A 144179-nucleotide genomic window follows, 5' to 3' on the forward strand; every position below is an offset into this window, starting at 1 on the left:
TGTTTACAGCGCTGGGAGTTTGCGGTAATCTTCGTAGTGTCAAACTGGCATGTTACAAACATCATAAGTAAACCTTACATCTGTCTTATGTAAAATGTGGAACTTCAACAGAGTCCTTCACCTCCAATCATTCCTCAACAGCCAAGAGCTCAGACCCTCTGGACGAAGCAAAGTGTAGAACAAGGAGCTGGCTCATACCAGGCTGGATAATTAGTAATATATTTAGAGAAGTGATGACAAAGTAAACTAAAGTGAAACAAATTTGTGGTGAGGTGTGGATATTACCCCGTGAGGCCTGCCATTAGGGTCTAAAGAAGATCTCTAACCAGAAATGTACTGGCTCCTTTAAATGTGCCAGTACATTTAAAGTCAATAATGACTGGAGGTATTATTGACAGTATTAATACTGGCAACTGCTGTATTAACACCACAGTCCAGCTGGGACAACTGATCTCAAGAGACGAACTGTCGACCAGCAGGAGGAGCTCTATGAGAATTTTTTTTCACCACAGCTAACCTTAACCATTACTAGTCCAGACCTCATCCCAGCCTGAACCTTCCTATGCTACATCCAGCCCTAAACATGAAGCTCCATCACATTCATCTGGCTTTTGTCCCCAAAAGCTCAGCAGTCATTGATGGGGATGATTATACCAGAAAAGGTCCTAGAGAGGCAACAAGTGCTGCTGATGCACTCACCCACACAAACACCCACACACCCCACACCCACAGATATCTGCAGCTATGTGCACCCACAGGCTTCACACACACACACACGTACATTACATCCATTCTAAACCTGACGGAGATGTACACACCGACAGACACTCATCTGGCTCTGCATTAAGACTTTAACAAACACTCCGTCTCACCCTCAGACATACACACATGCTTTCATAGACGTCTCCTGTTCATGTGACGGCCCTGTCAACACTGGGGGCTGGTGAGGGGGCAGGGGTGGCTTGCAGAATTGCTGCAAGCTGATAGGCCATCACCATACCAACGGGGGCGGGGCGGAGTCGGGAGGCTGGGGAGGAGGAGCCATGGGCTGATTATAAAGCTCTCCAGAGGAGCAGTTTCTGCTCCGCTGAGCTCCCTCCTCTGTGAATCTGCGCCTTTATTTAGTCTTTCCTGTTATCTGGCCGGCGAGCCGACACTCGGCGCTCTGAGAGGAGGACAAGCGGACGCACACACGGAGGGAGGGTGGAAAGGGTGAACTGTCAGACAGAGTTGTTTGTTTCCCTCCTCCCTACGTCTACCTGCCCATCACTGCGTCTCGTGGATCTATCTCCGCTGTGAGTGACAGCCCAGAAGACGAGGGGAAACCTGTTCTCCACTGCTCCCCGGGGAGCCTTCAAGTCATCCCTCCATCCTTCTGGCTGGCTGTAGATGACCTCTGCTCTTCTGTAAGTAACCAGTTTCGGCCGCAGCCGCGTCGGGTCACGGTTCTGACCAAAAAAAAGCCTAAAAGCTGGGGGTAAGAAGGGTCGCCTGGCAGAGACGGCACGGCGTGTTGCGTCTCAACGGGACGGAGGTCGTTGTAATTAGATTCCTCATTAGCAGGGGGAATTCATCACTGCATCGATGTTGATTTTTGTTTTACTTCAGCTTCTGCTTTGGTCCTTCCTGTTGTGGTTAGAGTCTTGTAGGAGCAGGTCTTTTTCAAAACGCATGAGGGGGGGTGGGTCTGTCTTTAATGCTAAAAACAAGGTCACTGTTGGTGCACAGTAAGGGCAGCCCTTACATAATGGTCAGTGAGTGCAACAGGTACTGATAAGACGACGGATGAGGCAGCTTTCAGGAATCCGTCTGCACAGAAACTGTTGCTTCTCCATGGAGGATATGTCAGTTTCTCTCATTTTCACTCAAATCTCCTGAACAGGTCAACCAGGAGCTCACTCTGATTCACAGAAATCCATTTGCACACACAGCACTGTTTACCCATGAGGGCCTGTGGGTGTAATTGGGTATCTAATGTGTGTGCGTGCGTGTGTGTGTGTGTGTGTGTGTGTGTGTGTGTGTGTGTGTGTGTGTGTGTAGAGTGTGTGTGTGCACGCACAAGACCCTGCTTCCCTTTTCCATGCTTCTGTCATGCACTGTTGAATCATGCACAGTTTACTCTGCTGCCTGGCTGAAGTGCCATCACAAACAGTCTGAGAGCGAGAGAGAGAAATGACACCTCTGGTCAGGGTGCTGCATACTGTAATCCAACAAAGAAGTTTCAGTTATTGGTGTTTTTACCAACCACATTTAGTTGAAGACAGCAACTACATCGATACATCGCTAAATGTGCAGGTAGAAGGGAATACATGTGTTGGGAATAAAACAGAGCGCCTGTGGTGCCTCGTTTCTGTTACATCACTCAGGTGCAACTCAGAGCTTCGAGCCAGGGTTAATAACATCAGAGGCACTGACTGCCAAAGGCGATTATTTACTCTACAACTTACAGTTTTGATTACCAAAGCAAACACTGAAACAAGAGAGAATGTAGTACAGGACTGCTGCAAGTAGCAGCAGAAATTTCAGTGAGCTGAGGGGAGAGGGTTGTTGACTGGAAAGACGGCAATAAAAGGATGCTAAACCTGGGGCTAGACGAGTCCTTTTCCCGCATTTTGTGACATTATGTCGTAAATTTTACACCAATATAAGGTAGAGCATTGTTGTGAAGTGTCAGGAAACTGATAAAACGTTTCATATTCAGCTTACCTTTTGTAGTCCTGAATAGAATCCAGTGCAACCAATTGTCTTAGGAAGTCATTAACTTAACAATTTAGTCAAAGCACAAATCCAGCTGGCTTACTGAAGGTCTCGGAGGTTTGTCAGAGATCATTAGCAAACGTATGAGTGTCATGTGAACACTGAACACACCAGAGAGGTCAGGTCAGGTCAAGAGGTTGAGAGGTTTAACTATTTGCTCCCAGAATTATGTAACAAAAATGTGTTTTTACGTGGAGGAGGTCTGAAATTGAGTAGCGATAAGCTAGTTTTCCATTCAAATGTCATGCAAAAATTTGAACAAAGTTTTAAAATGTCCCAAAACAAACAAAAAAAGAAAACGGAAAGTTATTTAGCAAGCTGGATATTTCTTTAACCAAATAAATATTTAACCCCAAGCCACATATTTAGTTAGTAGGCTAAATATTTAGCTTCAACCTGAATATTGAGTTAGCTAGCTTTATATTTAGCTTCAAACTAAATATTTTGTTAGCTAGCTTTATATCTAAATAATTAGTTCAGTGTTTCCCAACCATGGTCCTCAAGGGACACTGTCCTACATGTCTTAGAGGTTTCCCTGATTTAATGTGCCTGACTCAACTGATTGCAGTTCAGGAAACGCCTGTTAATCAGTCATTGATTGAAATCAGCTGGACTGAAGCAAGGAAATGCCTAAAACATGCAGGCCAGTGTGCCTTGAAGAGTTAGCTAACTTTATATTTAGCTCCAAATTAAATATAAAGCCAGCTAAATAATTACCTGTATGCTAAATATTTAACTGATATGCAAATTTACATGCATTTTTGATTAGACTACCAAAATAAAAGCTTATTACCACTATAAAATCAAAGCTATAAAATAGTTAAAAAATATGACTCTGAAATAAGAATCCCCATTTCCTTCATTTATGACAAACTAAATAAACATAATGACCACCCTATAGATATCAGCTTGTGCAGTGATGCTGGTTTCTGTATTTTAAGCTAAGTCAGTTTGACTCACTTTTCAAGTGCAATTTTCCAAACTCATCTTTGCTGACCACTGTCTATGATAAAACGATACATTATGTTTGTAAGGCCAACCATACACTTTGAGTGCTAATTCTCTTGCTATTTTTACCGTGTGTTACCAGCGTCTGTGTGGTGCTAAAATGCACACCTTCAAGTTTAGCAACAAGCAGCTTGAATAAGGGTGTGAAAGCTGAATGGGCGGCACATGCTGTGTTGACTCTATATTTAGAAGTGGAATTATTTTTGAGTTTTTGGAGCTGTAAGTAAGTTATAAACTGGTCTTTTTTTTTAGTTATCTTTACATTTTTAAATATTAAAATAAATACAAAAACATTTGTTTGCTGTCGTACTTGCTTAGGCGTCACTTTTTAGATGTTTTAAAGTCGGTCTAGTCTCAGGTTGTAAAACAAAAGCACAGGATGTGTGTGAAATACAGCAGAGCAGGACATAACAGGACTCGATTGACAAAAACGTTTCTCGCTGTCATTTAGATCTGGTTTTACCTTTCGTTTGCTGCAGCTGAAGCATGACAACAGTGTTTATATAAGCAGCTTATTATCATGTGTGTGAATCATCTCACAGCCCCAGGCCCACTCTATCATGGTAATGTGAAGATCCACCTGACTGTGCTCAACAGTGGCCCTGGCTCTGCCACTGAACGCCATGTTAGAGATGGACAAACAGGAAACATTTGGTCAAAGTCCCTACATGGAAGACTGTTGGTGTTTCACACGTCTCAACGCTGCTGTGCAGAAAAGATGCTGAAAGTATATCTTCTGTGAGATTCCTCAGATCTCCGTACCTCAGAGGCCGACTTCTGGTCTTCTGCTGCAGCAGCAGGGTATGTGCTGACAGTGTTTGCCAAAACACATTTGAAAAATAGCTTAACATCCGTCAGATTAGATGGTGAGCTTCTGTGATCATACATTTTCAAGCCGTGCCACAGATTCTCAAGGAAACTTAGGTCCTGACTTTGACTAGGCCACTCTAACACATGATTATGAGTTGTGCCATTGTATCTCTGACTTAATGTTTTGGGTCTTTGTGATGGAAGGTGACTACAACTACATGAGTACTGGCTGACCCGGATGTTCACTAAGTAGAAACACTAAGTTCTTGTTGTTTTTTTTTGTTTTGTTTTTTTTAGCATGCTTTGTAAAACTTACAAACTTGGTGAAATGTAGTGTATGAAATTCAAAATTTTATTATTCTGTTGAGCTTTTATTTATTTATTTTTAATAATTGTGTAATTGCAGAAAATAATACACACATATGGTTATTTAATTTCTGAAAGCTGTGTAAACACCACCTGTGGGTTTTGCAATGAGCCAAAAGCTTTGACTAATCCAGAACACTGTCTGGAAACCGCTGAAAATCATTTGGGGAAAAGGTCCATGTTTGGACACATTGAGTCAGCTGTAGTTCTTATGTCAGAATACTTGATGGCACTGCGATTTTAAGTCATCGTTCAAATGGACATGCGTTTTGACCATGAGACCTCCACCTCATCCTGCTGTGTGTGTTCTGTGTGTGTTCCGGAAAAGTTTAGACTCCCGGTTTCAAACATCGTCGGCGTCAGAGACTCTAATCTAAACAAGCCGCCAGAAAAAAATGTTCCGGTTTCACTGAAAACCAAATCTGTGCAAATGAGGCTTAAGACGTATGTGTGCCGACAGACGAAAATGGTGAAACGCAGAGTACAGACATCAATGATGCAAAGTCCAAAACACATAAGCACACACACACACACACACACACACACACACAAAAAGAAAAACAAAATGCAACAAAAAAAAATGCTGCAATTGTAGGACATAGAGGCAACAACAACAGGAAGTATAAAACTCTACAAAACAGAAGTGCTCCAGACCACTAGGGGGAGTCAACCACTATAGCCTTTTGGACCAGACCCTGAATAAAGATGATTTAATGGAATGTCCAGAAGGAAATTGGAGAAGGAAAGAAAAAGGTCACATTTCATTCAAAGATTTGAAGATGTTAACTTTTATAATATCTTGCATCTGCATAATCATGTCAATATTTTTACCTACTTTCTTTGGTTGCAGTATTTTTTATTTGCTTTTTTTTTTTTGCTTCTGTCTTCTAGGACTACACCTTCTTTTCTGCTGCATTTGTTTTTCATGTTTGCATGTTTGGAGTTTGCATCATTCATGTGATTCTCTGAAGAAGTTCTCTTACCTCCATTAAAATCAAATGTTCCTCAGCCCTCTGCAAAGTAGATTTTTTCCAAAAACTGGTATCAAGAATGCTCAAAAAGCCTCTCTTCAGGTTTCTTTTTGTGTATTTTTTCCTCACCATAGAACATGTTCGTAGCAGATTATTTTTACCCTCTTGTATTTACTAAACAAACAAGCTGCCTTGGCCTCCTTCAAGCAGCCGCTAAATATCAGAACATTGTGGAACGAAAGTCAATACGGTTTTGATCAGAGACGCAGCTTGCCAATTCAAAACATGAAGAACGTCAAAACTAAAACCCACGTGACGAACATAATGACACGGGCGGCCTCAGCGTCACACTGGGTGCATGGACGCGTGTCGTCAGCATTATGCATCCTTGGCTGAATTTATTCTAAAAATAAAATACATAAAAACAAATGTTGCAGAGGATATCCTTCACTCAGTCGCTTCATGCTTCAAAGGATGCCTGCAGGTGGGCGGCTTGGCGCGTTCATAGCTGAGCAGCCCTGCTAATTTCTCTTCTGCAATTATTCATCCTACCTGAGGCAGTAGCTTGTTTCAGAAAAAAAAAAAAAAAACAGCAAATACTGCTGTTTATTTTTATTGTTATTATCATTAGGGAACACTGGACACAAACAAAACCAACAGGGAATACTAAGCACTGAGGGGCTGTTTGACGAGCGGCTGGGCGTCCTCTGGTCCGGAACCTGATTGCCTCCACTGTAACCGGTGTGTTGACTGTGGAGCTCAGCAGTCGTTTTAGGTGCTTATCAGAAGTCCTTCTAAAAAGCACAAGTTGTTTTTCAAGCTCTCAGCTGTTGTTGCTTGTTGCACATTGTCTGTGTGATGTGGTGGCCACAACTTCACAGGTGTTCTGACTAAAACCAGGAAGATGGAGCACATCACCCCAGATCCAAAGTCCTTCCACTGAGAGAATAGACTTTAAAATAATGTTGTTAGTTTATAAATCACTGAACATCTTGGCACCAAACTATATGAAAGATCTTGTGTTGTCATATGAACCTTACAGACCTCTCAGGACTTCTGGTCCTGGTCCAGAACCAGAACCAAACATGTAGAAGCAGTATTCAGCTTCTAGGCACCACAAATCTGGAACAAACTTCCAGAAATCTGCAAAACAGCTGAAACACTGAGTTCCTTTAAACCCAGCTGTTTAGAGTTGCATTTGAACCATAATAAAACATTGACCAACATATTTGATGTGTTTTGATTTTGGTGATGGCATTCATCAAAATATAATATATAATATAATATGCTGGTTTCCTCAATTGTTGACTGCATTTTGTTTTTTCATGACTCTCGTATTTTTTTTTTACTATTATTATAAAGCACTTTGAACTGCCTTGTTGCTGAAATGTGCTACGCAAATAAACTTGACTAACTGAGCTGTAAGCTCTAAAACAGATCTGTCTGAACCTTTTTGCCTTGTGGGGAAAAATAGTCAAATTAGACGTACTTATTTTTATTTCAATTACAAAATGTGAAAGTAAATTCATTTTTATTTTTATTTTACTTAAGATAAACTAAACATACATGGTCAGATTGCTTAAGAAATGGGATTTCTAAATAATATTGATCCAAAAAAATAAAAAGCATTTTGCATTTCTTTTAGTCATTTCCTAAATATCTTATCCTGTGCTTAATTAAAAAAATATATTTTGTGTTGCACCTACAATTTTTCATTCCAATTGGATTGTAATTTGTGGGTAAATAATCTTGCCAGAAAAAAAATATCAAAGTGTCCATCTGTGTTAACCACGCGAACTGGTAGACCAAATTTGTAATTTTCACAATTGTTGACTGCATGCCAAGGGCCACACTTTGGGCACCCATCCTCTAAAAGAAGCTGTTTTTACTTGGAAAATAAAAGGGATACACAAGTAGATCCAAAAATCTGGAGAATACAACAAGTAGTAAACAAATAAATAATAAGTTCATCTCTCTGCACAATTATCATACTTTTTATGAGATGCAATCTTCAGCTGAGCTTCCACCTCACAGAGCACCCTCACTCAACTCCTTCAGACTAGCCAGGATCAATTAGCAAACACCTTGTGGAACTGAGCTCGTCATAGGAGCTACTTCTGAGTCTAATGCTGCTAAGAGTGATGTTACAGGTCTAATGAAGAAGCGTTGAAAGAAGCAGAAGCTTCTTAAAGAGACAGACACCCAGTTTCTAGGCATCAGATTACATTGTCAAATTTCTTTTTAGTCATGTTTCATATATACAGTCGTTTTATAACAGCTGAAGGCAGCATGGTTACTTGACTGAGCTCTAAAATGGCACGATGTGTTCTGAAAACACCATGCTGCTGCTTTAAGTGTCGCACAGAAACACAAATGTTCATTTGCCATAGAACAGGCTGGTCTTATGTTGACCTGCGTTCTGATGTCATGCATCATGATCTGTGAACAGAGTATGCCCACTGTTCACTTCAGTGATGAGTGGGGAGGGTGAGTGTTTGTGTGAAAACACAATACACAAAATGATTTATTGTTGTAATTTTGTTTCTACAAGAAAAAAAAAGAAAGAAGCAGGTCATGGTTTGAGCGTCCAGCAGACGAACAGGACTGACATGGCTAGACATTCAGCTGAAAAACAAAACCACAGAACTGGACTTGTTGTCTGGCAAAGCGTGACTCTGAAACCCAGCAAACAAAAGGTCATTTTTATTACCACTCATTACAACAGCCTGAGGACAGAAAGCAGGGCGACATGTGACATCAGGCTTACAGCTACATGTATTGTGTAACATGTCACAGAAATGTTAAGCAAGGGAATGCGGATCCACGTTCCTCTAATCAGGCAGGAGAAACCGAGATACGGTTCCTCTCTGTCCAGCTTTTACTTTTCTCTACACAGCGACCTGTCTGCTGCCATTGATTGTAGCTAAGAGGAATGTCCTTAGGGTTGGCTTCAATCGCTAAGCCAATTCCACTTGTCACTGATAGGCCTCAGGCCAATCCTCGCTGTAGAAATCTGGCTCCTTTTGTTATTAAACCCCTAAATAACGGATATTTGCTAACATGGACGGAGGCTTCCTGTGCCTTAAAATGGATTTGATTTAACTTTCAACTCCTCTTTCACTGAGAATGATTTATAGATGCTTCTTAAATAGTGTAATTTGTTTAAGCAGCATTAGCATTAGCATTATTAGCATCCACCACAGCTGTTTTTTTTTTGTTTGTTTGTTTGTTTGTTTTTTTGCCCAAGCATTGAGCTGCCGAGTTTAGCGTAAATGCTAGCGGATGGTGGGAGCTTTTACAACTCAAACAGCAGAGTCTCATTCCCTGATTTCAAAGCAGCACACACCCACACACACCATTCCTATTACACAGATAAACACAGAGTTTATGACCTGTGGCTGCTCCTGAGGACCCCATGGTGTTTGCTTACTTTAGCATTAATTGGGGGGAGATAAATTTTAATTGTTACAAAGTCCTAAAATGAAACGCAACCATAGAAAACGCTTTTATCTCATTAATTTTTTTTTAGATGTTTTAGAATATGTAATAATTTCTACAGTAGTGTTCAGAAAAAGGGAAAATAAAATTACACTTATATATACACAAATACATACATACATATCTCAAGTCTTTATACATATTCAAAGAGTGAGGTGAAGAATAACTTGTGGAAAAAACCTCCTGTTGTCCGATGCATTAGCATTTACAACTGCTTTGTCGTCTCACAGTTGGTAAACTAAGAAGTTTTCCAACAAAATGGACAAGTTCTGTGTAAAAAAATTAAAGTTGACTCAAACACAAAGGAGTCATTGGAGATGGTGACAATGTAAAAAGTCCAAATTTGACTTGAAACAAAACAAAATACAACAACCACAATGCTGATGCAGTAGAACCACACCTATAAGAATTGGTGTAAATCTAAGTTGGTCAGCAGACATTAGGAATCTATAAACAGTTTATTAAACTAGCACAAACTGACTTTGACCCTGGCACAAAATGAAAATAAGCATTTAGGTAAATCACTATAGATACAAATGGATATGTATAAAATATACAAAATTAAGTTGCATGTGGAGAAACAGTAAGCATGTCCACCAACACCAGAGGCTGGAGCCAAATCCGACGGCAGTGTTCAACAACTGGGGCATTTTTATTTTAACTTAATTTATGTAAAGACTTTTCTGTCAGTGTTAGAATGTGACTACCAGACAGCAGAATGAAACACACTGGCAAGAAATCCAACAGATCCTTTTACAAAGATCAACAGGTCTCTCTTGGAAAAATAGATTCCTGATCTCTGTGATGAAATAAATGTTAAGTAAAATAAAACTGATCACTCTACCAGCTGGTATGCAGCTGCAATAAGCACATATACAGCAACAGTAACAAGAAAACAGCTCTAAAGTCATCAGGACATAGTTAAATGGACAGTTCTTTGTGAGGTTCTAAATTACTGCACAAATCCAGATTCCAAACTGTCATTATGTATTAAACACGGCGAAGGCAAAATGAAAAAGCTGTGCGTCAAACACCACAGCTGAGATGATTTAATCAGGATGCCTTGTGAATGCCTCCCTGTGGAGGTTTCCCAGGCATTTCTCGCCAGTGGAGACAGAAACACCTTCTGTCCTGGAACACACTGAGCTGACTGCCACTGGGGAGAAAGATCACCTGCTTTCCTTCCTTGAACAGCAACCTGATCTCTTATTTGTGGCAGACAATTGATGGATGGGAAACGTCATTCTGTTCCCTGTAGAAGCACATCAACAACAGCAGCTATACTCTTGTACCTTGACTTGTGTTTCTCCTGACCTGGTAGAAGCCAATCGATGTTCTGCGCTTCGCTTCGTCCACAGGGTTTGGACTCTCAGATATTCAGAAATTATGGCTTCCTGGAGGCGTGGACTGTGTTGAAGTTTGAAATTTTACCCAAAGTTTGCCTGTGACACATGTAATGCACCAGTTCGACACTTTGGAAATTACCTACACTGTAGACAACCATCCTCCACTGTGCAGAGAGAAGAGCTGATCTGAAAGAGGCGGCCGTGTATGGAAGTGTGACCAACAGGGGCTGAACGACTTCCTTCACTTCCTCTGCTCCCATTGCTAAAACTACAGAATGACTACAATTCTAAAACACCAGAAAATCAATTTCATCATTCAGAACTTCTTCTGTTTGCTGATAGGCCCCTGTAGAAAATCTACCAGAGGAATCCAGACGGGGCAATGAAGGGAGATGAGAATCAAACAACTGCGTAGGACGGCAATGGTCAGGGCTAGGTTTGTTATCTGTCGCTGGTTCATTTACTGTACCATTTTAAATGGGGCTGCAGATTTATTTATTCATTTGTTTTAGCAATATTACCTTCCAGAAACAATCTTATTCAAATTAGGACCTTTTTCCACGAAGCTTGTACGATCTTCCAGGTCATGGACGGTTTCTCTCCAGGTGTTCCAGATTCTTCCTGAAGTCCCAAAACATGCAGAATATGTTCATACGTCTCTGGAGTTGCTGTTCATTAGGATAGAGTGAATTGTTGTTAGTCCAGTGATGGACTGGTGACCTGCCTCCCTCTGTCCCTGACAACTGGAGGTGGTCACCGGACCTCCATGAACCTGCTGGGATTAAGTGTGTATAGGTGATGAATAGATGGATAGCAAGTAGTCAAGGAAACCCAGCATGGTAAACATCATTATGCAATGCTTTGACCCAAATACATTTGCTTCCTTATCGCGAACCGTCTCCAAACATGACAGGACATAAACCATATTGCTGCTACTTTGGGTGATGACACTCATAATACTGAAAGACTTCCTTTGTGCACATACTGCTAAGGACAGCTTCCTTATCTGTGGATGTTATGAGCTGTAGCCGAGTCAGTGACGCAAGATCAGCTCTTATCAGCATCTCTCCAGATTAGATTAAGTCTTTTGTAAACAATGCAGTTGTTGTGAGGTAAAGCTGAAATTGTATTTATATTTTGGTTTGTTTTTATAATGCAGTAAGTCGCAGAAGTTACATTTATTCGCATCTTTTCGTTTCACAGCCACAAACGTCAATTTATTTTATTCAGATTGTCTGTGATAGATCAGTAGAAAGGTGTGTGTGTGTGTGTGCGTGTGTGTGTGTGTGTGTGTGTGTGTGTGTGTGTGTGTGTGTGTGTGCGCGTGTGTGTGTGTGTGATTGTGAACTGGAAGGAAAGTATGTATCATATGTCAGGTGGTGGCTTTAAAAGGACAATCCAGAAGCCTGTTCTTCATCCAGACATCATTCAGTTCAGTTCATGTCGGATCATTTCAGGTTGTTAGCCGTCCATCTTGTCTTCTGGCTGCCATAACTCTGAAACACACAGAGTCATTTCCACATCCACCTGTGTCCTTCTGGGTATTATCAAAGCAAACTGTACTTATTTGTTTACTAATTTTACTGTTTTTCTTTTGTTTTAGTTTGGATAATAAGTATTTGTAATTATGAAAAGTTGAAACAAGTGAGAGCAGCTGTGTTTCCATTACAGCCATGTGCAAAACTTTGTCAATATTCAGCTAATGTCGAAAAAAAAAAAATTCCTCAATTGTTTCCGATAAATAAGAAATGAAATTGAAATCAGTTTGCTCACATAATGAGTCGGTAAAAAACACCCCACCCCATCCTCCTCCTCCTCCTGCCCTTTCCTGTTGTCGTCTTCTTCTTCTCTGCCAGTAGTGACATCCGGTTGTTTATGAGGTGACTTGTGTGCAAAACGTGTTTCCACTGCAGTTTTGTGAAATGTACTCATGAAAAACCACCTCATGCTAGCACAACAACTTTTTGTCGAAAAACATTTTTCTTTAAATTGGTCTGTTTCCATTAAGCAAATTTATTGTTGTTATTCCAGTTTGCACAACTTTACAGTTAGTGGAAATGCAACCAACAGCATAGTGCACCTACAATTATGTTTTTTTCCCCTGCTGTTTAAATATTACTCCTTCAACTTAAACATCTATCAATAAATAATTCACAATGCAACAACAAAATTCATGATACACAGATATGCGTGAGCTCTTTTGATGCACAAACTCTCTTCTAAATGCCAGGCTAGCTACTGTTGATGAAAAGTTGGTTTGATTACTTTTTCAGGTATTTTTATTTTTTATTTTTTACTTTTTATCTAAGCTTAGTGGAACTGATTGATTCCACCAGACACCACTGCAGACATCATGATTACTTTTAGGGTATAGCTGCACAAAATCAACTGAAAGCATATCGGCTGCGATGGAAGCCGAGCCAATCGGCCGCGGACCAGCTCCTCTGCTACCAGCCTGGTTTCTGACGCGCCTCTGTCTGCTGCTGGGAAGCCTGTTGTTGTGACTTTTTTACACTTATGTTGTTCAGTATATTTGCATGATAAGTGACTGATTTACAATTATATGTTAAGCATAATTTACATGATGATTATTATTAATTGTATTGAACATGATTGTATATAATTACAAAGGCGAAGTGAAATATATTTCAGTGCAAGACATGATTTATTTGAATAGAGGAAGTCTTTTATTTTGAAGAATGCTTAAGGATCTGTTACTGTTTTGTCACTATCTTGCTTTGTTGACTTTTGATTGCTATTGGTTACGAACAGCTGTTGTCCGTTATCAGCTGACGCCGTTTTTTTCCTCTTCAATAAATACTGAACAGAAAGGTTCAGTAAAAGAAATACGAGCCTCCGTCTTGTTTGAGAAGAAGCTTTACTCCGTAACATTTTGGTGCCGAAACCCGGGAATAAGAATTTTTTTGATTTTTCTGAACGAAGTGAAGCTAAGGCTCAGTTTAGCAGCCAACATGACGGAAGGACTGGAGCGGTTAAAGAGGAAACGGTCGACTATCCGAACAGCAACGACGAAGCTGTTAACTCGACTAGAGGATGAGGTGGGCAAAGAGAGTCCCGATATGGATAGACTGCGTGAGTTCCTGGCAGTTTTATCTTCTAAGGAGGAAATTTTATTGGATTTGGACAAGAGCATAGAAGATGAAACGTCAATTGAAGACTTGGACACTGAGATAACGAACTCACAGGATTACACGGACCGGATTCTCATTTGGAAGGTTCGCACCACCAACGTTATTGGATTGCAGGAGACCGCTACAGACACCCTAAGAGCGCGTGTGAGTGACGTAAACAACGGCTCATTTTCATCACAATCCAAACAGACGGTTAAACTACCCAAACTAACGATAATCAAGTATGATGGAGAAATAAGCCAATGGCAGGAATTCTGGTCACAGTATGAATCAGCCATTCACAGAAATGATGGACTATGTAAGACGGACAAGTTCACTTACCTGAGATCTTACCTAAGTGGAGCAGCTGCTCGGACTATTGCAGGACTGACAATGACAGATGTCAACTATGATGCTGCAATAGAGTTACTCCAGAATCGTTTTGGAAGGAAGGATATTGTGATAAGTGCTCATATGTCTAAATTGCTGAACTTGACACCTGTGAGAAGATCATCTGATGTTGCAGCTTTGAGGCACCTTTATGATGAATGTGAGATCCAGATACGCAGCTTGGAGTCTCTTGGAGTGCAAAGTGATACTTACGGCTGTCTCCTATGTCCAGTGTTGCTACAGCTTATTCCAGAAGACATAGCACTTGCTTATACACGGCAACAAAACTCAACTAACGAATGGAAAGTCCCAGAATTGATTCAGTTTCTGCAAAATGAAGTGCAAAGCAGAGAACGGGCGCTTCTGCTGACCAGACCAGGCCACACATTGAAGAGCCCGAGCCCACAACACAAGCATGTGGGTAAGTCATCCTATGCCTGTGATCAACCTAGAAAGTGGAGCATTCCATCAGCGACTGCTTTGCACACAGCCAGCGTCGTGCCACAAACCTGTGTGTTTTGTGACGGTAATGACCATAAACCAGAGAACTGTCCTGGTTTTACAATAAGTGCACGCAGGGAGAAACTGAAAAGGCTTGGACGGTGTTTTGTCTGCCTGGGCCCGAAACATATTGCGAAATACTGCAGAGTGAAGATTTTGTGCAGACAGTGCAATCGAAAACACCACTTGTCAGTTTGTGAACAATCTGAAGCTAAACCAGAAGTCGACAGTACCAGCAATAGTGGAAATGCAGAGGCTGTGTTGTCTTCGTTGACCAGCTCAGTCAAAGTGAAGACAAATACTCAGAACACAGTATTGCTCCAAACGGTTAAGGCATGGGCTGTAGGACCAAAGGAGAGAAAAATATCTCGCTGTCTGTTAGATGGAGGTAGCCAGCGTAGTTTTGTTCACAGAGACATTGTCCGAGCCCTAGGACTGCAAGTTGTGAGGCAAGAGACACTAAACCTCCATGTTTTTGGTTCCACCAGTCCTGTAGTGGAAAAACGCAACATAGTGAGAGTTCAACTTGAAAATGTGTGGAACACTGAACGGAAAATCGAAATAGATGCTGTAGAGACCCCCGAGGTGTGCACTGCTGTAATAAAGGTACCAACTGAGCCCATTCAAGCAGAGATTAAGAAAAGAGGACTGCAGCTTGGAGACTTTCCACTAGAGGGTGCTAATGAACAAGAGTTGCAGATGTTAATTGGAGCAGATTACTACTGGCAGGCTGTTACTGGAAAGGTCCAAAGGGTTACAGATTCATTAGTGGCAGTTGAAACCCTCTTTGGATGGGCTTTACAGGGACCAGTGACTACCTCCAGTGTTACAGACACCACGTGTATGCACATTAGTTTGAACGAAGACACCCAGCTGTCTAATCAGTTGCATGCATTCTGGGAGGTGGAGTCCCTGGGTATTGTAAATAAACAGTCAGAAAGCCCAGAGGACTCAGAAATTATGCAACGTTTTGAACAAACAACAACATTTGAAGACGGAAGGTACCAAGTTGAGTTACCCTGGCAATGTGACAAAGACCAGCTTCCAGACAACTTCAGGGTAGCGAAGAAACGCTTTGAGAATCTAACGAGAAAGCTGAAGACTGATGTAAATTTATTTGCCAGATACAACGATGTAATAGAAGACTATCTTCAAAATGGTATCTGTGAGGAGGTTGCAGATGGAAAACCAGAAATGAATCAACAGACTGTGAAATATTATATGCCCCATCATGCTGTAATAAGAGAAGAAAAGGCCACAACCAAACTTAGAGTGGTATTTGATGCATCCTCACATGAGGCAAACAGTCCATCCCTCAACGACTGTCTGTACACTGGACCTAACCTGAACCCAAACCTGCTAGATGTGCTCATAAAGTTCAGATTGCACAAGATAGCATTTACTGCTGATATAACTAAGGCTTTTCTTCAAATCTCACTAGCAGAAAAGGACAGAGATGCTGTCAGGTTCTTGTGGATGCACAGACCTTTAGCTAAGGACTGGAAAAATGAGGTGCGTGTCCTGAGGATGAAAAGAGTTGTTTTTGGAGTAACTCCCAGCCCATTCTTGCTTGCTGCCACTATCAGAAAACATCTCAAACAATTTGAAAGAAAACAGCCAAGGGCAGTACAGGCTCTCAGAGACTCTATGTATGTAGATGACTTTATTTCAAGCTCACCTACTGTGCAGGATGCTCTTCACATGACAACTGCAGCAAAGTACATTCTCTCTCAGGCAAGCATGAACCTCTGCAAATGGGTTACCAACTCACCTGATCTGAAAGCCATGTGGAAAGAGAATGGAGTAGAGCTCACTGGTGATACAGAGTCCAGTGGAAATGTGCTTAAAGTACTTGGACTGGTTTGGAGACCGGAACACGATGATTTTGTGTTTGATCAAAAGGGGTTAATGGACATTTTGAAAGACAGAGAAAATACAAAAAGAAGTGTACTAAGAACATCAGCCCGTATATTCGACCCTATTGGGTTTCTTACTCCTTTTACAGTCCGAGTAAAGTGCCTTTTCCAAGAGATGTGGGAAAAGGGACTGAGTTGGGATGAACCATTACCTACTGACTTAGAAGAGAAGTGGGAGCAGTGGTGTGTGGAGTTACCACTGTTACACCTGGTGTCTATTCCCAGGTGGTACCACACTGAGATTAACAAAGAGTCACACACTGTAAAGTTGCATGTCTACTGTGATGCAAGTGAAAAGGCTTACGGTGCCGTGGCATATCTTCAAGGACAAAACAACCTAGAAGAGACTATTACCAGTTTTGTGGCCTCCAAGTCACGAGTAGCACCATTAAAGAAAATGACATTACCTCGCTTGGAGCTCATGGGTGCACTTATTGGAGCAAGATTAGGATACAGCCTCCTTAAGCCACTGAACATGGAGAAAAACCAGCTCAACATGTGGACGGACTCTATGATCACGCTTCACTGGATCCGCAGCTCATCACGTCGATGGAAACCATTTGTGAGCAACAGAGTGGCAGAAATACAAGGGCTCACAAATCCAGAACTATGGTCCCACTGTGCTGGCAAAATGAACCCTGCCGACCTTCTTACGCGGGGTTATCATGCTCGGAGCCTTATTAAGAGCCAGCTGTGGTGGAAGGGACCCACTTCACTGTCTACGGATGAGAAGGAACTGAACATTTGTAGTGACTATGTAGTGGATGAAGTGAATGCAGAGCTGAGGTCTGGGTATGAGACTGTCGTGCAGTTCACTGGCACTGAGCAAACTGAACCTCTGTTAAACTTAGAAAGGTACAGCAAGCTTAAGACCATGTTAAGAATCACTGCATGGGTAAAGCGGTTTGTTAGTAACACAAGATCTTATCTGAAGGTTCAGGGAGAGATAAGTACAGAAGAACTTGGTGCAGCTGAAATGTACTGGATTAAGTCAACACAAGAGAGTTGTTTCAGTTCTGAAATATTGCAGTTAAGGTCAAACCAAAATGTGAAGGTAGATTCTAAAATCAAAGATTTGAAACCATTCTTAGATGAAAATGGTCTAATAAGTGTTGGGGGAAGGCTGCAGAATTCAGATCTTAGTTTCAGAGAACAACACCCTTGGATACTACCGACAAATCACAAGTATTCTGAACTATTAGTTCAGTCATGTCACAAAAGAGTGATGCATTCTGGTGTAAGAGACACATTAACTCAAGTTAGAGAACAATATTGGATTTTGAGAGGCAGACAGCTTGTAAGAAACATTGTTTCAAAATGTTACATTTGCAAAAAACTAAAGGTTAAGGCAGCACAACAGATTACTGCTCCCTTACCTCGAGACAGAGTAACAGAATCACCTCCCTTTGAAGTTACTGGTGTAGATTTTGCTGGACCCTTATATGTTAAAACTAAGGACGGGTCTGTAAAATCATATATAGCACTGTTTACATGTGCAGTGACAAGAGCAGTACACTTAGAGTTGGTCTCAGATCAGACTACAGAGAATTTCTTATTGGCCTTAAAGAGATTCATTGCAAGACGAGGTCTTTGTAGGGTCATTTACTCTGACAATGCTAGAACATTCAAAAGGGCTGACGAGGATTTAAAAGAGTTATGGCAAAATATCTTAGGATCGACACTCACAGAGTTTTTCACTCTGTGAGTGAAAAACTCACAAGCAGCTCTGGATGCAGAGCTGCTTTTTATAGTGCATGAGAAACACCTCTCTCTCTCCCACACACGGCGGGATTAGTTCCTCTCACTGTTTCTGCTGAATCCATTTCTCTCCACTCTGTCCATTGTCAGTTTTGTTAACAATCTGAGGACTTTCTCCCTTGTTTCTTATGCAAAGACTGAAAGTCAGCTTCTGCTTTCATCTTCACACAATAAATCAGCCTCAGAAATGTCAAAGCTGTTAAGTGTTCAAATGTGTGGATTCAGAACCATTTAGAAACATAAAACAGAACACAAAGGAGCTTCTAATGTGCAGGACAGCTATTATGACTGAAGTATTAAGCATTGTTAAAAACGTTTCAGAGGCATTCGTCCTTACTCTCAGGTAAATGTCCTGCAACTCAAGTGTCTCTCTTAACAACTTGATCTGGGGATAAATGTTTATCATCTGCAAAAAAAAAATGCAGTTTTAGAGCAAACCACTTCAAATTAGAGAGGATGCCAGAGATAAAATACTTTAGGAGTCCATGGTGTAGCATAGAAGAACAATGAGACGATGTACCAGCCAGTGGGTAACTGTTGGAGGAACGAAAATGCTTCTGATGCATTTGTCTTACAAATCATTTCAAAATATTTACATTTAATCCATGCTAAAATGAATATTGAAGATACGACTTCCTGTTAGAATCTAAAACGACTGACCAGTCAGTTCTGCCTCCCCAAGTTGTTGCCAGTAGGTTTATCTTAACTTCTGTTTAAGCATAAATTCTTTTTGAGTTGTGGCTTTTAGTTGTTGTTATGTTTTGTTGTTGTTGTTATTGTTACATTGTGAGTTTTGCATTTTGTTAAACCTTCTGGGCCACCGTAGAAATGATGTCTCTTGTGAAGACGAGCTCTTTGCCTGAAAACCCAACAGTTTCAGTCTTAAGACGCGCAGCTCTGTGGTAAAACTATAGATTTCCTCTGTTTTTGATTTTCATAAATGTTTCAGATAAACATGTTTATCAGACAAACTCAATTTATTAGAATGAAATTATCAAATTACAATCTTGATTACAAAAAAGGAAAAAAGCTCATTTATTCTGAATTTGAACCGTAAATTAGCTGTGATTAACCTCATTCTTTAGTTCAGTTTCATCAGCCAGTCCTATTTTTAAACCAAAAACTTCACAGCTGTCCTTCTGTTATCTCCTCTAAAACATTTTGAAGATCCTGGAAATTTTTAGAAACAGCAAAAACAGAAAAAAATGATAGTCTGTAATTTTTATCAATTTTCCGAAGAGAAAGAATCTGTCTCTTTCACAACACTGTACACGACCACTCCCTTCAGGTTTCCTTTATTAAGTACAGGATGAGTTGGAGGTCTCAGTGTTCACATATGATATTCAGATCTTCCATTCGTTCACTACATTGCAGAAGGTCCGTGCCTGAGTGAATCACGGTTGCGTATTCATACATCTGTGCTCTCCGGCCTACGTCTATCTGTACCGTTTCCTCTGTTCTGACTGTGCCCACTGACCCACATGAAGCCATCTGAACAAGTCTGCAGTCTTTTTCATCAGCTGGCCCCATTCTCAGTGAGTGCACACCAGAATCGTCGTGGGGTTTAACTCAGAGGGAGCCAGCGTAAGCCTCTGGCGCGATGGCATATGGCTTCGTGCCTGAACAAAGTAAACTCAGCCTCATCTCCCCTGAGGCAGCGAGGTACTGGATCAGGTCCCTTAATTTGACCAAATTAAGGTGTTCCTAGCAAATGTGGGCCCGAGTTAATCAGGGGAGTTATAACATGCTTACAGTCAGATGTTTTACAGCCTTTGTTCAAAAAGGCATGCATGTAGGCAAACAATGGAAGCCTGAGCAGGCGGAGCTGGCAACCTAAAGCGGTCCTGCCTGCTGTGCTGCACAAACTGTCGACGTCCAGGCTTCACATCTGGACTCTGGTCTTCATCTTGATGTATGAAGACATCAGATTTGTGCATTTGATATAGAACATTTTCTGCTTTCCTGAGCTCCAAGAGTCGTATAAAGGAATCTGTTTAATGCCGAGGCAGTAAAAGAAAGAGCATTTAATCTTCTGCAGCCTGTCAGCATGATGAGAGTTTCTGTAAACTCCTCTCTTAGCAAATATCCTCCACAGAGTGAGATGCAGTCTTATTACAATTTGTAGCCATAAGTGGAGATTTTGATAAACCTACAGCTTTTAGATGTGTGCACAGCGTGGTTATAACAGTTTTGGGTTTTTCATTATACTTCAGTTTTATGTAGTTGTGACTTTCTGTTTGTCTAATTAGTTACTTTTAGTTAGTTTTTAGAGTGTTTTGCTAGTTTTCATTTATTATTAACTGAATTTTTTTTTTGTTTTAGTTTAGTTTTTATTAGTTATGGTGTGAGGTTTTCTATACTTTGGTTAATTTCTAAGTGCCGAATCCAAAAAGGTCAAAGTATGGTATTACTTATACATTTATTAGGTAATGAATACCCAACAGTAGATACCATTTTCAGGAAACGAACTGTTGAACAACCAGCTGACTCTGGAGTTTCCTCCAATCTCTTGCTGTTGCCATTTTGCAGACTAGGAGGAACATGGATTACTGTTTTTACTTATTTCAGTTATTTCTCAATTTCAGTTTTGGTTATTTTGTTAGTTTTGCTTAACTATAATAGCCTGGTTCCCTGGTCCAACCCCCGAATCTGGACTCTTCTGTTTACTTCTCAGTCTCTAGAAAGGTCATAAACGGCATTATGGAGAAGCAGTTTTATGATGAGAGGGACTGTTGGACAAGGGCTTCTTAAAGAGACAGAGTCCAATTTCAAGGTGTCAAACTGTGAAATCTATTTGCTTTTAAGTTTTAAGTTATTTTTGATGTGTACCTTATTTTTTTTAATAAAAACTAAAAGTGACAGTTACCTGAGTGTGTGTGTGTGTGTGTGTGTGTGTGTGTGTGTGTGTGTGTGTGTGTGTGTGTGTGTGTGTGTGTGTGCGTGTGGGTGTGTGTGCGTGTGTGTTGTGATCCCAGTGTGATGCTCCTCAAAATAGAAACACAGCTGATAACTAATCCCACAAACTAGCTGCTTTAGTTCAGATCAAATACCTTTTGGCCAGTTTTCACATTAATCTTTAGAGTACATTTCCAATGAAGAGCTCTATTGATTAGCTCCTGTGAATTAAATGCAGGGGCTGACCTTCTTTTTGCTCAGGCGGTTAATACCCCTCCTAGGGATTCATTAAAACCTGGATGAGTGGACGGGGGCGTTTGACAAACAGAGATCAAAGAGGATCTTTAAAACAAAAGGGGAGTGGGAACCATAGCAACCACGAGCACAATTAAGATAAAGGTGTGTGTGTGCGTGTGTGTGTGTGTGTGTGTGTTCATGGATATATGCTTTGATAAAAAGTGTTGCAGTCTAAATTAGGTTGAAGAGTGCCTCAGAAATCAAAACCAGATTTTTTAGCGTCTGAAACAATCCAGATCCTTCCGCCGTATCGCACACAGAGGCCGCTTGTTGTCTGGAAGATGAATGGAGCACCGGACCGGCGTCTCCGTCTCAACTCATTCACATAAACACTGTCAGCTGCAACAAGAAACCTTCTTGGTTATGATCGTAGCAATGAAGATGAACTTGTAGATAACGGATAAACTGCAGATAAGTTAAGAGACGATCCTGAGAGACAAAAGTTTGTATATCTGACTACGTAAAGTTTGATGGTGAGATCTGTTTTAAATTTAAGTGGTTTTGCTTTCTTGGGTCATTTTTTTTTTGGTAGCACTTTACTATTATTAATAATATTTACATGAATGCGTGGTTCAGTGTGAGTAGGGATCATGAGGTGAGAAGCTTGTTATGATCTCCGCCTTCCTTGGTTGCACTTAAAACTGTATCTGTGTTTGTTGCGGCTTTTATGTATTCTTAGACTACAGAGAAAGGAAGATCTGCTCCAACAATGACTGATGTTTAATTTCCACCCCTTCCAACGATGTATGATATGAATATTAGGGGGAAATCAGCATATATTTGCATACAATTTACAGCCCAGATAATTTTGATGCAGGGAAAGAAAATGAGAAAACGACCTGCTGTTGTAGCTGGGCGTTCAAAAACTATGGCTGGGTCTATCGATCGACATGTTGATACTGTTGATGCCAAGATTAATACTTTTGTTTAGAGTTGGTCCTCCGTGTGTTCAGCAAGTTACATAAATTCCCTCACAGAGTTCATGTCCACACAGGAGTTAAAATGCCAAACAAGAGCTTACATCTTCAATTTGAAAGAAGGATTTCATGACTTTGTAATGTTTGCACTCAGAATGTCTGATTTCTTTCAAATACAATCTGTTTAATCCACCCAGAAGTGCAGGTTAATTCTCATCTGTTCAGGCGAATAAATATTTCTGGAATTTAAAAATATACACTTAAGTAAAGAAACATAGCTCAAACCTAAATATGAATAAAGCTCAATATTAGCTAATGAAAGAAAAATAGTGATATTTAGTTTCCATGCAGACTAGTTACAGACTCAGTTATCCTGTTAAGCAGCTGTGTGTGGTAGGAGGTAATTAGGTTATTTCTATACTGTTACATTGTTTTCTATTGTTTTTCTATGAAAAAAAACTTGCATTTGCCCCAAATATGTGTCTTGTGTTTTATTATAATCTTAATCAGATAAGTCCAATCACCCAATGAGTCGATGATGATCAATTTATATTTACGTATTGACGATACCAGCCCTATATTTACCTGGTGCTGGATCAATACTAACATTTCCAGTGTTGCACACCTTTAATAAATAGTGGGCAGAAGTTTCACTAACAGAATTATTAATCTACTCATCCTGGGAAATGTTCCTCATATTATCTCTGAGAAAAAATCAGTGAAAGACAAGAAAGACAAGGTTTCCTTCCTGAAAGACTGTAAATATGATCAATTAGTGAAAGGTAAAAGACACAACCTTGAAAATGATCGACTCTTGTCTCTTTATTGATGGTTTTCTCAGCTGTAGGGGTTCCTCAGATTTTTTTTACTTGTTTTAACAACTGGGTCTTAAGGAACATTTGGATAAACCTGCAGGCTAGTACCTGTAGAACAGGCAGAGAGTGGTTCATATCTAGAGTTTAATAAGAAAGAAATTATATATATATATATATATATAAAAATTGCTCTGTAAACAAGAACTCCTGATTGTGCAACGTGGTGGAGATGAACTGCAGAGACTCTGTTATCGCTGCAGGCAGCGCTCACAGACAGACAGACAGCGAGGAGCCTTTCTTCATTGTTTTAAGGGAAAGTGATATGATGTAATAGTGGTCAACAAAGTTTTCAGTTTGATAAGAACACCTCTCAGCACAGGCCAATATAATGCCTCTGCCTCATCATCATCATCATCACCACCAAAGCCTTCTGGTTTTTCTACAACCAACTAAGGGACATTTTACTAAAGCCTATGTGTAGGTATGTGAACATTTGACTCAGAAGGTAAAATTCCATTGAAATGAAATTAGATTAAAATCACAAACATTTCATAACAACTGCTGATGTTATGTTACGGCTCACAGGGGCCCTGAGAATAGAATAGAAATAAAAGTAGAGCTGAAGGCGGTGAAACAGGTTCTGAGCCCCAACCAGCAAGGAAAGAATAATAATAGAGAAAACATTTTTAAAAACCAAACACCAAACCAAAAAATAATAAAAATAACAAAACCGTGCAAACTATGTCAAGTTTATATGAAATACATATTATTGTCATTATTTTCCTGAATTAGGAATAACAGAAGCATTTAGTACAAAACATTTCTTTTAATCTTTGGAGATCCTCAGGCTCTTAGTCCTTATTTTCCTTCCTTTCTGACCCTGTCAGTGTAACGGTGGGTCAGATTTAGGGAGGTGTCCAGATTATTTGCTACTGGCACGGCATGGTCTTGTTAAATTCCTTCCTATACTTACATATTTTAAAGTGAACAAAAACAATCTATAACAATCGCAAACATAACGGTGGTTTAGTCAGTGTGTACAGTCATCTTCTTTTGCATTAACGTGATTTCTGTCTGATACTATTTTTGTCTTATAGGATTTCCAAACTTAGAATTAGTTTTGTGTTGTTTGGTTTGTCTCAATATTGTTGACAACATTGGTAAAAGTTACCCCATCAAATATTAAATTCTTAATTAAGAAATATTCACGTCATGAAGTCAAATCCCATTTTGTGTGTCTGGAAAAACCAGGTTAAAGAACAAAAATGTGCATTTAATGGATACCCAGTCCCCAACTGTGGTGTATTTTCATAACTAATGCATAATGCATAATACCACTCACAAACTCTTACATAAGTTCTAGTGGTTATTTAAAGTACCATAACCAGTAGAACTTATGCCTTAAACTCAGACTGCTCCATTGAGTAAGTTTCTGACGGCGTATTGTGACCATCGTAAATAGAAGAAATTTTGAGATTGATCTCAAAATTTTCTAGAAAAAAAAAATTATGAAATGTATGAGACTCGATTCAAAAAAAATTTTGACTTTTAGAAATTTTGACTTTGAAAATGTTCGCACTCTGAATGGCTTGGCCTCTGCGTATCTCCAGGAGTTTCTTCATGACCGTTCCATTTGTAGGACACTTCGGTCAAATAACACACTGCTCCTGACTGAAAAACAGAGGAGGCCGGCCATGTGTTGTCACTGCTCCTGATTGGTGGAATAACTTGTGTTTTTCACAATAAGTTTAACAGACAAGTTTTTGTCTGTGGTTTTAAGAATACAGTACAGTGCGTTGGTGTAGTTCATAGCTGTTTTTAAAGTGCTTTATAATTAAATTCACATTGACGAGTTGTAAATTTTAGACGTTTGAAACTAAACTTTCCATGTTTTTTCTGGAAAACTTCTGAAATGAATCTCAAGATTAATTATGTTTTTTTTTCTAGAAAATGTTTGAATGATGGAGTTCAGAAATGTCCTTGATTTTGTCTGAAAAACTTAAGAGATTTTTGGCAAAAATGGACCCTTCCTTCCATTTTTTTTTCAGCTCAGAATGACCCTGATATGCCGTTGTACATTTCTCAGTAACAGGGACAGTGTCCGTTTTGAGGCATTTTAAAGATTATAGATTGTGAAAAAAACACAATCTACATTCACCAATAAACTATTTCTGTCACACCAGATACATATTGTAAAGAAGAAGAAGAAGGAAGTCATTTGTTTCTCTTCCCAAATAAATTAGTTCCGAGATAATGAAGGAAGGGTTATTATCATGTGCTCAGTTATTCTTTGCTAATGCATTTAAAGTTACATGGAATGGATTTCAATGAATGCAAACAGAGCCAGTAACACTCCATGATGTAACAACCTGAGATGAATACATACATGTCTGCAGTCCAGACATGAGACTGAACTGTGGTTGGAGTAACAGCAGGACATCCATGTTTGTTTTGGTCCGCGCTCTGTCCCGCCCCCATCATGTCTGTTCAGTGTGACAAAATTCAGTATGAACTGAATGATGTCCACACATAAAAAATTTTTTTTAAAAAATCAAATTTCAGCAAAAAATTGATCATCAAGGCCTGCTGTGTGAACTTTAGCGGTAGCACTGTAGTAGCTAAAGTGTTCCAGCATGTCAGCATTTTCTCATGTCGCCTTCTGCATTTAGAGACATTCGTCCAACATGTGCGACAAAAGCAAAGTGTTTTGTGTGACGATAATATCCTGATGTCGATAGTAACTGATTCAACCCCACACGTCTCTGTGGGGTTTATTTTTGCGATAATGAGCAGACACACACTCTCACACACTAATTCACAATCCCAAGTTGATTTGAAAATCATGGACACCCCAGGACTCCGGTCCCGGTACCGGCAGACGGAGCGGAAAAGGCGAGGAGGATGAAAAGCGAGTTGTAAACATAACAGCAGAGCAACAACCAGTCAACCAGTCAGGCTGACTGTGATTGTGGAGCAAACTGTGGGAGACAGGATATTGATTTGTAGCTTTCCTGCTGCTTTCTGCCTCATTAGCCAATGACACACACACACACACACACACACACACAACTGTGTTTGATGAAGCGTCTCATGAAGATCTGTCGCAGCCGTCCGTACGAGGCACTCTGCAGCATGCGCCTTGTGTGTCACACACAGGCGGCGAAGTGAGGATGTTTCTCTTTAATCATGTGATTTCTAGACTATTTCTAAATCTGTTTATTGCAATGCTTTAAACTATCCTGGTTTCCATTCGTAGGTTTGGTCACTTTACTGAAGTTATTCTCATCGGTTCTGTCTTCCAGAGTCTGCTTTTCTACACCATGAACAAGATGAAGAATTTTAAGAGACGGTTCTCGTTGTCAGTCCCACGCACTGAGACCATCGAGGAGAACGAGTTCACTGAACAGATCAACCAGCTCAACATAAGGCACACCCAGGGTAAGAACTCCAGCCCTAGCAAAGGTTTCTCATCATCATTATGTTCTAATCTCTTTATTTTTGCTACTATCTTAAAGATGTTCCACAAAAGAGCTGGAAAATTGCCTTCATTCTGAAAAGCTTTAAACAAAAAGTGTTTTACTTTATAGCAGAAACTTTTTTTTTTGCATTTTTGCCACTAAAGTTCAAAATACACCAAGTTAATCATCCTGTGTGTGATTCCTCCCAGTTTTTTCATGGTTCTGGTCCAGAACAAGAACAACTATCACACAGGAACAAATAACACTTCATTTAAAATTGATCTGTGTTTACGGTACTATATTATAATGACCCTGTTCAGGCCTGGGATTACCTGCTTTACATCCAAATGAACAAGTAACCCAGAGACAGAGCGGCCTGTCGGCACAACAATCGTCAGGCCTGCTGAAGAGCTCAGGTACATTCATTCACTACAACCATATTATTTTTCTGTATCCTGTAGACCAGTAGCTGCGTTTCAGTCAACCATAAAATTGCGCAACTTGAAATTACAGAAATAAATTCACTTAATGGAATCGTGCTAATTTATAAAAGGCCTTGCTCCATTCTTTTTACAAGGGCTTATGAGTCTTGAGCACCACTGTAAATCTTGTTGTTGAAATAAGGCTTATTGTTAACAACAATAAGCTTAAACAGATTTCATTTTTGTTTCCTGATTTCCTTTTTCATGTAACAAATGAGTAGAACACTTCAAAAAAAAAAAAAAAAAGAAAAACTAAATCTTACAGAGTGTTTTTGGTCCTAGTTTTAGTGCAAGTATATTAGAACACTTGAAATAAGACAAAATTAACTAACAAATAACATTTCAGAAATATATAGAAGCTTGTTTTAAGTAAATAATTCCTTAATATTGATTAAAAAAAATATTAGTCCTATTGGCAGATTATTTAACATGTAACAAGATATTTTCCCCATGTTATAAGTGAAAGAATCTGCTAATGCAGCTAGTACTTTATTGTCAAGGAATTACTGACTTAAACCAAGTGCCTATATTTTACTGAAAAGTTACTTGTAAGTTAGTTTTGTCTCATTTTCAGCGTACTAATTTATTTGCACTAGAAACTAGACCAAAGATTCTGCATAAGATTTTATGTTTTTGCTGAGGGTATTTATAAGATCGACTAAGTTCTTCACTATCAATCTCTAATTGGCTTTTAATTATTATTTTGAATGAGGTTGTTGAGTCAGATCGTGTTTCGGCTCATTAGAAGTTGAATAATTTTGCAGATCCAGACTCTTCTATTTACCAGCACCATTTGCTGGGTCTGTCAGTCAGCGACTTGTGACTGTTAATGAGAGTGCAAACTGGATTACTTAACTGGGTGTTTAACTGCCAGTCATTTCCATTTTCTGGGTCAGAACCTCTCAGAGACAGTTGAGTTTCCACACTGTGACCGGTGCCACCAGTACAGCACAGCAGATCCACAGGTTTTGATTGGAAATCAGATAGATCCTGGAGTAAGTAATAGATAATGCAAAAACAAATTAAACCAATTACTAGATGGTTTAGTCTTTGCTGCTAGATGGTGTGACTGCAATGACACCAAAGTATGAAGTTACAACACTGCATATGGTTGGCCTGTCCTCCACCTGCGGATGATTGTTATGCTGCTGCTGCTGGTTCTTAATGATTGCAGGTTTTAGGTTTTCTGACTCATCCATGCAATGATATTTGCAATAACAAAACACTTGTAATATTACAATCTATCTCTTATTATAGAAACATAAAATAAAGAAAACAGCTAAAGGACATCTTAACCATGTTCAGTAGAATCAAACGGGGAGCAGAAAATATAAAATTCTTTAATCAATGCGGTTCTACTGCCACCTGCAGAAATACGCTGCTTGGTCAGAAACAACCAGTTGTACATGCTCAGGATTGCCAGTTTGCTGCGTTTGTGCTCGTGGAAACAACCTAGCGTCAGTGGCCATGCTTACTATTCTGCAAATTGGAAATTCTTGCCTGGTTCGGCTGAGGGGGAGGAGCTACATTAACCCGAGAAGGAAAACCTGCCTATTCACTGACTTTTTTTTTTTTTACCAAAAATTTAAAAGAAAATGCAGCTTGGAACCTAAAATGCCTACCTACAATGCTAGTTACATGCTATTGGTTGGCACTTGCAAAACAGCCAATCCATAAGCAACATTGATTTTACTTGCTGTTGATTGTTGGACTCCCAAGCGTGGAGATAAGAAAGTCTGTAGATTTTATCTTCTATGGCAGAGCTAAGATGGTTTCCATTGTGCATTGTAAGGCACATTAAGGTATATTTGGCATTGGAAATATCAAAATAGGCAGATATAAGCATCTTTAGAAGGGGACTCAAGTATTTGCAGATTATAGGTGTGGCCCCTAACTTCTGCAAATACTAACGGCCTGTTGTACAGGGATTAGCTTGTGTTTTTAAAGGGGCAATATTAAGTATTTCCCATGCACATAGTGCCATTTTGTAGCACAATCAAGTAATTATGTTACCATTAGTTGTTGAAAAAGTGCTGTACATTGACTTTGAAGTCTAATGACTTGAGATTGGGCCTCTGTCTCTTTAAAAACTTCTGCTCTTTCTGAAACTCCGGCTTCAGGAAGTCGTCACAACATGGTTCACCCTTTAACAACCAGCACTGTACTGAGAAGTAGCTTTTATAATGAGCCCAGCTGATGCGGAATTACACTGGGTGTTTGCTAATTGCAGCTGGCTAGTCTGAAGGAGCTGAATTGGGGCACTGCGGGTGAGGGTTGCTGTGTGAAGTGGAAGTTCAAAAGCTTGGAAACTGCAGTTCTGAGCAGGAGCTGCGTCTTGAGGGCAGGGCTAGGTCCAACCAGGCGTTTTGCACAGCTGAATGGGTTGCCATGGAGATTCAAGGATTTCTCAAACATGCATGAGGGAGATCAGGCAAGACTCCAGGTATGTTTTTCAGCAGGAAATTATATTATAGCATGAGGTAAAGCTCAAAAAAGTGAATTTTATGTAATTCTGTCCCTTTAAATGATTGTGTTGACTGTGATCAATTAAAACTGCTTCAAATATATCTGAAGTCTTCATAGGTATTTTTCCCTCAGTCTAATCTTGCTTTTCTCCTCTCAGTGTAAGAGCAATTTCAGCTGAACAGGCTCAGACATCATGTTGTGCACCATAATGGATTGTCCTTTTCATAACCAGGTGTCCAGCAGACATCCGTCCATCTCTCCCGACTGGGCTCACATTAGCCTCACCTTTAGCCGCCCTAATTAGCATCCGAAGGATCAAAGGAGCGCTGGAGCTGTGAAATTCAAATGACCAGAAAACAGGTTGTCATTTCATCCTCTCAGACTATTTAGACTGATAATCAACACAACACACAGCCAGGCTGCACCAGAGCGCCTCTGAGCTTCTTCTGAAATGTCTTGTTAGATTCATTCAGACATTTCTCAGATCTCAAAGCCTTCCTGGGCTTCAGTTCTTCTTCTTCTTCTTGACTTGTTTTCTTTTACTGGACCTTGTTAGGCTTTGTAATTACAAAGTGTGTGTGTGTGTTTGTGTGATCAGGGTTAAGCACATCACAGGCTGAGCAGGAGCTGTGTGTGTCTGGGTGCCTCGACATTGGGAAGGTGGCTTTAGTAACACCTAATAAAGCGTCCTGCTCTTTGTTTGCCGGTGTCCCTATGGAAACAGGGATTGCGCGGTGCACTCAAAGGGGGCTCCAACCTGTCCACCATGCATGGTGCTGCTGTTAATGCTGCCATTGAAAAAAAAAAAAAAAAACTTTCCAGTGTGAAGCATTTAGAAGCCAGCCAGGTACCAAACACTGACCGCTGTCCAAGGCCCAACGTTGAACATGGCGGATCAAAGTCCTTTTCACCACACTGGGGGGGTCACAGCATTCTCACAGTACAGCTGAACAACACTGAGCTCCACTGGAATTTTCTTCATCGTGACCCGGCTGCCTCATGTCTAGTGTGTGAAATGGATAGTCACAGACTTTTGTTGAAAGCCGATTTATGCTTATTATCTGCTTTTGTACATCAAACACAGTTTAGCTAAAGGGTAAATAGTGATATCGATGCTCCAGATCAAACTGAAGAATGGCTCCGTTTAGTTGGAAAAGGCCCACATAGTGACATCATGATGTCTTATAAGGATTTTATGGAACAGACTAACAAAAAGTAGTGTTTAGCCATGAAAAGGAAGGAAAATAGTAAGATCTTTTTTTTTCCTTTTTTAAAAATAAATTCTGATAACTTTAAAGCTGATTTTAACTTTTATTTTTTAAAAGAATGTTTTTTTTTTTTTTTACATTTGTTAAAATTATAGATATGTTGTAACAGTATAAAACAAATAATTTGTGAAAAAATTTCAAGATTTTTCTTTTCAATTTTATGCACTAAGCTTAAGCTGTAATTGAAGGGAATATTGGCTCAGGAGGGAAAAACACAAATGCATCCCAACATTTTGCAGACTTTCATGAGTAAAATAATTTTGAACATGAATCCTTTTGCTTCCAGTTTTCAATTGCACAGTAATTTGCGTTGCCTTATCGCAACAAATCCACATAGAGACCGCTGTTTCTTCATGATTAAAGTCAGGAAGAAGAACAGAAGTTCATAGAAAACCTGCTTTAAACACAAGCGCCTTATAAAACCTGATGATGGTGATGAAAAGCTTTTTCCTCTATTTGTTTTCTAGCATCATGTTTGCGAGCACAACCCGTGTAAACACACAGAGCAATATTGAGGTTGGTGAATATGATGAATGTCCAGATACAGAGCAATGAGGTTTTGATCTAATTATCATGCCAGGCTGGATCACAGAGTTTTTCAACACATGGCTGCCGGGGTCCGACACACAGCATCCGAAGCTGGTTTAATGATTCACACGGACCAGAGGAGGTTAGCCTGCCCTTCAACTTCTGCAACGAGGGAAGCAAGAAACTAAATAAATAAGCGAAGGTTCTCTACATGAAGGATAAAAGTGTGTGGACTAATGAGGGTAGAAATAGCCATTAGCTTGCTTAGATTTTTTTTTCTCAGGCCTAGTTCACACATAGCCAGGTCTTTTTATTTTTATAAAGTAATCTTGTCCACACCTGATCGGTTTAAGAAAAGTGTTCATCTACAGCAGGGGTCACCAACTCCAGTCCTCGAGGGCTACCATCCTGTAACTTTTAGATGTGTCTCTGCTCAAACACACCTGGATCAAATAAACTGCTCGTTTCCAGCCTATTGCAGAGAGGAATGAATGCTGGTGAGGGACTTCAGACATTTTGGAGCAGAGGTGAATCTAAAAGTTGCAGGATGGTAGCCCTTGAGGACTGGAGTTGGTGACCCCTGATCTACAGAAAGCTGCTGAATTACATGACTTACTGAGCGTTGATTTAAACATGCCAAACCCACAGGGGGCAGTGTAGTGAAAAGCAGTATGTCAGCTATCATGAAACCTTCAAAACGACCACAACTTCCTGTCAGGACATAAACATGGCGCCAGGAGTTTTTTATTATTATTATTTATTGTTTTATTGGCTTTGGTGGCCTTTATTTGATAGTGAATTGACAGGAAAGTGAGTAATGAGAGAAGAGGGAAGACATGCGGCTAAGGCCACCAGGGCAGGAATCCAACGAACCGCGTCGAGGACCAAGGCCTCCACATGTGGGCTGTGCTTAACCCCTGCGCCACCACAGCACCACTATGGTGCCAGGAGGTTCAGACAGAGAGGTTGAACTACCTTTAAATACCATGTTAAAATAAAACACAAGACAATGTTGAGAGGGCGTGAGGACGCACGTGGAGATGGAATGGCATTTTACCTCGTTTGGGGCAGATAGTTGGTGTAAAACAGCTGACCTCCAAGCGCTCCTTCTCCTTTGCAACTTAACTTGTTAGAAAAGTAAAAGTAAAAAAATGTCTGAACAAATGTAAAAAATCAGCACTTCTCTGAAAGCAGCCATCTTTCTTCCACTGCATGACCAAACAGAAACAATGGTCACATAAATGATGTCAGCAGCGCATTGTCCATCAAGTCTGGACCTCTAAATCTCCGGTTTCCAATGTCCACACACAAAAGCGGGGGAAAAAAAAAGAGAGACGTTGCAAATCTCCACTTTGCCCAGAGGTTTTACTATCAATTGTTTTGAGTAGTATTAAACAGTTTACGTGTGGATGAAAGGCCAAATCGTGTAAAAATCTATTCGGTTTCCCGTATATTCAGCTCGGTGTGGATGAGCTGAATGATCCTTCAGATGCTGATTCCGTCCTGTTGTTCTTCCAGGGCTGACTCCAGACCGGCTCGGTCCTCCATCTCATGATGCCAGCCCAGTGAGCCCTGATGCCACCACACCAGGAGCTCACTCTCCATCCCACCTGCACTACCACAGCCAGGCCCAGCACAGACGCTTTTCCATGGAAGTGAGTAGCAAACGGATTGACGCTGCACAACGAAGAGTTATGGTGACTTCTGTTCACTGTGGTGTGGAATGGACTCACCTAACTGCTCCAGCTGCAAGTTGGGAAAAGCAGAGGGACTCTAAATGCTTCGGTTAGCAAAACCTGAGCAGAAGCCAGGAAGCTTCAGCCAAACATTTCTCTGTAGAGTTGGTTTTGTTAAAGAAACCAACTGGTTATTCTTCACAGGTCGACCATCTTACCTACTTCACTGAACCTCCTGACACTGACCACAGGTTAGGTCCTTTGGCCTTTAAAAACCGTATTAAAAATAAAATCAAAACCAAACATATTTAGGTCAGAAATGAAGTTACCATTGCTGGTATTCAATTGGAGGTATCTTTTTCTTCTGGGAGACATGATTTTATGTTTCATTATATAACTGCCTTAAACAGATTCAAGGTTATCCAGAGTGTGAACAGGTTGATGTCTTCCTCATCTCTGAGTTCGGCTCTACAGAATGACTCACCTTCGCAGCTTTTTAACCTTTCCATAGCGCCACACTTTTCTTTCACAGACTGTTTACAGCCCTACCGTCTCAGGTAAAATAGTCCCGTTTGAAGGAGCATGAGTCACCCTGACTCTTTTTTTTTTTCTCAGACACCATTTAACCTGCACCAGACACACCAGTGAGAATACTGTACGCCAGAGTGAAGCGAATACTTAGAAAGATGTAATGAGGACAGAAATAACAGCATGACAACAACTGAGCCGGTGTTCAGCTTCCGCAGATCTCTACAGCTACTTGCTACAATCGTGAGGAGTGGATTTTTCTAATGAGGGGTTTATAACAGGTCAGCAGCTAATGAGGTGAAAAACAATTAGCTACATTTTTGTAAGAATCTCAGGAATCTTTTGCTTTTCCTTTGATCTTGAGATCATTAATGAATTTGACAATGCTGCTGTAGAACATTGCTAACATCTGTTTTGTTAGTTTCCTTACCTTTTTCAGGTATTTGTTGTTACGTCATTATGTTTAGAAAAGAAGAACATAATGACGTTCTACAACTCCGGCAGAACGTGCTGGCTCAGGGTCTGCTGATAACAGCGGCTGCCTTTCCATTAGAAATCTGAGCAGATTTTTGTCACTGATCTGCTCATGTTGACAAAACTTAATTTAGAAATTTTAGGAATTGTGAGTAGTTTTTCCATTAAGCAAATTGACTTTTGTCATTTCAATATAGCTGCATTGCCATTGACCATGACATTGCGTGAATTGGATTTACGAGAATGAATTCACCCAATGGAGATGCGGCAATTTGAAAAAAACTAACTTTTTTTTTTTTTTTTTTGAGAAAATGTTTTTGCTCTTGGGTGAGGTGATGTTCTGTGTCACAATTTTGCAAAACTGCAATGGAAACACTTTTTTTTGGCATCACATGAGTGTTCAACTGTCACTAATTGTGGCTTTTGGTACAAACTACTGAGTGTCAGAGGGGGAGGAGCCTAAATCAGATACAGTTGAAGCCAGATGTTTACACACACCGAATAAAAAGACACACATTTTTTCTTTCACTGTTTGCAGTTAAATCAGACCAAACTTGTCCTGTTTTAGGTCAAGTAAAATGACTAAAATGTGTTATTTTTGCTAAATGCCAAAAAATTTTGAAAGAATATCTTTAAAAGATATTTTTTGTAAATTGTCTTTTGAACTGTGTGACTGTATGGGTCAGACCTTTTAGATTTCCTTCCTTCAACTGTAATTGGCTCCCATTTAGCCTCAGTCACAATTCTGAATCCACCAACTTTTGAATATCTACTTGACAATCAATTAAATAATAGACAAAAAATAAAATGCCTGAACAAGACAAACAGAACCGTCTGATCCCTTTCTTTCTCTGTCGGCCTCTTCAGGACGTCAGTAAGCGGATGTCTCTGCCCATGGACATCCGCCTGCCTCCAGAGTTTCTCAAAAAACTGCAACAGGAAAGTGAAAACTCCCCCCTCTGCAGACCGCTCAGCCGCATGTCCCGACGCGCCTCACTGGTCAGTAACCATCGGTTTATTTTACACACCGTGTTGTCTTGTCTCGTCCTGTGTGTCGCTCCACCTGCATGAAGGGTAGAGACTCGGACTGAAGGAGTCGTCGTTATTTTGTTCTCAGCCCTGTTGCCAATTAATTATTTTTTGTTACACAGAGTAAACAAGTCATTTGTGGAGTGTAAGATTAGCAAAACCTTTATTTCCCGATCCAGAGGACAGAATCAAATGTTGTGAAATTAATCTGTCTAATGGTTTTCTCTGCCTTTAGTCTGATATAGGATTTGGGAAACTGGAAACGTATGTGAAGCTTGGCAAACTAGGTGAGGTACGTCCCAGCTGATTATTCATACGATTCAGAGGTTCTGTTGAGCTCAGTGCAACATTTACGGTTTGGTTTGTGAGCAACTAAAAGTTAACTCCCTGTTACAACGGTGGGTCACTGTGATAACGAAATCATTTGAAATCATTTTTCACATTTAATGTATTTATCCTGTACCATTCAACTAAAAACAAATTTGCTTTAAAGAAGTCACATTTATTTGATGACTCTGCACCGATACAGCAGACCTGAACACACCAACAGCTTCACAAGCCTGGTCAGACGTGTAAAAACAACTTTAATCTGTTCAGTCTGTGCAATCAGCAGTGTAGCAGCCAATGGGAAATAAATGATAAAGAAACTGAAACTGACTAAAACAATAGGTTGACTACCTTGGTTAAACATGTACAAATAAACTGCAGCAAAACCTTCTTTTAAATGGTTCAAAACGTAGAATTAAGCTGAATAGATCTGGAACATTGTTGAGAAAAACTGTAGATCACACAGCAGGCAAATGTGACCCATATCTGACGTTTCCATGGTAGTCTGACCGGCCCTGTTCTGACCTTTTCTCAGATCTATGTGTCACTTCCATACATGGAACTGATTCAGATCACAAAATGCAATTGATTTTTTTTATTTTATGATACATATTGGACTACAGTGAAACAATAGAAACATTCTCACTCAAACTCAACTTTAAACACTTTGACGACATGATTGCTGTCATTCTAAGGCGTTCTCATTCAGTCAGGAATAGTCGTCACTAATTCCCTAATAAAAGGTGATTCTGAGCAAAACAGAACTACAACGTGTCCAAAGACTCATGTTTCTACTACGGCTCTTTTTCTTTTGCATGATATCACCTGATATGCTTTCCTCTGCTTCTGTTCCCAGGGGACTTACGCTACAGTTTTTAAAGGAAGGAGCAAACTAACGGAGAACCTAGTGGCCCTGAAGGAGATCCGTCTGGAGCACGACGAGGGAGCGCCTTGCACTGCTATCAGAGAAGGTAAAGGGATCATTAACCCTCTCAGATTCTCACTTGGGATTTTCTGAGATTTTTTTGCTCAAACAAATTCACCAGAGAAAAAATTCCCTGGTGAGGAGGCGACATTTTTTGATGAACTTAAATTTTAGGATGGAGCTTTGTGGAGGAAGCGGGGGGGGGGACTAAACCTCCACAAATCTTATTTTATTTAAATTCTCAGCAAAATGAGGTTAAAATCTTTTGTCAAAATAAAATACTTATTAAGCTCACTTTGTGCTAAGAAGCGTAGAAACCACAACACTGGTGTCATTTCTGTGGATTTTCCACATTTATCTTCCTTTGTCTTTGTTTATATGAAGCTTAATGGAAGTTATTTTGGTAGAATATTTAATGTGGAGCTGCTTGAGCCATGCTCTGGATCTTCTTCTTATGAATTTGGAAGGATTTATAGTTATCATTATCGCCACCTGGTGGTGCAGTATAGGCAATACACTTTTTTTTCTTACTGAAATCTAAATATTGTCGCCTTCCTAAACTAACAGACAAAATGATTTTGGCATTAAAAACAAAATTGTCTATGCCAAAATCATTTACATAAATAGTTTTCGGCAAAAAAAAATATAAATAAAAATTATTTTTTTGCAAAAAATAATGTATGCCATTATTTTAGGAAGGTGATGATATAAAAGTACAGTGAGTGACAGTGTATTTTTTTTCAGTTTTTTAACTTTTAGTTCAAAGAAATGTCAATGTCAGACAAAAATAACCCAAGAGAATATATAAATCTATTTTCAAATAATTTTATTTACTTTTGGGGAAACTATCCAACCCAACCTGACTATATGAAATGTTTTTCCCCATTTATTTCAAATTATGAAATTGCCATATTTGTGGTCTAGTCTCACCGCTCACACCAATAGGAATAGTACTCCTGTACTGCAGCAAAATGAAATGGCTTCAGTAGAACCTGACAGCCAACATTAAGTGGGGTCTGTGATATCAGGAGGCACAACATCATGTCTCGATCTAAAGAAATTAAAAAACAGAAGAGAAATAAAGTCTTTGACATCTATGATTTTGGGAGTATAAAGCGATTCCTAAGGCTTTGGGACTCCAGTGAACATGTTAACTGCTGTTGGAGTCCTTACCCACAAATGAAGAAACATTGAACGGTGGTGGACCTCTAATAGGGCTGGTCAGTCTACTAAAATTACTCCAAGACAGTAACAACAACTCACCCAGGAGGTTACAAAAGAATAATATGATAAAAATCATGCTCTGCTTCGTTCAGAGGGTCTGGATCCTCGGCTGTTGAAAAACGATTGCTTCCTGGAGGCGTGGCCTCCGGTGAGGTTTAAAACGATTGGATATGACTGTACCATATTAGTGACGTTTGTGATGCGTCGGCCTGCAACAACAAGCAGACTCCAATTCTAAACCATGAAACAAAAATGGATGTCATCGTCAACTCTTCCTCTTGTTCACTGATCGTCAGACCAACACAGCATTTTAAACAAAGCATCACATCAACGGTTTCTTCAGGATTGGGTAATTTGCTGTGGTTGATGGATGGATGGATGGATGGATGGATGGATGGATGAATGAATGAATGAATGAATGAATGAATTCTCCTTTATAACATAAAACCCTGAAGGAGGAAGTCCAGTTGTCAGTTTGTGACCTTAAGCACAAACCCACTGGGGTAAAGCAGCATCAAAATGATTAAATGCATCAAACGGAAGCTTTCCAGCGATTTAATTAAGTCTGGAATTAGATGGGGTGGAATGACCTTAAACAGGCAATTTATACTCAAAAACCTTCTACTGTGGATGGATTAGAACAATACTGCCGAGAAGACTGGGCCAAAGCGCCAGAATTCCTCCACAGGGATGAAAAACACCCTCTCTTAAAGTTCTCACAACGCTTGATGGAAGTTGCAACCGACCACTTTTCAGATCGAGGCAGGTTGTCTTTCCCTCACTAAGTGGAAATCATTCTCTAATGCTTTTGGAAATAAAACTAAATTTGATCATTTAAACATGTAAGTATGACAAACCCCCCCCAAAAAACATCTTCTCTGGGGAAAATGCTCTTTCATGCTTATGTAAACACATATTATTTTCAAAAACAAAAGGGAAAATTATCTGTTTAAAAATGTATGTGGGATTTTAGTAGAGAAAAGGCTCAAAACAACTATTTTTTTTCTGACTCAGCTAAATACTACAACAGAGTATTATGGCCACACTAATAAAAGAAAAGTACAAGAATAAAGTAATTTTATGAGAAAAGTTGAAATAATATGAGAATAAAGTCATAATATAAAAATAAAATGAACTTTATTCTCATATTTTTTCCACTTTATTTCTCATTATTTCAACTTTGTTCTCATCATATGGTGACTTTTTTTATAATTTTATATTTTTTATTGTTTTCTTACCATGGCCCTAATATTCCGTCATAAAATACACATACTTTTTTCTATGTTCACCCATATAATCTTTTTTTTTACCCATTAAAAAGTGTACTCTCAGCTGTACAGCTTCGTTTTGCTGTATAGGTCAAATTTATCTTAACCCCTAATTGAGAATTATTTTGTAATGTAATAATTCACGAATTCACAATGACCTTTCTGTTGTCCTCATGTACACCTGATCTGTTTTTTTTTTTCAGTGTCTCTGCTGAAGAACCTCAAACACGCCAACATCGTCACGCTGCATGACATCATCCACACGGACCGCTGCCTCACCCTGGTGTTCGAGTACCTGGTGAGTGCATCAGCAGCTGGAGATCAGCACCGTTCCTAAAGGAAGAGCAATGCAACAGCGAGTTGTTCTGTCTTACAGGACAGTGACCTTAAACATTACTTGGACAACTGTGGAAATCTCATGAGCATGCACAACGTCAAGGTGAGAGCTAGCTGTACGTTACTGGTGGGAGGATTTAAGAAGCTAAATGAATGTCCTGAATCTATTTTAAAAAAAATTGCTGAAAACTCCCACTCAGGAATTAATTTGTTTATATTGGTATTTTAGATGAGTGTCACCAATTGGAGTTGTCTTTCTTTAGATTTGGTGTTCCTGTAGTGTAAAGTGACAGGCAGGCAGATTCACACCAAGGAGAACATCAAGTAAGAAAATAGTAAGGGGCAAGTTTACAGCAAAGATGAAAAAATACACAGCACAATTATTGGAATTAGAATACTCAAATTGAAAGAAACATGCTATTGAGTAAAGTCATTAAAAAATAAAAAATCTGCATAAAAGTACAACAGAGCTTTCACAAGAAACACATTAGCGAATATCAGCAGGATGTAAACATTTACTGAGCGGTGCTGGTTGTTGCCTACCAGCTGCTGGGGGAAGGATCTGAGCTCACTCTACTTTATGCACCCAGGATGCAGCAGTTTGTCACTGAAGGACTCCAGACTCTTAAGCTTGGTGACCAGAACAAACTGTGTTCTTGTTCTTTCCCCCTACAATAAGCACACTCAATTCTCAGATTTTAATTGAGGATGTGTATCCTTTTATGTGTTATACTTAAGGTCATTTTTCAGGTTGTGTTTATACGATATGCTGCCTGACAGTCTGACATTTATTCTTTGTTTTGCCTCTTTAATTATCATGCCTTAGTTTTGTCATTAAGCCCTGCTGGATCCTAAACTTGTCTCCATTCTTCTGAAATCCTGACCCTAATTATGAAAAATAAAGTCAAAATGCCTTAAAGCTCACGTATATTTATTTTTTCTGTTGGATTTTTAGACTGTTTTACATATTACACAGTGGACAGATTTTCTAAAGACAAAGTTTCACTGACAAAACAAACAACAATAAAGATTTGCTTTGAGAGAAAATCTATTTCAGTACCTCGGTGTACAAACTGAAACACCATGTATTAATTGCATAAAGACTGATGTTTTTAAGCCTTTTGTTCTCATTAATTATGAGGATTTTCCACTTACAGCTAATAAAAACACAACATTTGAGTTTATGATATCACATCAGATCAATAAGAACAAAAAAAATTGAATACTGAAATGTAGGCTTATTAAAAAAAGCTTAATAGCTGGTTAAAGATTCCTGTTTTAATTGGACAGAACACGTATTCATCAAGACGCATATTCTATTTTATTGAATATGACTGGATACTTTTCCTTCCACTTATTATGCACTGCTGTGTTTTGCTTTATTACATAAAATAAATTACATTATAATTATTGTTGTAAAGTTATGTTGACTATGTGAGGCAGGTCAGTAAACACGGTCACTGTGTTGGAACGGCTGCATTTCCTTTTGAACCTGTGCAGCGTCTTTTCTTCTCGCCTCCCTCCTGCAGATCTTCATGTTCCAGCTGCTGCGCGGTCTCTCCTACTGCCACAAAAGAAAAATCCTCCACAGAGACCTGAAGCCTCAGAACCTCCTCATCAACGACAAGGGCGAGCTGAAGCTGGCCGATTTTGGTAGGAAGCACGCCGACGTTCAACAAACCGAACCGGTCGCTCTCTGCAGTGACTGAGCAATCCTGCTTGTAGTAAATACTTTGAGTCGTATTCTGTTTTATCGCCACGCGGAGGTCTTAAATGCTGATTACTCTCGGCCTTTCTTCATGTTTCCTAGCAACCATAACCCCTCTCTCTTGATTTTCTCAGTTTTGTGTTGGAAGTAGGTCGATAAGCCCACCAGTGTCACTGACTATTTTTAATAGCTTCAGCTAAACACGCAACCAATGAAACGACATGTTGAACTCTTTCATTGGCTAAAAAAGTTCATGGGAAGCAAAGCGAAGCCACCTGTCCTGCTGAGCAAAGATGTAGCTAAAATGGCGTCCTGTGCTGCCCAGGTCTGGCTCGGGCCAAATCCGTCCCCACAAAGACCTACTCCAACGAAGTGGTGACTCTTTGGTATCGGCCCCCCGATGTGCTGCTGGGCTCTACGGAATACTCCATGCACATCGACATGTGGTGAGAAACACTCACCCACCTTTCAGTGCACCCACCCACATCCCACAAGGACGGGAATTCTAACAGATGTTTTATTTACAGGTATGAAGAATTTTATAAACTGATAAATAATTCTTTACATTTTGTTCTCTGACATTAATCAAATATCAAAACATATCAAATATCCGATTTGCTCTTAGTTACATTTCTTGATCAAAGTCACCATAAAGGGATAGCATAATGTAAAATTGACAAAAAAGTTTTTATCTTTACATCATGTTATAATGTTTTTCCTTTATTAAAATTATCTTGATTAAATTTGCCTTGATTCTTTCATGAATGTTTGAGAAATCCTTTAATCTCCATGGCAACCATTCAGCTGTGGAAAACAGCTGGGTGGACCTAGCACCGCCTTCAGGACGAAGCTCCTCCTCTGAGCTGCAGCTTCCATTCTTCTGAACTTCCGTCTCACAGTGCAGCCCTCCTCCACTCAACTCCTTCAGACTAGCCAGCAGCAATTAGCAAACACCTGGTGGAACTGCTCATCAGCTGAGCTCATTTTAGGAGCTACTTCTCAGTGTAACACTGGTAAAAATGTTGTTAAATTGTTAACAGAGGAGCCGTGTTGTGATGACTTTCTGAAGGCGGAGTTTCAGAAAGAGCAGGAGTTTCTTAAAGAGACAGAGGCCCAATTTCAAAGCGTTAGAATACAAAGTGAAATTTCCTTAAAGTCATATTTGTTATGTATACAATTTTTATAGCAACTGAAGGTGACATAGATACTTGATTGTGCTATAAAATGATTGATGACATGGAACATACATAGTGCTGCCTTTAGCACCAGCCTGCTTTACATTCTTTACATTTTTGTAGAAAATGTAAAGAAAGGATTTATCCACTGTCTTTTGTGGGTTGTCTTTATGGAGATGGTTATCTATGTGTAATTGTGAAGTGGAGAGACAAACTTTTAATTCAAAATTCTTTTTAAGTACAAATTTAATGTGTGGTCTGCATTTGTAATCGGCAAGTTGATGGAACAACTTTTTGTATCATCAGTGACAGCGGCAGGTGTTCAGGGTTGTGTCTCTATCAACGTTGTACATCCAGAGACATTTTTACCTGTCACTGAAGTTAGCAAACATCGACTGTAAACAACACACAGTCGCTAGCAGGTTTTATTACATTATTGTCCTGCATTTAGTTTCATCCCTCTTCCCATCAACTTTCTATCTCTGTGGAGGAAAACAACGATGGTACACGATGGTACACCATAATGCTTTCCATTGTCAGATGATGGATTGAGCAAAGATGTGTGGGTTGCTCAGACGTTGCTGTATGACCCAACTGTGCTTTAAACCTTTCCACAACTTTCTCCCTGACCTGTGTGTCAGGTCAGGGGTAGACAGGTCTTAATGGCGCTGTCTGCTCACTTATGTTCTCTAACAAACCTTGGAAATGCTGACAAAACAGCTGCATTCATGGTGAGATGAAGTCATGTGTTGGTCGACTGCATTTATGAATTAGGTGAAGGCCAATTGCCTTCACTGGGTTATCAGAGGAAAGAAGGGGCAGAGCACGACAAACATTTCAGGTTCTTGAAGGCCATATGTCTTTTTTCTTCCACTTTACAATTATGTGCGTTTTTGTGTTGTTCTATTGAGTAAAATGTCAGGAATATGTGTCAAAGTTTGCCGATGTAATGTGAAAACATTGGGAGGATGAATCGTATGTCATCTTTGGTCAAGATTGGCTGATGAACCAATGCAGCATTGTTTCCATTGGTCAGCTAATTCTCAGTTTATTTCCTCATACTGAACAGTTGTCATTTAAACAGATTGGACAGATAAAGTGTGCCTGGGTCCAACCAGCACTTTAAGACGGTTTTTAATGCTACATGAATGCATGCCCTCCCCCCATCACCACTGAGCGTTTTTAATCGACGTCAAGATCTTCCAAGATTTCTGTGAATCATTCCTCTCTTTTTAAATATCCCAAGTTGCTTGTAGACACATGACTCACACTCTAATATGAAGATGCATAATTCATGGGCAATCACTTTCCTTATATACTTTTTGCACAATAACTGTTTGCTTATAACACCCCCACAGCTTTGTGAAATGACAGATTATGAAGAACGGAGCTCCGGCAATGCAACAGTCTTTTATGAGCTTACATATGTCCCCACAGATCCACAGGGGGTCTCACCACGCCACCCACAGTGCCCACTCACTCGGCTCATTTTAAAGTCTTGAATTCACATCGAGACCTAATATATTGGGAATGCTTTTTTTCCTCTCTGTCCGACTTGTATTTTCATCCCCTTCCTCCTCCTCTCCTACTCCGTAGGGGTGTGGGTTGTATACTGTATGAGATGGCAACAGGTCGCCCCATGTTTCCTGGTGCCACGGTGAAGGAGGAACTACACTTGATTTTTAGACTCATGGGTAAGATGACTAGAAATGACAGTAGAATAAAATCCTGATTGAAATGTGCAGATGAGAAGAGAACTTATCCTTATTAATACAGAAAGTGTTTGCTCAGCCGCTGAGTTGCCCTGTACCAACTGGTTCATTGGCCACAGAACTATCAAATCCAGGACCTACGCATGCAGCCTTCTTTTATGAGCGTATGTGAAAAGCTGGGCTGCTCTCAGCAATCTAATGAGTTCTAGAAACCTACAATGAAAGGATACCACCAGTGGTGCACCACTTCTGCCACTTCTGCTAACCATACAGCAGCTAATTTTTCACGTAGCACTTTAGCGGTTTTGCACACTTTGAAAACAATTAGCACTCTTAGCTTCCACTGAATTCATTTTTTGGTATGTATTCTAATGGTGTGTTCACACCAAAAGCATTATGTGCGTCAAAAACGCGTCTGGGGCTTCATGTTCAAATTTGACGCGTGTGCACGTTGAACGCAGACTCTTGACATTTTGCTCTACACCTAGCATTTTGTGTGTCCAGTTTCCATTCAATGTCTATGTGGAAGCATGTTGAGGGTGCGTCAGCTCTAGCCATTGTTTTTCGTTAGACGCTCCTGATGCTTCAAACGCTCAAAACTCTCCAAACGGTTCAAATCTCACCGCGCTAGACACTTGAAATGCGCTGCAACGACCCTCGATGTGCCTCCACATAGACTTTCAATGTAAACCAGAGGTGCCTGATGCTCTAAACACTTTTGGTGTGAACGCTCCATATGTCTACTTGGTTGTTTTGTAAACTTTTAGTTGAATAAAGTTCAACATCTGTGTCAAAGTTTTGGCTATTGACTGTTGAGAATTTTTTAAGTAGTTAGACGTTTATATTCATGCTCTTATTTTGAAGTGGGTGACGATTGGTCATGTAGCAGTTAGTCTGCACCGTTAAGATGGGCTTTTTCTCACTTGGTTTCCTGGTGATTACATAATAACAGCAACTAAATGTAACAATAAATGAGATGATGAATTATTTCTTTGCGATGCAGGTACTCCAACAGAAGAGACCTGGCCTGGTATTAGCAGTAACGAGGAGTTCAGGTCTTACCTCTTTCCTCAGTACAGATCTCAAGCTCTCATCAACCACGTACCTCGGTAAACCCTCTGTGTTAACTACCAGTGATCTCCATGCATGGCCAGACGCTGAGACATTTAAAGCATTACTAGCTAATTTATTAATGTAGTATTAGGCCAATCATGTATCATCCAGGTTGATGTGTTTCACTTCGAGATGTTTTGGACACATAATCCTATCAAGCATAAGAATTCAGGTAATGGATATTGAAATACATAATCAAAGGGGCAGTATTATGTAAAATCAACTTTTTTGAAAATTACATCATGTTCTAATGTTGGTATCTCACCTAAAACATCCCTGTAGTGTTGCCTTGATTCTTTCATGCATATTTGAGAAATCCTTTAATTTCCCATGGCAACCATTCAGCTGCGCAAAATGCCTGGGTGGTTCTACCCCCGCCTTTGAAACGCAGCTTATCCTCTGAGCTGCAGTTCCCAAGTTTCCGAGCTTCCACCTCACAGAGCAGCCCTCCTCTGAAACTCCTCCACTCAGCTCCTTCAGACTAGCCAGCAGCAATTAGCAAACATCTGGTGGATCTGTGCATCAGCTGAACTCATTATAGGAGCTACTTCTCACTGAAACTCTGGTAAAAACGTTTAAGTTAACAAAGGAGCCATGTTGTGATGACTTCCTGAAGGTGGAGTTTCAGAAAGAGCTGGAGTTTTTAAAGAGACAGAGGCCCAATTTAAAAGCGTTTTAATATCGAAGTCCAGTTTCTTTTAAGTCTCATTTGCTATTTAAAGCATTTTTATAGCAACTGACGGTGACATATTTACTTGATTGAGCTATAAAATGACAGTGTGTGCCTGGAAAATACTTAATACTGTCCCTTTAAATGTAATCTGACATGATTGATTTATTAATTTTTGTTTCAGGATGATCCATTGAGAATGGATTTGTTTTAGCTTTTTTTCACACTTTGATGTTTAGTTTACCAAAAAGCAATCTACAAGGGAACAAGTATTTTCTAATGGAATGTTCATGTTTGTTGAACAAGTGAAGTTTTAAGCTGTCTAACACTTTGCTTGGTCTCCATCAGGTTGGACACGGAGGGAATTGATCTGCTGTCAGCTTTCCTGCTGGTACGACCCCAAAGCCCGTTTATATGAATCCTAATCTTACCTGCTAACTCACTGAGGTTCTAATGAGCTCTTTCTGCACGTTGTGTGACAGTATGACACCAGGACCAGAATCTCGTCTGAAGCGGCTCTACACCACGCCTACTTCCTGAGTCTGGGGGATGCCATACATCATCTTGCTGACAGTAAGATATAGTTGCTTCCATTATAAAGCCAGCTGTATGATTTTTATACGTGGTATTAATGCAATGAAAAGCTCCACTCATACTCTGTTTCCTTTCTTTGCTCCAGCTGCTTCAGTGTTCTCTCTCGGAGAGGTGCAGCTCCAGAAAGATCCAGGCCATCGTAGCTCAGTATTCCAGCCTTTAGGTAAGAAAAGAACCGGACATTACCTTACCCAAACCATATCACAGATAATGGAAGGCAATTATTTTATGATATTAATGCCCTCTATGTATTTTTGGGTTTTCTGAGGACAGAATCTAATCTAATTTTCACCGGGTTCTAAAATGATTTGAAACGAACGTCAGCAAATGATCGTCATTTAAGACTTCTGTTAGGATTTGAGATACTGCCAATGGAACTAGTATTTTTTTATAAATTTTGACAAATGCTCACGTTGGACCACTTTTTTCAGTAACGAGTAATCTAACATGTTACTGTTTCAAATCCAGTAATCGGTTTAAAGTTACTTATCCAAATCACTGCATTACTAAAATCCTATTTATAGTTTTCCAGACAATACTGAAATACACAAAACATGCACAAATTATTAAAGTTATTTTTTGTACTGTTGTAACCATTAAACAATCTCCCATTCAGTTTAACCATATAACTGTTGGCACATTGTTGATGTTACTATTATAAAATAACTTACAATTAAGTTTTGGCAAAGATCAATGTAATTTTCACAGGTGGTGGAACGTTGTTGTCAGCAGCTGCTGAAAGTAATTAAAAAAGTTACTTTTAATGTAACTTAGTTACTTTCCAAATCAGGTAATCAGTAATCTAAGTTACTCTTTCAAGGAGTAATCAGTAATCCGATTAAAGTAACTTTTTCACAGTAACTACGTCATCACTGCTTGTAACAAACTCCTGACATCTTGCTGACAAGTTGTTAGTAAGTTAGTTTGTCTTATTTCAACTGTACCAAGATATTTGCACTATAAACTTGACCAAAACTAACTAAGATTTTGTGTTTTTGCAGTGAATGAACTGAAGCCATGTTATAGTGGGTCACTATAACGTCTTCATATCAAGATATGTAAGACGGATAAAGTCAGGCAAAAAAACAGCTATGCACTGTTATCATAGGGTGTGCTGATTTTCAAACAACTTTTTTATCTTCATTTTTTTTTATATTTTTGTTTTCACTTGGGGCTAGATTAATATAGTTATAGATAAAGATAAAAAAAAACACTTTCATTGTGTCCTATATGTAGGTCTTTTGAAAAGAGCATCATTATGCTGGTACTTCACCACTGTGTGCTTCTTTGTGTTGGCCTGTAAAACCACAGGAAAACACTTATGAGCATGTATTTAATACCATGTTTGTAACTGAAATGTAAAACATTTATGACTAAAATGTAAAAAATAAAACATTTTTCAGTGAACCTACACTGTGAAACATCTGGGGGGGAAAAACATCATTGAAATGTATTTCTTCTTTATGAACTGTAATGTGTTCCTCTTCAGGCCGAGGAAAGAATCGAAGACAAAGCATCTTCTAGAAAACGCAGAGAAGAAGAAGGAAGACATGAATGGAGAGAAGCTGCCTTTCAAATCCAGATCACCAAGGCCAACTAAAGCTTAACACATTGAGCAAGCATCCTCTGCAGCCACTCACACACACACACGCACACGCACGCGCACACGCACACGCATACACACACACGCATAGCGTCCACAAGGACAGCTTCTTCACTCATTTCCATGGCAGCTGAACTTGAAGGCCCATCCTCTTTCTGAAGATAAAAATGTTCTGCACTTAAACAGACCTTATTCAATCTCCTTCCAAACACACACACACACATAAACACACACACACTTGAACACTTTTGCACTATAAGAAACACTACACATGCTGCACATATCAGAGAGTTATTTGCTTCTCCCCTTTGATACCTCTGACAAAGAAGGGACTATATAATAATTAACCCTGAAAACTGAAAAATTGAACAAAGTTGATCATTTTTGCTATTCTTAACTAATCACATTCTAAAGCCTGCTTGTAGTATTTACAAAAAACTGAAGCATACCAGCAGGTTGTGTTCTCTGAGTGAGGTCTCCTTAGTGTCAGTCCAGTTTGGTGGCTCTTCCACCCCTACGGCTCTCATTCATCCTTTCCTCAACTCATCTTCCACAAGCTCTGCCTCTGCCTTTCTGCCTCCTGTCTGACCGTCCACTGTCCCTCTGCTGTCCCTCTGAAAAAGAAATGTTAGAACATTGTACAGCAAATACAATACATCATATTTTTTGTACAAATACGGAGAAAAAAAATGCGTAACTGTCAATTTGTACATGTTAGCATGTTAATACAAAGCAAACAATATGTGAGCTAACATTTAGCCTGGTTGGGCCTGACCACTGATCCCAGAATCAAAAATCTGATCTTTTCTGGTCACTGAACGTTACCATGCCCAATACAGCTGCTAAGATGTGTGTGTGTGTGTGTGTGTGTGTGTGCGTGTGCGTGCGTGCGTGCGTGCGTGCGTGCGTGCGTGCGTGTGCTGTTGCTGTGTGAAGAGAAGGCTCAAAGTTAGCTGTTTCTGTAGCAGCGAGACATTTAAACAGAAATTAGAGCTAGCGCAGAACTCTGAGAAGGTACTTAAAACAAAACCAGGTTTTCTGCTGTATCTTGGGAGAAAGATTTCCTCAGCAGATAACAGGAAGGATGAAAGGAGCTATCTGTGTTCTCCTATCTAATGGGGAACAAAACCGTGCTTTTCAGGGACAGGTTTGTCTCATTTCTGAATGAGGTCTTTGGAAATGAGACAAAAAAAATTATAACTAATAAGCTTCAAGATGTATTTAGTGAGCCAATGAATAAAAATTAATCAAACCTACGATGCTGTTGATTTGCGTGTGGTTTTCCTTGGAGACACAGCTTTTGTCTGATGGGTAACAACTACCACATGGATTTCACTTAAATCATTAGTGTTTATGCACAGAGAAAAAGAGAGAGAGAGGAGGGAAAGGCAGAGATCCTGTGGAAAATAAGCCAACTCAGATAGGACACAGTTTCATTGACTTAAGTAGAAGTTGCGTCTTGTTCAGAGGATCCTCAGCAGTTCAGCTTCAGCCGCCGTAGCTCTGCAGCTGTACACACGGCCATGAGGGCAGTCCTAGCGATAAACGCGTAGCATTCCGTCTTACCTCTACTGACTATCCTCCACCTTTCCACCAAATCTGACCCATTTGTGAATAGTAATCTCAACAGATAGGAACCAACTCATGCGGGGGAACTTGCCTTGTTACTGAACCCCCACTCCGGGCAGAGTGGACTCATTTTCACCTTTACAGTGTTAACAGCTGAATTTGAAGTTGCCTTAGTAAGCTGTGCATGATGTGTTGGCTTGTGAAGAGTCTATAATTGATCTAGTGTAGCCAGTGTTTTTGGGAAACCTTTACTTTGTGTCTGTAAATATTTTAGTCTCCTATTTGCACAAACCAAAAGTGTCCTCTGAAGCCTGCTCCCTTCCCTTTAGTTCGTCTGTCCTTACGCTGTTCCTAAATATGACCTGCTGACTTTCTCAGACTCCTTGCTCTGTTTCCAGTACAGTGAGAAATGGAGTCATACAGTTGTTTTCTTGAAGCAATGTGCATTAAGTAGGATTCACAGTCCTCTCCTGATGTATTTCACAGCTATAGCCTAGGCAGTTTTTAGCTGAAGATATGTAAAAGTCATTAGATAAGAAACATGAAGTAATGTGTAAAGCAGAATTTTTGATGGGAACATGAAAAATTGGTGACATTTTTACATCTTTTTGAGTCATTATTCTATATTTACATTGTAGATTTTAACCTACAGGTTAAATTTCTTCTTAAGGTGGGAAACTGATGTAGGTTCATGATAAACATGCAGCTGAAGGAATGAGCTGAAAAACTTTTAAAAAAGCAGCTTGGCTTGCCAACTGTGTCTAATTAAAGGAGCAGTCTGTTGGATTTAGTGCTATCTTGGGGAAATAATTACCTTTGAGAAAAACTAACAAACAAAAACCTCAGCCTATATTTTATTTATGTTTACTTGATAGCTCAAAAAAGCCAGCCAGAACCTTTCTGGGAAGGGAGTGATGTTCTGTAGGTTTGGTACATAAAGAAAAGCGAAAAGGCGCCGACATCCTGTATCTAAACAACTGAACAATAATGGATACTTGCTAAACAAAACCGCCAATCTGAACTACACGCTTTGAAGCCTCTTATACTGATGAAAAAACTTTTATTTTGAAGGTTATGCTTCACACATCTTGCCAGCTTTAATGGAGAGAACCAAGAGAACGAGTAGCTTAAAGTAGTTTAACAATCACTTCAGTATAGCTCAGTTTTTGTTTATTATATTCAGAATTAATTACATAATAAACAAACGTCGGTATGCCAATCCAACAAAACACTGGCAATTGATCAAATGCCTGGTTTTCACTGAGCGGTGTGGTGCTGGTCAGGTCGGTGTGCTTCAGTACGCCATGTCTGTTATCCATTTTAAAAGTGGTCAGTATGAGCAGTGGCCTGAAGCATTGGCTCATACTGGACCACTGCTTCAGGACAATGGTACGATACGGTTCGGGTGGAGCTGCTGCCGTCACACATTGACTGCGGGACAGAAAAACGGCTCTGCTGAATGTGCCAGACCATAAAATATCGTACCGAACTACACTGACCCATGCCATACTATTTAGTGGAATCAGGCCAAAACGTGTGTCTCTGGTAGTGGAGACCCCAAAATGCTACGTTTGGAACTTTGCATTACAGACGCAATGCTAAATGTTCAGGCTGTGCTCTACTTGTTTCTTTAGAATCAATTATTGTGGAGACAAGAAATGTTACCACTATGACACTATGCTGTGAACCAAATAATATTGCTTCTCTACAGCTTTTAATGAAGATTTGCTAATACTAACCTTAAGATTACACCAGAGAGAACGTATTCATCCAGAAAGAGATTCTCATGGCTCATTTGAATACAGTAGACATGGCAGAACGTTGTCAGGATGTTGTCTTTGGACGGCATCTCTACTGTTGTCTTTGTACAAAACTCCTCAAAAGGAGTATTTTCAAACTCCTTTTGAAAATAATTCAAAAGACATCTTTAGAAAAAAAAACATGGATGTTGTACAAGGCATGCAAAGCAGCATGGAGGTGAATCCTTCCAGAAAGTATTTTTTTGCAGTCAAGCTAAAGCATGCTCCAGAACATCTTTCCTTTCCCTGAGTTTTGCTGTGGTGACATGACTAAGTGTGAAAACCTGAAAGTACTTTTACAAGGCAGGTGGTGTCCTAACAGAAGGAGAGGCTCAGTTTTAGTTTTGCTGCTACACATCTAGGATGTGTCCTGTTATGGAGACAGAGGGAGTGGTGGGAGACAACTCTTAACAATTGTGCCAAGCAAACAGGACAAGGAATAAAAAATCTTTAATTTGATATTTGGTCAGATTTTTACAAACGTTTTGAGGATACGGAGCTTTGTAAAAATGTAAATTGGCTTTTGAGTAGCAGTTAGCTTGACTTCTCTGTGAGTTAACCAAAAAGATCCTCTAAACTGAAACTGCATGCTGCAACATTCATATGACTGCTCATTGGAACGCCATACAATCACTCTTTAACCACTTGTCAGGAAATCAAATATATGATTTCGAAACGACCATTGGTGCATTTTTATCAGTCAGTTACAGTCAGATAGAACTGAAGAAACCTTGGACTGAGTCTTCAAGTGACCTTAAGTAACAATTTGTTGAGTTTTAATAGCTTGGATAAGATCATGTCATCTACAGGCTTAGTGGTCACGTGACCCATATGATAGAAAAAAAAACTTCTTTGAAGAGATTCTTCAGGAAAGAAAAAAAGACATAAGTTTTAGGAGAGTGCACAAAAAGCATTTGGCCCCTGTAAATGTCCTGTTTGAATTTCTTTGTCACACTTAATTGTTTCAGATCAAACACATTTAATAACAAATCTAATTTTTAACTAATTAGATTTACGAAGAGAAATAATTTCTTCAAAATAACCTCTGAAGAAGTATTTAACCTCTTACAATTTTTTTTTCTTACTCGTTGAACAAAAATAACAAAAAGTCCCTCACACATTTACCAATAATATAAAATGGCATATTATGGTCACTGTAGATAGAAAAAAAGAGTAAATTATCACAAAAAAGTGATATTTTGAGATTTTCTAAAAAATAAAAAAAAAAAAACATTCTGAGAGCGCCAAAAGTCGAAAATTTGCAAGAAAAAAAGAACTCTGAAAATTAGAGATTAATTTCATAAACTTTCCAGAAAAAAAAAAAAATAAATAAAAAAACAGGACATTTCTGAGCTTCAAAATTCTAAGATTTTCAACTTTTGGAAATGTTTTGAGTTTCAAAACTCGAAAAAATTTCAAATTTCAGAGTGTTTTCTAGCAAATGTTCAACTTTTTTATTCCTCCTTTCTGTTTTTATATCTGCAATGACCAGACCATGCTCATGTACTTTCAGGATGATTGGAAAGATGCATTTTTATTTACACTGGTTGTGATATTAACATTTGTTTGTTTGAACATGTGAACCTTTCTATGACTAAAAATCAAAACCAGAACTTACTGGCAAAGGAGAAATCTTCCAGTCGTTTTAAGGAAAACACTAAAGTCCCAGCATCCAGTCAAAATATTAACACCATGATTCACACCATTCTGTATCAAACACACTTTTCTACCTCTACACTTCAAAAGAGAGAGTGGTTTGGTTTTTACCATCTACATGTCTGTCCAGCTGTCAGTGAGTAAGATGGAGGACGGGTTCTGGTGAAGCTGCAGGAGCTTCAGGAGGATGTACAGTCTGGGACGGTCCACTTTCAAACTCCCCCTCCCCTTCCTTCAATGACAGAAACGTGTTACTGTGTGTTTAGTTGTGTTAAATGAAGCTATTTTAAATGCTGCCCTTGAAAAAGAGATCATAATATATATACATGTATATATATTTTGACAAATGTTTTAATCTATTTCAGTAAGTATTATGCTGTAAAAGATACAGAAAAGCAAACAATAGAGTTCTGTATTGAAAATAAAATAAGTAAAAACATACTGATGTCTAAATGTTTTATAAAAGATGAGTTTTAGATTTTGTATGAGATGTGATATTTTGTGTGAATTGTCTATTCTGTTACAATGAGAAAATGAATGTACTGTGACTGCCAGAAGGCCTAAAATTGACTGAATAAATTATTATTAAATAAATAAACTATTGATATCATGAAAAAAACTATTCTTGTGTATTTCTTCTTCCTTGTACTTTTTGACAGTTGAACGTGTAATTATATGATGCTAACCTGCTGTTTTTCATGATGCAATCACTGCACATGAAAGGATGCAATATCACAAATGAACAGAAGATGCTACTGTTGGACAACTATATGTGAGCAATGAAAATGTCTTAATTCTTGGCAAATGCACTGTTTTTTTCTATAAGTTGTTATGAAGATACCAAACTATTGATCAAGCTGCATCTCGAAATGTGAGCTGAAAAGTACTGGGACAAAACCTAATAGTAGAAAATTGTAGAACATTACTACACTGACTCTCAGAACCACAATACATCTTTTTGTCCTAAAGGTATAAATTGTGTGTGAAAATAGTCCCACAACAACACTAATTACAGCACAAGCATTAATAGCTGGGACATTTAAAAAAAAAAAAAAACTATAATGGAATCTTTTAATAAATCTTGAAAATACTAATCATTTTCAGTCAGACCACACAGCTCCTTGGATGAGTAAACGTTAAAGGAAAATGCTCGAATCATAAGCTAAGGTATTGATATGTCTGGTTTCCTTAGACAACTTTATCAACCAATTTGAATAATGAACTGGCCTTAATATACTGGATCAATTGGAATTTATGATAGAACTGAAGTGATTTTTTTAATAAAGTTAAGTTAGATTTTGGAAAATGTATTGGAGGTAATTTTAATTTGATTTTAATGTAATTTTAAATGGCACCTTGGAACTGCTACCCGATAGCGTTAAGCAAGCGGAATTTAGAGACACTCATAAGCATTATTTGCAAACATAGTTTAAGCAAACACCACCTTTAATTTGTTCAGTTTATATTTACATGTGCTACATTTTAACATTGATTTTAGACGCACTCTACTTGTCTTTCTTATAAAATAAACATTTTTCCGCCACTGTTTCTGCGGAGTGGCCATTTTGAAACGCGAAGTCCATTTCAATAATAAGGTACATTTCAACAAGTACCTCTGACTTGTAACTGCAAGTTACAAGTCAGAGGTACTCCCACTTTCCCAGTGGGAAACTTCGGAGACCGTTCTAATTGGGAGAAGGTCTGAATTTCCCAGTTCCGAGTACAACTGGAACGCATCATCAGTGTTCTACTGCTAACGAGCCATCATTTGATCCAGCTTTGTTGAACTACTAACATGCACGAGGACTGACTATGGACACCCATGACCGAATACCAAGAATGTGGTGTTCACCTTCAGCGGTAAGGGCAACAAAACACATTGGCTGAATGATTGCACACTCCAACTCAAACTGTATGGGGGAAAAAAGTTAATGAATCTACAAGCATAACGAATTCCTCACGGCTATTTGACCATATTATGCTAGTTTGACCCTCCTCCCCCCAAAAAACACAAACAAACTGTATTTGTCTTTAATCTACAAGAACTTTTTTGTATATTCGTGTTGACAGTGTCACTTTTTGATCCCACAGGTCGACCCTTTTCCCTCCACGTGAGCGGGAAGCCACTTCCTCCGTGCTCGTCATCACTATCAGCTGGACAAGCCACCGGCAAAGTGGTAACGAGCAGACCGAAAATGTTGAAAAGGGGGCTGTACCTCCACGCAGAATTAGCCAATCAGCATCACATCCGTCGATCGGATAAAGAGAAGCTCAACTTTTTTTCTTAACACTTATTAAGTTGTGTTTACCTTGTGTGTCCGCTCCCAGTCCAGCCAGCAGAAGGAAACCAAACGCAGGCGGCCGAGAGGAGTTCGATCTGCTCTCAAGGAGCCACCATGAGGCTGCTGGACGAGCGGATCTGGTTGCTGTTCAGGCGACACTTGCAGCAAACTCTCACCTACTGGAGCGTGTTCTTCAGCTTCGGCCTGTGCATCGCTTTCCTGGGGCCCACCATCCTGGACCTGCGGTGCCAGACCCAGACCACCTTGCAGCAGATCACCTGGGTCTTCTTCTCGCAGCAGTTCTTTCTGCTCGTGGGTAGCACCGTGGGCGGACTGTTCAAGAAAACGTGAGAGAAATATGTTTTTAAAGGTTTAATGGGGGAACTTGTACGTTTGATCCTGCTATAGTCGTCATTGTTTTATCGCCATTACATTGACAGCTTATATTAAAGTGATTTTTTTTACATATAAATTAAAAATAACAGTTAATTTAAAAAAGTTGACTATCTTTAATATGATATCTGGCAAAAACATGTTACATACTACTACTACTAATAATAATAATAATAAAACTAAGAAATTATTTTTTTTAATTCCATAGATTATTCAAAAAGAGAATTAAAAGAGTATGCTTCATATTAGATGAAGCATACTAATTCTAACAGGGGTGGCCAGACAAGGCCAGTAAAAAATTTAGGGGAAAAAATATAAATGTATTTATTTGGATGTGATTGAATAAAATGACTCAATGTCTTTCTATGTCCTGAACATGATACTTTGGGGAGGTCAACATTTTTCAAGATGGCACCCCTTGAGCCCCCTCCCCTTTACGGGTGCCTCTAAGATAAATTAAGTAAGTTTTAAGGCTTAGTGGGGGGGGGAACTTTAAAACTTTAGTTTAGAAGTTTTGTCAAAATTCTGTCTGACAGTTCTTCTCATTTGACTGGCAAATATCCAGCATTCAAATAACATCTGCTTGTCTCAGTACAATGTCCGAAATATGATGACACACACACACGTGAATTATAATGGATGTTTGTTGAGGAAATCCCTTTCTGAAGAAGAAAAAAAAAACAAACAAACCAGAAATGGACAGTAAATAATTTCTCTGTGTTTGTGGTTTTAAAGGGAGGGACAGCAGCACCGGTCAGGAAATGGACACCAAGATGTCTGATGTTCGGTCATGTTGGCAGGAAGTGTTTTAAATCAAACAGTGGAGTACTTAGCTGCTTTCTTTGTAATCCATATCAAATAAAACGATAGAGTACATAAACAGTGAAAACAATATTTCAAGATATAATGACTTAGCAATGCAGTTCAAATTCAGTTCAGAAATACTTTATCAATCTCAAAGTTGATCTGTCCAAAGTAAATCGTAGAGCTACCTGTTCTCCCTGCTCATGTTGGGTAACTAATCTACAAATATGTCCATTGGACAATTTCATTTTCCACACATTATAACCATAAGTAACATAAAGAGTTTTCAACATTTGTTTTTGCAAATTAAAATCTGAAAATTGTGGTTTGTTTAAGAATAACAAATTTTGCTGGTCAGCAAATTGTCCCAGAAGTTATTTGTCAGAAGTGATAAAATTGCTGTATTGAACATTTTCAAGTAATTTAATGCTAATGCAAGTTTGCCCTCTGACAAAGTTAAGCCAACTTAAAATGTTCACCTCAGTAGGACAGGAAGCTGTGTCGGTAGATGTTAGCTTTATGCTTAGCAGAACAACACTGCTGCTCCTCTGTGGGGTTTCCTTCTTTGAACCTGTCGGTTCTGCAGCCATTAAACAGTTCTGCTTGTTTGAATTAGTTTAATTTTGTAGTTTTAAGGACATCATTGCACCAGTCTCTAGTGGCCATTAATGTGATGATGTTCCAGGTTTGATGTGAAGATCACTGGATGTTGAATATAATTTATCAGGAACAGCCTAAAGAGGAAAGGGGAACGTTGGCAGGGATGGCTGAGTACACAATGTAAAGATTAAATAGAAGCAGCAGTGAGGCTGGAGGGCTGTGATAAGCTGACTAGGTAAATACAAGTTAGTGGAACATCAAGGTAACTTTACTGGAGCTGTACGAGGCTGTCCTGTTTAAACTGGGAGCACAGGGTGTCACGCTTTATCCCAGTAAGTCTGTAAAAACTAAAAAACTCCTGCATGAAAAGTTAGGGATGTTATAGAGCGGTTTGCACAGTTCATCCAGAAACTGTTCACGTTTTACTGTTCCAAGTTGCTTTAAATCAATCTCTTTCCTCAAAATTCAGTACGCCATGATGACAATGTGAAGACATTTTTGTGAGCTTTTGAGTTTGTGTGTATTCACAGCTTTGTAGAAATATTCAGATATGCAGCTCTGTTTTATTTTCGCTAAATGTTTATTGTGCTATTTGTGGATCTGCCTCCAACTGGATCACACTTACTGGGTGTGACATTCCCAGCTCTGACTTCTGACTTCTGATCACAGGGTGTTCTGTTACTTGGCAAATAAAACAATGAAAAGTCTGCAAAAGAAGGAAATATGAGGAGAAGTGTGTTGATCCTACAGTTATGAAGCTGAAAATCTGGTTACAAACTGGAGCTTGTTGCTAAGGGCTGGATGAATTTGTTTGCGTACAGTCTTGAAATGACTACCATTAAAAGTGAAATAATACTGTACTGTTTCACACCTTGACATTAATGAAGAAATGTATTCAGTTCTTTTTAGTAATAGTGTAAGAAAATACAATAAATCTAAATTGAATGCATGAAGATCCAGTATTCATATTACAATCACATTCAGGTTGGTATGATCTCAGTTTTAACACATTTGGTAAAAAGAAGTTCTGAAAAGAAGCTCAAGTCACTGATTTTTGCAGCAGTTCCCCCTACAGAGGAAGCACAGGAGACGTAGTTGATGTGGCTTCATGTAGGAAATAAACCCAGTTAGAAAGAGAAACCTGACCAGTATTACTATCCATGGGTTGAAAAACAGAACTCAAAGTTAACTCAGAACGCCAGCAGAATGCTTGTTAACATGTCGGCTTGTCTGTGTTCCTCCAGCCTGCTGTCCTCCCTGTCGGCCCTCTTCGCCTCGGCACTTGTCATCTCCCTGGTTTTTGCCATCATACCGCTGTGTCACCATGTGATCCTGCTGTCCGTTGCCATGGGAGTGGCGGGAGCCGCCATGGGCGTCATAGACACAATCGGGAACCTGCAGCTGGTGAGGCTCTACCAGAAGGACTCTGCCGTCTTCCTGCAGGTCAGTCAGATTTGTTGGGCCACATCTGCCGAGTCATGAAAACACACTTTACACAGCTACTATGTATTTATTATGGCCGAAATAAATGTTATTAATACATTTTATATTATAATTATTATTTGCAATGCTACATCCAGTCAGGTCCCACTGTCAGCCTTTACTGAAGAACTGGAACCAAAGTCCAGAAAATGTCATAATTACTAATCAGAACAATCAGCAGCGTTTCCGTCATCTTGTTTGGTGTTTCCTTGTGTTGCATCCAATGGAACAACTCAGAATGTTTAAAAAAAATCTTAGGCAGCTTTATCTGACGAGAACCTTTTTGTCCACAAACTAATCTTTTTAAGCTAAAAATGTAATAAAATAAAATTCCAATTCAAGGACACAAGCTTCTGATTTTTTATCAGTAGGCAACACTGACCTCAGACATGAGAGAGAAGAGATTAATGAAAGAACTCAACATGTTTTTCTTGCTGATAAGAGTTAGAAAGTTGAGTTATTTCAAAGACTCTGATGATAAACTGAGGTCATGGTCAATCTCCAATCTTTTTCTGTTTTTAATTAAGTGGAACCATGCCAGAAAAGTTGCTCTCTGTCAGAGAAATATTCCTCCTGCCTGTTACTGTTGAACAGTAGGATGAATATTCACAGCCTGAGCTGTAATGAAAGGTTTTTTTAATTCTAGTTCTGCACCAGCACTGAGAGAGGCGTAACTCTGGAAACTTCAGGTTCAGCTGCTAGAGAGGGAAAGTTATTGACTTGCAGGTTTGTGACTTTTCAAACTGTAATCATAAAGTAATGCCAGGTTATTACTTTTAGAACGGGAGCACAATGAAACTGTAAAAGTCATTTTAATTATCTTCACTGCAAAGCACAAACTGTCTTATTGTGTAAAAATTGAACTTTATGGATCACAGTTGTGACTGGCTGGATTCATTGTTGGAGGCTTTAGTGATGAACGCAAACCTGAATGAAATGAAGACTTAGTTTGATTTTATTGAATGTGATTATAATTATTCAGTTAGATAAAGTGAAGATAGAATCAGAAAATGTTTTAACAGATATCCAAAAATACCTTTGCATGTTTTTAAAGTGCTTTTTTCAGCTTCAGATAGATGTCTAAAAGTAGTTGAATGTTTTTCTATGACCAAAATTACATTAGAGACTTAAATAAATAATAATGATGATAATGTATTTTACCCATATAAAATGTTTGGAAGCTCATTTTTGCCATGGAAGAAAAAAAATAAAAGTCCAACAGAAAGCCATCATTATAAGAATAAAGGTAATATTTTCTACTTTCAAAGTCATAATTATGAAATATAAAGTCATAATTATGAGATTCAAAGTTGCACTGTTTCTTCAGGAGGTTTGCTTCAGTATCTCATAATTATGATTTTAAAACTCAAAATTCTGACTTTATGCTGGGCTTTTATTTAATTTTAATTTTAATTTTATTTTTTTTATTTCATGGTGGAAATGGGCTTCCATAAAAATGAGTCTTTTCTTGTAAAAGTTCTGTCTCCTGGATAGAAAGAGTTCAGCTGTGAAGAGCTGCAGCTGAAAACCCTGAATGGGAAATCTGATCACATTTATCCTGGAAAGAGATGATGGTGCTTTCTGGAATGTTGATTGTTTAAAGAAAGAGCGACGTTCTCTGTACTTTAAGTGTGCAGTTCTGGTAGGAAGAATGGATTTATAGATTCCTAAAACACAGATCCAGTCCAGTCATGAAACATTTTTGGAGATGTTTTGGTGGCATCTCAAAATCCACCAAACCCCCCAACATTCTCCCAAAAAGGTTTCTCCCCCTCCTGCCCTGCCATCTGGACACCAGTAGGCTGCTTCTTCTCAGATTTGAGAAGCAAGTCATTTAAATTTGTCCCCAAAAAAAAATTAAACCCATGTACCATTTTTCCTCCACTTCAGTTATGAACCACTTCACGTTGCCTCAGCCTTCATTCCTCCCATCAGGCTTTGCATTTCTTCATTGGCCTTGGAGCGTTGGTCAGCCCTCTGGTGGTTGACCCATTCCTGGCGGAGAACAGCTGCGTCCTCTCAGCCAACTGGACTGCCAACTCATCCGGCTCGGACCTGGAACACCTCCGGAACACCCTGGCCGGACATGGCGCCCCGCTGCACAACGCCTCCCAGTACCCTCTGTACACGGAGGGCGTGGTCGTCACCAGGGTGTCGTACGCTTTCTGGATCATGGCTGTTATCAACGTGAGTTCATGTTACATTTCATGTGTTTATATGTTTATAGACGTATTTTATTTTTTTGAATTTCTGCAGATGACTGTAGTACCACAGAAGAGATGATCATATAATACTATCAGGACATAATGACAATTTGAACAATTATGTAAAAAAAATGATCTAAAAGTAACCTACAGCAGCTTTGGGTGGATAAAAAAAACCTTAAATAAATTTCTACTTCCAAATTAGAACAAAGTGTCTCCATAGATACAGAGAGAGAAGGAGGAAGTTCAGTTCTTTCACTATAATGAACATCAAATCCCAGACTCTCTCTCATCTTTCTAGCCAGACAGAGACTTAAAGGGGAGCGGCAAAAACAAATTGCTGGATCAGCAGAGCTAGCTAACAAGTGATGTCATCCATGTTACCCGTGAGTCATCATGATAGTCATAAATGTTACTGTTGAACATTAGCTCTGCTGCCTGGATGTAGAGCTGTTAGCATGTCATGATGGTCATGAGACAGTCAGACAGCAACAGTCTTCAGTCAGAGGCTTTTCCAGATTCGTTGCAAGACTGACTGCTACTGAAGATCCTTCCTGCCTACAGCATCACCATTTACAACGACATGAGGCTGAAGACGACGAGGCTCACCAACATGCCGTTTCCCCAAATGAAGTCTTCTTGAATTGGAGCAGACGTCAGATTCCCTTCGGTTTAAACTAAACAAAGAGCTGCATGTCACAATCCAGCCGATTTTAACATCTGTTTTACTTTAATTAGCTCAAGGCAGCTTAGCTTAGCTTAGCTTAGCTTCTGCCACCCTTTGGGTTTATTTACTTTTTAACACAAAGGTATGACATCTTTCTACTGCAGGTAAGAGGAACTTCTTCTTCTTCTTTATTATTAAAACAGTTTAGTTTGGGAAACCATTAAAAGGAAAAAAAAAAAAGTGTGGTCATTTATTTTCCCAAATATGTAACAAAATGCTGTCCTGTCTCATAAGGCGTGCCGTATGATTTTGCAAGCTGCATGAATCTTTACAGCCCTGCAGATTAGAGACTTAACATACTGCAGCCTGAGTGCTTGATTCATACTGTAAGTCAATAAATTGCTCAAAGACAGAAATCAACATGGAATTATGAAAGAGCAGCAACATTTCTACTGTTTAACACAGGATTGGAGCTAAGCAGCCTGGAAGCAGCAGGATTCTCTTTGTGTCTTTTCTCTCTGCAAAAACAGTCAGATTACAGTCAGTTTACTGAAGCACTGAACAGCAAAGTGGATTATTACATTAAGCATTTATTATAGCCTGGTTAGACTGGAAAACAACTCTGAGGAACACGGGACCACAATACTCAGCATTTGCTTCTTATCTCCACAGATTCACAGTAAGTTGTTACTGTACAAAAAATAAATAAATAAATGACCCAAGTAGGAATATAAATTACAGGTATACATTTTTGTCCTCCTTCAGAACTGTGACCAGTTTGGTCCGTCTGAACAGGATCTGAGGGGATGGACTCGACTTTTATGAGACGGAGCTCATGAGTGAAATCAGGTGACAGGAAGGAAGCGTTGCTCATCATCAGAGTAAACAGCTGTCTGTGTGTGTGTGTGTGTGTGTGTGTGTGTGTGTGTGTGTGCGCGCGCGTGTGCATGCAGCTCCCTGTCCCAGCAGCAGTTCTTGCATTGATGTTCCATGAGAGACTGGTGAGGTGCTGCCGGAGCAGCCCCCCTCTGATCACCAAGAAGCCTGACATCAGTTCCCACCCCGCCAAGGAGCAACAGCAAGGTGACAGCTGTTTTCATGCAATATTAGAAATACACACAAATACAAGTAAACAAATGATTCCCGTTTTAAATAAGAAAATAATAATTTCATTCTTTCAGTGAACGCTTGATCAGTAATTGCAGCAAAGGTTGAATCTGTTGCTAAAAAAGATTCTTCTAACATGTAAAAAGTTCACTTTTTTTTTACCCAGGTGAAGCAAAAATCTGCCACATGAAGAGTTCTTGATAAAAACATATTTACTGACAGTTTTTTTATTATCTTAAATGCAAAACATTTAGATTTCTTTGTACATTTATGAGTCAATTCCTGCTCTGGCTGTGGTGTCTTTTCAGTGAATGGTCTTTTTTTTACCTTAATTAACAATTGATTCCTAATTTAGTTGATGGTTATTTCAGTAATCGATTACTCATGATTAATCATTTCAGCCCTCGTGTGTTGGTGAAGACAACAGATCTTCTTCCTGTCTCTGCAGGACACGGAGGACTACTGGACTGCTGCAGGCCCAGCAACCTGCAGGGCCACCCCGCTACCTTCTTCATCATTCATGCCCTGGGCGGAGCCATCGTCTTCATCACCGATGGAATTATAGTGAGCGCAAACAGAAACGCATGTTTTCTGTTGCTGATGTTCTGAAGCTGCTCAGTTAAACCAAACTGCTGCAGTCACAGCTGCAGGTCCCTCTGTTCTTAGCAAAATCATACAAACCCCTCAGTTTGGATAGAGTGGTTTTTTTTACCATCAGGTTTCAAATTTTCCCAGTAACTCTCATTTGGATTCTGGTCTGAACTTTGACTGGACCAGTCTTTTCATTTCTAACATTTTATATTTCCAAAAATAAGTAAACAAAACACGCACAAATTAAACTGGACATTGAAGTCCCTGTAAAGAAAATTGTCCTTCAAAAACAAGCACTCGACTGAAGCCTCTCCTGAAGGCAGAGTGTGGAAAAGAGGAGGAGCTTCTTAAAGAGACAGAGGCCCAATTTCAAGGCATCAAACTGCAAAGTCATGTTTTGATTCAGTCATGTTTGATACATACAGCATTTTTATAACAGCGGAAGGTAACATAGTTACATCACTAAACTGCACACAGTAACTGCATTTAATCATATTTTCAAATTTATTGGATTTTATCAAGGCTCTTGCTGAACAAATACCAGAGAGAAATATTAAAAATGACAGACATTACTGCCTTTTTTTTAACTGAATGAATAGGAATTTATCATGACAATAAATGAAAATTCTTCTAAGAAATTTATCATGATAAAGTGATATGATAAATGTCCACCTCAGCAAGGGAGTGGATTTTGTCTACTTAAAAATAGAACAAAGTTTCACTTTGTATCCCATGAAACCCGTTGAAGTGAATGGTTGTCAGGTGAGCCATCTGAAGGTGGGTGAAAACCTTAGAGCAGCCCAGCCTGGCTTCATTAATCCATGCTAACATTCCTGTATGCAGACACCAGCTCCTCCTCCAGCGGCTTTGCTTCACCTGCTGCTCTCATGGTTTCTCCTGCAGGGCTGCTACGCCGGCTTCGTCTACACCTACGCCGTCTCCCCCCCTCTGCTCATGGGCTACAAGGCAGCCGGCTGTCTGGACAGCGTGTTCTGGGCCTCCATCACGGCAGGAAGGCTGTGCTTCATCTTCTTCTCCTACCGATACGCAGCACCGGCTCTGCTCTCCGTTAGTTTGGTATGAGGCAGCTGCTGAAATGAGGTCCAGCAGAGGTCTGGCACGCTGCTTGGAGTCAAATTTTTGAAATGGGCGGGAATGTAAACGCCAGGATATAATGTGGGAGCTAAACTGTTTGCACAGTGTTGTTATGAAGACGCCTGTCTGGCATTCTGATTCTGCTGTCTTTTTCATACCTGCTCAAAAGGTGAAGCAGGCCCACAGTCCTACAGCGGCTGCTGCTGCTAGCAGCTATTAGAGCTGGAAATGTTGGCAACACTTTATTTGACTGGCTGTCAGACTGACATAACACTGTCATAAACATGATATAACATCTGTTATGAACATGAAGGAGTCTTCATGAATGTCTCACTGTTGTCATGAAGTGACATTCGGTAAATAATGACACTTTTAATGCAAAGTTGCTCCAGAAGTTGCATTGAAAGACCAATAAAAATGCTGACTTTGCATTAAAGTGTCATTATTTACCGAATGTCACTTCATGACAACAGTGAGACATTCATGAAGATGTCTTCGTGTTCATGACATGTTATGTCATGTTTAATGGTGTCATGTCAGCCTTATGCACACCCCATCAAATAAAGGGTTACCAAAATGTTCATATCAGAGATATGATACAGTTTCTAATTTCATAAAAGGCCATTCATTGTTGGGCTTTGTGCTGTTTTGTGGAGATAAATAAGTCCATGAGAGGCTGTGGGTCTGAGCTGAGCTCCATGCACCAGGACTGGAGTTAGCTTTCAGATTCAAACTGAGTCTGTAGACACTGAATATTCTCAGAAGAAGAACTTTTGATGAAAAGAACAAAAATAAAACAACCCATTCACCATTTGTAATACCTTGTGGGACCATTTTCCTGACGCATACTATGTTGTGGGGACCCACTGCTCCTTGTGGGGGCCGAAGCCTGGTCCCCACGAGGGGAAACGCTGCTTTTGGGTCAGGGGTCAGATTTAGGACTAAGGTGTGAATTGAGTTATGGTTAGGGTTAGGATAAGGGTTAGGCTGTAGAAATGAATGGAAGTCAATGGAAAGTCCCCACAGACATAGTCATGCAAACGTGTGTGTGTGTGTGTGTGTGTGTGTGTGTGTGTGTGTGTGTCAGGTGGGCGTCATCCTGGTCCAGCTCCTGCTCCTGATCTTCTACTCCAGCCATGTGTTCCTGTTCATGGCCACCTGTGTTCTGGGCCTGTGCATCAGCAGCGTGTTCCCCTCCATGCTGGCCTTCACTGAGGACGTCCTGGACTACAAAGGTCACATAGCACTCTGCCTCTCCATCACCTCATCTTATCTGTTGCTCCTGGTCTCCATGCTGACTTGTTTGTTATCTGTGCATCGAAGGCTCCGCCACAATCGTCCTGGTGACGAGCGCCAGCACAGGAGAGATGCTGCTGCAGCTGCTTGTGGGATCGGTGAGAATCATTCATGATTCTGATCACATGAAATGTTACAGAAAATATTTGTGAAGCCTTTCCTTTCCAGTTGCGCTCTGGATTAATTGGATTTGAAGCAATGCATGTAAACTGAAGTAGAAGGAAAATCATTTGGATGAACAAAAACATAAAACGTGCGGTTCTCTGACGCTGTGCTTTGTAGAGGCAGGTTTTGCTGCAGCTCCAGCTGTGAGTCTTTAAGTTTTGCACATCTGGATCTGGTTCAGCCAGCGTGGGTGGAGAGAGAGACGCTGAACGTTTTCAAGTCTCGCCACTAACTCTGTCCTGAACTCAGGTTGGAACTTTGACTGGACCGTTCCAACTCCACTCTAGCTCTGTATGCTCAGTGTGCTGATACCTCATCTGGTCACTATAAAAAAATTTCTGGAGAATAAACTGTCCTAGAAATTATTGTGATAAACGATCATTTTGGTGTATTGAGACCAGTTTTTAAGTAATGTATAGAAAATTGGATAATAAAGCATGTTTGCCCTCTCAAGGATCAATAAACTTCTACCTCCAGTTCATACTGGAGATAGAAGATATTTGAAATATCCAAAATAAGACAACATCCAAAACCAATAAATGAAACGGAAATTAAAGCTCCACACAACAGAAATGGTAAATAAAATAGATTAGGAGGTTTCTGTAAACAAAACTCAGACTTAGTGATGCCTTTCTTTGTTTTTTGTTTTTGATAGACCTCTAACTAGGGACTGCTGGTTTCTGACAGTGGATCTTCCTTTTCCAATTTCAAAATTTTGTTGTTAAAAAAAACTAATTATGTTTGTTGTTTTTTTAACATCATTTATTTAAAAAAACCCCATTGAAATCATTATTTAATTTAATAGATTAGATTAGTTAAGCTATGAGATGTAGCAGCAGTAAATGTTCTCTACCCTGTTGTCTAAACCTTACAGCTGATGTTTTAGGGTTGGAGCTCAGGATGTGTGTATGTGTGTGTTGCTTTCTGTAGGTGATCCACAGTAAAGGCAGCTACTCCTTCCTGTTGTGTACGACCATAACGTCCTTCATCGGCTTCTGTCTGTTCCTGCTGCTCCTCTACGTCCACCGGGTTCACAGAAACCTTCGGACAGGTAGATCCACTCAAACACGATGCCGACGCCGCACTGCACATCCTCAGACACCAGCAAGGGAGTCCTGGGGCCAGAATAAGATTTTTTTTTTTTTTAAATATGAGAATAGAGTCCTAATATTAGTAGAATAAAGAGACAATATTACCAGAATTACAAGAAAATTACAAAAAAAATGTTTTATTTTTTTTTAATGCAAGCAAAGCTGTAACAGTTAAAGACCTGAAGCTGGTCCAGTCAGTGATTCTGTCTTGGAAATTGACTCAGGTTTTTTTTTTTTTTTTTTGCAGTCGTCCTGCTACTGACAATTATTTGATGGTGATTTGTTAAAAGATTAAGTCCTTATTTGTAAAGCCGATTCCAAAGTATAACTTCACAAGATGCTCAACGTTCCTCATTTAATTTTTTTTTTATTATTATTTTTCCTGGAGGAATTTCCATAAAATGTCTCCTGCTATGCGACCTTATTCTGATATTATGACTTTACGTTCATATTATTACAACTTTGTTCTCACTTTCTCATGACTTGTTTTTTGTGCTTTTGTTGACCTGTCGTAGCAGTACTCTTGTTTTATTCTCATGTCCTCTGATTTTATCATGACGTCATTTGACTTTATTCTCATAATAAAGTCATAAACATTATGACTTTACTTTAATGCTATGACTTTACTGTTGAAACTTCTTAGCCTGTCTCTAAAACTTTGTGGTACTTCAGTGACAGAGATCAACATATGTAGCATCTGTTTTGCTCTGATCTCCAACCAGCTTGGAAGAGGCATTAAAAACTATAGGAGCCCCCCAGGGAGCAACGATGCATTCGTTTGAATCTAAGCGTCTAATTTTTGACTGAACTTCAGTTGCAAATGTTTGTCTTTCAGATTCGACTCCATGTCTGGACATGAAGGATGAGTCGAAGAGCGGAGGCTCCTGATGTCCAGACATCATGACAGCTGGACTGACTGCTTCAGTCTGAGGACGGTTTCTAAGCTTGAGCCGGTGTGGCAGTCAGAGCTGTCGTTTCACTGTAACATGGTACAACAAACACTTTCAACAAACACGTCAAACTTGATCAAACTGCTTTATTTAAAACAGAGGGAATCAATTTTTCCTCTTGCTGCTAATATGATATTGTTCTGTTTTCTATTATGTTTTATCTTTTGATATTTAGCCTGGAGGAAAAATTAACATTTAAAACAGGAGTTGGTTTCATTTTTCAAGTGTTTATTGAGCAGAAATGTTTGTTCTTTTCTTCTGTTGTATAAAAAAACGGTATCAGGTTGATGAAGACCTACTGTCTTTCATGAGAGCAACAGAAAAGTGTAACAGCTTTATTTCAGCCAGCTGACTGGCAGGGCACAGCAACAGGCACTGCTGGTTTCTTCTGACAGTGTTGTCCAAACCTTTTGTCACATTTGCCAAGATATAATAATAAAAAGAATCACTGAAAAAGTTTTTTTTCTTCTGCTAATCAATGAACAGAACTTCCAATATTTTAACTAAACAAATAATCGAATCAGATTTTCTTAAGAAATGCATAAATCACTGCAGATCCAAAACTTTGACAGAGTTTTGCATATTTGCATTGTTCTAGAACTGTCACTCAAGCTGAGGGGTTCAATCTTTGGACAATTATTCCCTCTGGTTCATCAACATTTATGATGTGTAACTATGGGAACGAGGAATTGTTTTACGTCTGAGCCAACAACTGTCTTCATCCAGGACATGTTGCGAAGAGTTTTTTTTTTTTTTTGTCGCTGGGTGTTGAGCTGTTTGCGTGTCATGAGACTTTCATACAGCAACTATCTTCAGTCAGAGGCCTCCTCGGCTTAGTCGTAAGACTGACTGCTACTGGAGATTTACATTAACCACTTTTAGAAGATAGCTGGAAGTACTAAAATATTTAATTTCCCTTTGGGATAAATGTTGTTGAATCAGAATATTGATGTAAATAGAAAAAACTTTATTATAAGCATTAAGAAAATTATTTTGCTCCCTTTTTTAAAACTTGCTGTTTTGAGTCAACCTTTAAAAAATAATGAAAAGCAGATTTGGGTGTGTCACTCGGCTTTTGAATTAAAGCCAGTGGATAAATGTTCCATTCACTGAAACTAGAGAATCCAAAAAGTGTTTAACAGATGAGTACTTTGTGTTTTAAGATTTTAATTTGTCGCTAATATTTTTGCATTATTTGAAATAATTTCCACCTGTATGAACTTTGACACCAATACTGTCATCTATCCAGCCGGAGGAAACTCTGGTCACTCCTGCATTTTGTCTCATTGAAAGGATTTTAATTCACAGAGATAAATATGTTTAAAAAACAATTTTGAGTCTCATCATTGTGGCATCTGGAAATAGAAATAATTTAGGTAATTCTAACTCATCTAAGACAAGAGAAGTTTGTTCTGATTTCACTTCAGTTGGGGAGGAAAAAAATCTTTATTCAGTTTACGCAAACTTCTTATTTCAACTGGATCTTAACATGAACCAGATCTGGAGTTTAAAGAAACCACCGGGTTTCCAAAGACTGATTAGATTTACACACACACACACACACATTAAACCTGGTGTCAGTTAGACATTTGTTTTATTGGTCTCTTGTACAGAATTCCTCTAGGCTTCTCGCACATCAATATGCCACTCAAGACAAGCAGCTTGTAAACATTTTGAATAAGCATCGAACTGGACAAAGCAAAGCAAAAACAGTCATTCTTTAAAAACGACTTTTTACATTTCAAGGAAAAGAATCAAGAGAGCAGATATGAAGAAAAAACTAAACTCCAAGATGACTGGAGGAGAAAAAAAGCTTTGGGATCATTTTATAGCTATTTCATAGTTTTTACTATTAAACTTACAGCAAAAAATGCTTATTCTATATATCTGTTCTATGGGTTGTAGACATTTTTATAAATATTTGTGCAAGTGCCTAATTACAAATTAGTTTTTTTTTCATACAAACTGTAAAACTTTAGATTTAGCTCCTTTTGTTCTTATAAAATACAAGTGCATAATGAAGTCCTCCCTTTACGGGGAAAAATACATTTCTTTAGTCATCAAAGGAAATCCTAGAAAAGTGACAGAATCCAATATGACAGGAACCCCCGACTCTTAAGTGCAAACGTCTGATCACAACATCTGCATGTACAATATCAACACAATATCAAAAAACAGTCAACATACAAAACAGACTTTGATTTTATCCCAATAAGGCTTTGATTCCTAAAAAAGAAAGGAAAAAAACATTAATTCCCCAAAAATTACACAAAATAAAACAAGGATACAAAAAAAACATGCACAAAGAGGAATATTAAAAAGCAGACACTGATTTACAAAAATAGAAATTATTCTGAAAATTCTATTGCATTACAGGAAAATAAATGGAGGTTACAATGAGTTAAAGACAGGGTTTTTTTTCTCCTTCTATATATATATATTTATCTATACACTTTCTGAGCAAACATTTAGAGGCAGGTTAAGAAGGAACATGGCCGCCGACGTGAAGCTGGTATTTTACATGCTGAGCGCGTCGGCTCATGTCGCTGTCTGTATGTACAGTAATGCATCCAGAATTACACCGCTGCTGAGTTTCCTCCAATTCTCTGGTTTGGTCGACATCTAAGATACGGCGTCTGAAATTTAAAATAAAATCAAATCAAATAAAAAGAGCTCCGAGTGTGAGAGAGCTTAGTGAGGCTGACCTTGGGCTTGGCTGCGGTAAGGCACCGTTTCCATCTGAGTGAGCGCGTGTCCTGCACCAACCCGTCTAACCCGTCCCTGGGTTAGAGTTCGACACTTTGGTTAAAAACAGAACACACCTCTGTGTTTTTTTCTTTAATCCAAGTACGGTGTAAACAAGCGCCACGCACGCTTTCAGTGTTAGATGGCATAGAGAGGCGGGGAGTACGTCTGGAGTCTGCATCAGACTTATGGCTTTAAAGTCAGGTAAAACGCGTGGAGTGGGAATCAGGTGGCTGATAGGCAGGCAGCAGGGAAATGTCCAGGCAGCGCTCTGGGTTAAAGAACCAAAACATCACCAGCCAATCAGACGGAGAGAGAACGACCCGGAACATCAGTACCCAATCAGAAGGAGAGAGTGATGCAGCTTTGTCACTCTCTTTCATTTCTGGTTGCAACGAGATCTTGGATAGCGATTAATTGGATGAATTGGTTATTGAAATAATTGTAAGCTGATTTAGTAATCGATTAACCGTTAGCTCGAGTATACGGATCCAAAAAAAGGAGTTTGCTGAAAGAACAACGGAGTCAGAGCAGCAATCAAGTCAAAACTGTACAAAAAAATATATACAATTTGCATTTAAGATAAAAGAAAAGAGCCATAAATGTTTTACCCAGAAATCCTAAAGTGGCAGTTTTAATTTCACCTGGTTCAGACTCTTAAAAATAGCACCTTTGCTACCCATTTATTAACTACACTGAAAAAAGGAGAATTGTTACATGAAATCGAATTAAGTTTGTCAAACATAATTTATTCACGTGTGTATAACATAACTTAGATTAATATATGTACTTGGGTAAACTTAATTTGATTAAGTCCATCTTTTTTAACTTGGATCAAATGTTTCACTTTTTCAGTGTGTTTATGTCAAGTCAAGCAGAATCGCCTGAGATTTTTTTTACATGTTGATATTAAAAGTATTTTTAGATGCAGATTCATCTTTTGCTACAAATGATCCAGCATTCACTAAAGAAATGCTCTTATATGCATTTATATATATATATAAATGCATATAAGAGCATTTATATATATATATATATATATATATATATATATATATATATATATATATATATAAAATTAATTGTCAGAATAATCAATACATTTAATCGATAACTAAAATAATAGTTGCATCTTTGATAAAATTAATTGATAAAATTACCTATTAAGGAACTGTTAGAATATTATCGCTTTACTTCTTAAACTTAAATCAACTTTAATCTTTGATGTAATTTGACAATGTATAGTTAAAAAATAATCTGATTGAATTCATGTGGAGATCTTGAGATTAGAGGGGCCATATAAATAGAGTGGGCCACATTCGGCCCACGGGCCTCGAGTTTGACACCTTGGGTTTTAAGCATTAAAGCTGAGAAGCAACTTTAAGCTCCAAACTAGCGTCCAAACAAATGATACTCGCTGTTGGACATTTCTGTTTCATTTTAGTCAATTACAATAAAAAAAAAAAACAGCAAATAAAATATTTACTGTGAGCGGTGGCTATTTAAATTTGGAGAATAAAACCTTAGGAAAATATATAAGGGAACAACTTTTCAGTAATATGTTTAGCTTTCCTATTTTCTGTTGAAAATATTGTCAGCAAACGGCTGACGATACATTTACATTTAAGTCGCTTTTAACCCTTTCTTCCTTCCCACAGTAAGAATTTCCACACCGAAGAATGTTGCTAGTGAATGTTGTCTTGAGCAGACCTGATTCCGGCTGACTTCTCGGTGCATTCCCAGCTCAGCAGCAGAAAGAGGTCATAATGTTTTGGCTGACTGTTGGGCAAGCAAAGGTATTGCTATTTGCGGTTAAAAATAACAAACAAAAAATAAGAGCCATCAACAGTCTTGGCTTTAATTCCATCCGTATTGTTTGGAGCTTTTTAAACTGGAAACAGAGGGAAGACGGCAGCATCTGCTGACAAGAACGTAGAAGTTTACAGGACAGACTGAACGAACCTGGAGTTGTACAAATATGCATGTCACTAAGCAGATACTGAAGCAATAACCAAGTGCTAAATATTACATGTATGTAGGGATGTCCAGGGCTGAACTGGAATCAAACTTGTTCTAGAACAGTGCCACTGGTGGTGGCAGCAGGAGCTACACTAGCTCTCATTTCTTCTTCTACACTTTTGTTAATCCTTTTGGTTGAGGTGTTGCATTTTTATTCAATTAAGCTTGCTTTTTTTTTTTTAACTTGTTGACAGCTAGAATGCGTAGCCATGGCAACAACGGATTGTTTTTCCAAATAGGAGCAACTGATTAGCATCGTAAAAGCTACAATAATTCCAAGCAGAGTTGAAGAGGAGGCTTCATGATGCAGAGCAGAGAGAGGAACAGGAAGTTCAAACCCTCTCTGCTCGGCTTGGTAACCATACAGACAGGCAGAGAGTTAAAGGGGAGCGGCCAAAGCAAATGAGGTGGATTAGCAGTGTTTGGTAACTACTGATGATGTCATCCACGACATGTTACTGTGGAATATTGTCTTTGTCCCTGGATATTTAGCTGTTAGCATGTCATTACAGTCATAAGACTCCCATGCAACAACTATCTTTAGTCAGAGGATTTTCTAGATTTATTGCAAGTCTGACTGCTACTGGAGATTCAACAAAATATGTTTTTAATTTGAATTTAAACTAAATGCTTATAAGGTTCTTACTGGATCTATAAGGATGCAACAAACAACTGCTCAGGATTTCCACAAATAGCGAGCATCAAAAAGTTTTTATGGTATTCATTTTTTCACAAAATCATAGGGAGACATTTCAACCACAGAAATCCCTGCGTCCATCTTATCCTTGCAAACAGTTGCCCTGACGTGTTTTTTTTTCCCTTCTCATTTCTAAACAATGTTTTAAAGGCCAGCTGGTGATAATAAAAAAGCTCACTCACTAACAAACGAGCCGCTTCCCTCTGTTTCCGTTCTCTGGTTTCCCTCCCCAACAAGCCGATGACACTAGTGATCCATGACAGAGAACTACGGCTGGATGGGTGCCCTCTGTGGCCAAAAATGCTGTATGGCTTCTCTTTCTTCCCTAAAGAAGGCAGAACAGGTCAACATGGCCGTTAGGGTGTTCACATAAGTTTCATTAAAACAAACACACACAGTGGCTTGCATAAGTATTCACACTCCTTCCACTCTCTGAGATCCAATCCAAATGAAACGCACTGAATGTTGGGATTGTATCACAGAAAAAACTGTGAAAGGAATGTTAGAACATCTGCAAAGCACTGCAGAAGCATAACTTAAGGTTCAGTTTGGATTGTGGCCACTAGTCAGAATAAGACAGAAGGGTGGAGGTGGTGTGGGTCAGGTAGTGAGCAGCTGAGGCAGGCGTATGATCAGTTGGAGCAACAAACGACCAGAGTTGACTCAGGTCAGAAGAACCGGTCTGGCAGCAAAGCCACAGCTGGAATCCCATTAGGTGTGAAGCAGATTGTGTCCGGTGCGGTTACCATGGAAATTCCTCTCTCCTTTTCATCTGCTGTGATCCCAAAATAAGCCAGACAAAATGAATGCATCAGGATGGCGAACAGAAAAGGGTCCTGAGGGGGCGAATGCCACAAGACCAAGTGAACGCTTCGCCCTCATCGTCTGTCACACACGGGTCTGGGCCGTGTCTACGTTTTCTGGGGGTCTGGGGAAATGGGTCCGGGTGTGTTGGTCCCATCCAGGCTCTGGACTGGAATCTGGAACTGGGAGTTCAGGACTGACGGGAACTGCGACAGAAAAGTAAATGATGGTGTTCAGCTTTAGAGTACAGAGAAACAGGAAGTAGAGCTGTTTCCACACACCCACCTGGAACAGGTGGGCTCCCTGGCGTCTGGTGGCTGGGCTGAGGGGAGCGACGGGACTGAGCGTGCTCCAGAAGTGGATGTTGGACAGCAGAGGACTGGGAGTCAGCAGGAGGGTTGGAGTCTGGGAGGGACAGAAACATTGACGGTTAAAGCAGCATAAACTACCAACCTGAAAACAGATTCACTTTGACCACAAACTTTACAGCGCTGCACCAATTTAATCTATTTTGGGAGATCAGCAATGTTTACATGCAAAATATGTTCTTATCTAGCTCCGCTGAGGCCGGAAAATCTGCCACTGTTCCCTTTTTCCACCCACCAGCTCACGTCTGCACGTCCACAGTTAACAAGTCACCCCACTGTTCCCAGCTTAGCAACTTTGTCACCATTTTTTAGCAAAGTTTCATACACACACACTCACACACACACAAAATCTGATCCGGCAGATCAGGTCTGGAAACTGCAATCGGTTCAACCATAAAACTCTATCATGGTTTATTGGGATTTTATTAAATAAACCAACACAAAGTAGTGATGAATTGTGAGGTGGATGAAAATAAAGAAATAGTTTCTCTCTAAATATTTGAGAAATCTGGAATCCATTTTGAATTCAGCTCCTTTACTCTGAAGATACATTTAGAGAAACAATGTGAATAGCTTTTGAGACAGAAAACAGTGAGCATCCCTGGTGGTGGCAGCATCATGATGCGGGACACTTTTATTCAGCCAGGACAGGGGAGCTGGTTGGAGTTGATGGGAAGATAGATGGCAAACCGAAAGGAGTTGCACACCACACTATTGAGATTTATCACCAAAATACAAAATGCAATGTGTTAAAATGTGTTTAAATATCTGAACACATCTTGATTCCTACTACTTTGTGTTGATCAATCGCATATCACTGGATTTTAGTTTTACATTTTAGTAAAAAAATAAAAATAAATTAAAGTTCTACTATTAATAATAGTAAGAACACAAACATTTACCCATCACACACTCCCTAATGTTAATAAGTACTAGTCTAATCACAGTAACATTACATAGCAATGATACTAGTTGTTCGGTATGTGAGCTGTTCTCTGCTTATTGAAGCCACAGGCTATCAGATTAATATCAGCAGTTTAATTAGTCTGGCTATCGGCTGCCCTGCTCTGGCTGTTTATCCTCCTCATAAAAATGTCAGCGCTCATAGCTTGTTGTAAATGATTGCTGTAAAACGCCATTATATCAACGGAGCAACAGCTGGCACAGCATATGCTACTGGTCTGTCTCCTCAGGGCCAGCGGGGTTGGGACCGGCTCTGAGGCAGAACCTAACGTCCAAGAAAGTCCAAGGTGAGGACAGATGAGGTCAGCGGGTCAGCGCAGGCTGCTCTCTGTTCCACACTAGGACAGAAATGGGCCCGTGGGTTTGGAACTGTGTTCTATTTGAAGTGGGGCACAGACTTCTACTAATCAGCTCTTTAGCCTTTTTGCTAACTTTGAAAATGTTCAGCACACTTAGCTTCCCCTAAATGAACTTTTCTAGACAAAATATAAAGCGGTAATTTACTTAGCTGCTTTGTAAAATTTTAGTTGAGTAAAGTTTCACATTTGCAAGGAACGGCGTGTTATGTTCGAGTTGGTATCCACCATCTAACCGCTACAGGGCTGTACGACCTATAGCAGCACAGCTACAGATGTAAGTCAGGGTAACCTAACCCAGTCTAACTAAAAGCTTTATCAAAAAATAAAGTTTTAAGCCTAATTGTAAAATCAGATAAGGTGTCTGCCTCACAGACTAAAACATATATCATCCATTCGCAGATTACAGGCGTCTGAAACCTTTTTTCTAAACTGTTTTTCCAACTAGAGCCACATTTTGCCACCTCCTCCTCCAAACTCGCAGCTGAGGTCCAACTGTGAAGGTTCCTGTGTGGAGTGGAGGATGAGAAGAGGAAAATTTGGTAGAAAGTGAAAACAAAGAGGTTTTGCACCTTCAAACGTGTTTGCGGAGGAAATGTGACAAAAAAAAAAGTTTGTGAGAAATATCTGTTTCTTCAGAGCATCTTGTGAAAAGAAGCAGCAACATAAGATAGAAAACACTTTGTTATTCCAACTTTCTACAGTGTAATGTAGGGTTGAAAAGCAAGAATTATCGTTAGGTGAAACAAAAATCATGAAAGATATCGGAAAACCACAAAATTGTGATACTTATTGCTGAATAATCAACTGAAATTAACCCAGAATCTCCTTTTTTTTTCTTTATGTTTTGTGTTGATGCTGCAAAAAGTAGTTTCAGCTTTAAAGACCATCACAGGCAAACAGAGAGCTAAATGTTGGTCCTCTCCATATGTGAGCCGACAGGGAGTTTGAGCTGGAAGCCATGACCAGGTCTGACCTGAACAAGCAGATCTAATCCACCCTGACACACCACACAGGGCCACCGCCAGTTAAACAGCCAAAAACAAGGAGACATTGCTGGAGCTCTACTGCCCCCTGCTGCTCATCTGGGAGCTGAAGAGTCACTTTCTTACAGTCACATTTGGCTTGGAACTATTTGGAACACACTTTAAAGTGGGCTTAGATTATGAGTTCACACATTCAAAGACATGTTGTTGCTGTTTTTTTTTTTGTTTGAATAATAATAATAATAATAATAATTAGAAAGCTATTAACTGGTTGCGTTTTGAAATTAATCGTGGGAATAAGGTATTGTCTTCGTTTAGATGTCCACCAGTTGAAAGATGTCTGAATGTAAAACAGGAAAGTGGATGAGAGCAAGAAACTGTTAAAACTTTGGGTTTTCTCATGTAAAATGGGACCATGACAGAAAAAGCGGGTCATATAGGTTCATATCCTGTCCAACATCAGTGAAAAACAATGCAAGAAAAGAGTAAATAAAACAGAAATATCTGGTTGTACAAGTGTAAGAAACTGGCATATTTCCATTCAGCTAATTTCGATTTGCGCAATTTTATGGTTAAAGCAGCGACTGACAGTAAAGAGCTCTTTCTTAACGCCCAGCACTTGCTTTGTGCCAAATAAATCAGAATTGAAAAGAGAAAAAGAGAAATGCACCCTTCAGGCCAGATACTTTTTTTTCCATTCTAAGGTCTGACCTGTCAACTTTTATAATCTCTGATTTGATTATTTTAACTACAGTTTTGATCTATTTATACATGCTGCCTCACTGAGATCCAAGATGTCATTTACAACAGAGATGTGAAACAAAGAAATGGCCTGGTAAAGTTTGGTTTTAACTCCACGCAGTAAACGCTGATCAGAAAAGAACACAATGAGCTGCAGGTTCAAGTCCAGCAGGAGCTTTGAATCAGACTGAAGGAATGAACTTTAACCCTGCATCAGAAAACTGACTCAGAGTTAGAGTTTGGATTCAGAGCAAACCATCCCACTAACACCTTCCTGGACCATCGGCACTCACTTTGCTTGCTGCTGATTGGTTGAACCCCCAGCAGTAGCGATAAAGTAGACAGCGGATGATTTTCACTTAACGCATATTAAGATGTGTTATATGTTAAAATTGGGAGTTATGAGCATTTTTAAAGGGGGTCTCAAGTATTTTGCACTTTATTATATTTTTATCTTCAAACAGATTTGTTTGTTCCTTCCAGCCTGAGCTCAGAGGATTGCTGAGAAGTTTTGCTGTCGCCTTACGTCTCTGTTGTACTTTGTGCAACAGGAAGAAGAACAGATGCAACAGAAGCAGGTCACGGAGAACAAACACTGACACGCTGCCAGCTCAACCTCTATGCTGATCACTCTGCAACTTTACACCAGCAGAAACCAGCTTGGTAGCTTGAAAAACTTTACGTTTGCTTTAATTTACCCGTCTGTTTTGTTTCCACATTCATAAATCCAATTATCGCAGAAAACAAGTACTCAGAAAAACAGAAAAAATAGAACTACGCTAAGTTATAGAAAATGTCCAACTTCATTTGATTCAGTCTGACTCAACACCTTCACAAACCTTTAACTTAAAGATCTATGGAGTTCAGTGGCTTTGTCCTCAACGCTTTTCAAAAAAAGCGGTAGATTTGATCTACCTCTGCAAAATGGTGAAAACCTTTCTGACAACAAAAAAAAAAAATTGGGATCAGCAAAACTGCAATCGGTGCACTCGGAGACACCGCACACTGGCATCGGCTGTATTGTGATAAACATGGCAATGCGGCAGTATAGAGGGGTCTCACCTGGAGCATTGCTGGTGTGAGTGAGGCAGTGGGCAGCGAGGGGCTGCACAGGTTCATGGGGGAGAACTCGGACGTGGTGACGAGCAGAGCGGGCGGACTGAGCTGCAGGACCTTCGGCGTTTTACGGGTTTTTCCCAGAGCCTGAGCGCTTCCCGTGGTGTTGCTGTTCACCGAGGACGAACTGGTCTCAGTGTCCACCAGGCTGGGCTCGTTTATACACACACTGATGCCGCCGTCCACCTGCTGGACACACAACAGGTTCCTTTAAGAACACGGGTCACCCTTCAGTTTATCAGCTATGACAGCAACACAGGAAGATCTGCTGGTTTAAACAAACTCATAAATACAGTCAACATTAATCTGCTATCTTAGCCTAGAAGTTGGGCAATATGGACTTAGATTTATCATAATATTCTGTGGAACTGCTATAATGATAAAAGTGAGAATAAGAAATATTTACCACTTTTTATGTAACTGTATGGCTGTGACAGCATGGCACAAACACAAGTACTGCTCTTGAAAAACGTGATTGTAACACGCCTCTTCAGGCGCATGAAGAGACTCCAGGCCTGGTAAAGAAGTGTGATTTATATCACTAAACACACTTCCAAGGTTACTGATACTTTCACCGAACAAACAGTGGAGAAAGTAGTAACGCTAACAATTGAAGATGCACCGATCTGATATCAAAATCTGTATCAGACCTGATATTGATGCAAAAGGTCAGATCTCTTCAGTCTAATTCTATGCTTTGTGCTCTGAGCGACATCATACTTCATTTTTAATTTAAAATCATATTTAGAATTCCTAATTACACTTTCTGAACCATTTGAAAGAAGGTTTGTTAGTTTATTTTTACGTTTGACTAACTTAGTCAGTTTGAGTTTCCTTATTTATTTTCCATTGGCTGTTACTGACTGAATAAATTAAAGTTGTTTTTGACCAAGCTTATTAATCTATTTGTGTGTTCTAGTGTGCTGTACTGGTGCAGTTAGCAAAAAAGAAGCATTTTAAGTTAATTCAGCTGTTTTTCTATGTTTTTTCTATACTAGATCAGGATCAGCCAATACTGAACCTTGTATTGGTATCGGAAGTGAGAGAAGTAGATCCGTACCTCCCTGCTAACAATCCCAACAATACAAACAGTTTTCAGGGGTTTTACAATGGGTTTTTTTTTTACAGTTTTACCATTTTTTTTTCATCAATGATTTGAATTTATTGTGAGAACTATAAATCAAAATGATAAGAAGATAATCAGGCTAAATGATCAATAACATGATAAATGCTCTGTCCTGTGTAGATAGATGTAGAGATGTCTGCAGCAGTGTACTGGCCTTGTCGTGTGGCTGGGTCTCTGGTGTCTCCAGAGCAGCCGGTTCTGTGGACCCAGAGCCCCCCGACTCGCCGTCACTGCTGGTCATGTTTCCCTCCTGAACGACCTCCGGTGCTGCGCCCAGGTCCGGTAGGCCCAGGGCGGGTTCTGACTGCCGGCTGTGCTCCAACGAGTAGACGGACTGGGGCTGCAGGGAGGAGTGTGTGTTGACGAGTTCGGCCCTCTGAGGCGGCGCCTGCAGAGAGTCCAAGCCGCTCAGGGTGGTCTCCATGGCGACCGGAGGAGGCGGCGCAGCGAGCGGCTTTGGCGGGCTGTTTCCGAACTTGATGACTGACGGCAGAGCAGTTGCTGGAGGCGCCTGCAGCAGAGAGGGGATCTCCTGGCTCTGTTGGGAGGCGGCCCTCCGCTCAGCCAGCTTCTCTGCAGGGTTCTCCACCTTGATGGACTTGAAGAGCTGCCGCCCGTTGGGTAGGGAGTTGAGATGAAACGAAGTGTAGAGGCCGGAGTGGATGTAGTCGTTTCTGTTGGACTGCTTGGTGCTGGAGCCCAGAGCGGCCGGACCCGATCCCGCCTTGCGGTCGGCAGACTCCGCCTCCAGCAGAGTGCCGTCCAACCTCTTAGCGGTGGCAGGGAGGACTCCGCCCGCTCCATCGTCCCCCCCATCCATCCGGGCAGTGGCGTCTCCTTTCAGGATGTCGGGGTAGGACACAAAGCGGTAGACGAACTTCTGACCGTTCACCTTCTTTATGATGTTCTATGAGACAGAGCAGACGGAGCAGAGTGAGTCGGCAGCACCGCCCTGTGTGCGGGGGAGCTGGGTGCTTCCTGTCTGCACCAAGCCCAAAGCCACAGACGTCCCAGAGTAGCATGCCCACAGGGTCAAACCACAGGCAGGGTGGGCACCAGTCTACAGAGCTACTTACTTTAGAATTCCTCTGCCCTGGTGGTGCAAGAAAAAAAAAATTCTATAGAGAACCGCAATTCCTAGTGTTAGGAATTCTGAATTGATTCAAAATGCTCAAAAAACAATTTTAAAATGCGTTTAAGTTGCGCATCTTTGCCGCTCTTGTTTGTGAGCATAGTGCATATTGAATCACATGTCCACTCGACCACTGTAGAAGACTGTCTCACCCACCATAAGTATTCTTTGAATTTTTTTATTTAAGAAAAAGCCAGGCAGATAAGCTAACCTGTCACTGTCATTTTTTGCATCTTCGGCTGGCCGGCTGGCTGTTCTAAAACAGACATTTAAAAAACAGAAATAATTTAGGTAATTCTGGCGTTTGGTCTGACTGAACTACAGACAGTGAGAAGATAAAGGTGGATGACGTGTCATTTCATTCAGTGTATGTAAACTTCTGGTCTCAACTGTATGCAAGCTGCCATTCCTTTCTTGTTGCTGTGAACCAATAGGATCAGAATATTTCCACACATTTTAAGCGTAAACTAATAAATGGTCATGAAAAGAATTGTGGAATTGTTTTTCCTCTTTGGCATGAAACTCCCCTGATTGACCAGCTCCTGTGTAGAGAGGTCAGAGGTCACCGGAGCATACCTTGTCATAGTAGTACCTCAGCGCCCTGCTGAGCTTGTCGTAGTTCATGTTGGGCTTGTTCTTGCGGGCTCCCCAAAGCCGGGCCACCTCCTCGGCCTGCAGCAGCTTAAACTCTCCTTCCTCATTGGTCCAGCAGATGAGCCGCTCGTTGCTGGAGTCCAACAGGAGCTGGAGCAGGAACTGCCACAGGGTGACAGAGTTGTCCATGTTGCTTACTGAGGGGAAAAAAAAGAACACACACACCAGACACACAATCAGACACGAAAGCGTTTATTTAGAACGTTAAATGGAGTCACTGCCAGTCAGTTCAGCAGCACCATCTGCTAGAAGTGTTGCCCCCACAAGATTCCCACACTGAAGGAAGGTGATGCAGTGATAGAGGAACCTGTTCAATCAACACTAGTTGGGGTTTGTGGAGTACAGGATTAAGTCAGATAACTCTAAAAATGCCAGGTCGTAAAATGTTCATTTTTGCCATTTTTACCAAACTGAGATCTTTAAAATTATAAGCGTGCCGAGTGATGAGCACCAATTTCCTTAAGTTTGTGTGATTGGCCAATTTTTATCAGGGTTTTAATAGTTTGGGGTTTTTCGATATAGTTTAGTTTTATTTCGGTGTGACTTTTTGTTTGTATAATTCAGTTAGTTTTAATCAGTTTTTGATGTGTTTGCTAGTTTTCATTAGTTATTACCATTTGAACGTTTAGTTTTAAGGAGTTGAATGTTGTTTGGTTTTTAGAGTAGTAGTTTTAACTTTTCATGCTTTGACCATTTTGAATTCTGCACCTAAAAATTAACCAGAGTATTGTATTGTGATTATGTATACATCTATTGGGTAACGAATACCCGTCAGTAGATACCGTTTTCAAAAAGTTATTATTATTGAACAACCAACTGATTCTAAACGTTTGCTGTTCCCTTTAGGTGGACTAGTGTAAGCGCTGCCAGGAGGAATGTGGAGTGCCGTAATTTGCAGACAGCTGACGTAAACTGCTGGTGTGGAGAAAAAACCCATCTATTTCACATCAGTTCAGAGGATTATTAAATAGATTAATGAAGACAAAAACAAAGTTAGTTTTATAAATGCACGATATAATTCTAGTTAGTTATAGTTGTTCTCCCATTACTTACCGATTTTACATTTAGCAACAATTTTTTTTTCTCAATTTCAGTTTTTGTCATTTCTAGTTTTGATGGGTTAGCATTATTAGTATTTGATCTACTTATAACTGATCAGAGCCAACCAATAACACCATTAAAAAATTATTGTCAGTCAGTTCTCTACCAGAATGTAAGTAAACAAAACGATTCTGTCCTTTGACAAGACAGACAATGATATAGAGTCACTAACGCCCTCCCGTAACGAAACCTGCTGTCAGACATTCCATACAATATTATTATAATAACTAGAAAATTCCTGCAGAAATTTTAAGGGGCCTGCCAACTGTGCCCATCACTTTAAACCCATCATTTCAAATTTGCCGTGAAAAATAGATATATGCAGATCTGACATACTTAACCCAACACTAGCACACAGTAGCTGTAAATATTGTCACGTATATTATGATGATATGAGTCACCATTGAAAAGCAAAGTATAAACCCCAAGTCAGTGAAATCCAATCCGAGACCGACGACTATAAGCTTCGCACATGTGGTTCTCACTCATTGTCCAAAATAAAAAACATGAATAAAGTTGGTAATAGTTAATTTCTAAAAACAATTTCAATTTTCATACTAAGGATTTTAATTTACACTCAAAAATTCAGAAAAGTAATAATTTTATGTAAGCAAAACATGAATAGTCACAGGAAATATGTATTCTTCCCACAATGCATTGTGAGATCTGATTCAGCGCTGTGACTACTCACTGCCTCTGTCTAGGACCCGTTGCTATGGTAATTAATTATCTGCACCTGGGCTGGCTCTCTCTGTCAGACAGGATGCTGGTTACTATACTTGTGAGACACCCAGCGTCGGTCTCCAGGACCCTGACAAAAAACCATAAGCCCTAGGAAAATTTTGAAAACATTTTGCGGGAGCAGGCTTGTGTATCTATGTCATGACCAAGTTTGACATCAATAGGCCGCCATTTGTGCCTGTGAGGGGGAGTTAAAAAGAGTTTTGGAGTCAGACCTCCACTGTCCTGTGTGTGTGTTTCAGAGAGAAATCTTAGTGATTCTGTGAGACACTCAGTCTAAACTTTTCTCGTTTTTCTCAATTTATATCGTCATTTTATCTCAGAATCCCACTAAAAATAATAGCTCCCTTCTCGGCATCGAGCCGCACGATTTGATACCACTTTTGTGGGGGTACACGCAGCGGTACGGGCCGCATTAACGGTGATGGAAGAAAAATAAATAATCTATAATAAAGAGACATTCTATTAGGTGTAGAACAATAGGTGCCTGCCATGCAATGCATGGAGGCAGTGACTGACTGCTCTCCCTATGCATTGCTATGGGCAGGCCCCAATTAATTTTTGAATGTCTGGTATTTTCGCTGCTGCATCAGAACATGACTTTTACTTTGACAGGATCCGTCAACATCTAGATGTCTAAGCTTCTTGGAATAAATCTGGCCTGACTCATGCGACATGCTTGGATGGAGAACACCCTACCCACCCACCCACACACGATCCAATCTGTCTCGCACCGTCATGTTAAAAGCGCCGATATCAGAGGAAAATAGGACAGTGAGAAAAACTGCAGTCGGAGAAGAAGATTACCACAGAGGGTTACATAACACATGACACTGATTGAAACCCTCATCTGTAGATATAGGGATGAAGTGCTAAACGGAATGGCAGATTTGGTGCACAGTTATATCAATAGCATTTAAAGTGCAGCGATTTGTTCATGCTGTCAGGCAGCTCCCCACTGTGCAGAACAGAGACCACTTGTTGATGGAGAACCCTTGGATAGTTTCGGTACAGCTAACACTGCAAAAGGTTTTCTTGGGCGTCAGTTAATGTCCCAAATTAAAGCTCGAGCAGCTGCTGTCGCCTGCAGCGCGCGCGTACACACTGCTGAGGTGTGAAACAAATGAAAGCGCCGACGTTAATGAAAGCTAGCTTTTAAGTTAGCTCAGGGCTAGCTCCAAGTTAGCTCATGTGCTAAGGTTACCTCGCTCGAAGAGCCCGCTGAATTTCTGAGTCGTCGATCCGCGTCCAGGTGTTCCTCTGTCATCTCTGGGAAGCTCCTACAGCACCACGGGTCGGGAAACGGGGTCGTAGCAAAGGGTTGAGCGCATTCCCACTCAGGAATTCAGATTTAAAACCATCTGGATCTTACTGACGGTGTATCCTTTGACCAGGAACTGATGTTGCGTTCAATGATCTGCGTATAAACGCAATCCGACAACTTTCTTTACAGACTTCGTGGGTGTGAAATCCTTCCATACAGAAGCTGTTTGACAAATGTGGTTAAGTCAAAGAAGATAAGACAAGAATAGCGTCTCGAGTTTAACTATTTTCAGTAAGATTATGTAATAGAAGGTTATTTGGCGATCTCATCAGTTTCACTGGTTTGGCGTTGTTTTCGCTCTGAACGACTGCAAGAACAATGCAAGTTGGAATTCCTACGATTTCAAAAGTTACCTAAATGCGTCATTAAATAAACAGATCACTTCCTCCATTGTTTGTTTTCATCTCTGGTTTTAGCTCATGCTATCTTTTTTCATTTCTTTCTACTATAAAGACATGAGTGACAGATCACCTGTTGTTTTTCCTTGTAGGATGCATGTTACAAATCCTAGGCATATTTTTAAAATGTTTATTTTTCAAAAGCATGTATAATTTTCTTCTTCCTTCATACTAAATCTAAATAAAATTGAGAACCTCGTGATTGGTACTCGACATAACACTCAACATAGACATAACTTTAAAAAATTGCTAAATGATTTAAAAGTCATGCATCCTTCCCGTTAGACTCACAGTTATACACTATTTTGTGTTGTTCTTTGTCATAAAGTCTAAATCAAACATATTGTCATTTGCAATTTGAAAGCAACATGAAACTTATGTGGGTATGAATTGTTTTGCAAGGCACTCTGTTTTGTTCTGTCAAGTTGCACCTAAAAAAAAAAAAAATCAAGATTGCATCATGAAAAAAACAAAGAATTTTCTTTCAGATGAACTTCTGAGCAGCACTAGAAACTTTAGTGTCGTGCTCCAATATCAGGCTGACCCAGTTTTGTACTGTAACAGTAACTGTGGGTAAAATAAAACGTATCACAGCTCAAATGAATTAAATCAAATGGAATAGAATTATTTTTGCTACAACTGCAGCACTTTTTGTTTTTTCTTTTACTGTATCAGTTGGGAAACCACTGGGAAACTGTATCACTGCATCAAATGGAATTTCTAACAAATTCCATTTGTTAGAAATGGAATTCCCACATGGAATCAGAATTCTAAGAAATTCTCTGGATTAATATTAACAGCAAAACAACTTATTCCTGCACTCAGCGTGAACTGTAGATCTATGAATCACCACCAAGGGGCAGTGCATTACAATAATCCTCAGAACCAAGCTGCGAAATAAAACACGAATAATGTCCTGCTCTATTATACATAAAAGGAAAGTTCCACGATCAAATGTGAATGAAAGTTGATAGTGTCAAGCTTTCCAATTTTAGCCCTGTCATGCATAGCAGTCACTACAGTGGACACCTCTAAAAGCCATTTTCTTGTCTTTCTTGTGGATTTTTGTTTGAAATGCATAGAGACCACTAAAGTGGACACTAGTGCATCAGGCAATACACTGCCAACTACTGTCCATCTACTGCAAGTGCAAGAATTTCGTTTTTTGTTAAATCCAATACGGCGAACAGACAGAAGCGTACCAGACTAACTCGGGAATATCCAGTTTTCCCTCCTACTGTGGAAAACTCTGGCAGGTAAAAAAAAAAAAAAAAAAAAAAAAAAATATATATATATATATATATATATATATATATATATATATATATATATATATATATACGTTCCCAGAAGGAACAATAGCAGACATAGAACACAGTTACAAGTACCTGGGAATACCACAAGCAAATGGCAACCTCGATGAGGTCACAAGGAAAGGAGCCACAACCAAATACCTCCAACGAATAAGGCAAGTCCTGAGAAGCCAGCTCAATGGCAAGAACAAGATCCGTGCAATAAACAGCTATGCCTTACCAGTAATCAGATACCCTGCCGGAATAATCAGCTGGCCAATGGAAGAGATAAAGGCCACGGATGTTAAGACTCGGAAGCTACTAACCATGCATGGAGGGTTCCACCCCAAATCCAGCACCCTGAGACTGTACACAAGCCGTAAGGAAGGAGGCAGAGGACTAGTGAGTGTGAGAGCCACTGTCCAGGATGAAACATCCAAGATACATAAATACATCAAGGACAAAGCCTCAACGGACGATGTACTCAGCGAATGTCTCAGGCAATGGGGAACAGAGGACGAGGTGCTGGAGGAACCATCATGGGAAGACAATCCCCTACATGGGATGTACCACCGACAAATAACTGAAGTGGCTGATATCAGGAAATCCTACCAATGGCTGGAGAAAGCTGGACTCAAGGACAGCACAGAGGCCCTCATCCTGGCCGCCCAGGAACAGGCCCTAAACACCAGAGCAATAGAGGCTCAGATCTACCACACCAGACAAGACCCAAGGTGTAGGTTGTGCAAGGAGGCCTCTGAGACAGTCCAGCACATAACAGCAGGGTGCAAGATGCTGGCAGGGAAAGCGTACATGGAACGACATAACCAAGTGGCGGGCATAGTGTACAGGAACATCTGTGCCGAATATGGACTGGAAGCCCCGAGGTCAAAGTGGGGAACACCCCCAAAGGTGGTGGAGAATGACCGAGCTAAGATCCTGTGGGACTTCCAGATCCAGACAGACAAGATGGTAATGGCGAACCAACCGGACATTGTGGTGGTGGATAAAGAACAGAGGAAAGCCGTTGTGGTGGATGTAGCAATACCAAGTGACCACAACATCAGGAAAAAGGAGCACGAGAAACTGGAGAAATACCAGGGCCTCAGAGAGGAACTGGAGAAGGCCTGGAAGATGAAGACCACAGTGGTGCCTGTGGTCATCGGGGCCCTCGGGGCAGTCACCCCCAAACTGGAGCAGTGGCTCAACAGATCCCAGGAACAACATCAGACATCTCAGTCCAGAAATGTGCAGTTCTAGGCACAGCCAAGATACTGCGCAGAACCCTCAAGCTCCCAGGTCTCTGGTAGAGGACCCGAGCTCAGAGGATGAAAGAGACCACCCACGGAGGGTGAGAAGGGAATTTTTTTATATATATATAAAATTCCCTTCTCATTTTTTTATATATATATAAAATTCCCTTCTCACCCTCCGCGGGTGGTCTCTTTCATCCTCTGAGCTTGTAACTGTGTTCTATGTCTGCTATTGTTCCTTCTGGGAGTGAGACCCCTTCTGTGCGGACGACCTTCCCTCTCTTTGTAACCATCCGGCCACACTTCTCTAGTCCGAATGACATCCCAATGTCAGTGCTGTAGATCCTGGTGGTGTGGATCAGTGAGTCGATGTCTCGCTCGCTCTTGGCGTACAGCTTGATGTCATCCATGTATAGGAGGTGACTGATTGTGGCCCCATTCTTGAGTCGGTATCCGTAGCCAGTCTTGTTGATGATTTGGCTGAGGGGGTTCAGGCCTATGCAGAACAGCAGTGGGGACAGAGCATCTCCTTGGTATATGCCACATTTGATGGACACTTGTGCAAGTGGTTTGCAGTTGGCTTCAAGTTTGCATCGAGTTTGCAATGAAGGCTCTTAGAGTCCTATTGATGTTGTACATCTCTAAGCATTCAATGATCCAAGTGTGTGGCATTGAGTCATAGGCTTTCTTGTAATCAATCCAAGCGGTGCACAGGTTGGTGTGTCGGGTTTTGCAGTCTCGGGCGACTGTGTGGTCTACAAGGAGTTGGTGTTTGGCTCCTCTGCTATTTATGCTGATGCCCTTCTGTGCCGTGCTCATGTATTTATCCATGTGCCCGCTTATCTTAGCTGCTATGATGCCTGACATGAGCTTCCATGTTGTAGAGAGACAGGTTATCGGCCGATAGTTGGATGGGACTGAACCCTTTGAGGGATCCTTCTAGATCAGGATTGTGCGCCCTTCAGTTAACCATTCAGGGTGAGTCCCATTCTGTAGCAGCTGGTTCAGTTGAGCTGCCAGTCGCTCATGGAGGGCAGTGAGTTTCTTTAGCCAGTAGGCATGGATCATGTCAGGCCCTGGTACTGTCCAGTTTTTCATACCTGAGACTCTTTCTTGGACATCTGCCACAGTGATGGTTACCGGGGCTTGTTCAAGGAGGTTGCTGTGGTCCTCTCGTAGAGAGGTCAGCCACTGTGCATTGCTGTTGTGGGACGCCTCCCTTTCCCATATGCCTTTCCAGTATTGTTCAGTCTCCAGCCTTGGTGGGTCTGCTCTGTTGTTATTACCCTGCCATTGGAGAAGAGCCGGTTAATCCTCCTGGCTTCATTCTCTCTTGTGTATCTCTTTAGGCGGCTGGCCAAGGCTTGAAGCCTTTGTTTGGCAGTTTCGAGTGCTTCAGGTATGGGCATCTGGCTGTACTTCTTAGGTACTGATCTTTTCATTGCACCTCTTTGGAGCTCTGACAGTTGGCTCACTTCCCTCCTTGTTATCTTGATCTTAGCCTCTAACCGTCTTTTCCATGGTGGATATTGGGTCTCATGGTTGCTCTTATAGCCAAGCATCTCAAGGATCACTGATGCTGAATTGTATATCAGTTCATTGGTTTCAGTTATGGTGTTGGTAGGGATCGTTCTCAATGTTGCATTCACATCTTCAATGAGACTTTCTGATGGTACTTCACTCAGCCGTTGTAATTGGCATCGGGGTTGTCTGGTGTTCATTCGGGCCATGATTCTCTTTCTCAGGTCAGTTGCTGCCTCGTTCAGCTCAGATGGTTCGTTCATTACTGGGGCTACATACCCAGTCTCTGGGCGGGTAGTTGTAGTTAATTCCCTTCTGACCTGGCGTCCTGGCTCTTCCCCTTTGTGTTGTACCTCGTCAATCGCAAGTTGTGATAGCAGTTGCCGTTTGCGGATGTTGGAACACTGAGCTACTAGTTGTTTGGCAGTTAGTGTCGACTGGGGATGTCGAAGTAACCATTCCTCCCACAGTCTTTGCATGTAGCCCCTCTGACTAGGGTTACTTGAGTAGTAGCATTCCAACAGATCCATGTTTTCATCTCTCGCCCATTTCCGTCTTGTTCCAGTAGCCCATTTTTCATCAAGGTGCTCTGGTTCCCCAGCACCTGACGCAGACCTTGTTTGGCCGGGCGACGTCTGAGCCGGCATGTCGTGCTTATCAATGTCTCTCATAGTATGAGGTAGGCTATATAGCTCCAAGGGTCTTGCCTAAGGACCCACACTGCACAGCTCAGTTACACTGTTGTAACTGTTTCTCCTGAGATCTTCTAATGAGCCACCATTTGATCCAGATGTGTTGAAGTACAGAGAGAACTGACACATGCAGAATGCCGACCCTCCAGGACCGACTTTGGACTGCATTGGTCTAAGGCACCCCATGAGATCAGGCTGAGGTCTGGAGAACACTGGCCCTACCTCACTGCAGCCAAAAATATCAACATGCAATGATCCAGCCTGCAGACAAAACTAAATACATCTGCATCCAATCTGTTGTTTGTAACCTGGGTGCTTTGCGCGTTTTCATATGAGATAGCTTTCATTTTTGGAAGTCTGAAACTGAAGAGACAGTACTGTTATGATACAGAAAACAACAGAATGGCTCAAGTGTCATATTCAGTGTTGTTAGTTTTATAGCATTAAAAATGTCCATGATAAAATCATACTGCTTGAGAAGGAGCCAAAATAAGACTAAAATGAGACCAAGCGGTTGAATGAGAGGGACTGAATTAAGGGATCATACAGTAGTGAACATTAGATTAGGATGAGAGTTGAATACATTGTACTATATTTATGCATTCTGTTAACTAATGTCAAAATATATTCACATTATAATTTACAGCATTTCATTAGTTGAAAAGACATAAGCGCATGTTGTCCACCTAAGTGGACACTTGGATAAATCCTACAAAAAAAAATAAAAAATACAAAAAAATGTTTTCCCACTTTATTTTGATGCCCTGAGAAAATCAACAACACTTGGGAAAAAATCCTAATGATAATTCAAGCATGTAAGGGTTAGTATCTACATATATTACCAAGAAAATATAGATATATTTCTCCAGATTATGCCAAGGCAAGAAGTAAAACCCACAATGATAAATCTAAAAATCAAGTTAAATTAATCTCTGTATCATATTTCAGGAACAAGGCAGTTCAAATTGCTTAATATGATTAACACAATTAAAAAAATAACACAAAATGAACCATCCATCCATTTTCCTTCACCCTTGTCCCTTGGTGGGGTTGGGAGGGGTGCTGGTGCCTATCTCCAGCTCATGTTCCGGGCGAGAGGCGGGGTACACCCTGGACGGGTTGCCAGTCTGTTGCAGGGCAACACAGAGACACACAGGACAAACAACCATGCACACACACACTCACACCTAGGGGCAATTTGGAAAGGCCAATTAACCTGACAGTCATGTTTTTGGACTGTGGGAGGAAACTGGAGAACCCGGAGAGAACCCACGCATGCACAGGGAGAGCATGCAGGCTCCATGCAGGGAGGCCGGGGCTGGGAGTCGAACCCAGAGCCTTCTTGCTGCAAGGTGACAGCTCTACCAACTGCGCCACTGTGCAGCCCCACAAAATGAACCATTTTATCATAGTTGAAATTTGATTAGAGGTCATTAAAAGCTGTAATCCAGTCCAGAATTAATCTATTTTTCAATTATTATTATCATTAAAGGTGGGTGGGTGCAGTCGCTTGTTTCATGTTAATTAACTTTTGTTTGTCATTATTTTGTACAAATCAAATCAGTTTAAATTTGACATAATTCATTTTTTTGTAAATTTGTCAACAAAAAAAAAATATTGATCATGATTGTAAAAGCAATCAATAGGATAAAACACAGAGGAGGGTTAGTACATACAATACAAGCCATAACCAAAGGTTGTTAGATGCTGCTTAGAAAAAATAAAGTTATTTGCTGCTGCGTGTTCAAAGTAAATGTTAAGTTCTAACATGCATCACAATATGAGGAACAACAAAATGACTGGGCTGCACTGCTCCAGAAAACAAAGGAGACGGGTAAAAACTTTCAATTATGAACTTCATGAACCTGATTTCATCACAACTCTGATGTCACAGGGGCTAAAAACTGTACACAGCAAAAAAGGGAAGGGGGTTTCTGGTTGGTGGTGCTAATCAGGACCGGCCCTAAGCAGATTTTCATTTGGGGCCCCACATACCAACATGTCAACACCAGATGCTCTGTAATTCCTAAGCCACTCTAGCTGTGTAATACAAATACTATCATTTATCATTAGCGTCATTCATTCATATTTAGCTGGTTTGCTAAATATGAATGTGCTGGTTTCTACAACTCCATATTAAAGCCATAGTAGATAGCAAAAAAAGGAGTAAATTTACATTAAAAAAAAATCTGCAATTTTGACATTCATCTCAGAAACTGTATACAGAAATCAAAGACATTTCTGAGTTTGAAAAGTCAAAAATTTGCTAGAAAATTACAGAAATGTCCTTGTTTTTTCTTCAAAATTTCTGAGTTTTTTTTCTTCAGAAATTTACTCCTTATGTTTTCTTTCTATTTACAATGGCCCTAGTATGTTTGGAATACAAACATTTTAAATTGTTTATTTAATTGGGTTTCATTTAACTCCTCAAAAACATCGATTTTACGTAATGCTGCACCTTTAATCTGTATTTTTGACGTATGCTTCTGTAGATTGAAAGAAACGTTGACAGCAAAGACGATAAGGAGAAAAACATGTTTACAGAGATTAAATATAATAAAAAAGCTGGAAGCAGCTCCACAAATCAAGAAAAACTCTCCTTGTCTTTTTTAGCTTTTCTTGTTTCCTTATCATTCTGCTCGCTTTGAAAAGGCAGCCTTGTTCCTGTTTATAGCACAGCGCTCTGTCCTATAGTAACCTCTGCTTGTGACTGTTGTCAACTCATCCTGTCACATTAGCGCCTCTGGCCTTGTTTCATTTCTGAGAGGAAACTCCCTCCCTCTCTCTCACTCTCTCTCTCTCTCCTTCAAGCCTGCTCTTTGGGCTCTCTTGTTGTGCCTATAATCGAAGCATGTCCACAAAAATCAGAGGAAGGGGCCCTCTTTACTGAACACAAAATGAGACGTTGAGCACGATGTGAAGAGGCAGTGCAGGAAAGCCACAGCTCCAGTGTTTGGCTTTGAAGCTGCTCCCGGTTTCCTCTCAGCGCTGCCTTCCAGCCGAGCGCAACTGGAAATACCGAGACGATAAGCATGCAGATAGCGCTGCAGCTGCAGCAGCAGTCACATCACAGTTCACGAGTAATTACAGGATTGATACCTGTCTGCAACGTTTTATATATGTGTGTGTGTGTGTGTGTGTGTGTGTCTTAATCCACAAGCTCACTGGAGGGGCCTTGATGTGGTTACCGTGGCACCCACTCTGCTGTAATCCATGCTGCTGTCATCCAGCTCAGCAGGAAAACCAGTTTGCGGCTGTTTCTGATATCATGGAGAGCAGGTGACTAAAAAAATACAACAGCAAAAAGCTGAACCATACTGTGTGGTTAGTTGATGTTGTAAAGAGGGAATCTTGGTGAATTAGTAAGACATCATTTTAAAGATTAAGAAATTCCGTCCTTCCGTCCATCTGTTCATCTGTCCATCCAGCCATTTATTTTCTTCCACCCTAATCCCATTGGGGTCGGGAGGGGTGCTGGTGTCTGTCTCCAGCTGTCAATGGGCGAGAGGTGGGGTCATCCTGGACAGGTCGCCAGTCCATTGCAGTTGGTTAGAAATTGATCTTTTAAATATTTTTATTGTACTGGATAAGCATGACTGTGAAGTGGAAATAAAATAGTAGATAGCTTTTAAAATATTTAACATACAGTGTGTAAAATAAGCATTGAACACAGAATTTGTAAGCACAAAGTGTTGCAGTAATCAACACATCAGGATTATGTTTCTGCTTTTGGCTTTATCTTTTTTTATTTTTAATTGGTGAAGTATGATTGGCTGGTGTATGTGCAACCCACCACTTCTAGTCCTAATGATCTAGTTGTTGCGTCAAGAATTTGGGATTAATGGCAGAGTCTTCAGGGCCACTGCTGAGGAAAGTTGACCCACTGTCCTTTGCAGAAACATTTTACTGAAGCCACATCAGACAGTTTTCAAGTGTGAGTGGCATGGTAAGGTTTTATCACACTATCTGAATTGTATTTACATCCAGACTTTGGCTAGGCCACTCCAATGCTCCATTTAATTCTTTTTAGACCAATTCAGACTAACCTTGCTGATATGTTTTGTATTGTGATGTGTGTGAATATACACATACATACAGATTACACAACACACCATTGGTCATTTTTAAATGTAATTTTTATTTTTGCAAATAGGAAAATAGCATATTTAATATTTAAAAAAAAGAAAACTAAAGAAAAACATGTGTATCCGAGTGTGCATATATGCGAGTGTTTGTATACATCTATAAATGTATAAATCTTACAAACACATACATGCAGGCAGGTTGTCTGCTCGACCAGATACACAGGCGTGAGCGGGGTAAAAAGAGAATCTGATGATGATTAGGGCACAGGTCTGGATGTAGGTCAGTAGAAGCAGCCTGGGGAGGCTCAGACACAAAGACAGCTCCAGTTCAGACGGATCAGCACGCCTGCCCCGTCTGTCTGTTCAACCACCAGCTTCTGTTTGTACTATGAAACCTGGAGAGTACGCTAAATGCTAGGGGAGACAGAGGTAACGATAGCTGCTGTGTTTATGTGGCTGCTACATGAACAAGGGCTGTACGTCTGAGCCCGATCCAAAAGCACCGATGTCTGCTGAGCTTATGCTAGGCTAGTCTAGCTAGTTTATTGTAGTAAGTGCTGGTTCTGCACAGACTAGCCAGGTGTGTAAAAATTTCCCACTTTCATATGTGCACAGGGTTATTGTGAAGCACTGGTAGGTTGAAAAGCACCAAAGTGTTGAGATCCAAGAACAAATGTTTTAACCTTCTGTTAAAGCACGTGGCTTTGTTTTGGTTTCGCATTTGATGGTTCTGATACATTTCCCGGAAGAGTCGATGGCGGCTCATTTCTTCAAACACAAGTGCACTTAAAAACCAGCAGTTTTAGCTTATTGGTTTGTGAATGGGCAGAATAGGAGTCATAATCCCAAACTATGAACTGTCCTACATTCCACGCACTGATCACGCTACAATCAAGCTTTACAAAATGGACCAAACAGTTCTCAAGGAACACGACTAAATAGCTTAATGCACTGATTGAAAATCCTCTTTGAATTGACAAAAAAAAAAAAACAACCCAAAAAACATGTATTATATCAAGGCAACAAACTGTACATGTGTTATCTTGTCCTTTGTATTGTGTACACATTATAGTATTCTAATGAGGCATGGGCCAGTATGACACTCATGGTATAACTGTAAATAAGCACCAATATTTCATGGTAGTAACACAAATATCTTTTAAAAAAAAACCCATTTATTTCAAGCAGCATCCCAGCTGTGAATACACCTTAACAAGAGTAATGAACAATGCTGCTTCAGCTTCCACACCAAATCTGATCTTTCTTTTTGTTTTAAAGACATTTACATTTGTGATTTTGATCAGTCTGAACAAAAAGAGTTGCCTTCAATAAGCCAGCTGACTGGATATGTACAGCAACAGGTGGGGGAAGAGCAGCACCGCTTTCCTGTACGCTCTACATGGTCAGAGATAACTCCAGTCACCCCAACACGTTGCCTGGCTTTTCATGAAGGATGCATGCCCACTGGCCCGTTCAGTCCACTTTACTCAAACTCCAGTCCGTTTGCCTAGAAAGTCTGGTTTGTTTGGGTAGGTGTGAATATGTAATCAAACTCTGATGCAAACTCTCGTTCGCCTACAAACCTAGGTCTGTTCGATTAAAGTGAACTCTGGCATGGTTCAAATTCATATGTGAATGCCAAGGGGACCAGAGACCGCTCCGAAAGCAAGAAGCGGACTACAGCGCAGGGCATTCTGGGTATATACAACTAGAACAAACCTGTGAGTCTATTGCTAACAGTTTTGTCTTTTGCTAGACATTGCTGCTAAAATCTGACGCCACTCCATTTTTGTTTGCATTTCGTGAAGGAGGAAGTTGCGCTCAGTGTCTTCTTTGGAGGTTTTCTTGTTGTTTCCTTCAGTGATTCTTGGTGCAGCGCCACCACAGGTGAGGGGAGGAAAAAGTTTTTCAAAGGGTTTGGTTCAATTGACACAGTGCAGTGTGAAAGTGAACCACAGCAGCTCAAAATGGAACAAATATTACCGTTTTGGTCCCTAATCGAACCGAGTCCACCGGACTGTTAGGTGTGAAAACACCCTAAAAGCACTTTAAAATCATAGAAAATAGTTTAGCTGATGTTCCATTGCACTGAAAAGAGTCAGTTGTGATACTTTAAACATCTGACGAGGTTGTCTCCCTCTGAAGGTTTTCTGGGTACGACCCACTGAGAGGAGACCCTGTGGCTGACCTAGGTCAGACATACATGGCATACATACCCTGACACCTTTAACTGGCCCATGCCTAATGCTAATCCGCGTGATTGGACAGATGTTAGCTGCTTTTTCATCTATTTAAACTACTAGCTTTTGTTGCTGCTAAAATCCAACATAATGATAGTTACAGTAAGTGCTACTGTAATAAAGTAAGAGCAGTGTTTCATGTCACCATTGCACCACCGGACCCAGTGGTTCTCGAGGCCACAGAAGTCGGCTGAACATTGATCTGCCGGTAACAAGGAGCTTATAGACGGTCACGCACTGAGAGAGTCGCTTTCACTCTCCTGCGGGACCGGAACAGGGATTTCTGGTTTGGCAACCTCCCTGTTGGGAATCACAGTTAAATACGAGCAGTCATCGGACAACAACACAGCAATGGGATAAAGACAAGTTGGTGATCATGACAAAAGGCAGCGATTAAGAGATTGGGCATACAGGTCCAGATAAAGTGGCTCATGATAGGGTGAATGCTTCGAAAGGCCAGTGTTCATTGCATAAAATACTAACTTGGGAATTTCTGCACAGATTTACATAATTTTGAGCAAAGCCCAGAGTTTGGTACAATTCGATTGTCTCTGAAATGCAACGGCAGCTCTGAACTGCGTCTTCTGCTTTGCTGTTAATACTTGCACCCAGGACAGAGCGCTGCCACAAGGAGCGTAGTCATCCAACCCTTTTGATTGGATCACATGACACCAACCGGGACACAGAAGAGGAAAACGTTAGACGCTTCTTGTGCATGTGAACCCTGAAATTTGGCTTCAAGGAAGAGGGACAACTGCCAGATGTAAAGAGGAGAAATTATACAACTACAGATGTTCCCATTATTGGTTAATGTCCCTCTTCCTAAAGCTGCTGGCAGTTCCAGGCTCCAGGAGCAGTAGTGCAAGCAGTAGCTGGAAGAGGGGCTTCAGGAAGACTGTCTCCTGTGATGTGCATGTACATGACATGAAGTCTTCTCTCAGCTCAGTTTTTCCTGAGGTGGCTGATTGCTCTGTATAAGGTGAACTCCTCAGATGTGACAATTGACAGGAGAACGGCAGAGAGGAAGAGAAAGGAAGGAAACCAGAAAGGGCCGGGGAGGGGGAGAGGGAGGGAAACAACAGCCAGCTCTCCGGATTCTTCGGAAAGTTCTGCTTGTGAAAGCACCAAAAAGTCCTGAGGGAAGCCTGAGCCCCAGACCTGGTTCGCACAGACCCAGAGCGGTCACACAGTGGTCCGGATCACCCTGCTGGGCCGGGAGCTGCGGTGGACCTTCGTGTGTTTGCTTAAATGGTCGCTGCGGGCAAACTTCTTCTCACACAGGGTGCACTCGTATGGTTTGATGCCCGAGTGAGAGCGGCGGTGGCGAGACAGCTCGTCCGATCGGGAGAACCTGGACGTGTGAGAGCAGGAGGTCAGGGTGAGGAAGATGTTGCACAACTTAAAGCAGTAGAGTTTACAGACATTTGGCAAAGTGTGGCATGAACTTGTATTCAACACCTGAGTCAATACTTTGTAGAATCATGTTTGCTCCAATTCAAGCTGTAAGTTTTTTCTCCATCACTTTAGCAATTATACAGACTTGAAATTTGTACTCATTTTTCTTTGCAGTAATGCTAAAACTCAGATTGTGAGGGGAAAAAAAAGCTTCCCAACAGCATGAACCTGCCACCACCATGTTTCACAGTGGGTGTGATATATTCAGGGTGGTTTTCCTACACATACGCTGTAATTGTGGTCTTATCTAACCAGATCCCAGCCTTTTAACATGCTCATATTCAAGTAATATAACCAAACAGGTAATACTGAAGAAAGGATCCTTTATAAAACTTTTTGTAAAATGTAATTGTAACCAGGATAATTTTTTTTACATTTTTGTTAGATTCACTTTTATTTATTTTTACTTAAAGATGTATTTTAAAATAAAATCCTCTTTTCCTTTATGTCTTTTAAGCACAAAAATAAACCAAACAAGGACAAACACCATTCAGTGTGTCTGTTATTGCGTGGTTTTAGGGTCACATGACCAGACATACACCAGCGTCTTAATTGACAGCTGCTGCTGACCGGGCTAGGAAGGAGACGCTGCTGCAGATGCCATTCTACTGTAATAAAAGACATTTAAAACAACCACCTGTTTTTCAGGTCTGCACTGAAAAACAACCCACATAATGTAATAATCAGACACTGATGGATGTAGAGGACACAGTAAAGGATTATAAATGATGGGTCCTAATTATGGTTTGCAGCTTCTGTCATTTTGCTTCCTGATTTCTATTCATTTTCCTGGTTTAAACCATATAAACCTTTCTTGTGCTGTAAAATGAATGCTGAACTTTGTTTTTTAACACTAACCATGGACATTTTAGTACTGACAATGTAACAATAGTAGTATAACTTTATTCGTAAAGTTTGCCTATAAAAAATAGAAAAACTCAACATAAAATATGGAAATGTTGATTTAGGATCAATTAAACATAATTAACCTAATTTAATGACAAATTAGCAGCTAACTGATCGCTTGTGCGACTGTAAGAATGATTCAAATAGGCAGCAGATGGCTACACTAATTTGTCTAATCGACATTCATTTGCAGACAGATGTTAAAGTGATTCTTTCGCTAACATTGCTGAAATATTTCCTCTGCAGACAGTAAATATTTCAGCATTGGGTAAAAGAAGGCTTATGCTCACTCAGCTCCCTCTTCCTGGAACTTAACACAATGAACTACAGCAGACTGAATTCATCTCGTTTGGAGCTTTGACATCCAAACTAAAAGGTCGATTCAATGACATGCACCTGTTTTTTTTTTCATAGCTTGTCGTTTTCTTTTAACTGTGTCGTTTTTTTGTGTTATCAATTGAGTTATTTTCTAAATCCTGGTAAAATAAAGGTTTAATAGTAATAATAATAAAAATCTCAGAGTGCCTTGCAAAAGAATAATATACAATGTGAACTTTCCCCCATTAAAACTACACTCCATACTGGTCGCTTTTACAGTGCCCAAAGTATATTTATATACTAAGAAATTAAAAGTAAATTAACAAAATAATAAAATATAAAATACTGACATTGTCTAATGAGGTATACTGACTCCATAGATAGCTGTATCATTACAAAGATAATTATCTTCTTTGTTGTTATTTTATGTATTTACATTTATGCTGCCTGTTTAGAGGGATTTCTATGATGGTTGACTGATAGTTGCTGATGCAAATTGACTTTTGAGAGAAGGGGTAAACTATGTCAGATTGTTTTTTCTTACCGGTACTCCTTTTCATTTAAAACTTTTGTTCACATCGACATGTTGAATTTTTATCTTTTTCTTGGTTTTATGACTCTGTTAATCTGTTGTATGATGTTTTAATGTTTTCTGAACAGGTCACAGTTGAAGATGTGAATTTGTTCTCAATCAACATATCTGGTTAAATAAAGGTGAAATAAAAATAAATAAAATGTTTGTCTGACAGGCTGCACTGATGTTAAAAGATATTAATGTGTTAAAATGGTCCAGTTAAAGTCCAGACCCAAATCCATTTGAAAAGGACTTAAAACTCCTGTTCTGAGTCTTAAGTTCTTTTTTCATCCAAGCTGACTGAGTTAGAGCTATTGTGGAGAGAACAATGGTAACATTTAATCAGGTTTAAATGCATCAGCCTCCAACAATCAGGTACACTTTGTGCTAAAACTGAAGGAATCTTATCTGAGGTTGACGTACTTCCAGCCGCAGTCTGGCCAGCTGCAGGTGTACGGCTTCTCCCCCGTGTGACGGCGGAAGTGGGCCTTAAGATGGCTGCTTTTTGTGTACATCTTCCCACAGCCTGGGTGGGAGCACTTGTGGACCCTCTCGGTGGGTGACGCCCTGTTTGCCCGGGGGGCCGCTGCCTTCAGGAGAGCGGCCCCTGGGGAGCCCCCCACCGCTGTGATCTCCAGAGTCCTTGTAGTGATGGGCAGAGGAGCAATCTTCACATACTTCTGGTCTGCTGATTTGTTATCGCTGCTGAGTGGCAACAGGCTGGTGGTGGCGGTGGTGGGTGTGGAGGACACTTGGGGGGCCACCAGGGTGAGATTTGGAGCGGTAGCGCCCTGGAGCCCCATGACCAGGTGAGTGAGCCAGATGCCGCTTGGGGCCGACGGAGGAGAGCCGGCGGGGACCTGAGGCTGGGCCAGAGGTAACGGCTGCAGCTGAAGAACCACCGGAGCTCTGAGGAGCACGGGAGGGGTCACCGTGGCTGGAGGGGGGCTTGGGTGACTAGGAGGAGACGGGTCAACCTGGACGGGGGCGTGTTTCTCTTTCTCTTCCTCGGGGGTCTCCGAGGAGGAAGTGCAGAGGGAAGCACCAACTGATGGCTCACTTTTAGTCTCTGTTGATGAAGCCGAGGGTACGGAGGACGACAGAGAATCTTCCTCTCTGCTGTTCCTCATGTCTGCCCTCACCTGCTCCATCTTCTCCTTCAGAAACTCCTCTATGTCCTCCAGGGTGGGAGAGAACGGCGAAGATGGGCGGAAAGAAAACTCCGGCATCCGAGACTCCTGATAATCCGCTCCCCCGTCGTCTGTCGAACTTCGATAAACCAGCCGGTTGCTGCTTTCGCTCTCGTCCTCCTCATCCTCTTCTTCAGGGCTGGAGCCGTGCAGGGCCCCCTGCTGGAAGGCCCTGGGGCTGTCGCAGGAGCGCAAGCACACTGCATCCTCCTCTGAGAAGGAGAACAGGCTGCTGCTGCTGTCCCTGAACAGCTCAGACTCCACAGTCAGTGTTCTGCTGCTGAGGGACACCATTGAGAATAAAAAAAGCACCCGGAGGAGGAAGTCACAGAAACCTGCAAGGAAACAAGTCACAGAAGGATTTTAGTGTTCTGGTGGCTGCAAAAGCAAACATTGACTCAAATTCAAGACAATAACATTACTGAAATGGGACGTTTCTTCGCAGCTGATGAGGATACTGAAACGGGTCTGGGTGGTTCCAAAAACCATGAGAGCAACACTTTATAGGAGCTGCAGGAACTTCTGGAACAGCGATTGTGTTCTAGTGCAACGACACTCCAGATTTCTCCAATACGTCCCGACTAAAAAGGAGAGTCCTGCCCTACAAAAAAAATTCAAAATAAAACCTCCAATTTAAACTAAATAAATAAATAAATAAAAAACTACATTTGGTTTTGTTTGTCAGAAAAATCCTGGTTGTGGATGGAGTCAGATCCTGGCTTAAGCAAACTATACACAAACAAGCAAGCAAATGGAAATTATCAATGTGATTAATTTATTTATTGCTTATTCTTAGGCTTTAGCAATAGAAAACTTAAGTTTTGGAATTGGAATAATTAAAACCAGAAACAAAAATACTTTGGGCCTAGTTTAATGGGGCTTATGATATTGAGGGTCACCTCATAATCTGAGAGATTTAGAAGATTCTGAACTGTTTCCTGGGCAACAATTCCCAAGTCAAGATACTGATAGACGCAAAACAATAATAACTGAAAGCATCACAAAGTTTACATCCCAAACATCTGCTGAATCAGATTGTTTCAGATGTGCCTGGGTTATGTTCAGTCAACATGCACAATGTGTTATACTGCTCTTTTTAGTTTTTCCTCCAAACTCAGAGAGTGTACTTACTTTCAACCATGACCGAATGAGTTTGTGATTAACTAAACTGAACATAGTTAAGTGGGCTACAGAGACAGCAGGAGATTTTGGAAGTTCGTTCTGCCTCGTTGGCAACCCAGACAGGAAGTTTTGAACGAGAGCCACCTACAGGACCTTCTAGATACATGGCTCATTGGTGAACCTGTAACATTTTGTTTAGCTTCAAACAGATCAATACGCTCATCTAAAATGGAGACTGTTTTGGATGAGAGCACCCCCTTCCCTCCCCTCCTGCTGCTCTTCCACCCATAACCCACTCCGTACAGATCAGCATAACCAGCTATGATTACAGTGGGAAGCTGCTTATGAGTCGGAACGGTTGTTGTTGCTGTCAGACAGCCGGGGCACATGTTGCAGCAGGGCCTGCATGGAGTTGGGGAGGGGGAACACGGCCCGCAACGACGCGCCCACGAGCATATGGTAAAGCAACCGCAGCTACGGTAAAAACAACAACAGAGAGGCAGAGTCGAAAGCTGGGGAGAAAACCGACCAGAATGCAACTGTCTGACGAGGAGAAGCCAGCCGCGTGGTTACACAGCGGAGGAATCCACGAGTTTCAAGTTCGGTTGGGTCAAAAAAAGGGGTGGGGGGGAGGCACACAGCTCTATTTATACTCCTGCTAGTCTCCAGGACAGCCGAACAGGAGTCCCCCAGCCGTCCCAGCTCAACCTACCGTGTGTTACCGGGAGGAGGCTCGGCAATGCGTCGACCTCTCTCCGTCTTCTCGCTGTTTTCTGCTCGCCTCCGTCGTGTTATTGTCGTCGCACGCTCACATCCCGTCCTTGCCACGGGTCCATGTTGGCATTCCTCTTCCACACGTCACGTGACCGCATCGCTGCACAACTCGGAGGCATGGGTCCCGTTCCGAGGCTGTGATTGGCCAAACGCCACGGAGGCTCGCCTTAAGAGGAAGCCTCTGATTGGCTGTTGTTCGATAAAGTCTGACTGCCATGTGTTATCCAAAAGCAGGCTGAAAAGCTAAAGATAATGAGCGAAGTAAAAAACTGTAGTTGTCGTTATTGTGGCGTTAATGAGCTAAGTAAAAATAGCAATACTAATGTCAACGGAAACCATGTTCCAGGCTGTTCTCCAAAACCAGTGCAACCAATAAATAGGCACGAGAGTAGCTCTCGCTCTCTTTTGTAAATAAATGTTACTGTCACCTTGAGGCCTCTGTTTTCTCATCTGTGCCTCCAGCATGACAAAAAAGGGGATAACTTTTTGACTGATCACACTTCATACTGTATAAACAGGATTGATAGATTAGTCTTCACCAAACAGAGATTTTCTCACCTCATAGAACAGCAGAATGTTTGATGACCGAAATTGCAACATTTGTTACGTTATCAGCTGGCGTGGTTCTCTTTCACACTGTACTGTGTCACACAAACCAAACCCTTTGAAAAACTTGTTTACCCCCTCGCCTGTGTTGGTACTGCACTAACAACCACTGAAGGAAATGACACAAAACCCTCTGAGGAAGACACTGAGCGCAACTTCCTTCGTCACAGTATTGTAAGCATAAAAATGGAATGCCGTCAGATTTTAGTGGTTGTAGGATTTTTCTTTTGTCTTTTGCAAAAGACATCGAGCCGTTTATTCCGCTAGCATTAGACGAGCATTTGCTTTGATTGTATTTACCCAGAATGCCCCGCGCTACAGCCTGCTTCCTGCTTTTGTAGCGGTCTCCAGTTCGCTTGGTGTTCACTCGAACCACACCAGAGTTCACCTCAACTGAAACAAGACTCAGGTATGTCGGTGGATCAGAGTTTGATTACAGATTCACACCTACCCAAATGAACCAGACTTTGTAGGGAAACGAACTTCACTGATTAACTCAGACTAAACAGGCCTGGATTGAAAGCTTCCTAAAACAGCCTTAAAACACAAAAAGGACATTTTCAGCATTCCTGAAAAGTGCTACAAAAATCTAATCTACCAACTATGGCAAATCTCACTGTTTTTGCCTCTTTGACAATCCAGACAGGAAGCTTAGTATGAGGACTTTCTTGTTACATTCATTGGTGAAGTTGCAACATGAATGCAGCAATTTTATTTAACAGATCTGTTTAAATAAAACAATACACTCATCTAATTATGGACACTGTTATTGATGAATGTTACATATAGCCCATATTTCATGGGCTATTTGTAACATTACACCCTATTATCTACCATTGGGAACACAACGACGCTACCATTTCAGACATATCCCTTTAAGAGAGGACGCATTTAATCCAACCGAATATACTGTTTGTCTTTTGTTGTTATTGTTATGACTATTATGACTACATAGATTCAGTCCTTACGGCTGTACTTTCTGTTACTGAGCCCTTGTGCAAAAGTACATATGAAGTACTTATATTGACTGACTATATAAAAACTGGTAGGAATTCTTTTTTGCTGAAGAACAATCAGTTTTGCTCCTCCGTCCTCCAGCCACCAGGAAAATAATGTGAACTTGTTGGGAAAAGAACTCATTTACACACAAGTCTTCAGATGTCTTGATGCTCAATATGCTTTGACTCAACATATCTGTTAATCTTTTGAAGACCTACAGTTTGCAGTTTGCCTAAACAGTGAGGTGGAAATTAAAAGCTTTGCAAAGATAATATAATAAACACATTGTATTTTCTCTGCAAATTTCAGTGGTTATGGAGGAAGGTGTCTAACTGAACTTTTTAGTGTTGATTTGACCATATGTTTTGGATCACATCTGTGTTGAGGACTGTAGCGCCTGCTCTACCCCAAACTAACTTATTTTAATGCTTTTCACACATATTCATCAGAGCTATACATAAATCTGTAAATTAACTCTTATCTCTTTGGATAAAAACGAGGGCAAATCAAATATTCTTCAAGCATATTTCTGGTGTGAACGTGTTTACCAAGCATAGTTTCAGAAAGTAACTTTTTCCCCTCTATTCTTTGCAGCATTGGTCCCAAATAATCTATGGAAATAAACAACAGCCTTTTCGAAACGTCTTTACCAGGGAACGCTTAGAATGTGTTTTTAAAAGGATTGTGTAAAGGCGCCCTCTGGTGGTCCAGTGGAGCCAAAAGCAGCCACACTTTCAAAAGCAAATTAATAGTTTAACCACATGGCTAAACTATAACGAACAATCTGTTCTAGGAAAACAGAACTTAGAAATGAGGAAAACATTAAACAGAAAACAAGCAGTTTGTGGATTGAAATTTACTTTAACTCTGTTTCTTAACACTGCATGTTTACCATATTTAGGTGCGCTCACAATTCATCTCTTTGGACAAAAAATAAAAAATAAAAAATACACACAATTTCCCTCTTTATGAAATTACCTCCCAACACAGCATCAGCTGAGCTTAAAAGAAAGTAACAGAAAAAAGTTAATCAGAATCAAATTACTATGAACTTTAAAGCCCTGCCATTTTTGTATTTACATACTTTTTCATTAATACACAAAAGTTGGCATTTTTAGACATGACATTATAAGCATTATAAGCTGAATATTTCTATTCAGCTTATTTTTACAGCACCAATTCACAATATAATTTTTTTTCAAACCACAAAAAGTGCAAAATTAAAGTTTAGGAACAAACTGTGTCCAAAGACTTTACCAGTAACACGTTTGTTGTGTTTTGTGTAATAAACTCTTTTTTTTCCAGATTTGTTTTTACATGTCTCTGTGGTATGCTGCAACTGCCATCAACTCACTTCACATACTTTAAAGACATCAAATTAATGTGATGGGTCAGTATCTCATGTGTTGGTCATTTTTGCTGCTATTCCCTCTGATATGTTGAACATAACATTTGGGCCAAAGTGACCCAGATCATCAGATGGTTCCCATTTTTTTCATCTTATTAGGTTTCTGGAAAACCTAATAAATCCGGAAAGTGTTGAAGACAAATTGTCTGTTGAAGCTAATTTGCAATCTGACTTTTTAGCAACGCTGTTCTCAGCAGCAGTTTCCTCATGTGAGCAGTTTCCCCATTCATAGATTGGTCATTACCTTTCTACGCAATTCTGCTCGATTCTCATCCCTTCAGAGCTCCATCTGGGATTTCTCCCACTGAGCTAGATTCCTTTAGTAGGATTTCTACGAGGCCAATCAGCAAACAGTAGAAGTTGCAAACGATGATGCTGATTTTCGCCACTGTTTTACAATTGTAAAGTCTGGCTGTAGTTCTAGCAATGGCAATGGAGGAAGTGAACTAAGCTGTTTTGACCATGAATATTGAATTAACATCAACAGCCATGTTGTTCAGCTTAGCACTTCTTTCTCGGCAGTGGAGGACAGTTGTTCACAGCGCAGGAAACTTCTGGCAAGCTTTATACTGCTAAACAGGTGCAGTCTTGGCGACTGGGTAAAACTTAAAATGTCAGCACAGCCTTCCAATAGTTTCTCAATAGATGAAGGTCCAGGCTACCATGTTGATGGGTTAGATCATTTCAAAGAGCTGCTCAAAAGACTTGCTCATATAATATTCTTACAGCAGTAAAAACTGAAGTCACAGTTGTCAATAGAAAACATTTGGCCTTTTACAGGTCCTGAAAAGACCAGTTGATTTTCAGAATACTGCCTTTCAAAGATCACAGCTATCCTTTACTGGGCATATTTCAGCATCCTTGCTCACACTGCTAGAGCGCCGACCCATGAATGTCGAGTTAGAATAACTAAACCCCTTCAAGTGGCACCAACCTCAGGCTTCAGACTGCTGGTAGTGGGAAAAGGTATTGTAAATTAATTAGTAAATTATTCTTGAATTGACTGAGATTTTGGTGAAAGCCGATCCCTACAAGCCAAACAGAGCATATGGATGAGAAGACTGCAGCATAATGCAGCACACAAGGAGTGTAAAGATTCCTGTGTGGTTTCTTAGCAACAGTGAACGGTGGGGTATCACTCGCCATCACTCCTCACGCAGAAGAATATTTTAAAAACTTATTTGACACATGGCTGTGCAGTGAAGCATGTGCTGCTGAGCTTTAATTTCTGTAAATGGAGTGAGGGCTAAGCAGACACTCATTAATGACCATCAATGATCAGATCTAAAGCTTCATATTCCATAAAGCTATAGATGTTCAAATATCAAAATAATGTACAGCCTGGTTGACGCCTGTTCACACAGACTGTGCTGAGGGTAATGCACTTGCTGTAGGTTAAATATTTGTCATTGTTTTGAGGAAATCGGTTTTCACTTTGACATTTAAGGATTTGTTGAACTTTTTTTTTGTAAAAAAAAAATAAAATAGGCAAATTTTGTTGATCTTGATTGGTTTGTAAAATCAATAAAAATGGCAAAACATCAAAGGGATACTTTTTATAGATGCTACAAAAGCAAATTATTTTCAGACATGTAAAAACTAGAAAACAATTTCTATTCATTCTTCTTCATAACTACTGCACTCTTTTAATCTTAATTTTTGGGTTTCTGCAGGTTTCACCCACTCAGATTTAAGACAGTTTTTACGACCACTGTGAATGGTATTTAAGACCTACATCTCCACAGAAACGTACGAACTTTGACCAGCCAACTGGCGAGAAATTTCCAGTTAGGAAAGATAGATGTAATGAAAGCTAGCTAGCTAGCACCGGTATGTTAAAAGCTAGTTAGCAGTAGCTTCAACAGTAATATGCTTCCGTAGAGCGACTCATACTTTTGACTGGCAGAAAAGTCCCACGAGAAAAAAAAATAAAAAGTACATAGGATATATGGAATTAAACAAATTTGTCAAGACAAAATTTAGACTTGGGAAAAACATTAAAGACCAACTAACTTTTTAAAATAAATTCAAGACATTTTAAGGACTTAATTTTAGGTATATGAAGTTAAGACATTTAAAAGAGCACATCCTGTCTAAAACATTCTAATAACACAATAATTTGCTGCTATTACATTTGACACAGCTTAATCTTTTAAGTGATTTACTGCGATATCTTTATCTTTGCATTTTGTTACAAATAAGCCTTGTGCATAATTTTCTAAATAACCAAACATCTCACACACTAGTAGCCATTCACACAGAGCTGAAGGTCATGAGACAAGCAGGTAATCTGTATAAAAAGTAGGTTGCCTTTATTAGAAGCTGGGAAACCAAAACATTATCAACATTGTTTAATACTTTTCCTTTAGACCACAATGTTGCTACTGCCAGCATTTATTCAACATCGCTTCGCACTTTTTCCACAACATGCAAAAAGATTGAAGAGTTCAGTGTTCCTTTTTTCCCCCCACTAGACTGACAAAAGCTTCACTGCCTGGTCGCCATAGGAATCACAAGTCAGCTTACATTAACATTGCCAGAACAACTCAACGTAGATTAAAAAGAAACCAAACAAAAAAGTAAAAACAGAGAAAAGTTGAAGAGTGGATGAGAGAGGAACAGAACCATGTGCCTCCAGTAGGAGGAGAGAGGAGCCTTTTTTTTAACCTCCAAGTTTTTAAAAACAGCTGGACTGTAAAGACTCTGTGCCAATTCAGGGACCTGAACGTAGAAAAACACTGACCTGCTGTCTCAGACAGGCGGGAAACAATCAAATGTGCTTGTGAACGAAAGTTCCGGCGCCCCATACCAACCCGGCTGGGACGAACTTCTATTGCGACCTCAGGACGACCTGTACGAAAACACTGTCCCCAAGATCGCAATAGCAACTTCATTATTTTATTCTTTTTTTGCTTTGACATCAAACACAAGAGGATAATCTCACAAGTGCTGCACCTGATCTACAAATCACGAGTTCTGAGATCGTCTATGGCTTTGGATGGTCTGCTGATCGGACTAATTGGTGACTCGTTTCGAGCCGGGCGTCGGCCGCCTTGCAAGTAAAGGCTTGAAACGTGAGGACTCGTTACATTCTCAGGCCTTCGGGGATGATATTAGAGCCACTGGTGGAAAAAAAAAAATAATTTAACCGAATGAAAATTAAGGCATCAACAGACAAATGAACACAAACACGGAGCTTCCTGGTCTACTTGAACTGCTAACGCGGGCAACTCAAAGTACTGAAGAACCGAAGTGATGGGAAACCGACGGGAAACCACTAAAGCTGATGGGAGAGAGAGAAACAGAGAGAGAGAGCTGCTCCCACCGTCACACTGAACAGATTAGATAGGGTCAATGGATTTTCTTTAAAATCAAGATACATTTTATTTCTTTTTCTTAAAAAACAAACATTACAAAAAAATCTGAATAGAGAATTAGAACAATGAACCAACAGGAGAGAGAGAAAAAAAACATTCTTGTTTTAAGCTCTCAAAACAAAGAACACCTCTTGTTGCATTTTTCTGAAAACAACAAACAAAAATAAAACCAGGATGTGGAGGTGCCTGGCACAAGGGATTGGATGTTAGGATGCTGCAGCCATGCACGGGGCGCCGTTTCAGAAAAAAAAAAAAATAAAATATATATCTGGATATACAACAGAGAAAACTTTTCCAAAAAGCAGCTGAAGGAAAAATGATTAAAAATGACAAGCGTGACCTTTAAGTGAGCTCAGAATTGCTTTAAATAAAGTGTTTAAAACTCATCACGGCATTCAGCGGCGCCGAAAACACCAAGCAGAAAGGAAACGAGGGGTGTAGACCCCGGCGCGTGTTGACGTGCATGAGATACAGCGCTTTGCCTACCGATACCGAACACCACCTGGGATGGGCTGAACCGGTAAAACAGGGAGAAAAGAAAGGTTGCTGCTCTGCTGCAGGACGGACGCTCGCTTCACTGTCCTACAGAGACGGAGGAGGCGATGGGATGCTGACTGGAAAAAAAAAAAAAAAAAAAAAAAAAAGCAGACATTCTCCAAATCGTTGAGCCAGGCCACCAGGAGGGGAAGAATACAAAAAAAAACAAAAACAACAAAACCCTAAATGCAGAGCAACAAAAGAAAAACATATGAAAGAGAGACAGAGAGAGGTGGAGGATGGGAAGGAACAGGTGCCATCTTCTAGTCTTCCCCAGAGGGTGCCTCCTCTTCTGAGCCGTTCTCCTCCTCGTCGTCTTCCTCCTCTTCCTCGTCTCCTCCTGCAGACTCCTTCGTTGTCTTGGGGGCGGGGGAGGTCTCCTCCTTCTTCTCGGCGGCCTCCTCCTCTTCCTCCTCCAGAGGGCTCTCTGGTTCTTCCTCCTCCTCTTCCTCTTTGGGTGAGCTCTTCTCCACGGTCTTGGTGCTGGGGCGGCCCTTGCCCTTCCCCTTCATGGGGCTGGGGGTGACTGCAGGACAGAGGGGAAGAGCTCAGGGCAACTCATCTCATCGGTTAAAAAGAAAAAAAAAAAACTGCAAAAATTTCACATCAAGTCACTAAAAATGATATGAACGGTTCTACAGACTGGAGTAAAACTGATTAAGAGTTGTGACCGTAAATGAGAGGCTGGAACAAAAATAAAATAATTTCATTCTATATAGAGAATCATAATTACTAGCCATAGAATTTTTTTAATCAATTTTAATCTGCTTAATATTTATATATATATATATATATATATATATATATATATATATATATATATATATATATAGTTATCTATGTAGATATAGATATACATCTATATCTATATAGATATAGATCTATGTAGATATAGATCTATGTAGATATAGATCTAGATATAGATGGGCACCAGCATCCCTCCCGACCCCACTAAGAGACAAGGGTGTACAGAAAATGGATGGATGGATATAAAATCCAATTTTTCCAATTGAAAAATTGAATTCTATATTATATACAAGAAACTTTTACTTCCTAATTTACTTTCATGTAATTGGGACTGTTTCTTTAAAAACTCCTGCTCTTTCTGAATCTCCACCTACAGGAAATCATCACAACATGGCTCCTCTATTAACCCTTTAAATTTTTCCACTAGGGCTGAGAAGGAGGTTGCATAATGACACTTGCTTAATCAAATCAAGCCCTGTTAATTAGGCAAATAATTAAACACAAGCGAATAAAGAAAACTATACTTAGGTATCCCCTTTGTCATAAATGCTGCTTTAACCTGATATATTAATATTAATATATTATCTGGCAGTAATTTGGCTAACGGCTTAAGGGCTCTGTGCTATCGGCTCACCCGTTGGCTAAAAGCTCTGCGCTAACGACTCACGGCTGACGGCTAAGCGTAAAATAAACCCAACTCAGTTTTATTAAAATAACAATGCTAAACATCTGTCCATTTCTAGATTAATAAGTGAAGGTAGTTATGCTGGATTTAATGCGTTCAGATTTCAGCGGTAGCTCTATGGCAGCATAAAAACAGTTTGCAGTCACTGCTGTATTGACATTTAAACACCGTTTTATGCCATTTGCTTTCAAGCATTTTCCTGAAGAAGGAGCTTGGTCCTGGAAGGCGGGGCTAGGTCCACACAGGTGTTTTGCACAGTTGCAAACATGCATGAAAGAATCAAGACATCAGCCCAGCTATGACTTGATGAGGGAATAACATGAACATGTAACATGATGTAAAACTCAAAAAAGTCAATTTTACATAGTACTGCCCCTTTAAGAAAAAGCCAGGAAGCTAAGCCAATCTGTTACAAAATTTGATGAACAAATGTATTTTTGTTTAAATATAAGCTGATGGAATATATAATACAGTATGGAGCCTTACAGAAAGGCTTTCGCTAAATGTTTCCTTCCTACCTGTAGCCTTTAGTCGGGGTTTGGGGCTCTTCTTCTCCTTTTTCTCCAGCCGCCCCCGTCGGATGACCTTCTTTCCTTTCTTCTTGGAGCGGCCATAGTCGCTGTCATCGTCATCCTCCACCATGAAGTCCTCGTCGCTGCCAGACTCGTCAGCTGTGTGTGTGAACAGAGAGGGCGGAAACTTAGGTTTGTAAAAAATATAAAATCCTGACACGCAGTCAGACAGCTGCCCAGAAAAGGTGGGAATCACCAGAGCAACCAGGCACTGCAAGAGTTGGCCTGTCACAGTAAATGTTCACTAAAAAAGTTACAACAAAATAAAGAGAGGATTTTATTTTAAAATAAAGTCCTTAAAATACGTAATTGACTATTCCCACGGGAGGTTTTAAATACCTGAAAGTTAATGTTCACATGTAATATTTATCCATATTTGCTCTGTGAGAGAAACTGTTTGTTACATATATAAATACCAGTAGGGAGGTTCAGGAAAAGCATCATGAGACAGAAGAAGGTGAACAACACAATAATTTCAATTAATTAAATAATTACGCAGATTTTAAATGCATAATTTTATTTTATTTTTGTCTCTATAATTATAAACCCGTGCAATGAACTCAATTAGAATTTCAATCAAGTGACAGATGCACTTTATATTAAGAATCTCAATATTTTATAGGTTAGCATGTAGAATTCTCCATATTGGGTCACTGTTGGCCAGTTCAGGATTCTCTGGAGTTTCCCTCATTTTAGAAGACAAGAACTAAACAGGCAATGCAATCCTTGTCCTGCTGCCCTAAAATTAGTGGAGCTGCTGGTGTTGTACGTACGGTCCATATAGGACTCCTCCTGGTCTTCGTGCTCCTCATCCTCACTGCCTCCGTCCCCCAGCAGGATCTCTCTCTGTTTTGACACAGCCTTGGAAGCAGCCTGCCTCACTGTACGCTTCCGACTCACTTCCTTGTCGTCGTCACTGTCATCTGTACACACAGCGAGTTGTTACACTGGCGCTTATTACGACGGGAAAAAACACATGAAGGCAGGAGGAAAAGGATGCGGATAAACTCACACTGTTTGATCTGTGACCTTTTATGACACCAACTTACAAAAGATTTCATTTTACGAAGAAAAAATATTTCAGTTAATTCACACTTGCTGTTTATGCACATTTGATCCCTTTTTATTTTAACTGGATTGGATCCAGATGCACACCACTCTTTTCAAACTTTTACATATAAATCATTGTGAAAGTCGTGAATTTAGTGGGCTTTTGTGTTGGTCACTTCTAAAAAAAACTCAAAGTCGGACAGTAAAAGTCTGAAGCATAACATTTTAAGCTGGGTGTCGTGGCAGCTGCCAGTACCTGCAGCCCGTTTTCTCTTTGGGCCCCTCTTACTGGTCTTCTCCACTTTGGCTTTCTTTGCCTTTTTTCCTCTCTCTTCTTCGTAGTCGCTGCCTCCTTCCTCCTCCTCCTCTTCTCCAAAGTCGTTGTCTTCCTCCTCACTGCCGAAGTCATCTGCATCATGACATGCGGGGAAGTCAGAGAGTCGGGATCTCAGGTTGGCATGGAGCATGCGCTCACCAAATCGACTGGACAAACTTACCTGCTGAATCATTTTTGGATTTGGAGAGCTTTTCATCAGAATCCTCGCTGCAAGAAAGCAGAAGACACCAGACTTTGTGTTTAACAGCCTGATATAAAACTAAAGCACCATCTGCTCAAAGTACCTGAATTTCACGCTCATAAACCTAGCATCATTTAGCGCAGGACCAACGGCAGAACGAAGATTATCCAAACCGTGTCCTAACCTGTCATCCTGTGAGTTCTTCGAGCGCTTGTGCTTCGGCTCACGAGGGGCAGGGCGCACCTTCTTAGGCCGATCGCCGCCATACTCCTCATCTACAGAGAGGAGAGGAAGGACAACGTCTCAACTCACATTCTCATCCATCCATCTGTCCGTCTACAAGCAGTGAGTAAATGTTTCACTACTAATTTACTCTGGAAAAGTTTTTTTTTTACTTTATTAAATTATGATCTATTGTTACACTAACATGCAACTGTTTTCAATCAATTTGTAGGTCCTGCTTAGAACCATCAGAGCTGTGCTGCTCAGGAAGTCCAGCAACATTTCTTTTGAATAAACTGCTTTTATATCTGTGATCTTAAGTCTTGTAATCCCTTCATGCATTTTTTTTTATTTATCTGTTGAATAAAAGTTTATAAAATACCACCTATATGCTGATTTTTTTTTTCTATGGAATGCAGCTCTAAACAATTCAAGTAAAATTTGTCCAAATGTTCACTTTTTTGTAGACTATATCAAACATATTCTAAAGAAAATGCAGCTCAGAAAGCTCTGTCCTGGATGTAATGCTAAGCTATTAGCTGCCATTTGCAAAGGAGCCAAATAAGGAGCACCATTTATTTTCCTTGGTGCTGATTGGCTGCACCTCCCAAGACTGTAGATATTAGCTTCTGTGGTAGTGCTGTGAATAATAATGCATAAGAAGGTATATTTGGAAAAATGATACAATACCAACAGAGATGTGGAGTTACTCTCCATCACAGAAAACCAGGGTTTTTGATCACAGTTAATGAAATCATTAATGGTTCCACAAACAAGCATTCATAAAAACGGCACAAATGAATGAAATGAAACAGGTTAAAGGTTTAAGAGCGTAAACTGCATCTGCATGCCGGCCGTCACTTCATGCTTGGCACATTAGCTAGCTTGTATTTTGTTCTGAACGAGACAAACGGTGGAGAAACACACAGAGCGTTGCTTACCTGCATCGTCAGACTCGTTGAATTGTGAATAGTTCACCACTTTCCTGTTCCTGTGAACATAAATACACACATCTGATCAGATTACAGAGTAAGTTTACAAGCTTCACCTGATACCAGACTATAAAAAGTGGAGAGAAGGAGACTGTTAACACTATTGTGTTTCCTCCCTATGGAATAGAGTGGAAGCAACAAAGAAACTGCCTGAATGTGTGCATTGTGTTGTTTGGGTAGAAAAACCTCCAGCAGTGGCCAGGCAGAGGTGGATGAACTGAACTGGACTTTGGACCTTGTGCGGCTTGCAGGACTAATTTGGTTGTGTGTATAGATTTAGCCTTAGGTGACAAACAGCTTCAGTTTGGGGAACACAAACATTCAAGAACTGCTGCAATAGTGGAAATAGTTAAACACCGTTAAGACTAAATTTAGGCAAACGGCACATCTGTGATCATCTAATTTATACCAATGTTTTTCTTTAGACCAGCTGCAAAACATCAAGCATAGCTAGATTTTTGTTTTGAACCCGCTGATTCACATTTACACAAAATCCTCAGTATATGGGCAGAAACTGGTAAAACATGTCCAATATTTTTTAACAACAACAAAAAAATGATGCCACTGATGTATGAAACAGTATGCATGATGCCTCTGAAACCTTTCCATGCACGTCAGAACCCAGTCAGTCACCTCCATGTGGCTGGCACAGTGCCTCCCAGTCTGGGGCCTCAGACCAACCCTGTATGGCTTTTTAAGATTCCTATGACCATCTTCTCAAAATTCTCTTTTTTTAATAGGTTGCCTCTAGCCTGACCATTGCTTTCCTGTGCAATTCTGCTAGATTCTCATCACCCTTCAGTGCTCTGCCTGCGATTTCTCCAATTGAGCTAGATTTCTCCGGTAGAATTTTAACTGGGCCAATCAGCCAGCAGACTGCTCGGGCCAATCAATTTTTTCCTTCTGCTCGGAGCAGAAGGAGAAATTTTGAAAGATGATGTCAATTTCCTGCTCTGTTTCAGAATTGTAGTCTGCCTGTAGTTTTTGGCAATGACAGCGGAGGAAGTGAACAAAGCCATTCAGTCCATGTTGACCACACTACCAAACATTGAATTATCATGAACAGTTGCCTCGTTTGGCTAGGCAGTTCTCTCTTTGCAGTGGAGGATGGTCGTTTACAGTGCCGCTAATTTTCAGTAAATTTCAGAGTTGAACTGGTGCCTTACATGCATCACAGCCAAACATTAGTGACAGAGTAAAATTTTAAACTTAAACACAGTCCACACATCCAGGAAGTAATCGTTTCTCAACAGACGTCCTCTGGACGAAGCAAAGCGTAGAACAAGCAGCTGGTTTATACCAGGCTATGTTCTATCTGAAAAAGGGGGTCAATATTCCAAGCAGAAAAAAAAAAAAACAAGATTGTGATCCAATTGCCGACAGAAGGCCTGACTTCAGAGATGTATATATCCCTGGAACTTGGATAAAACAAATCGAGCAACTGAACAAAAAAAAAAAAAAAAAAAAAAAAAAAAAAACAACAACACCTAAATCCATATAACAAAATCCAAATCTGTAAAAAAGACTTATAAATTCCCCTTTAAGACTTGACTTTTGACCATGGGATGTACAAAGGATATGTTTTAGGATCCTTGCATACTGTCGTTTTTTTTGCGTGCACCAGGTTTTAGGAGCACATCCAAGCAGGCCTTTATGCATCAGGATCCACCTGGTAAAGCCGATTTATCCCACGTGTTTTGTTTTTTTTCCCATCAGAGTGACTATATGATGATAATACTTGTTTACGGTTGTATGATTTTTTCCACTATGCAGGGAACACAGAATCGGGGAAATTGACAAATTAGAATTCAATTTAAAATGCAGAATAACTTAGAATTTCTTAGTTTTCCTGACAGCTTAGGTGTTTGGGAAACACTGAAATCTATAGTGAAAGAGCATCAGGGAGAGATTGTACCAACTGCTGTGGCTTTGGTCACTTATGTCCAATGTTTCACCAGTCTTTCAACCACACATTGGAGTCTGCGTCTTAAACATAACTTGTCACTATATGAAAAAAACCATACTGCTTCAGAGCAGGAATGACTCCAGAACATAAGTTGTATGATAAGCCAGGAGGGCCACCAGGCTTTATTTGTGCCCCACCAGGCTAAGAATTGCTTAGTTATTCAAGTTTTTTTAATGTTTGCATTTTTGAAACTATACAGTTGGAGTTCAGGTATTAATCTTCCAATCTTTCAATAACACATAATTATCAAGTGATATATCCAAGTAGGGCTGAAACGATTCCTCGAATGATTCGAGTACCTCGATTACTAAAATTCCTCGAGGAAAATTTACCTGCCTCGAAGCTTCGTTAATTTATGTTTTATTAGTTAGCGCACCGTGTTCTGGCCGGGACTTCATTTGCGTTGCGCGGAGCTCTCACTTCCGCCTCTGAGTTGTTGACAAAAGCTAAGTCTCAGCGGCATAAAGTCCAATCTTCAAGATTGGCCCGTGGGGATTTTATTGATTGATGATAATGCCCGACTTTTTATCGTTTTTGGGGAACCAATAAGCATCCTTAAAATGACTGGGGGAATGCCTGGAGTACGGCAGCATTTCTCCTCCGGGGCTGCTGGTTGAAAGCGAACGGCGGGAAGAGCGCTGAGGTGAGCGGGTAGCCTGAACAGGGCGGGCGGCTGAGTAGCTGATGCTTACCGTGTAAATGTAGCTTTACCGACGAACCGCACAATAAATGTCATATCCCGGTCTGAAGAAACGGGTGGCGGAGCGCATCGTACATGGCTGGTAGATGAGTTTCTGAGTGTGACCAGTGAAGGTGTCGTAAATATCCCGTATTGCTTCCCCCCGTGTTCGTCCCCCGGTCTAATGGTTCGTCAGTCCGCTGGTCTATTTCCTCCCCTCCACCCATCTTACGTTTGTTCATTCGCCCTCTCCTCCCACTCCAGGCGGCATTTCCCGTATTTTCAAACCCAAAGCGTGACAGGTTAGGTGGCAAGGTGAGTTTAATTAATCTATTAAACTCACTGAAGATGAATACATAAACTAAAAGCTGGATTGTAGACATTTTTTATAAGCATATTTGTGAGCCTGCCTCTTTGTTATTAAATTCAATATAATTTCAGATTTTTCTATAACTTTTCTACTGGTTAATTTAGAAAGTGAGCTATTATTGTTACAGGTTAGTTTTCTAAACTACAAAAAAGCAACTGTTAGGGATGCTCAAATATGAAAAATTGGACTGATATTGATATCTGATAGTAACACCGGTATTATGCCAGATTTACCAATATTTCATTTTATAATTTTTTTTAATCCGATTACTCGATTAATCGTAAGAATAATCGATAGATTACTCGATTACTAAAATATTCGTTTACAACAGCCCTATATCCAAGCTTCCCATCAACTTTAAACATTTCTAACTCAAAAACACGACAGGCAGCTGGATGAATAACTTTCTGGGGGAAACATTGCACAATGCCACTGACAGAAAATATGTTGCAGTTTTAATGGTTTTTAAAAGTGACATTGATGTAATTTTTGTATACTTTAATACCATAAATGTACTTCTGTGGTAGAGGCCACAAGAATGAAACTCACATTTCCAGAATAGCCTGGATCAACCCCAGCCATGTACCTGTTGGTAAGGATTAAGTCACATTTTGTGGATTTATTTGACCCTTTTTTCAATCCCAGGTTTCACAATGTTAACTCGTTCTTTTAGCTATAACGTTTCCATAAACATGTGGTCCATAAATAATATTTCAATAGTTCAGTAGAAAAATAACCAGAATTTAAAGAGATGAATGTAATGATTTTGACAAGCACTTAAACATTTAAATAATAGTTATTGTTGTAAGTACTGGCAGCCTTTACCGGGCAGACTAGGGTTAGAACGATGCCATTATGATCTTGTATACAGGACAGATGGTCAGTTTATTGAAAAGTTTTAGGTTTAAAATAAAAAGAATGTCACCCACTACTCTTATTATGGTAATTTATTAGCCAGCTAGTAAGCTTGTTTACACAATGAAGAGCAGTGCAACAACAAACCAAAGCGTTCTGTGCAATATGAATGTTTATTTAAATGATTCTTACAAACTCAGAGGAAATCTATTCCATAAATGAGCATGTTTAGGGAAACAACTTTTAAAATGACCAACTATTTGAATGTACTGGCTTTAATATCTGACCACCTGTGGCAAAAATAGCATTTACGGTAATTGTTGATATTTCTACATATCTCAGTAGAACACAGGAAAAGAAAACTTTCTTGCAATTGGGGCTGCACAAAATGAAGGAAATTTAGCAATATTGCAATGAAAATAATATGTATGCAATAAACATGATATATATTGGAAAGAAAATAGGCATATCCACCAACTAATATGGCCATCGCAAGATTTTCTAATAATGTGCAGCAATGGCAATAATTATTTTACATTTTTTGTCCCCTGTACATTGACAAGACTACTCCTTATCTGGGTTATGTTTGTTATAAACCAAACACAGAAATACAATAACACTTCTTAAATTGTTTATCAAAAGTCATATCATTATCGCACATTTCTCTATTATGACCTGGTCAGGTGGGGCTTGGGTTAGCTCTCCTCTCCACACAGACAGAATAAACCAGTCAGCCATGGTAGAAAAAAGAAAATAAACATTCACTGAAACAAAAATAAAAACTCTAAGCTTAGCACAAGGCTAGCAATGCTTATGAATGTAAAAAATCTGTATGTTTTGTCAGTACTCGGTTGACAGGAAGTGTAAGGATAAATGTGACGACAACTTATAGTGCAGTCTCATCAGAAACATGGATTAACTTTGCTTTCTTTATCTTTGTGGGGGGTCTAACATCTGTACCAGATGCAGAAAATAAAAAGTAAAGGTCTTGATCTTTATAGAAGTGTACACAAACTTTTACTGTTTGCAGGCTTTTTATGTGACATACTTTTGTGCTTAGTTCACTTCAAAGCATATTCAATAGGGAGATTTTCTATTAAAATGTTAAAAATGTCAGATTCTTGGTTTTGCACATGATGTTGTAGTATACTTTAAAACCATGGCGGCAAAATACTTCTTTTTTTTGACTTGTAAAACCCATTCAATGTTCTGCTGAACCACAGCTGCTTGTTACATTTGTGAAGCTTGAATAATAAATGTGGATCACTGCCTATTAATTTGTTAAACTGTTTTCATTCACTCCATTTGTTGGGTCAACAAAAATGGCTAGAATAGAAAAAGTTGATGATAGGGAATAACAGCAAAGCTCCATGAATTTCCATGTGCATCATATAAAAGTTATATTTTTATTTTTTAGACCTTTTTCCATCACTTCGTTCTGGTCTCACAGGAGTGTGTATGAATCAGTGTTTCAGTGAAGCATATTCGAGGTCACATGTTAAAAGACTAGTTCACAGCACAAAACACCTGATTCTCAATGACTCTTTATAATACTAAAATCTTCACTAGTAATGGTCGGTATTAACCTTTTCTAAGTTTGGGGTAACTGTTAGTGTAACTAGCTTAATGGGTTTTTGGTATCTTGTGTAGTTTTACCTCCACCTCCAGGTCAAAAGGCGTAATATAATGCCTCCTGTTTTTAAAAAGATGCCTTTTCTATTCTACACATCCTGCATACGACTTGGATCTTCTAAGAGACTATCTCTTTGCGAGTAATATTCACCCTTAACTAGGCATGGGCAATAAATCAATAATACATCTAGATACGATAGATGTGACCGATATCGCTAGAAAAAACATCCGACAGAAAAGGTTAATGTTCAATAATGTCTCTGATCTAGAAGCACTCAGCCTTCTGGGGGATGTAGGCAGAGGAAATGCTTTAGCTGCTCAACCTCTCACGACCAGCTAAGCAAGATTGGTGGCATCAACAAACTCACTCACTCTTTGGTTACCTAGCAACAACCTACTGAACAGTTTCAGGCTTTGCCACAGTGCCTCATAATTGCTAAAAGCTAAAAACAGTTTCCAGGAAATGTCATGTCACCAGTTTGGCAAGACTTTATCTATTAAAAAAAAACAACAACTAATCAATATATTTTTATTGACTGATATGAAATCCTTATTGTGATATGTTTTTCAGCCATATATCTCTCAGTCCTACCTCACGCCTGTCAGAGGTCCACTTTGTTAGGTCAGAAATTAACATCAAAACAATCCAGTTTTGACATTCGCCAATCAAGTCGCTATCACCAGGCTTGCTCCTCTCTAGGAAAAAGCCACTAAGTTGCCATAGTCAAGACAAGCTCTCTTCATCTTGTTGCTCTGTCCCCTGGTGGTGGCATTAAAAATACAACCACCACCTGAAGCCTGCAAATGCTTGAGACCAAAACGCTTAGAACTACCAATTATTAAAGATGCATAGATATGCACAATAGAAACTATCTTCACACTACAGCAGAAGTGAACATCTACAGTCTTCCTTATTTCTGCTCGTTGGGTACAGCCAATCAGCAATAAGGAAAATGAATGCTGCTTTTGGATTGGCTGCTTTGCAAATGTCAGCCAATAGTGTGTCAAATAGCACAGCGTCCATGTATTCCAGCTTCCATGTATTCCAGCTTCCAAGGCTGCATTTATTTAAAAAAAAATGTATATATATATATATATATATATATATATAGACAAATTTTCTAGTTATAATTTGGAGTTACATTCCATAGAAAAAGAATGAACCACAAATAGATGGGGATCCACTGTATGACTAAAAAGACTACTAAGATTACTAAATTGACTAAAACTAAAATGTGCTTTCAAAATTAACTCTGGTGTCTTGTAGCGCTTAGAAAGAATTAGAACGGATGATACTCAATGAAAGCTGGGTCGATACACATAATTATGACAAACTGCAAAAAAAGTTGCTCAATAAAACAAAAACATAAACAGTTATTCCAAAGTACTGCTAAACAAACAAAAAAAAAAACATCACTTAGATTCCAGAAGAAATAAAAGATTTAAAGACTAAAGTATGTCGCGACAAACTGGCTTCTAATCAAGCTGGAGGGCATTTTAATTTGGATTAAAGAGCGCAGGGACGCCTCATGCCCTGCCATCACAGCAGGGATCTGGCGCTGGAGGGGCGGAGGGGGATGGAGGGGGTGTGGTGACTTTTTGTACATCTCCGCCTCCTCGTGACATCAGCCAGCAGTGTTAATTTACAGCGCTGAAAATGTACCCGCTCGTTTTTTTCCTTTCCCCCCACCCCCTTCAACCCTCACGACGACCACATTTTTGTACAACATAACCCGGCTGCGTATTACCTTAGCACAAAAAAAAGCTGTGAAAGCGACAATAATGGCGAGTGCTGCACCGACATGACCAGCATGCGCGCTAACAAGATCAAATCCTAAGGCCAACCACCACCTACTCCGGGGATTTTTTTTTTCTCCCTCTATGGCGAGGGGGGGCTACTTGGCTGCGTGTTAGAACCTCCCCTGGATGAATGGGTAGCCATATTCTCATTCTCAGCTAACGGAGGGGAAAATATCGCCAGGCCTGGTTTAACCGACCAGAGCTGGCTGAATCACACCGATGAATGTAACGCTTGGCCTACATGAGAGTCAACAATACTCATCATGGATCCGCTTGAAAAGCAGCAGACAGACACGACGCAGCGGCGGGTTGCGCGTGCAGACCACCCCGCTGGGATCCATGTTAGAAAGACAGCGTGCCCACAGGAAAAACACTCAGTAACACACCTCCATTATTTTTTCATGAAATGAATCCATTGGCGGCTCATTAAGGCCAACATGGTGGAGAGCGTGCATGTTATCGGTGAAGCCAGACAACGAGTGGCGTTATTTAACTCGCAGAGAGAGAACGAGACGAAACGAGCACACCTACCTCACTGGTCTTGACATTTTGCAGGAATACTGTGGAGGTTAGAGACGGGAGAAGAAAAAGAACAGGGAGGGGGGGTAAAAGAAATAAGATTCCCGCTCTGCACAACACCGAGAGGCGCGAGGCTGCCGCGCGACTCCACCGTCCGAGCTAGTGCGTGAAAATAAGAGGACGTCCAGGTTTCGCTCACCAAACACAAATATTCTTATTTTTTACCTTCAGCTACTCAAAATGGTGAATAAAACAAACTGAAACTGCAGCTTGTGTGCAACCAAACCAGGTGGTATTGAGGGGACGGTCCTCACTGGCCAGTACCGCCCCCTACGGACCTTCAGAGCAGCAACACGTCCTTCTCAGGCCACCATTGGCTAATTTGAACGACGACTTTTCCTTTTATTGCATGTGTTTGCTGCTCGTCACAGAATTTTTACATGCTAGCCTCCGCCCCCACCCTCCCCGTTAGCAGGGTAGGTTGACACCTCACTGTTGAGAAAACAAAAAGAGGCCCTCCGGTTGGATGCAAACATCCAATTCAGTGTGGGTCCCTGAAGACTATAAAGCGACAATGCAATCATACGTTCAAGAGTGCAAAGACATTATGTACATATGATAATTGATTGGGTTGCATTTAAATGACCACCTTTGACTGCACCACTACCGGGAATGACTTTCTTCTGTCTCACCTTGCAGACTGCAGTAGCAGGATATGCAGGTAGCAGGTCCTTCTGCATTACAGCTTAAATCCTGATTTTCATTACAGCTTCTAATTATACATGTAGGGTTTCTTTGAAAAAAAAAAAAAAAAAAAGTTTAACTATATATGCTGATTTTTTTACACGTGCTCAACTTTTGTAAAAATGGATTTAATATATAAAATTAAATTTTATGTGAATTTTATCAAATAGACCAAAACAAAGTAACACATAATTGTAAAATGGCAGGACTTTGAAATTCTTTGAGAAATAAAATCTAAACAAAAAAACAATTCAGATACGTAGCCTTACTGTTGCTCTCTGACATGAGAACACATGCTCATGAGTATGCCTTTACAGTTTATCCCAAAACCAAACAAATATTTTGGAAAAAAAGAAATAAAAAAACCCACAATAACCTCAGAGCATGAAATTAATTACATCAATCTGATTCATTCATCACAATTCTCAGTTGAAGCACCTTTTGATTTAACTTCAGTAGTTTTCTTTGATAGGATGCTATATCATCGTCCCACATCTTGAGTCGGCAGTATTTGGCCACCTTGCCTTGCATTCCTTTTCCGCTGCCGTCTTGATGTAGCCCCCTCCCCCCCTTTTTCTGTCACACTGAATTCTGAACTCTGGCTAAGATATTCAAAATTATTTTCCTCTATCAATCACTGATGTCCTTGTTCTAAGCGTTTCATTTGAAATAGTAGCCTGAAACTTTAAGTTTAGTTTAGTCAGACCTTCATAGTCCAAGCAGTCATTTTTGCTCTCTGACCAGGAAAATGAAACTTAATTAAAACCACAAATGTAAGAAGACTTAAAAAAAAAAAAAGCCAATATATAATTTTCGATAATTGTAGGAGATGTGTCAACTTTTTTTTTTTTTAAATAACTGCCACATTAGTTACACTTTTGGGTTTTAAAATGAAGAAAAACAGATCATTTTTTGCAAAAAGAGCATGAATCCTCTGTCTTCGATATTTGTGGAAAACAATGTATTAAAAAAAGCACATTGTTTCCAACTTATCAATAATTAGATATAGAAATATAGCGCTGGTACATTTAATGTCATTCTGTTGTGGAAATTCATTGTAATTATTCAATGACAAATCAGTTAAAACCTACTTTTTTTTTTTTTAGTATATCTATATTTAAAAACCTTTGCAAGTTCTTTATCCATCTTGGAACTGCAGGCTGCAAGCCGCTGGCCTAGACCTCAAAATGAATTACGGACACCACAGGTGTCCGTAATTCACACAAAATTCACACAAAATTAAATGCAACATCATGAATATTTGATTATGTGTAATTTTAATGGGACGTCATTTTCCAATGTCTTCTGTCAGCAGCTGTCTTTAGGTACAGTTGATCATCTGACCAAACGTTCTTCATCTTTCATCTTTCACTTCATCTGAAGTTTCTCTCCTCTTCCTGGCAGTTCTGATCTTCATCCTTTGTCCAAGGATCTTCAGATTTCAGTTTCAGCTAATACAAATTATAATCACAAGCACAACGGAAAATGTTACACATGACACAAAGTATTGGTGTTTATATAGCCGAGCCTTTACATTAAGTAGATCCACGTCTATCCAGAGACGTTTACTGCAGGTAAACTTACTTTGCTGCACCCACACCAGCTTTTATTTGATTGTTTTATTACACTTGACTAAGTATAGCAAATGTTTTGAAAGAAAGTGACCCAAACCCTGTTCTTGTTCTGAGAATAAATTTGTTCAATTGAGCCAAAATGTTTTTGAAAACTAAATGCGCTTTTCTTTTAATAAGGCAAACGTGAAAAATCCATTTTAATTTTTCAATCTACAACTAATAACATTCCTTTTCCTACCAAAATGGATGACCTTTTTTACTTGATTTTACTTCATTTCATTTTGTTCTTGGCCTGCCAGTACTTCTGACTCGATCATTTTGTTCCATGTGACAAACATTTTGGACATCCCTGAGTCTGGCCGTTTCTGACTCGTCTGTCTGCATTGTGCCAAGTGTGACACAGATTTTGGTGCGGGGTTGTTTGCCAGTTTTATTCTTTCACAATGGCATCGATGAGCGAGTGTGCTGTCCGACTCGACTAACCTGCACAGAGTCCTGATCTTGAACAAATATGTCAGGAATGAATTTAAATGGAGACTGCGAGCCAGGTCTGGTTGTCCAACATCAGTGAGTGACCTGACAAGTTCCAGTTACACAGTTAAGACCAGTAAACACATAAACACCGGAAATAAATGAATGTTACCTAAAAGTAGTACAATAAAAGTGATTAAAATGTAAAGTTAGAAGTGGTACAGTATGGAGCCATTTTCATTAGTGTTCAACACTTGACAGTCAGGGAAACAAAGCTGCATACTCTGTTGCTCGTACTCCTTTAGCGCCACCCAGAGGGAAAAAGGGCAAAAACACTTGTGTCCAGATCGTGTACTATACTCCAGTTGAGCAGAATGAGAATTGAATAGAACAGAATTGAAACAACAGCCAAAAAATAAAAAATTAAAAGAATCCCAAGTTATTCCTGTCATTTCTTTGCTTATTTCAGTGTGTTATCACAATTTATTAAGCAAAGACAAGTTACTTCACCAGCTGGTGAGAACACAGCTAGAAAGCCATGTCAGTTTGCATTCTTTGACATTTCAAAAATGAACTATTGTAATGGAAACATGACAAATTTCAATAAAACGTTTTGGCACTAGGATGAGTTTGGTTTTTGGCATCACATGGTCAACATGTTGCCGCTGGTGCAGACCACAAAGAGAAGGCAAGAGGAAATACTTGGATTATGCTGCATTGGGCTCTCTTAATGACTTATCACATGAACAAACTTATTCCCGTGTGATTTTAATTGTATTACTTATTTAGTGGAAACACTGCAATTGCAAAATCAGAATATCGACCAAGTTTTGCACACATTTGTAACGGAAACGCAGCTAGTGTCATCCTGTTTGATCAACTGATCAAGTCTGATTTCTGCTGTAAAAAGAAACAAAAAACTCATAATGTGTCATCCGAATATGTATAAATGCATTCTTGTTTTGAAAACTCCAGCTGAGACTTTTTGAGGTAACCTTTGTTGTTTTCATAACCTCATTGAATTTCCACCCACACGCAGCGAGTGTGAGTAGGTTCTATCAAATTGCAGGCTGTGCTGAGGGCTTCTTTGGAATGTGAGTTATTCCGATCACGCTGTTTGTATGCATGTGTGTTTTTGGGTCAGCAGAGCCGGATTTTGGGAGAGGCCCTGAATTCTGATTGGCCGTTTACTTGTTGAGAGATTTGGTTAAAATGCGCTGCATCGCCTGTCTCTCTTGTTCACTCCCCAATTCCCTCCACAGCAGACAGACTTCTGTCTGAGTTCGCTGATGATTCTTTGCTGAGAAGCAGGTATGTTTCCATGGCAACCGGGAGACTAACTCCAGCCTCTCTTGTCATTCCTTCGCGAGCTGTTTCTGGATCTTTCTCCAGGTTGATCTTTGCAGTAGAGACTCCATCAGGCTGAATACTGCTGATTTTAATCCTTGATATAGATTTGATAACATGAAACATAGTGGCTGTTACTTCACTGTACCAAGAAGAAACATCACTTAAAAGTAATAATGATGTCGGTGTTGATATATTGGCTGGCAGCCTGATCTTTTGCACAGCTAAAGTGATTATGGGTTCACTTTAAAGATCTGCAGCTCGAGATTTTTACTGAAATGCTCGACTCCTGGAGCGTCCTACTGTTTCTTTATCTGTGTAGCACTGACATCCCCAGGCTGGCTGTGTCTACTGCAGTGCAACACACTCATAAATAATCAATGTGTAAATATATAAATCTTGAAAAATCCACAAAATTCTTGGCTCTTTAGAATCTAATGGAGAGACAAGGGAGAACATCCAAACTTCCTGCAGAAAGTAAATATACAAAACAAACCTATCTGAAACGGTTCCAAATCTACAAACCCACTAAGCTAGTAACACTCTACTAAACTACAAAGTAAAAGATGAAAGAATGATGAAGACCGAATGATTACAAAAAAAATTAAACTTTGAAGAAATATACAAATAAGACATAAAGCCAATAAAACTCTTTTAAAAAAGATCTTGAGATAGTTCCTTTTAGCAAAATATTTTGGTTCACATTCTTAGATAATTATTTAAATCTTGTTCATTTATAACATTTTTGAAATGTCTTTATTCAATAGTAATTGCTTGGAGCTTTTTAAGACCGTTTGTGTCCCTTTGAGAATGTTACGTTAACAAAACAGATTTGTTTAAGAGGAATTTGGACTAACTTTCCCTAATGTAAACTGAGATTATAGAATCCAGCGTGACAAAAAACATTATTTGGTGATTGCAGTCAGACTGGACTGAAATTTACAAATATAAACTTATTCAACCCAACATGTGACTCTGTTCATCAATGCCAAAAAAATCTCTAAGATTATGTTTGTCAAGATTTTATTTTATTTTTCTTTTATAAATTATAACTGATCCTTAGATAGAATTATAGTCAAAACGTTTCCAGTGCCTAGTTAAAATTTTGGAAACATTTAGCAGTGAACACAAAGTTGGATAGTTTCTTTTTTTTTGTTCTAGGACTTATTAATGTTTGCAGATTGATTTTTGTCAATAAATGAGATACATTGTGCAATTCTCCTAAAGAATAGTAAAAAAAAAAAAAAAAAACACTCCAGAATTTACTAAATCTCTTTCAGAGAGAATGTGAAATGTTTGCCTGGAATTTACCTATTGGACTTTACACAAACAAAGAAACAGACCATCATACTGGACTTTGGACTTCTGCAGGCCAGCAGAGCGGCTGCCTGCTGCAGGAAGAGTCTGGAGGCTCTCTGAGTGAAAATATACACAGACAGGACTTTCAGAACGCCTGAGTCTGGAAGAAGTTGTGAGGATTTGGTTTTTCTGTGTGTTAATTTAGGTTTCTGTGTTCAGTGGAGTCTTCATGTTGTCCCGCCTACCACCCGATTGTCTCCAGTTGTCTCTTGCTTACTCCCTGGTGTATTTAATCCCACCCTGTGTCTGTGTTTCCCTGTTGGGTCCTTGTTGTGTGTCGTGTCACAAAAAGGACCCAACTGTCATTTTATGTCAGTTGGGTCCTTTGCCTGCTACCAGTTGCTACCAGAGATTGAGCTCCTAGCCTTTGCTCATTTGTGCTCCCTGGATTCTGTACTCTTTGTCATTAAAAGCTATCATCATTTACTCAACAACCTGGGTCCACCGCGTCTACCTCACCACCTCCCAACCGCACATTATGACAGAAGTATTACCAGTGGAAAACGATAAGCAATTATATATGCTGGGACAACATTTATAAAGAAATAAAACTCCATTACAATGCATTTTATAATTTAAATATTCTCTTCTCTTGGTAAGTATTTAGCTCATGTTTTGTATGAACTAAATACAAGCTCATACAAAACAGCTTGTATGTGTGAGAAGGTAGGTGCCTCAATGACTACTGGTGGGTTTATAACCTATATTCTTATTGTCTAATCACTTTACTGACTGGAAACAGCCACTGCGTTGATCCCCCTTGTTGAAGGAGTCTTGCAGTCGGTTCAGCTGACAGCTCTTTGCTGGGTGAGTCAGTCAGGACCAAGCATTTCCTTAACGTCTTCATCCACTCTCTACTGCAGACTCATTTCCATTATTAGACTTGTGTGACTACGTGCATAAGATAAAAAAGTGCTTTCTTTCTCTTTACTTTTCCTTTACATTTATCACATCATTTGTTTTCAACACCTCCTGACTGTTTTTGGGTGATGGGGCAGCTGTCATCGGCTGTCAGTAGGCAGGAAGTGGACTGCAGGCTAAACAGGTCACCAGTTCATCAAAGAACAAACACAGAGACAAACAACCAGTCGCATGGATTTATGCCGTGTATAAAAGAGTCCACAAACCAGTGTTAAAATACCAGATGTTTGAGATATAAAAATAGAGACAAAGATCAATCATTTCTGGGCCTTTTCCACTTTTAATGTAAGCTACATCGACCCTTTGGACATGACTTCACACTCATCAGAATGACTTGAACACGTGTTAATCCCATAAAGTTGGTCAAAAAACAGTTGGTAGCCTAGTATCGCTTTAACCCTTTCATGCATAGTGGTCACTACAGCTGTCTAAAAGCCATTTTCTTGGGCTTCTTTGGATTTTTATGTTATAAATGCACACAGATTACTGAAGTGGACACTAATGCATCATAAAATACACTGTTAACTACTGGCCATTAGCTGCAAATGCGAGAAATTATTTTTGTTAAATCCAATATGGCCGACAGACAAAAAGCATGCCAACCAACCCTGTGCCTCCTTCTACTGTAGACGACTCTTGCTGTTAAAAAAATATTGTGACATCAGAAAGTCCCTAAAGAACAATACTACTGATGCATTTTTCAAATAATAACTTTGTATTTGGAGAAAATTATACCTAAAAAAAATGTAATAATTTTTTTTTCCTGCCTTTTTTATACCTTCAGAAAAAAAAATAGAGAAAAATCTTGACACAAAGGATCATAATTCATGCATGAAAGAGTTAATTTAGCTGATTTCATTGTAAAAATAAAATAGTCATCAGTTTCAGCTACAGACAAGGACGCAAACCAAATAAGCCAGTGGGAGAGAAAATGCCATTTATGACATAGTGGTAGAAATCATGTGGCGTAAATTCAGGTAAAATCAGTGATTTGATCAAATCAACGAAAACATCAGGAAGGAGAAGCTCTGGGCCGGTTTCTAAGCTAACTGTTTCCAACTTTTGAAAATACTGTTAGTCTATACAACTAGGTGAGCTACCTCTACCGACAAATTAGCAAGTAGAAACCATGAGTATAGTTTATGAATAGTTACTTTTTTTAAAAAGTTACTTAAAAAGTGAATACTGTACAGTCATAGTTGCTTTGTTCAATACTCCCTGGCCTTACTTCTGATATCCATCCTGGCGCCTCAGTGTGATTAGGTTGCAAATAGTCAACACTGTAGAACCCAGCTGAACAACAGCCTGAAATCTGTTGGGGGGAGGGGAGGATAAAAAAAAAAATTCCAACTCATTAAATGGCTGTGTCATGAAGAGCCATGTTTACAATCAGGATTTCCTGATATGTTCTTTGTTGTGTCTCACATCAAAAGCCTTGCTGTAGAACAAGGGTTTGAAACGGTGAAGATAAAAATGGTCACAGGTCACAAAAATGTTATCTTTTGCTACGAAAAATTCAAAATTGGTAACATTATAAGAACAAACTAAATATACAATATTTTTTATGAAACATGATAGCCTGATTTCCATACACAAAGAAATGCTATTCATATCAAATATGTCTCAAAGGAAACTGTGCTGTTGATACAATGAATTGATATTAGACACCTGCCTCTTTAAGAAACTCCTGCTCTTTCTGAGACTCTGCCTTTAGGAAGTCATCACAACATGGCTCCTCTATGGGCTCTTTGCACCTAAGGCGTTGACGTCACATCTCCAGGGGCTAATGCGGCTCACTTTTTTCCGCTTTGAGTTACCATGACTGGTAGAAAAGACTAAGTCGTATTTCAGATGCAAAAAAAACAATACTATTAACATTGTTGTCTTCCTAATATAATGGGCTTTTAAGTTTTCGTTAATTTCCAAGCAATCCTGAATTAAGAAGATGGCTTGTAAATATCTGTCGCTACCAGCTAATGCCGCACAGCAAAGTTTGCAGCCTTCACTTCACTCCGGATCAGCCTAAAACTACCGGGGATACGGATGGTAAATAAAGGAGCCTCCCTGAGTTATTTCCATGGAATCGCTTCTATATTCAGCCTGAAAGAGTTTATGGGAACGAGAGAGCAGACCAGAGCCAGACAGCCGAGCGACTGATCCGCCTGTACATCCTGCTGTAAACACCGTCCTATCTGAGCTCTTCACAAGAAACATGCAAAGGTAATAAAACGAAATAACACGGAGACATGAAGCAACACGGTCGTATTTTTCTAAAAGCAGCAACTTTGAACCTGAACAGTTGAACCAGATCTCTGACACCAGAGCTGCGCTGCTGTTAAGCTACGAGGCTTGTTGAGCTTCGTCAGGCTTCGGAAGTAAAAAGCCCGAACCAACCGAACCCCGTTAGTCTGTGACACTAACGACAATAAACACACATAATATACTTGAAAATAAGATAAATACATTGTCCGTTAGAATGTTTAGATACTTAAATAGCACATTTTACAAGAACAATGTCCGAGAATATTGCCTACTAGCATAAGCTAAGGTTAATGTTAGCCACAAAGTTTAAGTAAAACTCACCTTCGTGTCAGTGAATGTATAACGAGGCGAACATTTTAAAACCTTTCTCCAGCTGACTTGTTGGGGCTTCGGATCGATGTACAAACCTTGGCCAAGCCCTGAAAGCACCTAATGTAAATGATATTTGTATTGGATCGGAAACAATCGAGCCGCTTTACCCCGAACGCGGAAGCTGAGGTGCAAAGAGCCCATTAACCCTTTAACTGTTTTTATACATCGCACTGTGAAGTAGTTGTCCTCAAAGTGTGGACACTGCAGCTCCAAGGAGGCGGTGATAGGTTCAACCAGGCATTTTACACAGCTGAATGGTTGCCATGGGAGAGTAAAGGATTTCACAGACTTGCATGAAATAATCAAGGCAACACTCAAGGTATGCTTTTGATGAGGGAATTGCATTATAATATGACACAAAACTCAAAAAAGTTGACTTTACATGATATTGTCCCTTTAAATAATGCTTCTTCTTCACTCTGTTTAGCTTCAAATACATTTGTACAAAGGACATTTTCTGATGTTGGGAGGAAATGATACGGAGAAATAATCCAGGATCCCACACAAAAAACAGTCTTGCGGCTCACAGATTTCTCCAACAGTTCAGCTCAGTAATTGGTCCTGTTGTAAAAGGAACTTCATAACTTCCAGACTGAATTGGGGGAGACTCATCAATGTATCTATCATGCCTTACAGCAGGGGTTTCATTTATTCTTTGATTTTCTGCTGTCAACCCACAAAGAACAGCATTCATCTTTACCGTCCCTGATAAATAAAGATAAAAAGATGAAGATGAGCGAGATTCCACACAGCAAGCCAAAATTCAACACATCAATGTGCTGCATGTCCAAATGTGGCAGAGAGTTGTCACTATCACATGAGTTATTCTCCATCACCGAGTGGAGTAACACATTAAGTGTGCCTTAAAACAACGGAAAACCCATTTAATGAAATCAGGCAATGTGCAGTTCGTATAGGGACCTCAAGAGGGCAGTGCAGGCTCAGAATTGGGGCTTGCTAGAATCCATATTGGATATTCTAGTCAGCCAGTGGTGTTGGATCCCTGCTGGCCGAGTGTTTAGCTCAGTTCCTCTCCCCCTGTGTGTGAACGTCTGACTAAAACGTCTCTTGACCTGGCTGTGACACCCTCAGCTGGCGACCTCATTGTCTGGCAGTCTGCAAATAAACCCACTGATGCTCAAACAGAAAAAGCAACGCCGGTTTGGAACTTCCGCAAATGAAGCTCGTATTCAAAGGCTTATCGTGCCTCCCGGCACACCGATTGTTCTTACATCTCATCCTCCCGCACTTTGGAGCCGATTTCCTAATTTTCTCTACTCTGTTCTGGGATGAGAAAGCCGCAGGCAACTCTGTGGATAAGCAGAGGAAGAAATACAGAGAGCACGAGAGGGAAAGATGGAGGGAGGGAGGCTGTGCTGCTTAACAAAATTCTTAACCCTGTGATCTATGAAAAGCATGTGTGTGTTGAGGATGGCGGGGAGATTTTGCTCGATGCACACAAGCTAACCAAAAGCACGGCAAAGGATTTAAAATATCAACCAAAACACAGCTTGTCTACTTGCCTGTTTTAAGTCTATTTCTCAGTCTTTTAAATAATCACTTTGATAATATTACAATAACAAAGTCTAAAAGTTGGGGAGTAGAAATGGTGGGTTGATCGTGGCAGAAAGAGTTGAACACAGACAACCTTTTCTTTCCTCATTGTCTGAGATTAAATCAGACTAAATCTTTCCTTTTTTTTGTCAATCATGATTACCAACATTTTTTCTCATTTCTAATTTTCTAAATGCCAGTTATATAATTAATTTCTTCAAAGCCAGAAGTGTGAATACTCTCTGGGTTTTTCCAACTTTTTCACTGCCAATACCGATTTCGCAGCTTTGAATATTGGCCAATATTGATATTGACCCAATGCAATATCAACATGAATCATACATACTTTGATTACTTGTTTTGTAGTGTGGAACGTTAGAAAAGACTTGGTCAAGTGACATAAACAGAGAACAATAGTCAACTACAGGCATGAGAACAACTGACCCAATTATTATTATTAACTTAATAATAATAATATGCAATTATATGCAAACCCTATGGATAATAATATTAACCATTGGGTTTGCATATGAGATAAAGGCACTGCTGGGTAGAAATGCTGGGGCGGACTAAATCCTAGATTAAAACTCTGGAGTGGAGTGCTCCTATCAGAGATTATAGATCCTGATCAATTCAATCTGGCACTCGTTTTTTGGATGAAATCGGAGCGATTTCCGATCTCAATACTGGATTGGGACAACCCTAACCCACACTAAGATTACTATGCATTTAAACTATTTAGGAAAGCTCAGATGATGTCATGATGTAAAAAGCAGATCAATACCAGAAAACCATCCAATTCAAATGACCTCTACAAAGTCAAATAAGAAGAGCAGTGTGGATAATCCGATGGATTTTATTTGAGGATATAAAAATTGTGTTTCTTTTCCAACTTCTAAAGTGCATTTATCCAAATCTTAGTATAGTTTTGTGGTGGTATTGCATTGTTCCCACAAAAGGGAACAATTCAGTCACATCATTAAACCTCATATTTACAATATTTATGTCCACCCATAGTCTCCAGTGGTCTTTGGGCATTCCATCACAGTGCAACATGATATTTACATGCAAACCAGTGTTTTTTCATATTGGGCTCCGGAGTCACCAGGGGGTGCTAGGGCAGTAAACTATTGTGTGATTGGTTTAAACCAGGTTTATCAGCTGAAAGTGTGAACATTTCACTTCAAGTATGTGCATGTATTTCTGCTCTCTTCTTACCCGCAGACCTGTATTCATCAGAAAATACCCAGAAAGTTATTTTCTCTCACTCCATTTATCTATCCCCACGGGGCATGCTGATAAGCGGGAAGCTACATGAGTTTTTGGAGGGCTGACCTAAAGGCAGGCGTATCTTTCTGCCTAAATCTGGTGTTGACACCGTTCTCTTCTTACTTCGTTTGGATCTTTGTAGTTATTTTGCTCTTATTTTTTTGTGAAGGACATATAGAAGGCTGACATGTATTTTAACTGCTTGTACACAAAGCGCTTAAAATAATTAATTTATCCACTTAATGAATCCGGTAGAATGTTGGAGGCAGCAGGTGAGTTGGGGGGAACGAGTGTGTGGTGTTAAGTGTTCAGTCATCTACAGGGACGATGTATGAAGTAGAACACACACTGGACAGGCTGTGATCAAGTAATGCATCATTTATTGTCATTTTCATGTTGTGACCGTCGTATTCAGCAATGAATCCTGGTACACTGAGACCAATGAAAATGTAGCGTGGTCGCTGGGAGAAATGTTTAATTTAAAGGTTTAATTAATTTAATTTAAACTTCCCCTTGGACATCAATAAAGTATATTCTATTCTAGTCTATTCTATTCAATTTCTACACAAGCAGGTATGTCCATGATCAAGCGTTCACTGAAGGATTATATTTTTATTAGGCAATAAAATATAATAATTTTGTTGCCTAAAATAAAATTAGGCAATAATTTTATTTTGCCTAATTCTATTATTTTTTTTAAAAAAAGAATATAATTATTTGCTCATTTTTATTAATATACTTTTAATAAGGTACAAAATACACTTATGTGGTCTAATGAAAAATATGCAGGAGGTTGCAGTTTTTTCATCTGATTTTCAGAATAATCAAAAGAATAATCAGTTACAAACATAATCAGTGGTTGCAACCCAACAATGAACTGAAGTTTGTAGCAGGGACTTGAGAAAATGGGGGGGGAGGAGTTTAAGTGGGGTGAGAATATTTGTGCAAATATGTGTGATTTAAATAAGTCAACCCTGTAATAAAAAGGTGATTTTTGTTCATCTTAGTCAATAAGATGTTCAGTCTGGAATCCTGCTGTCAACTGATGCAACGCTGCTGGAATTTCAGACGTGTTCCCATCGAGCAATCACAGATCCATCACTGTTTGCTTTCTGGTTCGCTTTCTTTCTGCAGATCCTCTCAGCACCTGCTTAGCTTTTGTCACAGGGCGACGGACAACCATCAATAACATAGAAATGGTTGCAACTCTGAAAAGGAGCACTTAATCACGTTAAAACCTCTGACTACTTCCAGTGAGACAAAGAAGCTATGCAAAGATGAATGAAGAAGAAAAACAGAAAACAAGCATCGCATCTAAATGTAAGCGAGTCTCTAAGCCGGTGAAGATGTAAACGAGGGATTTGTTAACAAAATGAAAGATAAAAAAAAATGCTTTTATTTAAGTTTTAGTACCAGCCCTTGATTTGTGTGTTTCCCGACTTTATGTTTAGGTTGGAGAGGGTGAAGTTAAACCAAAAACCAGACAAGAACGACGTGTTCTGAACAATTCCCCACTCTCTCCCTGAAACAGAGATGCACTGACAGTCATGCAGCTTGAAATGTAAATAGGTCCAACATTAGCATTCAGCCGTCATCTCCTCCTCTGTTTTTATGTCAGTGCGTGTGTGTGTGTGTGTGTGTGTGTGTGTGTGTGTGTGTGTGTGTGTGTGTGTGTGTGTGTGTGTGTGTGTGTGTGTGTGTGAATTAAATTGGGGGATAGAGGGGGAGTGAGGGGTAACAGTAGGGAGTTGGACTATTTGATCAGGCTCCCCTCGGCTCGCTGTGAGCCTCAGTAGCAGGAGTTCATCTGTGGGACAGGCGCTAATGCTGAGCACATCAGCTTGCAGTGTTGTGCCAGATTCTGAAAATTATACGTGTGTGTGTGTGTGAGAGAGAATGTGGGTATTTGTTTGCATGTCACTGCGAGCTCCAGCATCTGTCTCCTTACATGCAATGCTTCTCCATCCCACACATTCAATACATAAGATAACGCTGCGAGAAGCAAACGCTAAGCCATGATGCTTTCACACTTCGCAAGTCTGTGTGTGTGTGTGTGTATGTGTGTGGGTTCTGATGTGCATCTTCCTAAGGCTCTTTGTCTCCTACGTTCACCCGTAAGTGAACCCATATCCCTGAAAATCCAACGACACAGTAAACTGTTGTGTTCACCCATAAATCCAGGCAATTATCCGGACACACACACACACACACACACACACACACACACACACACACACACACACACACACACACACACACACACACATACCTCCTTGTAGTTCTATATAAAATGAGGACTTTGTATTGACTTCTATTAATTTTAGGAAAAGTATTTATGCCAAACCCAGACATTTTCCCTAACCATTACTAGTCTATTCCTCACCCTTGGTTAAAATGTAAAGGGGCAACATTATGGAAAATAATTATTTTTTAGCTTTACATCATGGTATATGATCAATAAATGCCCAAAGTGTTGCCTTAATTATTTTTCATTCATGTTGGAGAAATCCTTGCATCTCCCGTGGCAACCGCTCAGCTGTGTGAAACCCCTGGTTGGACATAGCTCCTCCTTCGAGGCACAGCTCCTCTTCCAATCTGCCGTTTCCAAGCTTCTGCCTGACAGATCACCCTTGCCACTCCTCCCCCACTCAGCTCCTTCAGACTAACCAGCAGCAATTAGCAAACATCTGGTGTAACTGCACATCAGCTGCTGCTTCTCAGTGAAACAATAGTAAAAACGTTGTTAAAGGGTTAACAGAGGAGCCATGTTGTGATGACTTCCTGAAAGCGGAATTTCAGAAATAGCAGGAGATTCTTAAAGAGACAGAGGCCCAATTTCAAGGTGTTAAAATACAACATAAAATTTCTTTAAAGTCATAATGTTCCTCTTAGGTCTTCTAACGAGCCATCATTTGATCCAGGTGCGTTAAATCAGGGAGAGAACTAAAACATGCAGGATGCCGCCCTCTAGGACCGACTTTGGGCACCCCAGTTCTACACCCAAAAGAATGTCTGGATATTATTTATTTTTCTTCCGTCACCGTTAATGCGGCTCGTACCGCTGCGTGCACCCCCACAAAAGTGGTATTAAAACGTTCAGCTTGATCCCGAGAAGGGAGCTATTACTTTTAGTGGGATTCTGAATTAAAATAATGACATAAATTGAGAAAAACGAGAAAAATCGAGGCTGAGTGTCTCAGAGAATCATTAACCTTTCTCTCTGAAACACACACAGCACAGTAGAGGTCTGACTCCAAAACTCTTTTAATTCCCCCTCATAGGCACAAATATTGGCCTATTGATCTCAAAGTTGGTCATGACATAGATACACATACCTGCTCCCGTAAAATGTTTTCAAAATTTTGCTAGGGCTTATGGTTTTTTGTCAGGGTCCTGGAGACAGACGCTGGGTGTCTCACAAGTATAGAAACTGTCTCCAGCATACTGTCTGACAGAGAGAGCCAGTCCAGGTGCAGATAATTAATTACCATAGCAACGGGTCCCAGACAGAGGCAGTGAGTAGTCTCACAAACAAACACAGAGCCAGGTCTCACAATGCATTGTGGGAAGAATCCATATTTCCTGTGACTATTCATATTTTGCTTACATAAAATTATTATTTCTCTGAATTTTTGAGTGTAAATTAAAATCCTTAGTATGAAGGTTGAAAACTTTTGAGAAATAAACAATTACCCACTGTCTTCATTTTTTTAAATTTTGGACCGTGAGTGAGAACCACATGTGCGAAGCTTATAAGTCGTCACTCAATTCCACCGTACTTGGGGGTTTAGCCATTGTGCTGTAGTTGTAAACCAGGTCAGCCATACTACTAAGATGATGGATCTGATAAAATCTTTAGGCATTGCACTGTAATGGTGGATCGTGCATGTCATACCTGTATGGATTTATTCCTCAGGGCAAAGCTAAATGCTGGGTCTGAAGTGATTGCCACATTTCTGTTGGCCCCATTTAAATTTCTTCAGAAATGTTCTAGTCATTTTTTAAATTTTCCAACAGCAAATGCTAAAGAAGCAAATTTCCTAATCAGATGTTTTTCTTCACAAATTAAATGTGCTGTGAAAATATGACAATCCATAATTTCCATAAGCAAGTCATAAGTAGATCTTCAAACTGTCCATTATTATCTACCTGTTATTAACTGTTTGACACTTTGGCATTATAAAGTGTCAAACATTTTGAAAATGTCTGTTTTCCAAGACCCAAGTTTTACATGGATGTTTTATAAAAACAGAGACACTCCCCACACATTTAAAGCAGAATCACAGCAATACATTAAAAACGGCATGCTTATTAACGTGATCATAATTGTTCATATTCTGTCACGTCTCTAGGAGAATAATTACATTCGCCCTTCAAAACTGATGACCCAGTAAAACATGTCACATGTGCTGCTTTCAGCTCCAGTCTACAGGAATGAGTTGAAACGGCATCAGGTTTTGCTTTGGCTTCTCTTTGCATAATGAGTTGAGCTGCTTTGTCCTTTTCAATCAGCATCATGAGGTTTGACTTGATTTCAGACTGACCATCCCGAGTTATTCCCACAACAGGTTTGGTTGAATAAGAAGGTGAACACTGGGTCATTCTGTGCTACACTTTGAAACGTTCCTGTGTTTTTGTTGTCTTTATTAATTGATTGATAAAGATAGTTCAGAAAATGATAAAAATGTTCTACAGAAAAGAATATAAACGCAGGACTAAACGTAAGTACACCCTGCTTGACGACTGAAGGTTTTGTGTAATAACCAAATGAAGTTTTCAAAATGACACTTTTTGTTCCAATTAAAGCTTAAAATGAAAAAAGATTATAACCTCAGAGAGATTGCATTCTGTTACTGATGCTTTGAATACATTATTTAGTATTCATACTGTCTCAAAACAAAAACAAACAGTAAAAAAGAGGGAAAAGTCCTCATTTGTGACATAAGCCTCAGAAGCCAATCAGAAGGCAGGATTCAGTCTCCACACTCAAAACACAACAATCTACTCACATGGGAGAAATATGTAGCAATATTTTTTGAGCAGGTGAAAATTTGTTTATTTGCTGTAAAATATTTTATTTGGTTTACATTTTTAGATCATCTCAATTTAACAGTTGTTTACATTTTTATTTTATCTTATACAAAAGCTTAAGATATTATTGAGCAAACCTTATTTGGTATTTCCTCCTTTGATTTATGTACAGCTAGTACATAACTTGAAGTTGGTCATTGTCAAACATTGAAACATGGCCTTAGAATACTGTTGGGCAGTTTTTTGCAGAATATATATGTCTGCATATTTCGCATGATGTGCCTCATTTTTTGCATGTATGAGGCACATCCAAAAAAAAAACGAAAACAGAAAAATGGTATTGTTCTAACGCTGTGTGTATTCCTGGAGGTCCTGGTAAGCAAGTACATGTTGACAGAATCTTTTACTTAAAAAGAGAAAGAAAAAGAATATTGTCAAGAAATAAAAAAATAAAAAAATTACCAGCAAAAACAAAAGTGGATGAGCAGAGCTAGCTGACAAATGTTGATGTCATGATCCAGGACATGTTACTATGAAATATAGGCCCAATCCCAAAACTCACACTACACCCTACCACGCTATGTGAAGTGTGGACTCAGTCGAAGTGCGAATAAGGGATAGAGTGTGCAGGTAGCAGGTGTGCAAAAATTTGAGAACTGGGGCAGGACGCCTCTGTGTCTCAACGTCTACATCCAAAATGGCGGACCAGTCGCTGTTCAGGCATTTGTGCTGATGTAAAGTAACAACTACAACAAAAAACAATTTTAAATGTACGCTATAGATATATTTGCTTTGCAAAGTCATTGCTGGAAATATTTGACTGTTAAATGTGTTTTGTCATGACTTGTTGAATACAGAGCAAAGTTCCATGTGTCATTTGAAATCAGATTTTTTTTTGTGTGACAGACACAGTTTGCTTGGTGAACATTATCATATTTCCAATTTTCATCGTATGATGATTTTGTCAAAAATACACATTAAAATACAATAATATTTTTAGTTGAAGCGTCGGGAATTCTTCCTGCTGTGATTCAAACCAGGCTGTTCTCCTCTCAGAGACTCTCTCTGCCCCCAGCATCACCATCCACAGTCACTCTTTGAATACATTTTGATTATATGGGCTACGAAAGCATTAAGTTTCCTTTTGAATTACATAAGAGTTTTTAGTCTTTTTAGCATTAACAGACTTCCCCAGCCCTGTTGAAGGAACCAGCCCTTAGCCACGTGGTTATCTTCTGGAAACATAAGTGATTTCTAAGCACTCTGCTCACTCCGTTTAAATACAGCTAAGAAACATTCTAAGTAATGTCCTGAAACAGCCGAAAGCTTTGCCGTTCGCATTCTTCATTGAAACAAATACGATCGATTTGCTCTATTTTCAGCCAAGTAAAGGATGTTAATTTGCCCCAGCGAGAATTTTCTGCTGGCAGGATGGTTTATGTGGGGACGAGTCAGAATAAAGCACAGCGCGGGTGTTCACCGTGATAAATAAACGCAACTCGGTGCAAATCTCCGAGGCTCAGCAGTATAAATGTGTCTGTAGATACATTTAAAACACACCGTGCGTCTGAACAGCATTCGTTCTTTATGATTGTAGCCTCTGCTGTTCAGGTGTTTCTCTCTAACTTATTGACTAATGTGTTAGGCAGTGTTGTGTTGTGTTGAATCCAGCGAATGGAGCCAGAGCTAACGGTGCTTTAAAGGGGGCAGTGTTCTGTAAAATCTTAAGCTTTACGTCATGTTATGAAGTTATTCCCTCATCAAAAACATACCTGAGATGTTTTCCTTGATTCTTTCAAGAAATCTCTTGAATCTCCCATGGCAACCATTCAGCTGCCTCACAAAGCATCTGCTGAGTTCATTACATGTGCTACTTCTTAGTGAAACGCTGGTAAAAATGTCAGTGTTTTTACCAATTCATTGATTTATCACCTGCTGATTCCCTTAATTTTGGGAAATGGGTGATCAGCCGATACATACATGTGACGCCAATCATATCCTCCAATCTTACCAACCTCAACAAAGGTCTAAAAATCAGCCACTGTCCTCTTCTGTTCTCCCCTGTAAGGTTTAACTGACAAACCGACCCACCAGGTCATGTCTGTACATTTGCAGTTAACAACTGTCACCCCACTCCTGCTAACTCAGTGACTTTCCTGCTATATGTAGAGACATTTCAGTCGCTAAATATAGTAAGGTATCGGCCAAAATCAGAATCAGCAGGTCAGGCTTTTTAAAGATGGGTAATCGACGATTGGCCAGAAAACTGTAAGCAGGTCATCCCTGGTTATTGTGAGGCAAAAGCAACTCTAATCAAGTGGGTTTTAGCCTTGACTTAAAGGAACTCAGTGTTTCAGCTGTTTTGGAGTTTTCTGGAAGCTTGTTCCAGATGTGTGGTGCATAGAAGCTGAAGGTAACACAGTTACCACCTGCCTGTAAAACACACCACACTGCCCGTTTAAAAGAGAGCAGTGAGTGTCTGCATGTTTAACCCAGCTCCAGCACCTTTTGATGCCGCATACGTCTCCTCGTCTTCCTCCTCTTCCTCCTCTTCCCATGGCGAGGAGCTCATCATCAGAATGGCACGCTCTCCTTTTCACTCATGGCTCCCCTTCTCCTCCCCTGACGCTCCGCACTTGTTGAGGAGCTGTCATGTCTTTCTCTCCTCCTTTCTCCGACTCCCTCTCCGCTCTCTCTCTCTCTTTCTCTCTCTCTCTCTCTCTCTCTCTCCTTCCTCAGCCTGTCATCTTTCCAGTGTGGCTGCAGGGGCGGATCAAAGCCAGTTGGAGGCGGAGGAGGATATGGGGGGGAGAGTTGGAAGGTGGAGGGGGGGTAAGATGAAGAGGGAGTATTTCTGTATTTCGGGGTGAAAGAGAGGACAGGGTGGCTGTGCGACATGCTGAAAACACAGAGCTGCTGCTGCGACGATTTAAAGCGCAGAAACAACTAAAAAAAGAAAAGGGGAAAAAAAGCACATTTCGGTGTTGATGGAATGAAAGTGTGCGTGATATTACCACAGCTTTTTACCTGGCAAGGCTGTTGTAAAAGACCGACCTGACCCAGACCGGCCCGACGAGAAAGGTTAAATCAACACTGCTGGTTATGTCCCAAAGCCAATTATCATCACGTTTCTGATCCGTGACATTTTACTGTCTCCATGTGGCTCATGTAGAGCAGTTCTCTCTCCCGGCCACAGGGTGGCAGTGTGAGATGACAGGACCCAGCAGTTCAACAGCAGGATCCCTCAGCTTTGACCCATAAATCACCTCATGCTGCAGCACATTTGGATTACAGATACAGTTTATGTAAATGACAGACATATATGTGGCAGGAAAGGTAAATAAATAGGAAGCGGTTGGTAAAGATGGAATTTGCTGATGTTTCCACAATATTAATATGAAACAAACTTATGTAAAATGATGTGCATGGGTGAAGCCATGACAGTCGAGCTGAAATCACTCTGCTATTCTAATTAGCAAACTGATTGCACCGAGAGAGTCCATTTATTCAAATCAGTTCCTCAAAATTTTTCATGCTTCTTGTTTTTTGTTTTGTTATTTTTTTAAATAAATTGTCACATCACAACTAAAAACATCAGTTTTTATTGAACTTAGTAATTGTTGAGTGAAAACAAAAGAATACATGGAGTTTAGAAATATTACAATCTGTGGCATGAATTTGTTTTGAGTCGGTGTTTTACAGATTCATGTTTTATTATAATTAAGTCTACCAGACATTTTCTCAGTGGACAGCAGTATTCAAGTTTTTCCTCAGATTATTAACATAATTTAGACCTGGCCTTTGACTGGGCCATTCCAACACATCAAATGGCCCACGGACCACACTTTGTACATCCTTCTGCAATCCCTCCTGTAGGGAATTAGTTGGGAGGAGCTTAGCACATAAGCTAGAAAAAGGTATATGAAATCATCTATAAATGCTGCATTTAGAGGTGAAATAATAATTAAATGTAATTATATGCACTGATTATATATATTACAGTTGCTCCATTGAAGGGATGTCATGATAAAGCATGCTGTTTCATCTCTAGAGTAGAGATGTAATTTGCTGAGGCTCTGAATGCACTGACAGGTTTATGCATCGGTGTACTGGGTATTAGGATAGAATAAATAAAGGAGGAGTAAATTTCCACCAAAAAACTGATATTTTTTGGAATAATCTAAGAATTAAAAAAGAAGAAGAAGAAAACAAAACAAGGACATTTTTGAGTTTGAAAAGTAAAAAAATAAATGCCTGAGAGAGGTCAGAAATTTTTAGATTAATCTCAGAAATGTTTTGGTGGAAATTCACTCTTCCTTTTTTTTTTGCTATCTTCATTGGGCTGTTGTAGGTTTAAATCCAAAAGGTCAGTGATGCAGTTAAAAAAAAGAAGAAATGTTACCATCATAGAAAAAAAAATGTAAAATGTCTAAAATGTTTAGGTCCATTTCATCGAGCTTGGTCTAAAATTTTAATGAAACATTTTAAAGTAACACAGCCTTCTTCTTCTCATCTCAACTCAATTTCAGTTCCCCTAAAGTGAAAGTTTATTGGAAATGGAACTACCAACCACCGTTGCTGCCTTAGTTGTTGCTAAAGTTAGTAATTTTCTATTTTTTCAAAGGATCAACTAGAAACAAATCTTCGTCTTTTTCTTCAGTAATATGAGACTTATGGAAGTATCTGTTGGTCTCACTGTATGAACAGCAGGTACGGCCTTAGCCCCGCCCCCAGGCTCAGGCTCTCAGCAGCTGATTCTTGGCGCAGCAGTGGCTCCCAGCAGGAGCCAGAGCCGCTCTCTGTGCTGAGACTGTTAATAAATCACACATTTGCCACTGGCTGATCCCCCTACAGTCAGGAACGGATGTAAATATTACACTTTCTTTGTGAAACTTTTACTTTAGGTATGCTTCTGTTTTCTTTCAGGTCCATTCAGATTGTATATCCTATGGGTACAATTTATACATAAAGCAACAAATATTAATGAACGATTCAGTGTTGTTGTGCTGTTGCTCCTTAATTGGATCATAACTGTAAAAGCCAAACCAGACTCAAGAAAATTAAACAAAAAACTTTTTTTTTTCCAAAAAAGTTCTTTGTCAAATTTTAAACATATTCAGGGAAGATTGACACATGTACGGTTGCAAACAGAACTATTCCTATTTTCAACAGCATCCATTACATTTCATTTCATTTGTTTGGTCAGGACAATGCACCAGAATTAGCAAAAAAAGGGACAATGCTCAGTTTGTCCTGCTAAAAAGAGACAAAGGTTATACAAACAAGGTCAAAATGACTTGACTACACAAAGTCCATAAACACACGCGCGCGCGCACACACCTACACACACACACACA

General features: G+C 39.9%; 5 protein-coding genes across 11 annotated transcripts; 2 read left to right on the forward strand and 3 right to left on the reverse strand.

Moving 5' to 3' along the window:
- Positions 1–1039: 1039 nt before the first annotated feature.
- Positions 1040–53583, forward strand: cdk18 (cyclin dependent kinase 18). The gene is made up of 16 exons (XM_014970356.2): positions 1040–1406; positions 26679–26814; positions 33097–33233; positions 35124–35255; positions 35521–35577; positions 36469–36583; positions 39233–39327; positions 39406–39468; positions 40895–41018; positions 41399–41519; positions 43845–43942; positions 44964–45069; positions 46092–46134; positions 46226–46316; positions 46423–46500; positions 47827–53583. Exons 2-16 carry the CDS (start codon positions 26697–26699, stop codon positions 47859–47861), a joined length of 1413 nt encoding a protein of 470 aa, XP_014825842.1. The 5' UTR covers positions 1040–1406; positions 26679–26696; the 3' UTR covers positions 47862–53583.
- A 1092-nt stretch (positions 53584–54675) lies between these two features.
- Positions 54676–68147, forward strand: slc60a1a (solute carrier family 60 member 1a). The gene is made up of 12 exons (XM_014970353.2): positions 54676–54824; positions 55056–55141; positions 55293–55593; positions 58288–58486; positions 60461–60712; positions 62350–62479; positions 62952–63067; positions 63998–64171; positions 65277–65424; positions 65513–65583; positions 66581–66701; positions 67577–68147. The coding sequence occupies exons 1-12, from the start codon at positions 54787–54789 to the stop codon at positions 67627–67629; spliced, it is 1689 nt and encodes a 562-aa protein (XP_014825839.1). The 5' UTR covers positions 54676–54786; the 3' UTR covers positions 67630–68147.
- A 1119-nt stretch (positions 68148–69266) lies between these two features.
- Positions 69267–84718, reverse strand: elk4 (ETS transcription factor ELK4). Of its 6 annotated transcripts, XR_015762805.1 has the most exons (8): positions 84445–84718; positions 81321–81535; positions 79767–80519; positions 78433–78675; positions 74242–74361; positions 73335–74162; positions 70397–70472; positions 69267–70327 (listed from the first exon to the last, which is right to left on the reverse strand). XR_015762805.1 is itself a non-coding variant. In XM_014970354.2 (6 exons), the coding sequence occupies exons 2-6, from the start codon at positions 81525–81527 to the stop codon at positions 74064–74066; spliced, it is 1422 nt and encodes a 473-aa protein (XP_014825840.2). In that variant the 5' UTR covers positions 81528–81535; positions 84445–84718; the 3' UTR covers positions 69267–74063. The 6 variants fall into 6 exon arrangements, 2 of the variants coding, with proteins under 2 accessions (XP_014825840.2, XP_014825841.2); XR_015762802.1 differs by having other exon boundaries at positions 69267–73477; positions 73899–74162; XR_015762804.1 differs by having other exon boundaries at positions 69267–70472.
- A 9120-nt stretch (positions 84719–93838) lies between these two features.
- Positions 93839–102568, reverse strand: LOC106907250 (uncharacterized). Its single transcript, XM_014972850.2, has 3 exons — positions 102323–102568; positions 99722–100823; positions 93839–97396 (listed from the first exon to the last, which is right to left on the reverse strand). The coding sequence occupies exons 2-3, from the start codon at positions 100780–100782 to the stop codon at positions 97228–97230; spliced, it is 1230 nt and encodes a 409-aa protein (XP_014828336.1). The 5' UTR covers positions 100783–100823; positions 102323–102568; the 3' UTR covers positions 93839–97227.
- Positions 102569–107683: 5115 nt separating this feature from the next.
- nucks1a (nuclear casein kinase and cyclin-dependent kinase substrate 1a) lies at positions 107684–122245 on the reverse strand. Of its 2 annotated transcripts, XM_014972851.2 has the most exons (8): positions 121931–122233; positions 114047–114096; positions 113068–113158; positions 112863–112909; positions 112622–112774; positions 112089–112238; positions 111262–111414; positions 107684–109837 (listed from the first exon to the last, which is right to left on the reverse strand). In XM_014972851.2, exons 1-8 carry the CDS (start codon positions 121945–121947, stop codon positions 109575–109577), a joined length of 924 nt encoding a protein of 307 aa, XP_014828337.1. In that variant the 5' UTR covers positions 121948–122233; the 3' UTR covers positions 107684–109574. The 2 variants fall into 2 exon arrangements, with proteins under 2 accessions (XP_014828337.1, XP_014828338.1); XM_014972852.2 differs by lacking the exon at positions 112089–112238 and having other exon boundaries at positions 121931–122245.
- Between the last annotated feature and the right edge of the window lie 21934 nt (positions 122246–144179).

This window comes from Poecilia mexicana, unplaced genomic scaffold (assembly GCF_051168715.1).
Source record: "Poecilia mexicana isolate PSO_F unplaced genomic scaffold, ASM5116871v1 scaffold_5, whole genome shotgun sequence".
In the NCBI taxonomy this organism is placed as follows: domain Eukaryota; kingdom Metazoa; phylum Chordata; class Actinopteri; order Cyprinodontiformes; family Poeciliidae; genus Poecilia; species Poecilia mexicana.

Coding starts and splice junctions, on each gene's coding strand:
- cdk18 (XM_014970356.2), top strand. CDS start 26,697: ATGAACAAGATGAAGAATTTTAAGAGACGGTTCTCGTTGTCAGTCCCA. Junction 39,469..40,894: donor TGAGCATGCACAACGTCAAG/GTGAGAGCTAGC, acceptor TCCCTCCTGCAG/ATCTTCATGTTCCAGCTGCT. Junction 46,501..47,826: donor CTCAGTATTCCAGCCTTTAG/GTAAGAAAAGAA, acceptor GTTCCTCTTCAG/GCCGAGGAAAGAATCGAAGA.
- slc60a1a (XM_014970353.2), top strand. CDS start 54,787: ATGACCGAATACCAAGAATGTGGTGTTCACCTTCAGCG. Junction 60,713..62,349: donor GGATCATGGCTGTTATCAAC/GTGAGTTCATGT, acceptor GTGTGCATGCAG/CTCCCTGTCCCAGCAGCAGT. Junction 62,480..62,951: donor CGCCAAGGAGCAACAGCAAG/GTGACAGCTGTT, acceptor CTGTCTCTGCAG/GACACGGAGGACTACTGGAC.
- elk4 (XM_014970354.2), bottom strand. CDS start 81,527: ATGGACAACTCTGTCACCCTGTGGCAGTTCCTGCTCCAGCTCCTGTTG. Junction 80,520..81,320: donor TGAGGTACTACTATGACAAG/GTATGCTCCGGT, acceptor TCTGTCTCATAG/AACATCATAAAGAAGGTGAA. Junction 74,362..78,432: donor TCACACCAGCAATGCTCCAG/GTGAGACCCCTC, acceptor TGTCCCTCCCAG/ACTCCAACCCTCCTGCTGAC.
- LOC106907250 (XM_014972850.2), bottom strand. CDS start 100,782: ATGGTGTCCCTCAGCAGCAGAACACTGACTGTGGAGTCTGAGCTGTTC. Junction 97,397..99,721: donor TGGCCAGACTGCGGCTGGAA/GTACGTCAACCT, acceptor TCACACGTCCAG/GTTCTCCCGATCGGACGAGC.
- nucks1a (XM_014972851.2), bottom strand. Junction 112,775..112,862: donor ATCCAAAAATGATTCAGCAG/GTAAGTTTGTCC, acceptor GTCATGATGCAG/ATGACTTCGGCAGTGAGGAG. Junction 109,838..111,261: donor ACCCCGACTAAAGGCTACAG/GTAGGAAGGAAA, acceptor TCTGTCCTGCAG/TCACCCCCAGCCCCATGAAG.